General features: G+C 37.0%; 1 protein-coding gene across 1 annotated transcript; it reads left to right on the top strand.

Annotated features, from left to right (window-relative positions):
- The first annotated feature begins 58,630 nt into the window (after positions 1-58,630).
- On the top strand, positions 58,631-123,511 carry ST6GAL2 (ST6 beta-galactoside alpha-2,6-sialyltransferase 2). Its single transcript, XM_087967194.1, has 6 exons — positions 58,631-58,832; positions 99,446-100,442; positions 110,102-110,199; positions 111,911-112,012; positions 112,796-112,970; positions 120,166-123,511. The coding sequence occupies exons 2-6, from the start codon at positions 99,506-99,508 to the stop codon at positions 120,426-120,428; spliced, it is 1,575 nt and encodes a 524-aa protein (XP_087823320.1). The 5' UTR covers positions 58,631-58,832; positions 99,446-99,505; the 3' UTR covers positions 120,429-123,511.
- Positions 123,512-144,179: the final 20,668 nt, after the last annotated feature.

Below are 144,179 nucleotides of genomic sequence, written 5' to 3'. Positions count from 1 at the left end.
CAAAACCTAGCTAAACACTTAGCAAAACAGCTACAGCCCCATGCCGAAACAGCAGCTTCACATGTACAAAACTCATACCACTTCTTGGAAATGATCAAAGATCTACATGTGGACCAAGAAGATCTGCTTGTAAGTTTTGACGTGGTTTCACTATTCACTCAAGTCCCGATAAAAGAGACCCTTGAAATCATCAAAAATAAATACCAACCAGCTAAACACCTCATGGAACTAGCAGAACACTGCTTAACCAACACATATTTCATATACAAAGGACAAAGATACAAACAAATTGAAGGGGCCCCTATGGGATCACCACTGTCACCCGTCATTGCAAACCTGTTCATGGAAGAATTCGAATCCAGAGCCCTGGCCAATGCCACCCACAAACCCAAACTATGGTTAAGATACATCGATGACACATTTGTGATTTGGCCCCATGGAAAAGAAAACCTAAACAATTTCCTAACACACCTAAACAGCACACACCCCAAAATCAAGTTCACCATGGAAACGGAAACAAACAAACAACTACCATTCCTAGATGTACTAATCTACAAAAAACAGATGGCACACTAGGACACACCATATACCAGAAGAAAACACACACCAACCGCTACCTCAACGCCCAATCCCACCACCACCCAGCACAGATAAACTCCGTGGCCAAAACACTAATCGCCAGAACCAAACGCCTGGCAGACAAGACACACATTAAGACTGAACTATGCACCCTGACTAAAGTACTGACAGCCAACGGCTTCCACAAAAGCAAAATCACCGGCTTGATCCACAAAAACACAGTGAAACATAATAGAGACCCAGAAGATGAACAGACCTATGGAACAGCTGTCCTGCCCTACATAAGAGATACTACAGACAAAATTAGTAAGGTACTACACAGACATCACATCAAGACTGCCTTCAAAACAGACAGAAAAATAGCAGCCATCCTTAGCAACCCCAAAGATAAAATTGACCTGGAAAACCAAGGCATATACGAAGTCCCCTGTGCATCATGCCCAGCCACATACATTGGACAGACCAATAGAAGAATAAGTACCCGCCTGGATGAACACAAAAATGCAGTCAAAAAGCTGGAGCACACTTCCTCACTAGTCCAACACATGGAAGCCACAGGTCATAGCATCAACTTCAATGGCACCAAAACCCTAGCCACTATAGAAAACCCTAGCCACAGAATCATCAGAGAAGCCATAGAGATTGAAAAAGACCAGAAAGCATGAATAGAAGAGATGATCCCACCAGGCTGTCAATCATTTGGAAGCCTGCACTCACAAACAAAAAAATCTCCACACCACAAGCCAGGCAAACACCTGGGCACAAACAGATCCCCCTGATACCTCCAGCTCAAACACATCCCAACCAGGCACCCAGATGAAACCCAGCTTCCTAACTAATGATAGCCGTCCATTTACCCAAAGCCAAGCTGCACTAAAGGCCTCCAATAAAGTAACACAATGCTGCCAGCCAATCAAGATACAAAAAGAGCCAAAAACAGACAGAAGATATTAGAGACACCAATCAAGCAGAACACAGCAAACTCCAAGACCAATAAACACAGACCAAGACTCCCAACCAATCAGGATGAAGAGAAAACCATTCTGGCACAGCAATAGGCTGCCCCAAATTTAAATCTGAAACCACTCTAAAAGTCTGACTCACAGACGGACACAATACAGAAGCCTGATGATGGCAGATGAAATTCTGCTGAAACATTGCTACAACTTTAAAAGAACAACTACAATGATGTGGGAAAATACCCGAACAAAGCCGAAGGCCATACATGTAAGTACCCGCGAAAACTTAAGAATATATATATATATATATATATATATATATATATATATATATATGTATGTATGTATGTATGTATGTATGTATGTATGTATGTATGTATGTATGTTATGTCTCACCTATATTCACAAGTGAGAATACAGAGTTCCACAGTTCAAAACATCCAAACCAAAACAGAAGCAGACTAATAAAGTGTTAACAGTACTTATTCCAGTCCTTGGCAGACTTCCATCTGTCTGGTAATTCAGAATGTCCATAAATTACAAAGGCCGCTCCACACGTATCCTTTCGACACATCAAACACTTTGCTTCCAAGCAAAGTTTGAGACTCATCACGCCTCCTTAAATCACCTGGATTGGTGTGTCAATCTCCCTAATCACTGTCTGACTTGACGCCTCCCCTCAGCTTGAGCGTTTCAGTCTCCTCCTAGTTCTGGCGTCAAGCCACGATCTGTCAGCTTCCCCACTCGAAGCCTCTGACTCATTTTGTGGATCAGTTGCTGGCATGAATGAGGTCGAAGGTTCTGGCGAGGAGTGTCTGTCCGACAACCTCTCATCCCCTGGCTCACATCTGTGTCCTCTAATAATTCAGACTCCACATTCACAGCAGGCTCCAGCCTTTCATCTTCAGAATCATCAGAGTCAAAACTCCCAGCAGGATCGATCCTTCCAGTCACAACACACACACACACACACACACACATATATATATATATATAATCTTTGTTGGGTATTTTCCACGTCATTATAATTGTGCTTTTTAAAGTTGTAGCAACATTTCGGCACAATCTTTTTGCTGGAGAATGGCAAAAGTGTGTGTGTGTGTGTGTGTGTGTGTGTGTGTGTGTGTGTGTGTGTGTATATATGTGTGTGTGTGTGTGTGTGTGTGTGTGTGTATGTGTGTGTGTGTGTATGTATATGGCCTTCAGCTTTGTTCGGGTATTTTCCCACGTCATTGTAGTTGTGCTTTTAAAAGTTGTAGCAACGTTTCGTCAGAATCTCATCTGCCATCATCAGGCTTCTGTATAGTGTTCATCTGCGAGTCAGACTTTTAGAGTGGTTTCAGATTTAAATTTGGGGCAGCCTATTGCTGTGCCAGAATAGTTTTTCTTCATCCTGATTGGTTGGGAGTCTTGGTCTGTGTTTATTGGTCTTGGAGTTTGCTGTGTTCTGCTTGATTGGTGTCTCTAATATCTTCTGTCTGTTTTTTGGCTCTTTTGTATCTTGATTGGCTGGCAACATTGTGTTACTTTATTGGAGGCCTTTAGTGCAGCTTGGCTCCGGGTAAATGGACGGCTATCATTAGTTAGGAAGCTAGGTTTCATCTGGGTGCCTGGTTGGGATGTGTTTGAGCTGGAGGTATCAGGGGGATCTGTTTGTGCCCAGGTGTTTGCCTGGCTTGTGGTGTGGACATTTTTTGTTTGTGAGTGCAGGCTTCCAAATGATTGACAGCCTGGTGGAATCATCTCTTCTATTCATGCTTTCTGGTCTTTTTTCAATCTCTATGACTTCTCTGATGATTCTGTGGCTAGGGTTTTCTATAGTGGCTAGGGTTTTGGTGCCATTGAAGTTGATGCTATGACCTGTGGCTTCCGTGTGTTGGACTAGTGAGGAAGTGTGTTCCAGCTTTTTGACTGCATTTTGTGTTCATCAGGCGGGTACTTATTCTTCTATTGGTCTGTCCAATGTATGTGGCCGGGCATGATGCACAGGGGACTTCATATATGCCTTGGTTTTCCAGGTCAATTTTATCTTTGGGGTTTCTAAGGATGGCTGCTATTTTTCTGTCTGTTTTGAAGGCAGTCTTGATGTGATGTCTGTGTAGTATCTTACTAATTTTGTCTGTAGTACCTCTTATGTAGGGCAGGACAGCTGTTCCATAGGTCTGTTCATCTTCTGGGTCTCCATTATGTCTCAGTGTGTTTTTGTGGATCAAGCCGGTGATTTTGCTTTTGTGGAAGCCATTGGCTGTCAGTACTTTAGTCAGGGTGCATAGTTCAGTCTTAATGTGTGTCTTGTCTGCCAGGCGTTTGGTTGTAGTAATTAGTGTTTTAGCCACGGAGTTTATCTGTGCTGGGTGGTGGTGGGATTGGGCGTTGAGGTAGCGGTTAGTGTGTGTTTTCTTCTGGTATACGGTGTGTCCTAGAGTGCCGTCTGTTTTTATAGATTAGTACATCTAGGAATGGTAGTTGTTTGTTTGTTTCGTTTCCATGGTGAACTTGATTTTGGGGTGTGTGTTGTTTATATATATATATATATATATATATATATAAAATCTTTGTTGGGTATTTTCCCACGTCATTATAATTGTGCTTTTAAAGTTGTAGCAACATTTAGGCAGAATCTCATCTGCCATCATCAGGCTTCTGTATTGTGTTCGTCTTGTGTTCAGGCGACACAATACTGAAGCCTGATGATGGCAGATGAGTCTGCTGAATGTTGCTACAACAAAACCACAATTATAATGACGTGAAATCGAACAAAGCTGAATACCATACATGTAAGTACCAGCGAAAACTTAAGAATATATATATAGCATTCAGCTTTGTTGGGTATTTTCCCACGTCATTGTAGTTGTGCTTTTAAAGTTGTAGCAACGTTTGGCAGAATCTCATCTGCCATCATCAGGCTTCTGTATAGTGTTCATCTGTGAGTCAGACTTTTATAGTGGTTTCAGATTTAAATTTGGGGCAGCCTATTGCTGTGCCAGAATGGTTTTTCTTCATCCTGATTGGTTGTGAGTCTTGGTCTGTGTTTATTGATCTTGAGTTTGCTGTGTTCTGCTTGATTGGTGTTTCTAATATCTTCTGTCTGTTTTTGGCTCTTTTTGTATCTTGATTGGCTGGCAACATTGTGTTACTTTATTGGAGGCCTTTAGTGCAGCTTGGCTCCGGGTAAATGGACGGCTATCATTAGTTAGGAAGCTAGGTTTCATCTGGGTGCCTGGTTGGGGTGTGTTTGAGCTGGAGGTATCAGGGGATCTGTTTGTGCCCAGGTGTTTGCCTGGCTTGTGGTGTGGAGATTTTTTTTGTTTGTGAGTGCAGGCTTCCAAATGATTGACAGTCTGGTGGAATCATCTCTTCTATTCATGCTTTCTGGTCTTTTTCAATCTCTATGGCTTCTCTGATGATTCTGTGGCTAGGGTTTTCTATAGTGGCTAGGGTTTTGGTGCCATTGAAGTTGATGCTATGACCTGTGGCTTCCGTGTGTTGGACTAGTGAGGAAGTGTGTTCCAGCTTTTTGACTGCATTTTTGTGTTCATCCAGGCGGGTACTTATTCTTCTATTGGTCTGTCCAATGTATGTGGCCGGGCATGATGCACAGGGGACTTCATATATGCCTTGGTTTTCCAGGTCAATTTTATCTTTGGGGTTTCTAAGGATGGCTGCTATTTTTCTGTTTTCTATTTTCAGTTTCTATTTTCATTCCAGTTCATCAAGATCATAAAGAAACAAAACTTACAACCCAGCGACCTACTAGTGAGCTTCGATGTCATATCCCTCTTCACCCAAGTGCCAATAAAAGAAGCCTTGACAGCCATCCAAAACAAATACAACCCCCCCAAGCACATCCTAGATCTGACCAACCACTGCCTATCCAATACATACTTCACCTACAATGGACAAAAATACAAACAAATAGAAGGAGCACCCATGGGATCACCCCTCTCACCTGTCATCGCAAACCTCTACATGGAACACTTTGAAACACAAGCTCTATAAAAATATGATCACAAACCCAAACTCTGGCTCAGATACGTAGATGACACCTTCATAATCTGGCCACACGGGAAAGAAAAACTGAACAACTTCCTCACACACCTCAACAGCCTACACCCCAAAATACAATTCACCATGGAAACAGAAGCCAACAATCAACTTCCCTTCCTAGATGTCTTGGTATACAAAAAACCCAATGGCTCCCTAGGACACACCATCTACCAGAAGAAAACACATACAAACCGCTATCTACACGCACTCTCACACCACCACCCAGCACAGATCAATTCCGTAGCCGAGACACTCATCCGGAACAAAATGCTTAGCCGACGAACAACACCTAAAAAACGAACTAAACACTCTCACCAACGTACTAACAGCCAATGGATTCCAAAGAAAGAAGATTACCCACCTAATCCAAAAAAGAAACCCCAACCAAACTCCAAGACAGAGAACAAGAGAACGGCAAAGCCCTCCTACCATATATAAAAGGCACTCAGACAAAATCAGCAATATCCTCCAAAAACACAACATGAAGACAGCATTCTGCACAAACAGAAAAATATCCACCATCCTAAGAAACCCTAAAGACAGAATCGAGTTAGAAAAACAAGGAGTATACGAAATCCCTTGCACCGCCTGCCCCACCACATACATCGGACAAACTAACAGAAGAATAAGTGCACGCGTTGAAGAACATAAGAACTCAATCAAAAAAGAACTGACCTCTTCCCTGGTCCAACACCTCAAAGCCACAGGACATGAGATTGACTTTAAAAATACCAGAACTATCGCCAAAACCGAACACTTCAACAACAGAATAATCAGAGAAGCCATAGAGATAGAAAAATGCCCACACAGCATGAATAAAAGAGATGACACCTCCCGCCTACCAGACATTTGGAAACCTGCCCTCATGAACAGACGAGTACCTAACATGAAGAATGACACCAGACCCACACCCACGAGGGCCACACAAGATGCCACCATCACACTTCCACGTAAAAAGCAGACTCACACCCACACAGAAGATGAGACACGACCACGGACCAGAAGCCACACTGCAGCTGCATCACTACCCACTTCAAACCCCTCTGAGCCATACATGAAGCGAACTGACCCCCACCATGAAGATGCAGCACGACCACGAACTCGAAGCCAAACAGCAAGATCACAGCTCACCAGCTCAAATCCCCCAGCAACTAAAACTAACCTGAGCATAACCAAGCCCCCACCTGAACAGAACACACCTCCAGCCAATCAGGACACGGCCAACCCCCAACCAATCAGAACACAGCCAAACCCCAACCAATGAGAACACACCCCCACCCAATCAGAACACAGCCAAGCCCCCACCCAATCAAGTCACACCCTCACTAGCAGTTAAAAGGAAGAAGCAGCTGCAAGCTCACATCACTCTGAGAAGCACAGAGCGGAAGACACAAGCCTGAAGATGATGAATGAGACTTCATCGAAACGTTGCCTAGATACTTCCAATCTTATGTGGGAGAAAACCCGAATAACCAAAGATCTATCTATCTATCTATCTATCTATCTATCTATCTATCTATCTATCATCTATCTATCTATCTATCTATCTATCTATCTATACATACACACACACACACACACACACACGCACGCACACACACACACACACTCACACACCTCTACACAGAAAGGGGTTAAAAATCTGGAAGAGTCATGGAAAAAGATTACAGGATTCAAAGCACTAGCCCAGAAGTCACAGATGAGTTCTCTGAGCACGTGGAAACACTTTAGAAAGTAATCAAGAGAGGTCAAAACATTAAATTACTTCCTGCCATGTTCATATTTTCTTGCAATACAAGAAAGCATTATGGAAACCTATTTTTCCTGCTCCAGGCAATAACATTTTCTTCATTACAAAACTACTGAATGGAATTTCAGAGTATATTTGGCTAGATTCTGAATACATTAGTGATTTCAGTAGGGTTAATCTTGGGGTTACTGTGCAAGTCTTCTATAAGAGGCAAGGAAACTAACATTTACCAATGTTAAATAACTACAGATTTAAAAATTTACTTCTGTCTTGTTCCTTTAAATTCAGAGAGAATATGTTACATACAATTATTCAGCTTTAGCAAGTTGTATTTTATGAAAAATCTAGAAGTCTCAAATCTATTATTAAAGTTGCTTTACATTATTTACTAAATATGTTTGAGATTTTAGGAAAAATAATATTTTGATTTGATCTGCAACAAATGTCTAATCTTTGTTGAAGGAGCAATACAACTAATACAATGATCCACTATATATAGTTTATATTTTGCTGTATTTCTTTGCATTATTACTATCATAAATTAATCCTCAAGGCAGTGTCAATTCTTAGCAACCACATAAAAACATTTTCTTCATGACCTGAATAAAATGCTAGGAAGTATAACTGAGAAGATGTTAATGAGCCTATTATACCAGTAACTCTTCCAATGCAGAAACACGTAGATCATCTAGAATAAGTGGGATCAGTTCAGAACCTTGTAATACTGAATACATTATTGCTAAGTTTGAAATATGACAGCTCAAGGCACAGTAACTGGGATGATAGGACAACTGCTGAAGACCAACAGGTGGCAGGTAGAAAAGAATAAGAATAAAATGATGACAGCAATGATGAAAACTAGTGGGCAGGAAGAAACAGACAGAGCTATTGTGGGAGCTAACGGTGTAATAGTGTTAGAGGTAAGGAGGAAATGGGAAAGCTAAGATATACCTTTCACTGACTGCAAATTTCAAGAGTTTCAGCTTTGCTTCCCCTAAAAAAAGGGATAACTGTTTTTATCCAAATCTACTCTCCTAATCATGAAACCTTTTGAAGTAGCTGGAAAGGACTGGAATTGGGGAACACGTTCCACGGACTATTTTAAAAATTGTTAAAATAAATTTAAAAGGCAGAGATAAATTAGCCAAAGCAGTCTTCATAATTTTATCATACACACAGAGAACAGACAGACAAAAATAGGCTTGGCAAGAATTTAACTTGTTAAGTCCCATTTAATAAAAAAAAAGTTTAATCTGTAAAATGTATTAATTGGTCTACTTCTCTACAAACCATAAAGCACTATTTAGCGCTTTATGACAAAATTCATTATTAAATAATTGATGATTGAACTGTATTAGATTGAATTGAATTGCCAGTGATCATTGTGGTTTAAGGCAGTCAGGCTAAATATTATTATGTAAATAAATAAATGCTTGTACAAAAGCATTATACAAATCCCATGACTGTCATACAAATATTTGTCTGGTACATTCTTGTGCATTTATTATTTAAGAGGTATTTTACTTGTTATAGTTGTAGAAGAATCTATAGAAGAAGAATGCTTAAACTGTAATTACAAAGAATTATTTGGCTACATAGAATAGGATGCATATATGAGTGACTGTAGAAAGGTACAATAGAATCATGCATATGTCGTAGGGACAGAGCTCTCAAATGTCCACATTCCCATTAATAAAGTTGGTCTAGCATCTGATGTAATTATATCATGCCAGAATTTGCATAAAGGTTTCACTTTTTTTCTCCCTCGCATTTAAAGAGAGTAACATAATCAGAGATTTAGTAAATATTTTACACTTCCGTATCTCTATACAGAATAAAATATAGATTTCTTCCTCCTGTCATTCTTTCTTTCATTAGAATTATAGGTAGTCCTCAACTTATAACTATAATGGAGTCCACCCATTATGGTCATGATGGTTGTAAAACGGATCATCACTTGACGAGACCTTTTTTGTGATGGTTGTTAAGTAAGTGGCAGTGGTTAAGCAAACCCATTGTATTATTATTATTATTATTATTATTATTATTATTATTATTATTATTATTATTATTAGTATTTTTTTTTGAGATTTTGTTCTATTGTACTTTATTAATTTATTTGATTCTTTTTTGTTAGTTTTTATTGTTTTTTATTTTAAATATGGTTTTACATTCTGTAAGCCAGGGGTCCCCAACCACCGGTCCGCGGACCGGACCGGTCCGCGGAACAAGTCTTACCGGGCCGCTGGTTGCTGGTGCCGCCATCTTTTTGGTAAAAGTGCTTCCGGTGAGCTTTTCGGGTAGAAAGCTCACCGGAAGCACTTTTTCATCAAAAGATGGCGCGCTCAAGCTCGGTGAGCTTTTCCGGTAGAAAGCCATTTCTACCCGAAAAAGCTCACGAGCTATCGCCATCTTGCGAAAAGTGCCATCTTTTCGTCAAAAAAGATGGCGGCGCCCAATTGATGCCGGTACCGGGCCGCGGCGTCAAAAAGGTTGGGGATCACTGCTGTAAGCCACCTCGAGTCGCCATGGGCAAATAGGTGGCAATATAAATTAAATAAATAAATAAAAATTATATGAGGTGTTTTTGGAAAGAAAAAAAAAGAGGAAATGAATGCCAGTTTGGGGCAAAATCATAGTAAACCATGGCCACGTGATGTGATGCTGCAAATGGCCATGGATGTGAGCCAGTTGTCCAACATCCAAAATGCATGACAGTCATGTGACAGCAGGGGGGGTGTCCATCAGAACTTTGGAACTGGATACCTTGGGGGGGGGGGGTCCACTATAACTTCAAACGTTTGCTAAGTAACCAGACGTAACTTAAGGACTATCTGTACTGGCCATTGTCACTTAGTTCATGTGCATATGTTCCACAATTATTCTCTTTTCCTATCTTCATCCTCAGTATATGTCCCCCAGCAGCTTTACTCATCATTGGAATACAACAGACCAAAGAAGAGTTTTAAAAGATTCCTTAGCCAGAATTCCAGCAGAGCTAATAGCAAAACAAAAAAACAAAAACTTTACACTTAGAATATGCAGGTTCCCTCATTAGCAGCTCTGAACTTCAGTGTTTAGCTAAGAAGATTCATCAGTGCACCATCTGGAAACCATCTGAAAGTAGTCTAGATCATTTCTGTCCCTCCAGAAAGAGCAAGGCAGTCACTGAAGAGCGAGGAAACGAAACCACGTATTGAGAAATCACTATATAATCCTTAAATTCCAAGAAGGGAGGAAAAACTGGTTACCTGCTTGCATGGATTGCACCTGAGATGACAAAATGAAAAATTGAAATAGTCTGAATTAATCATTTTCAAACCTTACAATACCCAAGACACCCATATTTTTAGGTGCTACTGTACCCCCATTTCGCCTTCCCAATTATAAATGTCTGTTTGCTGCCATACAGTGGGAGAAAACAAGCTTGTAAAATACAGGAAAGGTAAGCACAAGTAGTAAGCTGGTGGGTTCCTTCTAGCAGGAACTAGGTTGTTACTATAGCAACAACCAAATGACAGACAGGGTTTGGGGTTTTTTTTTATTTTAATTTGAAGAGGTCTACTGTGATAATAGCACTTCCAGGATTTTTCCCTGCCAAGTGGTTTGAAAAACCTGTTAGAATCCAAATTACCATATGCCACATGATTACAAGTGCTGACTTTTAAATACTTTCTCAACTCCTTTTAAGCTGCCATCCATGGCTATTTTGAAGACATTCCGCAAACAAACCCAAGTTATCATTCGTACACATAACACATTCTCCATGGGACCCAAATCATGATTCCAAGGAAGCAGTCTCCATTTGCAAGAGCTCTGAAAGAAATGGCTTGGGAGGGAGTGAAATTAATCCCATGGGCTAATTTTCTAACTCCATTTTAGAAGACTTCCCCATCATGTGGCTGTTCATGATACAAAATGATCTGGAAGATGAGCTTTGGGCCTTGTGGGAATACAACACCTCTCTGCTAGTCATTGAAAAAAAAACCCACCTGTTTGAGGCTTCTGCAGAAGCCTGGAACAGATGCCACTTTAAGGGATGCTTTCATTAAAGTTAAAGTAACTCTTAAAGGAGCAGCAGCCCCTTTTGCATTTCACTTGGAAGCCAGTATCGTTTAATGGCTATCAGAGCAAGGGATAGTTTGCAAAGCCAAAGCTCTTTAAAAAAAAACACCACTGTGTGCAGCCCTGATACTTGGAAATCAAGTACTGAGACAGGAAGCCATTTCTTTCATATGTCTGAGGCCGAGGTGGTATTCAGCAGGTTCTGACCAGTTCTGGAGAACCAGTAGCAGAAATTTTGAGTAGTTCAGAGAACCGGCAGATACCACCTCTGACTGGCCTCACCCCCATCTATTCTCTGCCTCCCAAGTCCCAGCTTATTAGCTGGGTCTTCTTTTGCTGCCATGCACAGGAGAATGGAGCTGGAAAGCAGGTTAGTGGGGTGGGGAGGGAATGGGGATTTTGTAGTAACCTTTCCCCAGGAGTGGGGAGGGAATGGAGATTTTACAGTATCCTTCCTCTGCCACGCCCACCAAGCCACACCCACAGAACCGGTAGTAATCCCACCACTGGTCTGAAGATTTCTATAGATGAAAAAGAGTGGTTCTGTGGATATAAACATTTATGCAGACATAAGACCATATGTCCACCATATGTCCGCCTACCACCTTGGTGCCTCTGCTTTTCCTAAACAGTGATGACTTCAGCTGTATGCCTGTCTCTTAGAAAATAATAGAGTAAAGCTGCCTGGCTACCAAGGCAGTCATTCCTTTTATATTAAATCCCATTAAGGATAGCAATGATAGGTCATCAATTTTGTGACCAAGTGCTTTGCCCAGTGCCTCTAACTATGATGGTGGGTTGCAGCAGTGGCTGAAGTAAAGGTGAAGAGGCAATAAATCCCAACCAAAATCAATAATTTTTAGGCTGCGGGAACTCAATCTCATAGCAAGGGCACTTCCATGCTGTCACGGTTTCTACTTCAGTGAAGTAATCAACATCCTTTCACATTCTTCTCCACCGAAAAGGGAAATAAACAAACAAAAAAACAAAAAACAAAACCCCAAAGCAGATTGGCACTTCGCAGATCTGCTCACCTCCTGTCAAAAGGAGAAGGAAACAAAAAGAAAGCCTTATCCATTCCACTGTTGCTGTCATACCAGGGTAAAATCTGGGAGAACGTGTCGCTCTTAAGGTTTTATACATTTGAGATTGCCAGAAGTTCAGTTTCACTAGAAAGAGATTTATTTTCTTTTTCCTTCAAACAAATGTTCCTGAGTCAGGATTATAATTGTGAAGCAAATCATAGAAAAAGGTCCTGGGTGTATGTATGTGTACCTGGAAAAATATCAGATAAATTATGCAAGCCAATTTTGCCTCGCTTATAAATCAAATAAACTGCTTATATCATCCGTAAGATTCATTCATGAGGCAGGATATTGCACAGAGAGTTTTCCTTTAGCTATCAAATCTTTCATAAGTATTCCAGACAGTGTGAGTAAAGGCTGGTAAAACAGATTTACAATCCCAATTTATGAAGAGATTGAGGTATAAAATTACAGCAATAAAGTACAACACTCATCTTGTATATAAAACTATTTTCAGGTATTGCATTTCAATGACCTTGCAGGGAGAATTGAACAAATACAGTGGAAAGACATTTAAATGTACAATAACAGTTTTCAACTCGGATTAAAACATTCACAGATTTCACAGATATGAAAAAATAATAATATGGGCATGTACAAAGGGGAAAGGAATCATCTGCTCTTCTAGAGAAGACTTAATCTTCTAGAACTTTCTTCAAAATTGATAGAAAAGGAGACTAAAGCTTTTATAGAAGTTGAGATATGAGATAGAGCATGTGGTCACCATTCTTCCCATTGTTCAAGAAAGGACTGTTTTTCAGCTATTGGATGAGTAGTCAAGAAATGGTTTACGTTCACACCAAAGGAAGGTCCTGTTAAGCCTGAATTCCCCAACGAGTGTTAAGGAAAACAAACTAAACAGAATGTGTAGCGTAGTCAGATAGGCAGACAGGTAAATGTGTGAGATAAGTTTGTATTTTAGTTAACACGCAGTAAAAAGCAGATACGCTTGTGCTATCAAAAATATAGTTTATTCCATTAGGAATTATAGCATAGTCAAAATAAACGGCCCATTAGTCATGTATCATTTCAGTCAGTCCAGTCGGGTATACTCAATTTGCAAAGTCCGTGTTGAATAGCCAATGTCAGTTCACTTACAATAAATCAGTCCATATTATCTCTTCTCTCCATTGAGAAATCAACACTCCTTTCTCTCCTCCGTTCCAGTAAGGAAAAACGCAGTCATCAATCCATCCAGTAATTAGGGATCATTAAGCCAGAGAGAGAGCTGAAATTGACTTGCTTCTTTTATGGTGCTTTTACAACCACACCCTTAATTACATTCTTGTAGTTAAAGTTACACACACTTTAACCAACAAACCATGATAACTTATTTATTATTTTTTACCCAAACCAGTTAGGATAAACAATGTTATCCCTAACAGGTCCTGGTTCTTTTTTTTTTAATGTCCATTATAGAATGTGTTTGTAAGGTTGTGACATTGTTTGTCAACCTTGGCAACTTGAAGATGTGTGGCTGTCTGGGGAACTCTGGGAGCTGAAGCTCACACATCTTCAAGCTGCCAAGGTTGAAAAAGTCTGGAATATGAAAACAAATTTAGAAATCCACGCTTTTGGTATAGATGCATCATTCCAACAAAAGGTGGAAAAAATTAGCAATTGATCTTTGTTTCCACACTCCTCCTTTCTCTTTTATGAGAATGGTGATGGAGTAGATACCATGCCAGGCTTCGGGTGGTCAAAAAAAATAGAAGGAACAGGGGCAACAAAATAGTCATGGCATGTTGTCAGCCCCACTAGGTAGATTAGACCAGGAAATCAACTCTATAGGAAAGTTAAATATATTTTTATTGAGATTGGCTATACAAGTAGTCTTTGCTGAATGACCAGTTGCTAAGTTAGTCCTTAGCTTATCACCACAGTTGAGCCCCATTTTTTTGTTGCTAAATGAGACATTGGTGAAGTGATTTTTTTCCCTACTTTACAACCTTTCTTGCCATAGTTGTTAAGTGAATCACTGTAGTAACAGCGTGGTTAAGTGAATCTAATTTTCCCATTGACTGTGCTGGTCAGAAAGTCTCCAAAGGGGAGAGTCACATGACCCCAGGACACTGCAACGGTCATAAATGTGAGTTGGTCGCCTAGCATCTGAATTTTGACCATGTGACCATGTGACTCGCCACTTATGGCCTTTTGCAGCGTCCTAAACAGCTTTACATGACTGCGATTTTCAGCTCTCTTTTTTTTTTTTGCCAATTTCTCGGGGGCTTGTTTCAGTTTCTGGCAAAGAATGCCCACAAAATATAATGGATTTGTTTAATTGCTATAGAGTTCCCTTAACAACTGTGGCATTCACTTAACAACTGCCTCAAGAAAGTCATAAAAATCAGTGTGGTCAGCTGGTGATGTGCTGAATAAACCCCATGAATTACAAAATTCTAGGCTCAATTGCAGTTCTAAGTCAGGGACTGCCTGTGGTAAAATCTTCCAAGCCTGATTGGGCTATACATGCTCCTCCTCTTTTTATAGTCCAGTAAATTAGGGAGGCATTTCCTGCACTCAAGTCACATTTATCTGATCCTTTTTTGGTAACGTGTTTTCCCTCTATCATTCAAGGCATGCTGTACATAAAATAAACCAAGTAACAAATATGTTTGAATACTTGGGTCCGAAGTATAGGCTTACATTCCTAAGAAAAGATGATAAAAATTGAACTTCAGAAGGAAGGAGTGTTTATTGGTTATGGGTTGAGCTGTAAAAGATATTTTTTTCCACAGAAAGTTAAGTTATGAAGGGTGGTATACTTTGATAAAGGACAAAAACCAAGCACTAATGAGATATCATCAATCAATTTAGACATCCAAACAAGAGAAAAAATAGTGCAGCAGGCTAAAGAAGAATGCATTGTGATTATGTAACTGTTACAAGAAGAACAGACTGTGATCTTCATTGGCAACAGGGAACCCAATCAAGAAAATGCGAAACTGGGCCAGACACAAGCATACCAAACAAAAAGAGGTCACCTGGTGAAATTTCTTTTCTGGAAGAAAGGAAGAGGCTCCAGATCCCTACCCATAGATACTAATGCTGACTAATGCTGAATAATGAAAAAATACTAATGCTGAAACACAAAAATAGCTATAAGCCATGAAAAAAGAGGTCGAATCTCATAACCAGCATGAAGTATGGACTCTTACAGAAATATCAAAAGAGAGAATGACCCTTGAATGTAATTTGGTCTTCAGCATCAAAGGAGATATTGAAAGAATATTCAATGTTCAGCTAGTTGTTAAGGGATACTTCCAAAATGCGAATATGGCAATGAAAACTTCATATCAGCAATGAGGAGTACTTCCATCAGGACCAGTTATTAAACCAGAAAATGAATGTTCCATAAACCTTCTGTTATGCAGACATTAAGAAAGCAGTATACATGCAACAATCATCATTGTTTGAGGAACCTGGAAAAAAAATAGGATTTCTGTGCAAATTGCTACATAATGGACTGTTAAGGCTAAACGCATTGTTTCCTAGGAGTTTACAAAATGTAAAAATGACCCCTATTTATACTTGAGGTGCAAAAAATGAAACCTGGATATATATCTTAATGATTTTTTATTTTGTATGTGGATGATGAAAAGGATAGTCAAAAAATTATAAAAGAAATAGAGATGAAGCAACTGGTATAATTCTCCTATTCTCTACACGCTTAATGAAAATAAGATGGAATATTCTTCCTTAACCAGAAAAAGAAGATAATGGACCTGATGAAGTACATTGAACTGATAGAGACTAATGAAATGCTACAGATATGAAATTGAATTTATTTGTAATCAGTAATTTTAGATTAGTGGACTCTATGGATGCAAACTGGGCTGAAGACAGAAAACACTGAAAGGCTGTTAATGGCATCTGCTTTATGATGGAGGAATTATCAGTCGGTGCGCATAGTGTAATGATTACACAATGCACAAAACACATGGATGCTAAATACCACTTTCTAAAAGAAACAGAACACAAAGGGCTTATTGAGCTGAAATATCACACAACAGAAGAAATGTTGGCAGATATTCTCATTACAGTCATCCATGGAACAAAACATTACATTTCAAAAGTTCTGTTGCTATCTTCCAGGTCATTCGTGGTTCAACTAAAACAAATACAGAATGTTTTGCCTGGTTCAGATTTGAACAATTCGAAATCTAAAACACTTTCAGATGTTCTGGACATAGAAATAGTGACACTCAGAACAAGCCTCTTTGATTACAATCTCTGGATGACTGACTACTAAATTATAGCAAAGAGACTTAGAAAACCTCAACCCTTTGCTGTTCTGTAGAGGTCATCTAGATCAGAGGTCACCAACCTTTTGGACCTCAGGGACCACCAAACTCATAATTTTAGATCCCAGGGACCACAACTGGTTCTGTGGGTGTGGCCTAATTTGTGGGTGTGGCTTGGTGGTCATGTGACTGTCTGGGCATGGCTTGTACGTAAATATTATAAATATTTATATAAATATTGAATTTTTTATTTAAAAAAAGAGCAACTTTTACCCAAAATCAGGCAAAGCAGGCAGATTGAGTTGCTCACAGATTCATTCAGAATCTATCTGTCATTGGCTAGCTCAGTCTGTCACATAAAATTTGCTTGCAAGCAAACTCACAAAATTAACTCACAACACACCATGCATATAAATATTGAATTTTTTATTTAAAAAAAGAGCAACTTTTACCCAAAATCAGGCAAAGCAGGCAGATTGAGTTGCTCACAGAATCATTCAGTGATCTATCTATCTGCCATCGGCTAATTCAGTCTCTCAAATTTGCTTACCGTAAGTCTGCACGGAATTTGCTTGCAAGAAAAACTTCAGTCCACAGGGAGGTTTGGCTGTACTTAAAAGCAGAGCCGAAGATCTAAAGACTAGCTAGAAAGCAAGAAATCCAACCATTTCCTGCTTTCTAGCTAATCTAAATCTCTGGGCACAGCAGAACAGATGATGGTTGGAAAAAGGAAAAACAGAAATTTAGCAGGCAAGTTTACCAGGTAAGGAGTGAGTGGGCGGGGAGGGTTCCCGCGGGCCATGTGGGCGGCGCAGCCTTGTGTTTCTGCGCAGCCTAGATTAATTACTTTTGGGGGTTGCTCTGGGGGTGAGATTTCTCTGCGGCCCACCAAAATTTTCTCACGGCCCATTGGTTGGCGACCGCTGATCTAGATTTTTGTAGACCTAGGTACTGTGTTTCCCCAAAAATAAGACCCTGTCTTATCTATATTTTTCCACCAAAAAAGGCACCAGGTCTTTTGGGGAGAGGGTGTCATCCACTGACTCACCTCACTTGCATGCATTGCCCCCAGCCTCTTTTTCACTATCAGAGGCCTTTAGGAACTTCTTCATCTGGCAAGGACAGGAAGGCTTTCCTGAAGGCCTCTGCAGCCAATAACATAGGTCTGGATTGATACATACCTCTGTTATCAGCTACAGAGGCCTTCAGGAAAACCTTTCCAACTGCAGCAAAAGAAATGAGGTGTGCAATTATCTGAAGGTAAGTAGTAGGGCAGCTCCACCCCCCACCCTCATCCCCACACTAGATTAATTTTTACCTGTGCACCCTGGAGTGGATGGAGTCTTAATTAGGGCTTATTTTGGGGGTGGGGGTAGGGCTTATATTGGGCACACATGTAAAAATCAAGCTAGGGCTTACTTTCTGAGTAGGTTGTATTTTCGGGGAAACGCAGTAGTTATGAACTATAAATAATTTTATTATAATTTATAAGGTAAATAAGTTGATATAAGTTTCATTTTACTAACATATACTACAAGCTCTATAGAATCAAACTCAATTGAGATATTATATATATTTCTTTTTTTTTTTTTTAATGGGTAGCTTAATCTATTGGGTATTAGTTGTAAACCAGAGCTTAATTACAAATAGGGTGGTATAATTAGTATTACATATTTGGGGAAAATTATGGAAAATTATTCATATACTTGCAGTATATTCCCATCATTTCCTCCAAAGGCAGTTAATTTCTCAACTTCAAGTCATCATATTCTTTGTCTGTTTAAACCACGCCCTTATCATGAGCATGAGGAACTGGGTTGTCACAGATGAATTGCCTTGGTCCAATCTACACCATAGTCAGGCTTTTCTGTAAATTTTCCATCCATTTCATTTTTCAAAAATGATAAGCAGGAAGAGTGTAACATCGAATTATAAATCTGTATGGCTCCTTTTTCCCACAGCCATTTTGCGGCTCAGAATCCACCTCTCAAATATACCTTTTTATCTATAGAGAAATATATAACCACTGCTGTGCAAATAGAGGATACATTTCAGTAGCATTGTCTTAAGTTCTGTAAAGGAGGAATTGAACCTGGATATATTTAGAGGATTTCCTTGGCCACTCCTATTTCAGTACACATTTTCTGGCATGCAACAGACGTGTTCTATAGAGTTAGTAAAAACTATGGCATGGATTCCCATTGATAGATTCACCATCCTTTGTTGCTTAAGTGGGTTCTTCTTCTGTTCTTTCTCATCCAAACATCACTGTTTTTGATGTCTGAAACTTATCTAGTGCACAGTGGATACTTTGAGCACTTATAGATACAGTTTCATTGACGACATGAAATATTGCATTGGAACAGATCCCAAGATACAGGGATTGAAGCTAAGGAAAGTATATGCAGTACAACATGGCATCCAAGAATAACTTTCAAAGAATACCTTTATCCTTTTTGAAAGGAGAAAAGGGTTTTACTAACATACTGGATTTTTTCTTTCCTAAAGGACCCATAATCTCTAGTTGGTAGAGCAGAAAATGAAAGTATCATATAGAACGAAAAAGCCATCTGATAAAAAAGAAATATTCTATAAATCTTCTCAACCAATGTTATATTTCAACAGAACACATTTACCCATTCAACACAGCATCTATTTACTATTCCCGTAAGACGGCAGAATTATTCATTGCCTGAGAGTTGCTGCTGACATTTGCTTTGATACAGTAGAGTCAAAGAAAGAACTAAATCTGTTTCATAACTGTAAATCCTAATGGGAAAGGAAGGAAGATATACTAAGTTAACAATCTTGGTTTCACTTTTATTCAAGTGAAGGAGGCTTTAAGCACCTGTTGGTCCTTTTCTTCCTGTCCTGAGACCAACTAGTTCTATTCCATTCTTTGAAGGCCAAGGGGTTTAACAGTTGGAGATGGAGATCAGTCTGGAAGTATGATTACTATGCTTCAAAAGGATACCAAACAAACATCCCACATGCAGTCACAGATATTGTATAATAAAATAGAACGTTATAACCATTTTGTTTTGTTTTTTCATTAGAAGTCTGAAATACTCAGCTTTCATTCTCCTTGAAGTCTTGGTTGCAGCTTTCCTCATTTGCCATCAGATTTTAACATTTAATGTGACACAATGAGAAGATGACTGAATACATGACGAATGGTAATTTTCACTTCATTTTGAACCAAATTTTGTTTGTGTCTTAGTTGTGTATGGGCCTTAGTTGCATCTACGTCTTTGGTTTTATCCTACCTATTTTTTCGGAGACTTCTCCCTCAGAATTCTCCCTCAAGACCCAAGCTGTGACCCCATCAGCAAAATATTATAAAGAGGAATATTAAGAATTGGATTTGGGAGGTTATATGGCTTTGTGTAATGATGGATACTTCACCCAGATCCTCCGGAACTCATTTTCTGACTTGACAATTCATATCTTGTTATTGCACATTCTGAGAGCTCTTTCCCTGCTAAGTATACTAAAGAGGGCAATTTTTCTTATTTACTGAATACCCCAGCTTCTAGAAGCTAGTGGAAAACATGAAACACATTTCTATAAAGACTGGATTTCATCAAGGCTCTGGCTGGAATCCAGTGTTGTGTAAACAAAACAGCTAATTGTCAGTACATACACATTGCCAGTCTGGGTCTCAAGTATATGGAGATGCCTCTCAATGTTTCTAAGCGATGCTATGTGTGTGTGTGCATGTGTGCGCGCCCGTGTGTGTGCATATATGCACTGTGTATTATTAAAAGAGGAAAATAGTTTCCTTCCCCAGCCAACCAAAACACAGACGGGAGATGAATGTTGCATGTTGCAATAAGAACTTCCATCAAAGGTTATCTGTGGGTTAGGAGTGTGCTTAATCTATTCTAATTGTGTCATGAAGCAATTTTAGCGAGTGCATAAATTGATACTGTGACTCAAAGTGCAGGTTTGTATCAATGTCTCCCGAAGATAAGCTGCAAAATGTTCCTATATTTTAAGCATCTTTTTAAAAAATGGTTTGTACAATTCATTTGGAACCAAGAGTGGCACAATTATAGACATAGCATGCCTTTACTAAAATTCAGAATGCTAGAAGCTTAATTGGTCACCTAGAGTGCATGTTAAGCAGGTTGCCAAATTTCATGGAAAACCACTACTATCTTCATTCCAAAATGGAAATATTTCCCAGTTTACAAACAACTAATTCTTGGTACATTCTTGAGGTGGAGAGGTAGAGATATCGATTAACAGTTTCCCTAAGGCAGGGTGTCAAACTTGATTTCATTGAGGGACACATCAGGGTTGTATTTGATCTTGGTGGGAGGCATGGCCAAGGTGGGTGTAGCCAGCTCGACGTCACTCATGTTGGGGGAGCCTATGGTGGCCTGAGCAAAGGGTTGCAGGAAGCTGTCGCAGCCTCCCAAGCTACATTTTCATTGGCAGAGGCACCATAGGCCAATCCTTCGCTGTTTCCAGGGCAGCCCTGAGGGCCAGATCTAAGGACCCTGTGGGCCATATCCAGCCTGAGGGCCCTGAGTTTAACACCCCTGCCCTAAGGTATCAATACAAGGCAACCAGTATAGGGCCAACAGTGCTAGGAGCAATGCACCAAACACTGGTTCACCTTTTTCCTGTCTCCCATCTTAAAGTTTCCATAGTATCCAGTTGTCCTAAAAGAGGTTATGGAACTGCTATACTTATGCACGCTGCACCCATTAAAAAGGCACAGGGCTTTGATCACAAGACTGCAGACAGCATATTGATTTTTTTTTTTTATTCCTCTGCAGATGCTGCTGCTTTTAGATCTATTACAATTTGAATCCCTTCCTCCGCCATGCTACCCCTTCACTCTCTGACTCTATTGTGTTATGGAGGACTAAAGAGTCCCAGGATTCAGATGAAAAAAACTACAATATCATTTATTCTCTATGTGGATTCATGTTTCGAAAGAAACAGCTGTGATGGGAGCAGATTTTATCACTATAGAAAAAGGTATGATTCATCTTTGAAATTAAACACAATCCTTTGATCAGGAACCAGCAGAGAGGAAAGGGTTAGTCTGCCTTTTCCAGTTCTATTCCTCTAATCAAATTTTTAACCACCCCACTTGTGCTTTTAAGTAAAAAATGAAAATGGTGGCACAGCTCATTAATGTCTCATTAATTTTGACCCTTAAACAGTCCAGTGTGCTATTTCTGATCAGAAGTTTATTTATTTCCTTAAAAATTGTAACTTGCTTTTCATTATAGTAATACTAATTCCAAAGCAAGACAAAAAAAATACAATCAATAGCCATACAATTGCATTATCTTAACTGCATAAGTACACACAAGTAAAGAATTATAAAAAAAATATTTTCCTTTGGCCAGTAGCAACAATAAAGAATAAAGCAGCCTAGAGTTAATTAAAAGTGCCAAGTTATTGGTCTGACCAGAGAGGGAATTTCTCTGTCAGGGTGTTTACATTAAGAGTGCCTTTTTTATTCTATTTTTTGTTTTGCTTTGGAATTACTATTATTGACACACCTGACACTGTAAGAACCCAGGTCTTAAGACTAGACTGACACAGGAATCTTTATCTCTGCACTCTGGTAAGTCACAAAGCCATCTGATCTGTTCAGCTTGACCCTGGCTTTTGGGAGAAGATTCCTTCAACTCCTATAGACTGGTCAACAGCAAATCAATCACTGAACAAATCAACCCAGAGTTCTCACTTGAGGCAAAAATGACCAGATTTAAATTATGAGGTTTGGCAAAGACCTAGGTTCCTGGAAAAAGATACAGAAGGATCTTGACAGACTTGAACATTGGGTGCTATCTAACAAAATGAAATTCAATGGTGAAAAAAGTAAGGTTCTACATTTAGGCAAGAAAAACAAAATGCACAGGTACAGTATATGTGGTATTGTGTACCTCGCTCAATAGTAGTAACTTTGAGAGGGATCTTGGAGTCCTAGTGGACAATCATTTAAATATGAGCCAGCAGTGTGCAGCAGCTGCCAAAAAAGCCAACACAGTTCTAGGCTGCATAAACAGAGGGATAGAATCAAGATCATGTGAAGTGTTAATATCATGTTATAATGCCTTGGTAAGGCCACACTTGGAATACTGCATCCAGTTTTGGTCACCAGGGTGTAAAAAACATGTTGAGACTCTAAAAAGAATGTAGAGAAGAGCAACAAAGATGATTACGGTACTGGAGGCTAAAATATAAAGAATGCTTGCTGGAATTGGGTATGTTTAGTTTGATGAAAATAAGGACTAAGGGTGACATGATAGTGTTCCAATATCTCAGGGGCTGCCACAAAGAAGAGGGAATCAAGCTATTCTTCAAAGCACCTGAGGGCAGGACAAGAAGCAATGGGTGGAAACTAATCAAGGAGAGAAGCAACCTAGAACTAAGGAGGAATTTCCTAACAGTTAGAACAATTAATCAGTAGAACAACCTGCCTGCAGAAGTTGTAAATGCTCCAACATTGGATATCTTAAAGAAGAGATTGGATAACCTGAAATGGTATAGGGTTTCCTGTCTAAGTTGGACTAGAAGACCTCCAAGATCCCTTCCAGTTTTGTTATTCTATTCTATTCTATTCTCATTATAATGGTAGGAAAGGTAGAAGGGATGAGAAAAAGAGGAAAACCAGCTTCAAGGTGGATAAACTCAGTTACTGTGCAATGTGTGCACTCTTGGAAGACCTGAGGGACCAAATTAGGGACAGATACCTTCATAGACTGCTTGATGTTGTCACCTTGAAGGATACCCAGGTGTTTGTAGTGCTCTTCTTCATCCAGAGTCTTTAAGTTATTTCTATAGAGACATGGTGGCACAAGAGCCATGGTGGCGGAGTAGTTAGAATGCAATATTGCAGGATAATTCTGCTGACTACCAGCAGTTTGATTCTCACTGGCTCAAGGTTGACTCCGCCTTACATCCTTCTGAGATCAGTAGAATGAGGACCCATATTGTTGGGGGCAAAATGCTGACTCTGTAAAGAGCTTAGAGAGGGATGTAAAACACTGTGAAGCGGTATATAAGACCAAGTGCTATTTGTAGTGATCTTCTTCATCCAGGCTCTTGAAATTATTTCTAAAGGGCATCTTGATTCCTGCAGATTTTACTATTTTATCCCTGTTCATGGTAAGGGTGGCACATTTGTCCAATAAAATAATAAACCAACATATTTACCCAACATGTTCATGGAAATTCTCAATAGTCCAGACAGCCAGTAATTCTAAAAGGGCATCTCATTCCTAGACGCTACCAAAGTCTTCAAAACATATTATAAATTTTCTCTTTTAAAAAAAAATGCTCATCCATGTTGCTCAGAAAGTATGAACTCATTTTCTTTGCCATCAGAAGTAGCAATCCAGGGATTTCACTGTGTGGTCACATGCAGAGTCTTATTATGAGCCAAAGATCTAATTACCCTAATCAGTCTGAAATACATGGAGTGTGAAATTAACTTGACTTTATGTTTACACTGTACAGTAAGCCAGCATTATAAAATTTGCAGAAAATGGAATTGTGAAAGATATATAAGGCAATAATGACGATGACTGATTACGATATTATTAAAATGCTATTACAATGGATAGCAGAATTTGTGCACTATTTTTATTTAGCCAGAGATTGTTTTGTTATAAATCTCAATAAGATATATTCAAATGGGGTAGACTTATAACAGGGGACAAATGTCTTTTTGTTTGCTCATTCTTCACTGGTTTCCCATAATCTAGACAAGTGATTTTATCGATTTGGTCATAATGTATCAGAATCAAGAAGCATCTGTGAATATTTCTAAGCATTTTATTTTACTTATGCCCTTTTGAGAACTGCTTCACATTGGAATTGTAGTGTACTCAGAAAAACAAATCAATTTTTCCTGAATCATACATTCATTCTTCCCACTTCCTTAAAAAGATTTCCACCCATTGATAAAATAACTCCATATCATATAATATTCCGTGTCTTATTTTTCTTTAATTACCAATGTTAATCTATTCATTTCTGAACATTCAAATATCAATGGTTAGAAAATAAAACAAATTAAAATGGATTAGATGGATATATAAAGCAATAAGTTAAGATTGCTATTAATAAGAAAATGTGATTATTGTTATTTTGATAAGAAAAGTATTAATCATAACTGTAAACATACAAAATACATACCTAGTCGACACACAGTTGAAATGGAATGGAATTATTGTATAAATAAAATAAAAAACTTTTTGGGAAAAAATATTTCCATGATCTATTATGGGCTGTATTATTATTTTTTTCAATTAAGTAAATTAAAGGTGTGTTTAATCTGGAATCCTCAAAGGATTTTTCATGCCACAGATATGTTGCTCTGCCTAGCCTTGGTCTGCCAAATTTACAGCTCTTTTTATTACCTGTGAACACCATCCTCCTGGGTATTTACTAAATAAAAGTTGCATTTAATAACTGGTCTTGCAAAAGCTCCTCTTTAAGGTTGATGTAGAGTCCATTTCAGCCAGGGAATTGCACTAATTACAGTAGCACCCTTTAGAAGTGTTGACATTATTTTGTAATGGCCAAATGATTAAAGGGAAATTAGCTAGGCTAATATTTCAGTAATACAGGAATAGACAACCCAGAGAATTTTGCTTCAGTTTCAAGCCTAGGTGGGCAATTAATGTTAGCAATTTTATTCAATAATTTTGAAGTCTTATAAAGATTGCAGTGCTTTAAGCAAAACACAAATTCCACTCAACCTGGGAGAAATTTCTGAAAAAACTAGAAGTATAACATAGGAACCCTACTGATTTTGAAATCTGTCCATTTTCTATACTATTCTTATTTCTAAGTACTATAATTACTTTATGTCTAAAGAACTGGAGTTGCTTCAAATCATAACTGAGAATTGATGAGACCCAGTAGTTTCGAGGATTGTATGGGAGCAAAACAACAACAACAAAGGAAATGTCAATATTTTCTACTGCAGATCCATAAGGCCAATGTTCTTGATGAAAGACTGTCTCACATCAGAAAAACCTAAAACCGTGGGACAGGATGAAATATGATGATCCAGAGATACTCCCAAACATAAATCTGGTTTTTATGAACAGTTTTTAAATCTTATATGCAGAGACTACCTGCCTAGAGATCTTCTGTCTTTAAATAAATACTAAAAATATGTTGAAACAAAGCCATTAGCGTACAAAAAAGACTTAAGGCAGAAAAAGGGACATTCTGCTTAGAGATTAAATTTTTTTATTATATGTCATGCCAAGGCTACAACTTTAGCTTTTCCAAATCTGATAGCCTCTAGTTTTGTTGGTCTGTAACTCCCATCGCTCTGCCCCCAAAACCACACTGGCATAAAATAGCAGTTGTGGCTAAAAGAGCAATGGAGGAATTGCATTTATGAGCACTAATGAATTTTGGCTCATTTTCCTGTAAAGTTCTTTATTTCTATACTCTTCTGCTTTAATATGCATGGTTTTACTCCACATTAGGATTCCAGTTCTCATGGAACTTTGCAAATATCTTCAGTCATTTCACAAATTCAATATGCAAACAAACATAGGAAGGTGTGGAACTTGAAAGTGTTAACTAGATAGCTTGTGATCTGCCTATCCTTCTACAACACTGGCAGGTGTTGCCTGAACATCTGGATAGATTGGACAATGGTCACAAACTAAGTAGAGATTTGTAAGAGATGACAAAATAGTCTCATAAAGTTCATTCTCACATTCTATTTGCCATAGCACAAAGATGCTTTAAGAATCATTTTTGAGGTACACAATCTCATGATACCACCTCCATTTCATTATCACCCTGTTGCTGAGGCAACTTGGTCCTTAGTCATTTCTAACTGACTCCTACTGACTTCAGTCCAACATTTCCCATGCCACCAAGATAAACCTGGAGATGTATTCAAGGACTGTGATCTGCTCAGTTCCAATTGTCCCAGCAAGTCTCATGCAGAAATGTTGCCTCCCTATCTAATTGTTGCCAGTCAGTCTGGTGTGAGAGGCCAGACACCTCTTCTTTTTCTCCTTGCATTGGAAGATTAAACTCCTAGGAGATCTGATAGTCAGAAGTCATATTATTCAATACCTGTGTGTTGTGGCTCCGGGTCTGGATTCTGCTCCTGTGGCTGATATGAGTTCAAGTGAGGAGGACATGGCAGAAAAATATGAGCCGGCATGGCTCAGTGATTGGAATAGTAACCAGGATGAGGAGATGGATGTAACAAAGGAAGACAGACCTGAAGTATTAGAATTGTCAGGACCTTTGACCTCCTCTGGTTCTTTATCTGATCAGCAGCCGGGAATGGCTGACAGGGAAGGCATGAGAGAGTCTTCTAGTGGAGATGAGAATTTGGAAAACTTGTGGTTAAACGTAAGGAACAGAAGGAGACTAAGGAGACAAACCCAGTTAGAAAGAAGGAGGAGAGCGAGCCAATAATTAGGGAAATTAGCACGTTGCCTAAGTGAATAAAAGGACACAGCTGGGCTGGTAGAATTCGCCAGAAGCAAAGTGACTAATTGAGAGTGAAGACGTTACAGCAGAAGCTCTGAGGCTTGAGATTTATTGCCACGACAGGTTTGCCGGACAGAGTAAAGATTTATGCTGTGGATTGGGATTTATGCCAGCCGTTATCTTGTGGGACTTTGTTTTGTTTGAATTACTTCTGAAACGGCTGCTTTTTGTTTTGCTCGCTTGAATTTGAAGGGGAGTCATAACACCCGTGTATATTATGTATGTACATGTTGAGCGTGTGTGGGAAAATTGCAAAATCAGGACAGACTTTCACAAAGACGTGCACATATATGCAGGCACAGAAATGCACACGTGTATGGAATGGGGCTAGGAAAGAGAAAAAGCTTTTCATCAGATCTGAAACTAGATCTGAGGGAAAGTGGCTTCAGGAAGGGGAAAAAGTATAATCAAAATAGCACTAAGAGTTCTGTGGTTTGGGCTTCTATGCTTTGCTTTTGAAATAATCTCTTTCAACACCAAGAGGAGCAGGGAAATGTTTATCATAGGGGTGTGTGTGTGTGTGTGTGTGTGTGTGTGTGTAGAGAGAGAGAGAGAGAGAGAGAGAGAGAGAGAGAGAGAGAGAGAGAGAGAACGAACTATTGACTTCCCAGTAGAGACTGCTGCAGACAAGGATGGGATGGGAAAGGAGAGCAAAGAATCCACTAAAACATTACTTTTAAATTATTCTGCATGAATTCAGAATACAGAATAACAGAGTGGGGAGGGATCTTGGAGGTCATCTAGTCCAACCCCCTGCTCAAACAGGAGACCCTATACCATTCTGGACAAATGGCTGCCCAATCGCTTTTTAAAAATTTTCTATGTTTCTTTGCTACTACCTGATGACTGATTCTTTGTTACAAATCAGCCCAAATCTGAACACTCCAGTCTTAGTAACAGAGTGGAAGGAGACAGTATTTAGTGTTTGATGGTGGGTATTGTTAGCCCCCTCCCCTCAAACCAAGAAAGACATGCTGAGGTGGGATTCCATTTTTTTTTTTTTACTACTGGTTCTGTGGGTGTGGCTTGGTGGCGTGGCAGGGGAAGGATACTGTAAAAATTTCCAGTCAGAGGTGGTATTTGCCGGTTCTCAACTACTCAAAATTTCTGCTACCGGTTCTCCAGAACTGGTCAGAACCTGCTGAATAAGACCTTTGAGCTCTTGTATATATCTATTTTTTCATTGTAGAAGCAGAAGAAAACATTATATAAATATGCAGCCATTCATACCACAAAAGGGTCCTGTTACAGTTTCTATGTCACATTGGAATCATTTACAAGTGATGTAATTAAGACAAAAGGTGTAATTAGCACTACTTGTAAAAACACCTCTGGAAATTAGAGTACTTTGAGACTAACAGATTTATTTTTGAATCCTTCACTAAGCAGTTTCAGGAGTAGCTCTACCTTGTAATAGGGTGAATGATTGGTTCCAATAGCAACACGATGAAAAGATTGAGTGATGTAAGGACAATGGACAGTTTTAAGAGCATTAGTTAAAAAAATCTTGGGGGGAAGTGAGCTTTTTAACTATTTGAAGCATCTCCAGAAAAATCACTTGTTATTTACTTATTCTTCAACACCAGAGTATTTTTGTCCAGATTGTAATATGAAGTTTGGAGTGTTTACTACTTTTCTATTTTTATAATATAAAGTAGAAACATTTATAATAGTTCCATTTCTCATTTTTGACCTAGCATCTGGCTTTTCAGATGATAAGAAATCAAAGTATCCTAACAAATATTGTATGAATAGTGCAGATCAAATGATTTCTTTCTAACTGTTTCTTAAAAGACAAAGGGAATACGGTAATACATGTCAGCTTCAGATAGGAAATATAAAATATGGTGTAACTCATATTTCACTATATTTCATTTTAACCAGCCTCCAAAGAACATTAAATTCTGAAGGATTCATATTCTCACCTACCATTATGTTTGAGTCAATCATTATTCAGTGAATATTCACATAAGGTGTTTTGTTCGATTAATATAAATCAGGGAACACAATAATATTTCTCTATATTGGAGATTCTATCTCATTTTTTTATTAAAATTTCAATATCATTGTGTGTGCATGGAAGATTCAGTATTAATGAATACTGTTTTGTACAGATAAAACAGAAAAGAGCCTTACTTACTTAGATAAAGATGGTTCTTAATATACACATATTTTGCTTGATTTTCCAACAGTACAACTGGATTGCTAGTGAATGTAGATATTCTACAGGGAAATATTCTGATTGGGGTAATAGTGTATATTGTACATAGAAGCCATGGTGGCGCAGTGGTAGGAATGCAGTACTGCAGGCTACTTCTGCTGACTGGCAGCTGACAGCAATCTGGCAGTTTGAATCTCACCAGGCTCAAGGTTGACTCAGCCTTCCTTCCGAGGTCGGTAAAATGAGGACCCAGATTGCTGGGGGCAATATGCTGACTCTGTAAACTGCTTAGAGAGGGTTGTAAAACACTGTGAAGCATTATATAAGTCTAAGTGCTATTGCTATACTATAGACTATGGTGTTGTATGGATGAAAACACTGCCAGAAAACTAAGGCATATTGAGGGTAACCTGTATCAGACAAAGACTCATCTAAATTATTATTTCCTCAAATATACATGGCTTAATAGTACGATGAGGACTAGAATGTAGCCTCCTCTTTTTCCTAAATTCAGTTAAACTTATAATTCTGAGAATGATATAACCTAAGTTCAACCTAAGTGTAAGAAGAATGATATCTTCATAAAGCACTTAATATTGTGATATGTATACTTGTTAGATTTTCACAAAATCATCTCTCCAAGGGAGGCTCCAAAGATTAGAGATGCAGGAAGAAAGCAGGACTGTATCAGCTGGATCCATCCATTATATTCTCTGCACTTTCAATCCCCACTGTTCTGTGTCACACCAAGGCATGGTTAGCCCCATAATGGAAGGATGGCATGTCATATATAAGAAACAGAACTTTTTTTAAAAAAAGACATTTTGTGAAGTATTGTAGGAATAGTTTTCTAAAACTCTGTATTCTACAGAAGAGAAGGCTGGGATTTGTGGTCCAAAATATCAGTGGGTAACAGTGGGACTGTTGATTATAAGCATACCAACACACACACACACACACACACACTAGAATGGCTGAACTGATACTGATCTTTGGAGCTACAATTCATGAAAATCAATAGAAAAGCAATTGAATGAATTTCTGGCTTGGTAGCATCCTTCAAAGATATGTATCCAAGTCTATATTTTCTGTTAATATAATTCTAGGTGAATAAGCCATCATCTCATTAGCTGTTCCTTCACAGTATTGCCAAGAAATTAACTCTCCTCCTCTGCCTCCTTCTAATCTATATGTGGAGCTAAATTGTAAAATAATTTCAAGATATTTCTTTTCCTAAATATAGCTACTTTCTTCACAATTATCTTTTGACTAACTATTTTATATACTGTAAATGAAGTATTGCAGTATTGCACTCTCTTATCCCATATACACATTTATGCCTAAATGAAATGTTCAATTTCCTTTTCCTCAGGTACTTGTCTTGGTATGTCCTATGTTATCAACTCACTTTATATCTGAATCTTGTTCTATCCCTGGCAAACAAATGTATGTCATCATGGCATATTTAAAGGTTAGAGAAAATGCTTGCTTCAGAAAAAAAGATATCTCATATATTAATTTTCAGAAAAGGATATGAAAAAAATGATTTATATTCTTTCCTAAATACAGGATATTAATCTTTTGAAAGCAAATTTTACTTTCAGATGCAATTGCATATCCAGTGACTGTGTAAGGTACAAGAATTGTATCAATATCTATTTTGTCAAATAACTGGTATTTTTTTATTTCTGTAAAAAATATACCTGTATGCACATGCCTCCATTTATAACAATAGGTACAAGAACATATTATAATCCAGAAATGTAAAGCTGCAGTAACTTATTCTGGTTTGTGTTCTGTGATATATTGATCCATAAATTTTGTCTTGCAAAACTGATTCCCAGCCTACTTGTCGGCCATGTACATCCAGTAAGCACTTTAAACAGAGGCATCTATTGCAAATCATAATGAAAGTAATAAATGAAATTGCTACCAGGTCTATGTGGACAAACATCACATCAATTAAAAACCAGGATCCACAAACATTAGCTGGCAGTCAAACACCATGATCTCAAATAGTTAATCTCTACCTGCCCATACCAAACAGCACCAGTTTAATTAGAGTAAACCAAAAATCATTGGCCAGACTAATATCCACCACACTCATGAGTTCACTGAAGCCTGGCAATCCACAAGCAATTTCATCAATAGACATTTTGTGTCTACAACCAGCCTATGAACCCCTCAGAATCTAAATCAACCACACAGCCAACCAGAGACAGCACCAACCCTCAACCAACCCACACAAGCTCTGCCCCCAACCAGCACTTTACCACCCTATGATTCCCATTACAAGACTTTCACTGGTGACTTACACCTGATTCATCACAAGACCCACCACAAAAACCTCATTTGACAGACCTATATCTGGCCCATTACAGGACTCATCAAAAGACTTATCACAAGACCCTGACCTGATGGGACCTTCACCTGATGAGACCTCCCCATCACAAGACCTACTGCTCACATGAAGCCCTTATGAACAGAACACTGACACTGACACCCCCCTCAACTCTGCTGAAGGTGTTACCTAGCCTGGTAATGAAATGTTTGGAAACCAACCCACAAGCTCAGAAAATGAACCATCACCCTCATCCTACACATGAGCTACCAATATTTGGCACTATTGTAATAGCACTGTCTTGACCTTTCATATCTGCCTCACTGAGTTTGCATCATAAAGAGATGGAACAAGTTGTTGTTACTTGTTCCCTTTCCCCATGGATCTCTATGATTGTGAGAAGTGCTGACTAAAAGCCCTGATCCACCAGAACTAATCTTATGTTCTTGTGATCCCATAGCCTAGAGCTTTAATACCCTCACTGCTTAGACCCAAGTTGTCTAGTCATATATAAAAACAGTGTTCCATGGCTCTTCTCTGTTTATGCATCAGTCTCAGAAGAAAAAGTTCTGGTTTCATTTGAATGCCAGACTTTAACATCGTACAATCAACAAGCTTCTATTTAGCATCTAGAATGGACGTTTCAAAAAAGGATGAAGAATGAGTCGAGTTTGCACCATGAAGAGATAAATTTCAGATATGTTCACTCTATGCTGGTCATGTATGGTATTTTGAAAACTCTAGTTGATATCTGATGAGAATTTCAAAGCTTAGTGCATCACTCTAGAGAAAACAAACTAATAATCATTTTTGGGATGATTGAAATAATGGTCTTTGCTTCAAACAAAAAAAAAACTGGGAACACAAGATGGGTTATGAGTGGGTAAGAGATCATGTGGGTGAGGAGTTCAGATATCTTTTTTTTTCAGAGATATTGGGCCTGAAAACATATGTGGATGTGGCTATTTGGAGGCCCAAAGACGTGGTTCTGTGGTCTTAAAACTTTTTCTGCATGCAAGATGGAGAATGTATCTCAGCAGCCTTGAATTTTCTTTGCTGTTGCCAAACCTTTTGCTTAACTACTTTAGCTGCGTAAAATTGACATCTAGCCAAACATTAAATCATTGGAAATAGTGCAATCTAAGTTCATAAGAACGCTGCTTTCAGGACCAACCTGAGCATCTAATCCAGTCCTGGACTGCTGAAGATCAAGGCTGCAAATAATTAATTACTGACTCATTGTTGCCCAAAAGAACTAGTTTGTTTTTTGCTTAACTGAATAATTTCAATCCTCATTGTCCTAGGCAGTTATAGAAAACTTTTCTTTTTTAAAAAATTTTTATTGGTTTTTAAGACAAACATGAACAAACAAAACATAAAAACATCAAGCCAACTTCCATATATATATATATATACATACAGTGTGCCGGTTGGTTTACAAATTGTTTTGTGCTTCCATTTTGTAGTCTTCAATTACAATTACATTGTATATATTCTCATATTTTCAATCAAATATTAAATACATTAATATCATTGTTAATCAATCATTTGACTATACTTTTATTCATTCATGTTTTATGAAATAATCCATATTTTACTTAATTTGTTTTCTGACAGTTCACATTATCATATCAAATCTATCCTACAATCATTTTGTAGATATAATAAGAAAAAAATACATCTTTATATATTTATTATTTTCTAAGAATTCTACATATTTCATTACCATGTTTTATTGTCTAACCATTGATAGAATAGATCCCAAATTTTATAAAATTGTTTATCATCTTGTTCTCTGATCTCAAATGGCAATCTACTCATTTTAGCACATTCCAATATTTTCTTAATGATTTCCTCCTCTAATGGTATTTTCTCCTTTTTCCAGTTTTTGGCAAATACAATCCTAGCTGCTGTTAATACATTTACAATCAGATATTTCAATTCTTTACTATATATTTCAGGTAAAATTTCCAATAAAAATATCTCTGGTTTCAAGTCTATATGCTTTTTTGTCATTTTTTCCAAGCACGTGTGGATTTTAGTCCAATATTTTTTGGCATCCGCACAAGTCCACCACATATGGTAATATGAGCCAGGTATCTGATGACATTTCCAACATTTTTCAGATTTGTTCTTGAACATTCTTGCTATTCTTGTCGGGGGAAAATGCCACCTGTAAAACATCTTATACAAATTTTCTTTATATGCTGTTGACATTGTCATTTTATAATTTTGAGACCACAATTTTTGCCATTTCTCTAGATCAATCCCATATCCAAAATTCTTCCCCCAAGCAATCATAGTTTCTTTAACTTGTTCTTCTTCTAGTTTAATTTCTAATAAATATCCATACAATTTTTTAATCACCTTTTCATCAGTACCTGTCAAAATCTTATCTAAGTCAGTTTATCATATAAACCTTCTGTTTTAGAATCTTTGTCATATCTTGAATGTATTTGCGCATATGAAAACCAATTCATCTTTATACCTTGTTCCTCTAATTTTTGCATAGATTTAAGTTCACCCTTTTCATTCAATATTTCACCATATCTAACTGTTTGTTCCTTTTTATATATTATAGGATAAGAAAATGCTTCAATAGTCAATAGCCAGACTGGAATTTTCAAATAGCATTGCCTTTTAGCCTTCTCCCAGTTTAACCACAGAGACTCCCGTATATAATGTCTTCTAAAATACCCCTGTGTTTTGGTTCCTTTATACCATAAAAAAGCATGCCACCCCAACAACAGATCATGTCCTTCTAGTGTCAACAATCTAGTATTTCTTAATGTTATCCATTCCTTAACCCACATCAAATTTGTAGCTTGGTAATACAACTCCCAATTAGGCAAACCAAATCCTCCTCTTATTCTGGCATCTTGCAAAAGTTTTAACTTTATTCTCGCTTTCTTACCTTGCCATATATATTTCAACACAATTTTATTTAAATCTTCAAAATAATCTTTTCCAAGCCGAACTGGAATTGTTTGGAACAAATATAAAATTCTGGGTAGTATATTCATCTTGATTGTTTTTTTTAAAACAAGTTTTATTGATTTTCAAAACACACAAGTCATCATTATCCATTACATGTTTAAACCTTTTTCCATTATAAATTTAACAAGTCAGATAAACTATAATTCTGTTTTAAACCATTTCCATATAAACATACAAAAACCTCTTATCCAATTTCCCTTTATTTCTCTTCACTCTTATTCAATTTTATTATTATTATTTCATCTACTTCTTTCTGACTTAGTTACCATTATTCTCATTCTATATTTCTACAAGGTTTTATTAATTTCCCCCCAAAAAAACAACATAATCACACAGCACACAAAACATAAAAAGATCTTTTTGGAAAGTAACTTGGACCCAGGTATCTCTCTTTTCATGGACTTCAATTATATTCAGGCTCATCTTACATATCATTACTTATTTTATTTACCATTCTAAGTCTTCTATATTAACTTCTCCACATATTTCACTCTTCTTGATTCTATCTTAATTAATCATCTTAATTTGAGTCATTATATTTATATCTTTTGTCCATTCTCTATTATACCTTTGTCTCATTCCTTTTAAAAAGAAAGAAATTTCTCCTGAAATCACTAATCAGAGTATGATGCCTTTCTATCTCCCCACTAAATTAATCAAATTAATCTTTAAACTACCCAATCCGATTTTGCTTGGTACATTCTAACTGAATAATACATCTAAAACAATTAAATACATAGTTAAGCAATAGATTTAAATATTAAAAACAAAATACTATAATGAAAGTTTTATAATAACATCAATACCATAATCTTAATAAACTCTTTAATTAAAGTTTAATATTCTAAATCTCCCCTCATATTATATTTTCAAACCAATCATTATTAACATTCCAACATTTTAGTCTCTTATCAACTCTCAAGCCATTTAAATTTTCTATTTCTGATACAATACTACAATATCATCTTATGTACCTTGCAAAATCTTTTGAAGAAATTATACTTATCCTTTATCCCTAAAAAAAATTCTTTTTCTCATTTAATTTCAAAACTTTGTAGCTTTTCTCCACCTTTTCCTTTCTATCTTCCCCAACAAACCTTTCTAGCCCCACTTCTTCTAGCCTCTGCCTTACTGGCTTCCCTTCTCTGTCGTATTCCTCTTCCCTTTTGTTTACCATCCTTATATTGATTTTGCACCTTGTTTTTCCCTTTCTTAAATGTTTTTTTAAATCTTAAGTCCTTTATTTCTCTTCTTTTTCCTCTTCCTTCCCTCTTAGTCGAGTTCTGAGATTTATTAAAGATGGCTTCCTCTCTTTGTTCTTCTTCTGCTGTCTTCATCTGTTGCAATGTTTGTTGATAATTAATAAGCGCCATTTCTAAAAAAGGAAGGCTTCTTTCAAACCAGCTTTACCATTTTGTTTTGCTTGCTCATAATCTTTTCTCAGTTCCTCGATAGAAGAAGCCATTATAAATCTTTTCTTTTCTTTTCTTTTCTCTTACAACAGCCAGAATATTCCAAAGGAAAAATAAGACAATCCCAAAGTTCTCAGTCAGTCCAAACCAAGACAGAGTTCCCACTCTCTTCTCCTGGGGTAGTATCAATTAAAGAAAAAGAAAGTCCAAATCTGTTTCTTAAAATCTTATTGCAATATATTTTAGTCTTTCAATCCTTAAGGCATCTCCTCCAACAAGGTCTTAGCATACAAATATATTTTTTTAGTCCTCTCTTTTCCCACTCACCGCTTAGAGCCAGTTTTCACCTAAAAAAATAGGTTTCTTAATGTTCACTTTTTATTCCGAAAAAAAGAGGGTAAGCTATCCTTTCAGCACCATTAAACTGCCGCTTTTTCCCTCTTCTCGAAGGTATCATTCAGAAAGTCATACTTTTCAGGAATTTTGTTAAATATGTCTTAGAGTCCTAGGAACCAAGAAAGACTTTCTCCTCTCAAGCACTTTCTCCACTTCCTCCTGCGCATTCTTACCCGGCTGCCAGCTTCTTTGTGGCGGCCATTACGGACCACCACTGCACCGTCCTGGGAAAAGGGGTTCTGCCGGCCGGGGAGGGGGTCTGCAACACCCCCAAACCCTTCTCCGGATCCCCTACCTTCAGCTGCCCCTGCAGGTGCAGCCTAGCTCCGTACTCCATCTGGGTCGGAGCCCCAAAAACGCTAGCGCGGCAGGGATCGCGCAGCCATAAATCCCCTGCCGCCGCGAAGCCGGACAAACCGGAAGTCTCCATATATTCATCTTGATTGTTGATATTCTCCTATTAATGACAGTTGTAAATTTTTCCATTTCGCCAAATCTAGTGCTATCTGCTGCTTAAGTTTGATATAATTATTCTCTTTTAGTGTACTACATCTATCCCCAAGTACTTGATCTTATTGGTAACCTGAATTTTTAATACATCCGCCAGTTCTTCCTTTTGTCTTGATAGCATATTCTTTGTCAAAATCCTTGTTTTATCTTTATTTATTTTCAAACCAGCCACCTTTCCATATACCTCTTTCTTTTCTATCAATTTTGATGCTGTTTCTAGTGGGTCTTCTAAAATGAAAACCAGATATCTGCGAATGCTTGCAACTTGAATTCTTCCTTTTTAATTTTCATCCCTTTTATATCCTTTTCTTCTCTAATATTTCTGTTTAACACTTCCAAGGTTAACACAAACAACAAAGGTGATAGTGGGCACCCTTGTCTTGTACCTTTTCTTATATCAATAGAGTCTGTCAGTTCTCCCTCTATCATTACCTTTGCCGTTTGGTTATGATATATAGCTTCTATTGCTTGAATAAATTTTTTTACCAAAGCCCATCTGTTCCAGCTGTAATAACATGAATCGCCAATTCACATTATCAAATGCCTTCTGTGCATCTAAAAATATCAAAGCCATTTGTTTTTCAGGGTGTGCCTCGTAGTATTCCAAAGTGTCCAAGATTACTCTCATATTGTCTTTAATTTGTCTCTTTGGCAGAAATCCATTTTGATCAGGATAGATAAAGTTGTTTAGGTATTTTTTTAAGTCTTTCTGCCAATATTGAAGCAAAAAATTTATAATCTGTGTTTAGTAAGGAAATAGGTCTATAGTTCTTGATTTGTAATGGATCGGCCTCCTCTTTTGGGACAAGTGTAATATAAGCTTCTGAGCATGATTTGGGTATCTTCTTCTTTAACATAACTTCATTCATAACTTCTAGCAATGGAAGGTTCAACGATTCTTGTAGTGTTTTATAAAATTCTGCCGGAAGTCCATCTGGGCCTGGTGCCTTTCCATTGTTTTGCTTCTTAAGTGCTTCAGTTAACTCCATCATTGTTATATTACTTTCTAACATTGTTTCAATCTCTTTAGGTATCTGGGGTAGATTAGCATTCTGTAAGTACTGTTCAACTCTTTCCTCATCAATATTCTCTTGTGTGTATAGTTTCCCATAATAGTCTCATAATTTCCTTCTTCTCTTTACTACCATAGCAAACTTGGCCTTGGTCATCTATTAATTGCAATATTTTCCTTGATTCTTTCTCCTTTCTCCATTTATATGCTAACCATCTACCTGGTTTATTTGCATCTTCAAAATAGTTCTGTTTCGCACCTCTGATTTTCTGTGCTAGTTCTTCTTTTTCCATTAGTCCCATTTTATGTTTAATTATATCCATTTTTAACTTAATGTCCTTTTTCTGTGGCATTTTCTGTAGCTCTTCTTCAAGTCCTTTATACTCGTCCTCTAATGCCTTAGAGGCTAGTCTTTTCATGGTATTTCTTTTCCTTGTATAGTCTATTATCAAGCCTCTGGCATATGCCTTCATTGTATCCCATACGTTCTGCATTGATGTATCTTCTTTTTTGTTTCTCTAAAGAAGAAAGGCAGTTCTTTCTCCATCCTCTGTGTGAAGTCTTTTTCCTTTAAAATAGTATTATTTAACGTTCATCTAGATCTTCTTGTTATTTCCATTTAATTGTCATTGGATTGTGATCTGCCCAAGTACTTGTTTCAATATTTATTTCTTGAATATTAGCTAACAATTCTGTTGACATCCATATCATATCTATTTGGACCATGATAAATATCTGTTTGAATAGAAGGTGTATTGGTTAGTCTTAGCATTTCTTTCTCTCCATGTATCTTTTAAATTTATTTCATCTATCATTTTAAAGAAAGCTTTAGGGAGAATCTTTTTGTTTTGCTTTGGTGTTTTCTGTGCTGTATAATCCAACTTATTATCTACAATTCCATTAAAGTCTCCCATCATAACTATATTAGCATAGTCCAGTTCAATTATTTTCATATGTAATTTTCTATAAAATTCTTCTTGATTGTCATTCAGGGCATAGATTGCAATCAGGAGTGTTTTCATATTATTGTCCATTATTTCCACCATTAGTAATCTTCCATCGTCATCGGTATAGATCAATTTCGCTGGGATAATATCTTTAATGTATAACACCACTCCTCTTTTCTTGCATTGTGTCAAAGAAGTAAATATTTTCCCTAGTTTTGGCTGTATCAGCAATTGTTCATGGTGCTTTTTAATATGTACTTCTTGTAGGCAGATTATATCAAATTTTAATCTCTCTAATTTATAGAAAGTTTTCCTTCTTTTAACAGCTGAGTTAAGTCCATTTATGTTAATTGTAATCAGTTTTTTTTCTCTTCCATGGTTATATTTTGTAGTTAGGTTTAGCAGCTCTTGTAGATCTTGGTTCACGTTGTTCTTTGACTTCCACCTTTCCACCTACTGCACCTTCTTTTTCAGTTGCTATTTGTCAGTCCTCTTGGAATTCAATTAGTGACATGTCTTTTTCTGCCTCCTCCTCTTTCCCTCCAAAATATTCTGTATAAAATAATTCAGCTTTCTCAATTGAGTCAATTCTATGTCTCTGTTCTTACCATGTGAACATTAAACCTTCTGGAATCAGCCATCTATAATTCACCTCTTTTTTAAGTAGAATTTTAGTCAGAAATCAGTATTCTCTTCTCATCTCTCTCACTCTTCTGGGTACTTGTTTCAGGACCACAATCTTCTTGTCTTTATATTTCAATGTTTTCTCTCTTGCCACTTGCAATATTTGCGTTTTAATGGCTTTCTTTGTAAATCTGATGTGAACTTCTCTTGGTAAGCTATTTCTCATCGCATATCTTGTGAAGACTCGATAAACCTCATCTATTTCATCCATCATCTTCTCTTTAGTTATTTCCAGAGCTTCAGCCAAAATTTCTATCATTATCTCAGCTAGGTTTTGTCCCTTTTCTTCCTCTATGTTTTGGAATCTGAGATAACATTCTGATCTGTCCATCTCCCATCTCAACATCCCACTTTTACCTTGTTCAACCACAGTTAATCTGCTATCAATATCTCCAATCTTCTTATCTCTTTGTTTATCTTCTTCTTCAATTTTTTGGAATCTCTCATCATACTTCATCATCATTTGTTCAATGTTCTCTGTTCTCTTTTCAATATTCTCTGTTCTTATTTGTATATTTTGAATTCCTTGCATAATCATCTGCAGCGTCACTTTTTCCTGTTCTTTTTCTTGCTGTAACATCGACTGTATTTAGCGTTGTCCTCCAGATGGTGAAGAGGAAGAAGTAGAAGTTGAGGAACCAGGGGCTGTTAGTTTCCTACTCATTTCAGACAATTCAAAATCTTCAGGTTCTTCTAGACCTTAATCCACTTGTGAAATAACCAATTGTAATTCCAAGTAAAAATAGTGGGAAAAAAGAAGCCAAATAATAACAATAATAATAATAATAATAAAATTTCTCCAGGTTCTTGTATATCTTAATCCAATCGATTGGTTAGATAGCAGTAAAAACTCAAAAATGGAAGAAAAGACCATAAACACACAAAAAAAGGAAAAAAATGTTAAATCCTGGAAAAGGCGGAAAAATAGAAAATAAAAAACTAAAGAAGAGAAAAGAAAAGTTCTTCGGGTTCTTCAACACCTTAATCCAATTAAAAAGTCTCAGGTATAAAAGGATGCATAAAAAAAGAAAGCCACAAAAAAAAATGTGGAAGGTAAATAGAAAAAAAAATACAAGGGAGGAAGAGAGAAAAAAGCAAAGAGACTACTCCCTTTTAAAAAAAGAAAAAAGAAGGAAATCATTAATACTAAAACTTTTCCTTTAAGATAAAATGCAAACGTAAAAATTAGACTTCAAAAACAAAAAGAAAGACAAAAACAAGTTCCAAAAGGCCAAAGATCCAAATAGCTATTACAAAAAGTAAGCTAGTAAGGAGGGGGTTTGTTAAAGTAAGAAATAGCCCAGCTTAAAAAAAAGTAAAAAGAGCACACTGCATCTTGTTTGGATATCCAAGGCTTTTGTTAAAATGTATAACTCTCTTCTCCAGTGTCTTATCACCTTTTTTTTCTACAAACTTCAACATCAGACTCCAGCTATTGATAGAAACCCAGAAGACCACCTGCAATAATACTCTCCCATGCTGTTCCCTCTATCTTATCAAACAGGCAATGTCCTTGAAAAGAAGTCTCAGTTCTTTCTCAGCTTTGTCTGGTCAAGAAAAAAAGAGATAGAATATTTCCAAGCCTCTAGTTGGCAGTGTTACAAAGTTTCTTCTGCTTTCACTTTTCCCCTCCTTTTCCATACAAGATATAATAAAAATTAATTAAAAGGGAAAAAGATATTAAAAAGATGACTAGAAGGAGTCTCTAGCCTAAAATATTATAAAGTCAAAAAGGAGAGAAAAGAATAGGTGGGGAAAAAACAGTCCAGTTTCAAAATATAAAATCATGTATAGAGAATACAGCAATGGGAAAAAATAAAAAAAATATTACTTTGACTTCCTGTTTAAAATCGCCGCTTAATCACTTCTGTCAAAACTTTTACAGATTCTTTCTTTTCCTTAGGTGTCCTTTCAAATCTTAAAGTAAAGAAAAATTCTCACCAAACCGGCACACTTTCTCTTTCCGTTCTCTTTCATTTCGGAGCTGTCCCAACTTCAGCAGCTTTAATGGCTGCCTCTTTGCCGCTGGCAAAAGAGCTTCTCCTGGATCTACCAGGGACTTTGCGGTATCCCTGGGATCAACAGGATGCGCTCTTTACATTCACCATCTCTTCAGGACGGTTTAGATCCGTTTGGACCATCCAGGAGCAAAGATATCGGCAGCGATCTCAGACCTCCAAGATCTCATGCCGTATCATAGCGACGCCAGCTCTGCCCCCCTCAGAAAACTTTTCTCATAGTCTTTCAGGAGATTTCTTAGTTCTTTTACAAAACACTAAGAAAATAATCAGAAAACACTTTCTATATTGTAAATGTAAAATTAGGCTGATCTGGTCTTCTTTCTCTTATTCAAAAATGGTATCAAAATGACAGAATCGGTATAAAGCATCATTCACAAGGATTGCTATCAGATCAAGAGACACAGATAGTAGGGTGTTGGACTAGAAGATATCCAAAGGCTCTTCCAACTCTATTTCTCTGTTAGAGCTATGTATCAAGACCCCTATTCAATTCATTTGGAAAGAAATTCACATGTGAATTTGGTCTAAATTCAGAATCCTTTTGGAAATAAACACAAAAAGGCCAGATGGAACACACTAATTATATCAATTCACTTATTTCACCATCCTAACAAAGGTACTTCTGTAAAATAAGATTTAATATTCTATCTTCAGCACGAAAATTTATTAAAGTCCCTGTAGTTTGCTGTACTTGTCCCTCTGGCTGTGGTGCTGTTAAATCTATTCTTCATGTATTGCTCTACTGACCCTCTTATAATGACAGCTGGGGGAAAAACTTATTTGTCCCTTGTTACTACCTGCTTCAGGTTACACTGCTAAATTTTATGTTAACTTCTTCGGGGAAGAAAACTCCAGTCACATAAATGTTGCCAAGTTTTATATAGCAGCAACAGATCACATTTGCAAACAATTTATGTTGGACTCATAATATCAACTATGACCCTGTCCTTGAAAGAAAAGGAGTGGAGTCTGATGTGACCAGAATGAACATTAAATTTTCTGAATCATATTGCTATTGGTTTGGTTTGAAAATTAAAGAAGAAAACATCAATGTGTTAAAGAAGAAAGATATACAGCTGGTTTTTGTTTAACAAATGGACTTTTTTGATGACATTCCTGGTTGATCTGCCATTCAGTAAGAATATTCTAACATTTTCACTTTTTCCCACCAGCTTAAAGTGACATACAGCTGACCCTGCTAGAATGCTAGTTTCTCCAGATAAATCGGGAAATTCATGGCCTGACCTTGCACTTTATGTATACTGAGAATAAAGCATGACTGTATTGGGAACTGATCTGATTAAGAGGGACATCTTCACTTTCTGAAAATTCTTGGAATCATGACAATGTCATTTTTGTATGCACAAATATTTATCTTTGCTACAATTAGAATTTTATAAGGTTCTTCCATGATCCATTGCAAAGTTGTGGAAGATCCTTATTAAAATGATGGGAGATCTTGTTTTCGGTACCGGTTTATGTGGTGGCAAGTTAGACAGTTGAAGTGAATCAATGAATTTCTTTTCAAAATGAGTGGCTTCAGCTTCTTCACTGACAGCATTCAAGGAATAATATTCTTTCATGATTCCAGGAAATCATCTAATGCACATGGAACTGATTTTTTTATCATTTCATTTAGAGGAAACAAAATACAACTCTGTGAGAATGGTTCTTCAGGATTGTTGAATGTTGGGAAGATGAAATCTATACATTCTTCTTTAGTTCTTGTCAGCAGAACAATATTTTTCATCATTTTCATTTTTTCTGTATCTTGTCTTCTGAAAAAGCACCTTTGGGACAACCATGACCTGGATGACTGAGAATGTCTACAGGCTTTTAGCTATACAATTTGGGATGAACGCCCCTTGAATGGTGTGGGAATAGGAATGGATTTCCAGAGGAAAATTGCAGACTACAGGAACCAGGAGCACTACACTGAAGACATAGCTAAACCTCCAAGTACTTCAACAACCCTCTAAAAGGATGCAAATGTCCAGCTGTCTGCAAATAATATCCTTCCATTCCCTACTATCCTGTTAGAGCTGAAGAAGCTTCTTGGATGAGAAGCAAAACGTCTTCAAAAGAAAAACAATAGTTGCCTCCTGAAAAAGCATCTTTGGCAGGGGTGGGATTCTACAGGTTCGCACCTATTCGCTAGAACCGGTTGTTAACATTCTAAGCAGTTTGGAGAACTGGTTGTTAGAAGAAATTACTGCCCTAATCCTGTAAGGAAGGCAGGAAGGAAACATTCTGGTGTTGCTTACAGAAACTGCCTCTCCGTTAACCCTTATTACATTCTTGGCAGGACTAGACTTCTTGTCTCAGGAATTTCTCTGGAGTTATTTCCCACTCCTTTGCTGGTACTTTGCTTGTATGGAGTGACCATTTAAAGTTACAATGGCACTGAAAAAAGTGACTTATGACCATTTTTCACACTTATGACTGTTGCAGCATCCCCCCAGGCGAGGAGATGCATGCCTCGATGTGAGTGATGTTGAGTTGGCCACGCCCAGCCAGTCACATGACCATCAAGCCACGCCCACAGAACCGGTTGTTTAAAAATTTGAATCCCACCCCTGACCTTTGGAACTATCATTTCTATAGTTTTTAATGAAAGTATGTGTCCCATGATAACGTTGCAGGATCCAATCTAGAACCAATCTAGAACCAAAGGATTACTCTTCGAAGCTTTCAGGCTCGTACTGGAGCCCAACATCAGGGAACTTCTCTCTCTCCAGAATATGTGCACTGTGCCACCCATGGCATCTAAATGGTTCCTTGAATAATCATAGAAGGATTCCGTCTGTTTCTCAATGGAAGGACTTCTTTAGCACCAAAGGTTATCATTTGGATTAGGCAGATGTATTATCTGATGTTCTCCCTGAACTCATTTGCAATAAGTTCATCATTGATGTATAAATTAGGGAGTTCAATAGGTAGATGTTGGCAGTGTGCCTCCTGATCTGTTCCTTCATATAGCAGAAATTTGTGATTACTCCAGGGAAGGCAGGACAGTGAGGCAGCCTGTGGCCATCACACCAATAGCAGCCAAAATATTATGCAACATAAGTCATGAATTTTGCCTTGCTATTGCTCTGTCATTGGTCTTGTCATTGAAGTTAGGCCTGTAATGTTGAGAAACTGTCCTATACCTACTGTTTACCATATATTCTTGAGTCAATCTTCCCTTTTCTTCTCCACTTCTTTATATCTCCTCATTCCATGCCTTTTATTGTCATTTTAGAGATGTGCAGTCCTTTCATCCTTCATTTCTTCATCTCTTTTACTATTTGTTCTTTGTCTCTGATCCTGAAGACCTGTGTTTCTCTGTTCTTTTGTCTTGTCCTCTCTTCTCCTTTTGTTCCTGTTGTTGTCATTCTTGATAGGTTTTTTGTCCTGACTGATCCTGGAGTCTTCTAGCATTGGCCTCACCCAATTCTTTTCCCTCCTTCTCCTTGCTCTTTGGTATCAGCTGTTGGACATGATATCCCACCTTTCTTTCCATGTGGCATAATTAGGCTGATGATACTTTCTTTTAATCCTTACCCTGGATGGTGCCATCATCATCTCAGAGGAGTATCTATAATACATGACCATGGAATGGTGCAGTAGCCTGAATTTCCAAATAAAACTGGTGTAACATTGTGAAAATTTCAATTTCATATGATTAATGGGTTCCCATTGTTTTTACACATTCCTTAACTTATAAGAATTGAAGAGAGGACTTTCTTCTGTTCAACAATGTCCAATTCTCAGAGATTGTCAGAGAACATGTCTGGACAAGTTCCTGCAGTTTTCTCGGCTATGTTTTTCAGAAATGGTTTGCCATTGCAACCTTTCTAGGGCTGAGAGAAAGTGACGAGCCAAAGGTCACCTATCTGACAATGCATCTAAGCTGGACTAGAACTCACAGCCTCTTTGTTTCTAGCCTGATGCCTTAGCCACTACACCAAACTCAACACAGCAAATTTGAGGCACCTTGATTCACAAATTGTTGCAGCATAATGCAATAGGACCAGGAGTGATTTCTGACTTCCTGCTGGCTTCCCCATTGACTTTGCTTGTAGGAAGCTGACAGGGAGTATTGGAAATCATGATCATGTAACTGTGGCTAACCACAGCAATGTTGCAGTGGCCACAACTTTGCAAACACAACAGCTTTGAAAATCCTTGAAATTTCAATCACATAGAAATAATGGGTCTCAGATTTTGTATGCATTTTTACATTAATGGATTTAAGGTATTATGATTCAAGTATTTTTGTGCTACGATGCTGAATTTGGGATAACTGAAGGTTGCAAACAAACAGGAGAGGATTAGTGGTAAGTAGATATTTGGTATGAATATAATTTATGAAACTCATGCTGTCCAAATTTCAATAATTCTACATTCAGTGTAATTTTATTTAATTCTTGTTAATTTATTTGTTGGTCATGAACTCTGGTTGCCATTAAAGTGTATATGCATTTAAATTATTGTTTTCAGACCTGCAGTGATTCTCATCTGTATTCAAATGTTATTCCCTCCTCCATATCCCATAGATCTCTTAATTTATTTTCCCTAATGTCTTCCCATTTTTTTGTATTTGAACCTGTTTCAGGATGTATTCATTTAAAATACAAATTGAAAATCTATTATGAGCTTCTTTTCTTATTGCTACATTTCATAATCTTGTGTAACTTTCTCTAAAAGAATTAGGCTCCTTTTTGAAAACATCTGTTGTAGTACTCAACTTTCAAAGTATGATAGATTTTTAGGCCAACTTCCTGTCCAGTGCAGGAATCCTCAAACCACTTTTGGATAACTGGCAGTCTTTTATTGAAAACTTCGGGTGATAGAGCACCCACAAATCACAAGTAGGCTATTCCACAACATAATAGCTCTCACAGTCAAGAAATTCCTCTTTATAGATAGTCGTCCTTAACTACCTTAATTGAAGGAGTGAAGTTGAAGTTCAGAGTAACTGGACCCTGGAATCTCTCAGGATATATCTAGTACAGGGGTGTCAAACTCGCAGCCCATGGGCTGGATGCATCACACACTGACCAGCTCCCCCACCCCCTGGTTTAGCGAAGAGGGAAAAAGTCACGATATGTCACTTGACAACTTGATCTAGTAGCTTAAAAAGTTAATCCATCTATCTATATAATGTTTTATTCATCTGTATAAAATGTTGCACTTTACTATTATATCTTATTGTTTCTTTTCTCTTTTAAAGATGTTGCTGTAATTGGCATTGTTCAAGCATTCTAATAACAAATTTATAGGCATCTTTCCTGGACTTGTATTATAAAGCATTCATATAACAAATTTAAACTGTGATCCAAAAATCATATTTTATTTTAGAAAATGCAAGGAAATTTGACTAGAAAATAATTGGTAATCATTATTTATTATTATGCTTTATCATTATTAATCATTACTAATCATTATTAATCATTAATCATTATTTATTATTATGCACAGGCAACCAAATGTTTAGACTGAATTTGGCATTTTAGTGCATCTCTTGTCAAGAACCTGGAGTAGGCAAACGTTGTTTAATGGCATCATTGCAGGATGTAAGCTGTTCCAAGTAAACCTGCCTTCTGTAGTTGACTGATGGTGATTTTGTCAAATATTCAAATAATCCTACAGATGATTTGGGATTCTACCCAGGGTGCTTATTGCCATTGGTACTACTTAACTTTCTTTTGCTACAGTTGTTCTATTTCTACTGTATATTTGGGAATAGTAGTGTTAGAAACTATAGAAACTATCCACACATTTGTTTAAATCCATATGATTAGTAAGCAAGCTAAATGTACATCTATTTCTGCAACAAGCATATCTGCTTCAATATCTCAGCAATTTTGCATCAGGTCAATTCATTCTTCAATTGGAATCATGTCTTCAGATATGATCTGGACCAATCATCTGTTTGAGACATCTTGGTACATGGTCAAAGTTAGCAATGGCACCAGCCATCTGTTCAAAACTAAATGCCTACTCCCGAGTCAACATTAGTAGCTAGGTGCAAATGACTTCAGCTGCTAGAGATAGAAATGCAACCAGAGGGACTATTTGCTGCACCTGTTCTTAAATACAGTTCCTGCCAGAGGAGCTTATCTGAAGATAAGCTTCCACCTCTGGTTGACTGAAAGAAGCATGTTAGATTCAGTTACATTGTTGTAGAGGATCATAATTAACTTATAAAAATGCATTCAAAATATTACTTATATAAAATTTCTGTCAATTCAGTTTAAGAAATATTTTGTTCATGAAAACATATTTAAACACTATAACATTTAATAAGCTTAAAATAATGCATTCCATAAATAATTATGTATGTTTTGTATCAGTATGTATTGTTGGATTTTATGAGTGAGATAAACCATAGATTAGACTTATTTCATAGAACAGATTATTATTTCTTGAACAAGGGAATGTAAGTTAAGACAGAATTGTGATATAAATTTTAAAGCAGCATTGTTAATTACAATCTAGAGTACAAGTTTCATGCCATGGATTATATTTGTGCCTATTAATAAGGTGTGTGTTTATGTGTTATTTTAAAAACTAAATAGCAAGCTGAGAGCTTGTGGAGCTTACCCAGGGGTGGGATTCTACCAGTTCGCACCTATTCGCTAGAACCGGTTAACATTCTAAGCAGTTTGGAGAACCGGTTCTTAGAAGAAATTACTGGCCTAATCCTGTAAGGAAGGCAGGAAGGAAACATTCTGGTGTTGCTTACAGAAACTGCCTCTCCGTTAACCCTTATTACATTCTTGGCAGGACTAGACTTCCTGTCTCTGGAACTTCTCTGGAGTTTTTTCCCCCTCCTTTGCTGGTACTTTGCTTGTGTGGAGTGACCATTCAAAGTTACAATGGCACTGAAAAAAGTGACTTATGACCATTTTTCATACTTACGACAGCATCCCCACAGTCATGAGAAGCCAGGAGAGGACATGCATGCCTCGATGTGAGTGATATTGAGTTGGCCATCCCCAGCCAATAACATGACTACCAAGCCATGTCCACCAGTCACATGACCACCAAGCCATGCCCACCACCTAAGCCACACCCACAGAACCGGTTGTTAAAAAAATTGAATCCCACCCGAGTTTACCGCTTTATTGCAGCTATAGAACAAATAGGGAAGAAGTTTATCTTCACAGACTAGCCACTCATCTTTCAAAGAGCAACCACTAAGTAACCAGTTTTATTTTTTATTACCTTTTGTTAAAATTATTACCTTTTGTTAAAATTTTATTACCTTTTGTTAAAATTTCTCTCTGATTAAACTCCAACCGTATATGTTATGGAATTTGAAATAACAAGATAACTAAGTAAGAAGAAAACCCAATTGGCTGATTGTGGTTCTGAAACAGAGTCACATTATGGCACATCTACTGAAAAAGGTAATCCTTTGATGACTGGCCTTAAGGGAAAGATTCAAAGTTGAGGATACAACCTACCTATTGGCATTGAACAACTAGTAGCATTTGACAAAATGTGTCGCATCTTACAAGTTAAGTAATGGTGGGCCTGATTAGCAGCTGGATAGATAAATATTAGGGTAAACACCAGAGTGGGAAATAGAAAATCTTTCTACTTTTACATTGCTCCCCATTTATAAATGTTTGTCATGGAACTAGTATAGTATGCTTTGCTGGATACAGAGTACCAATTGTAGCAGTAGGGAACTAAACAGTAGTTATTGGTAGATCAGCAGCCTGTTATAAGAGGACAAATTTCAGGAATTTAATAGCTGTTCTCTTCCAGTTGCTCTATATAAACTCATAGGCTTTAAGGATGTCCATTCACAAAAACTGCCCTTTCTTCTCTGTAATGACAAATCAACTTAGATAAAGCTGAAATCATATATAATTTGATTATGTATGATGGAGTTGTCCTAGCTTAGATAACTTAGAGAGATGGGAGGATATGCTGTATTGGCAGCTCTGGCTACAATAAATCCGTTGTAGTGTTCATAAGGAAAAAATAGTAGGAAAATAATGTGGCTATGCTTCGTAACAATAATATCACTCCTCCAGGATTCCTGTGAAAAAGTTGGGTCTCAGAAAGTGAGTCTACCTGAGCCAGGAGAACAGAAATGAGCCAAGGTTTCTGTTTCTGCACTGATCATCTTATGACCTATGAAAGTCCCTGGAAAGCTAATAAAGTTATTAGCAGAGTTGGAATTTTGGAATGCTTTTGATTCAAGACTTTCTCTGGGATCTCAGACTGAGATAATGGCCAGGAGCACTTTTAACCAGCTCCAAACAATATATCAGCAACTTTACCTATTTTTAGAAAGCTGGTAGAGATGGAGAACTCTTCGTTGACATCTGCTGTGAGTTTCACATAAGGCTACCTTTGGATATAATGAAGAATTCAGTGGTAACTAGCCAGCGCAATCTCTGGAATAACCCAAATGGACAACATCACCATCACACAGTATTAAAATGATTACATTGGTTGCCAATTTATTTCTAGATGAAGTAGAAATGACGGGTGATCCACTATATACTCCAGATGACTTAGATCAAGTGTCCAACCTTGGCAACTTTAAGACTTATGGACTTCAACTCCCAAAATTCCCCAGCCAATATTATGAACAAGAATTTTATGCAAGTTTCTTTTACCAGTTCCCCTAAGTCCAAATCAAGACAAAATTCTGGAATGCTCCATTATTTTTGTTAATTTCTAGTATGGCAGATACACAAAGTAGAAGTTTAGAAATTTTATTTAAGTTAGAATTGCACTTAAGATTCTATGTGGTGTTTTTTTTGGGTGGGGGGGGAGAAAATCATACATTTCTGTCACTAAAAGGCACCAATAGAAGTTTACATACTTCCCAGTAATCACCTTCAGTCTGACATAAGCCTTATTCAGCGTCAATGGACTATGTCAGTGGTGGCTAACTTTTTTGGGCTCCTGTGCCAAAAATTGTGCACGCGCTTGCATGCTCGTGCTCACGCGCCAGCACCCAGAAGACAATGCATGCCCCACCCGCCTGCCCCCTTACCTGCATGCACTTCACAGCTCATTTGCCGGTTTGAGGCCTTTTTCAGCCTCCCAAAGGCTTGAGGAAGGCTTCTGCAGGCTTCTACAAGCTTTGTAGGGTGAAATCTAGCCCCATTTCATCACTTCCTGTTTTTCCAAAAATACTGGAAGTGACAAAACTGGGCTAGATTTCAGCCTATAAAGCTTGTAGAAGCCTGCAGAAGCCTTCCTTAAGCCTTTCAGGAGGCCGAAAATCAGCTGTGAGATAAGCACATGCGCAGTGAGGTAAGTTTGCCTGCAGCTCACATGCCAGCACAAATAGCTCTGCGTGCCACCTGTGGCACACATGCCATAGGTTCGCCAATACGGGACTATGTCAAAGTGCACCCAACTGACAAACAATATAAACTCATTTATGTATGATTTACTTGGCCAGCATGAGTGGCTTGCTCTCTGTTATTATTGATGCACTTCATTGATACCTCAGGATGAGGTATTTTCAGTGCTTGTGACTTCTTTTCTATATGAAATACTAGATAACCCATGATCTACTGGGTCATTGTTTAAGAGATACCGTATCCTTACCATATTCTTCAATGCTTTCAACAACCTCAAAGCTTCTGATGTACTTGAAAAAGTTTTTAACATTCTGGGAGATATTCAGAGATGTATCTGCCTTGAAAGTAGCATGTGTTGAACTGTACAGCACAGGCAAACATCATTAGGTGACACAGGAATGTTTTATGACATTTATTTATTTATTTTATACTTATTTGTCAAGCATGCATTAGATAACAAATATAATTAGAACATGATTATGATTACATGAAATGGGTACAAATAAAAGGGAGACATTAGGACAGGGATGGTAGGCACATTGGTGCGCTTATGCACACCCCTTACAGACCTCTTAGGAATGGAGTGAGATAAACAGTAGACAGTCTAAGGCAGTAGTGGCTAACCTTTTTGGGCTCCTGTGCCAAGTGTGCACGCGGTAGCACGCTCTTGCTTATGTGATAACACCCAGAAGGCAATGTGTGCCCCCACCCCCTGTGCATGTGCATGCAATCCCCCAACCCCAGCCCCCACCCTGCCGCCCCCTTACCTGCACTGTGCCTCACAGCTGATTTTCAGCCAGTTTGAGGCCTTTTTTCGGCCTCCTAGAAACTTGAAAAAAAGCCTCTGCAGGCTTTGCAGGACAAATAATAGGCCTGTTTCATCACTTCCGGTATTACAGGAATTGACGAAACAGGCCTATTTGGCCTGCAGAGGCTTTTTTCAAGCCTCTGGGAGGCTGAAAAAGGCCTCGAACCAGCCAAAAATCAGCTGTGAGGTGCACGCATGCGCAGTAAGTTTGCCTGCAGCTCGCATGCCAGCACAAATGGCTCTGCATGCCACCTGTGACACGCGTGCCATAGGTTCGCCATCATGGGTCTAAGATTAAAGTTTTGGGGGTTTGGGGAAGAAACCACAGAGTCAGGTAGTGTAGTCCAGGCACTGACAACTCTGTTGCTGAAATCGTATTTTCTGCAATCGAGTTTGGATCGGTTTACCTTAAGTTTGTATCTATTTTGTGCTTATGTATTGTGATTGAAATTGAAGTAGTCATTGACAGGTAGGACATTGTAGTAGATAATTTTGTGTACTACGCTTAGGTCAGACCGAAGGTGGTGCAGTTCTAAGTTGTCTAATCCCAAAATTTCAAGTCTGGTGGTATGTTATCCTGTTGAAAGCAGAAGAGTGGAGGACTCCTCTCATGAAATATCTCTGGACTCTCTCAATTGTATTAATGTCCGATATGCAGTGCATGTTCCAGACGGATAAGCTGTATTCAAGAATTGGTCTAGCAAATGTTTTGTATGCTCTAGTTAGCAGTACAATATTACTAGAGAAGAAACTATGCAAGATTAGGTTAACAACTCTTAATGCTTTTTTGGCAATGTTGTTATAGTGGGCTCTCGCACTTACATCTAATAATTATATTAATAATTATTGTTATAATAATGATTAGATCTACTGATCTAATAATCATTAGAGACATGCTGCATTATGTCATAAAATGTTTTACTATAATTTTATGTCATAAAATATTTTATAAAATTTGCCAATTTTCAATTCACAGCAGTCATGGGTTCCACATTTTGGACGGAAAATGTAAGTTAACCCCTTTGAGATATCTCGGTTCAAAAATTGTTTTCCTATAGTTGTTTACAGTTGCTTATTTTCTCAACCATAATTAAATATAAATAATATCTAGCAATACTTCATGTAGATTTATTTTATTTTCCTTGTACAGCATTTCCTTATTTTAAACAAATATACAATGTCCTTTTCTTACATTCTTTATTCCGAGGCTACTTCCTTTCAGTAGATGTTACAATTTAATCATGACTTAAATTGAAGAAGTGCTAAAGTATTTTACTAACTTGAAAAGTTAATTTTTAAAAGTTTCTTTCTTTTCAATACCACCTGGCTTCAGCTTCTATAAAACATTTTGTTGGAGAAAAGTGAGATTTTATCTCTTTTAATGCATGCCAACTGCAAATATAAGCCAAAACTACAAGAGATTGAATCTTCTGACGAATTTTTCTTTACTACCAGAAGCTGAAGAAACTAGCTTCCACTAGTTTGATTGTGGAATTAAAACTGGGAGTGGGTGTTAATCACTTTTGTATGTAATTTACATATTCCAGATTATTCTCCAAACTGTTATTAATATCACAGGGTGGGAAAGAATGTACAATACTGTTACGTATTAATTCAGCAAAAGGATAATTTGAAAGGGAAGATAATTTCAGGGGAGAAAATAGTGGGAACAAAAAGATTAAAGCCATTCTTTTACAGTGCCCCCACATTCTTGATATTTCATAATGTTCTTTGAATTTTGAATTAAATATTAATTTCATTCTCAAGCCAAAAAATTTTAAGCATTCGATCAAATGTAGTTATAGCTATTTCTATATAATTGTGATAGATACAAAGGATTTCTATCAGTTGGGGATAATGAAAGGTTTGTTTATATGAGTACAGTTATATGCATCATATGTGTTAGGGATAACATTGTTTTACCCTAACTGTTTTGGGTAAAGATAATAAAATGATGAATCATGGTTTGTCAGATAAAGTGTATGTGACTTTAAGATAAAGGAATGTAATTAAGGGTGCACTGGCTGGCTTATTGAAGACTGCGTTCTTGCTGAAACGGGGAGTGAAGAAGTGTGTTGATATTTCTCAACGGAGAGAAGATTGGACTGATTTATTGTAAGTGTACTGACATTGGCTATTCAACACGGACTTTGCAAATAGAGTATCCCTGACAAGACTTGACTGAAATTGATATATGACTACTGGACTGTTTACATGACTATGCTATAATTCTTAAATGGAATAAATTATATTTTTGATAGCACAAGCGTATCTGTATTTTTACTGCATGTTAACTAGAAAACTTATCTCACACATTTACCTGTCTTCCTATCTGACTTCGCTGTACATTCTGTTTAGTTTGTTTTCCTTAACACCCGTTGGGGAATCCAGGCTTAACAATATGTACCATTTATTTTGAATTTACATATTAAAGGACTCAAGAGGATCACGTACATACCTATCTGCATGCAAGAATGGATATCATAGAGAAGAACTTCTAGTCAAGCATACTGGGTAAGATGGAACAAAAGTCTTACTGTATTCTTTGATGTCTTTGGATTAGTGTGGTAACTCCCTGGACAAGTCCATGTGGTTTTCTTAGCAACATTTTTTTAAAATATGGTCTGGATTTGCCTTTTTTCAAGGGCTAAGAGAAAATGGCTGGTCCAAAGTCAACTGAGCTGGCTTTGTGCTTAACGCACGACTCTCCCAGTTTCTAACCTGGTCCCTTTAACCACTACATCAAAGAGGTTCTCACCGTATATATAGCAACTTCTTATATTTCTACATATTATATTTCCTTTCTTATCTGTTACTACAAAACTGTTTCTGCCATGGAATACAGAGCCATAGGACACATTCTTTCAGAGTGCAGTGACATTTTGCTTTGAAACTTCCTTGTTTACATAGAAAAGGTGAGAAGACCAGTAAGAGACCACTATAAGCAGAGGTGGTATTCAGCAGGTTCTGACCAGTTCTGAAGAACTGGTAATGGAAATTTTGAGTATTCAAAGAACTGGGAAATACCACCTGACTGACCCTGCCTCCATCTATTCTCTGCCTCCTAAATCCCAGCTGATCAGCTGGGTCTTCTTTTGTTGCCCTGCACAGGGAGAACGGAGCTGGAAAGCAGGTTAGTAGGGTGAGGAGGGAATGGAGATTTTGCAGTATCCTTCCCCTGCCACGCCCACCAAGCCATGCTCACCAAGCCACACCACACCCAAACCATGCCCACAAAACCAGTAGTAAAAATTTTTGAATCCCACCACTGACTATAAGAAATTATGATATCAATCAGATTGAATTTAGATTAATTTATATTTCAAGTCATATTTTGAGTCAGAAAAAGCAGGTAAGAATACTTGCTTCAGTAGCTCCATTTAGCCTGTATAGGGTAGTCCAGTCTTCTGAATTGTATAGCACTTCCCTTGCTAACAAGATGGAGACCTGTATTATTAAATTGCTTGCTATAAGATCTGTCCTGTGACAGATCTTTACTCAGCATGAAGTAAATGGGCAGTTTAGTGTTGGACTGGCAGTGAAGAAACCCAGATTCTAGCCTGCCTCTTGAGACAAATGTGTGCCAGTCATGTTCTCTTGGGCGAATATACCTGATAGGGTGCTGGACGAAAGAAAAGCACTAAGAAGATAATCTTCAACCTGACTGAAAGTTGATGCATAAACAAACAAACAAACACATAAATATCAGAATGGCTAAAGTAATATGGGTGGAATGTGATTTTCCTTGATATGTGTTCCATGTGTTTTAATTTTCATTTTTTTAAAAAAGTGGCATCAGCTCCTGCACAACGTACATTATATCAAATTATACACTTATGTCCATCATCTATAAAAGATGTTGACCCTGTAATACAGCTTCTTTCTAGAAACACGTGTAAGTGAAAGAATTTGTAACTTCCACTTTGAATATAGCTCCATAGATCATTTCTGTCCAGGTTGCTGAATTTACTAGCATAAATAACAAAGAAACTAGGACAACCATATGTCCATGAAGCACAAATAAAATCATATTGTGCAAGGAGATAAACTAGAGAAGACTTCAAAACGGTCATAAGAAAAGTTGCTGCTTTTTGGAAACATAACTGTTCTAGTGTCTTTTTCTCCAAACTAGTTTTAAATCTTGCTTTTTGATGCTGAGAACATAAGAGTCGGATCTGTGGACAAGCTTACTTTTCCATCACCCAGTCAACACAGATTTAGCACATATTAATGAATGTCAATAGGGGAAAATCCTTTTTCAAAGGTTTTCTGAGAATGTTTCTTTAAAACTAGCATAAATTATTTCTTGATAAAGTTCCCAGTTAGAGATTTAACAAAAAGGAATCATTTTGCTTTAGACTTTCTTAAAATTCAGCTTGCACTATAGATTTTTCTTTAATATTGTTGAGACATTGTGCTCATGAAAACCTAAACATGAAAGACTGTTTTATGTTATAAAGGAACAAAAGGAAGAACGTATAAGTCAGGCTCAAAATGGAAAAAATGCATTGCACAAATAGAATATGGATGTGGTAACTTGGTCATACTAGATTTGACTTCTGAGAGCTAAACCTCATAACATCATTGCGGCAATTATTAAAAAATTCTTCACCAATCTTCCCACATCTGATGTCCTGCAAATGTATTAGAACAACAATTCCCAAAATCCGATCAGTGTGACTGTTGGCCATGTTAAATGAGAATTCTGGGAACAATAGTCACAATACATCTGTAGAGCATGAGACTGAAAAAGATTGTTCTACACTGAGATGCTCTTTGAAATTCAATACAAATGCAAAGAATGCAAATGCATTCTTTCCAATACACAAATCTATCTGTCGTGGATTAAAATATTGATTTCTGATATACATATGCAAATTTTCTCCATGTATTTCTAATAGAAAATAACCAATCCATATGCATAAGCAAGTCATATTGAAAAATATCAAGTTGCATTTATGAAGAACTGTAACAAGTGGCTTTCTTCTTTGTGAAAACACTTTGAACCCAGAAATTGAACTTTTGACATTTTCAAAGATAAGATATTAATTTAAAATTAATTATGTTTGTGTATTTTTAGCCAGCTTTTCCAGATGAAAATTCTCAAGTAGACTTTATACACAAATTCAACAGAAGAAACATCAGTAAATATTATACTCTTTCAGTGATGGTGTTCACATACCTAGGAAACCAGCCAGCTTATCTTCTAGGACAACCTGTTCTTCCACCCCATTTTTCTCTTTCAGCATTGAGGCACTGTGACTCAATTACAAATTGGTTGTTTTGGGTACTTTGTTATCCGAATCATAGAGTAATAAGGGCCGGAAGGGACCTTGGAGGCCTTTCCAATTCTTCCTCCCCAATTTACGAGATGACAGTGTCCTTGGAAATCTATTGAAGTTTTTTGCATATCCCGCTGAGGGAAGCCTGACACAGCTAAAGATGTCTTTCAGCTTTCTGAAAGTCAGCTGTGTTTGAGGAATGTGATACACAAAACATTATGAGAGCACACCATATAACAACAGATACTACCACTTCTTTGTCCTGCAAGGAAGGGACCATGCAAAAAGCCCCATGTTCAACATCAAAAGCTAATTCACACACATCATGTCACAAGTCATAATATGGTTCTTAGCTTAATATAGAGTAAATCATCCATTATGGCTTATTGTTATGTGTGGAGCAGATTAAGATGCTGGTTAAGAAGTTGGATTCGGATGATCCATATTTAAATCCACCTTCATCTATAGAAATTCACTGGCTAACTCCAGACTAATTTACTGCATAGGGCTGTTCTGGGTTAAAGCAAAGGGAGATTTTTCTATAAACCATTCTAAGCTCCTAGAAGAGAGGTTCTTAATCTGGGATCCACAGACACATGGATAGATTTAACAGAGGGCAGGAATTTTTTTTAAAATAAACCAACCCTGTAGCTTTATTGCAATCTCTAACTGAAATTTAGCTTACACGGTATTGACTTCATGCATTGATAAAGCAATATATTGCTATGCTACACATTTGTTATATTTTAACAGCTGTATTTGAGCGTCATTATATTATAAAGGAAATCAATCTACAGTATATTTATGTTTAAATACGTTTAGATAAAAATTTCTCTGAGAAGTTTCTGTACATTCCATAGGTTTCATCATACCCGTGATTGTGTCCCTGACACAAAATGGTTAAAGAATTCATTCCAGAAGTCAGGCAAACTGAACACGTGAATTAAATTCTACCATTTTCTGGAGTTACAGAGGAACAGCCCGAATGCACCTGCTTCCGGGCGCCTTGGATCTTTCCGTCCAGCTTGCGCCCGAAGCGCGCAACGAAGAGCCACCGAGACGGAAAGGTCTGGAAAAGGAACCTTCCCGAGACCGTTTCTTTATCTATTTTATTGGCGATTCGGAGGACACGCATACGTTAGGGAGAAAGCTCGGGCATTACAGACGCCTCCCGTCAACCTGGCACAAAACTTGGGGAAAGTGCTGTTAGGTTGTGGGGGGGCGGGGAGGCGAGGCCAAAATGTCTTTGCGAGCGCGGGCGTCAGGCGTAACGGGTAGCCTCCCGCCTGCCGCCGTCCCTTCAGTTTTCAGGATAAGGCGTCGATCCCCCTCCCTTAGGCTTTTTTTTCCCTTTTTTTTTTTTTTTTGCGCAAAAGGCGCTAGCGCCCCCGCCTGTCTTTGCCGCCCATGCCCTCCCAAAAAGCAGGGAGGGGCCACGAGGAGCCGTGCGCATCTCTCGGCTCTTCCAGCCCTCGCAACATCAAAGCGTCGGAGAGGCAGGCAAAGCCGCCGCAGCGGTAGCGCCCGAGTTGCCTTAGCATGCTGGCCTCTCGGCACCAGCGGCGACGGGTACTTGCTGCAGCCATCCGGCAGAAGCACGAGCAGCAGATGCTGCTGCCTTTCTTGCCGGGTCTTTAACGCCTGGCTTGCTTCTCCACTACTGCCGCCGCCACCTCCTCCAGCATCTCCTTCTCCGGGTAGGGCGATTATGTACTAACCGAGCGGCTACACTGAGCCCCCCAGCTGCTCTCTTTCCCGCGGTAAGACTTGGCGTGTGGAGAAAGGAGCTGGCAGCTGCTGCTTGGCGGTCCCGCGGGCGAAGCGAAGTCATCCCGGTCCCGGTTAAAAGATACCAGCCACAAACCCAGAGTCCAAGCCGAGAGGGGTCGCTTCCCCCTGCCGGGGAAGAGCGCCGGGGGCGCGCACGGTTCAGTTCAGCGGGCAACCTCCACAGCCATGTGCCAGGAAGGAGCGGAGCTGGGGTCAGCGGCCACTTAGCCTGGGGGTGGCGCGGAGGGGGGAAGGAAAGAGAGAGAGGCGGGAGCAATCCAAAGGGGCAATGAATGGGAGAGCTGACAGCGGGTGCCGGGGGAGGGAACTGTTGTTGCCGCCGCCGCCGCCGTGTGTGGGAGCTGGTTGGCGCGTGCATCTCAGGGACCTGACTCCGGGGTCCCTGGAAGAGCCGGGAGGCGCGAGAACTGCGAGTGGGAGTGTTTGGTGGTTTCGAAGAATTCCTAGAAGGCGGTAGGTTGGCGTTTTGTAGGTCTCGGTGAAAGAGTGAGCTTTGTTTCGCCTCCTTTCCTCCTCTGGTAATGCGAGAAATGCTGTCTCTCTCTCTCTCTCCCCCTCCCCAAATATCACTGGCTGTGGCTGGGTTTGGCAGCGGCACTAAAGCGAGCGAAGTGCCCCCAGCTTGAGCACGCAGACACCAGACTGTGGCGGCGGCGGCAGCTGCGAAGCGCGTGGGGGATCCGAAATATTTTGCCCTCGGGCTCAAGAAAAAGCGGTTTCTGAAACTCTGTCTCTCTCTGTAGCAACCCCGAATACTGTAACTGTAAATGCAGGGGGAAATAATGCCGTGGGGGGGGGGGGGGTGGAGGAATAGATACTCGAATGGACAAAGTTGCTGGACGAATTTCTTAAAATGTTCTTTTCCATAACGATCTAAAGACCGAGAGGAGACTCATCATGGATATTATCTCGTCCCTCCCCTATTTTTTGTAACCCGTAAAGTTGAATTTTAATTTGTATTGGGTGGAATATGATCTTTCACCCCACCCACCCGAGTTCTTCACTTTCCATGAGGTGCATTTATTCTACTTTATTTTATTGTGGCTGAACGTCAAAGGGAGTGTAAATGGGTTTACGCGTTGCTTGGGAAGAGGTGCTTCCTGAGAATTTAAATGAAGTGTTTAACACCAGCTTTCTGGGACTTTTCTAGTCCTTTCCATTGTTTTTTCTCCGGTTTAGACTTTTGCACTGAATCTAAAGAAGTCCATGTTCATGAACAGAAGGATGGAGTCCACACATTGGGCTCAGTCACAATACATACCATGTTTGATTTTGACCTTTTTTTTAAGTTATGTTATGTGAATCCATCAATATCATTTATGATGGTGTGGTCCAGCCAGTTACAATTTAGCATATCATGGCTTAATGCAGTGTGTGAACCAATTTTATAAGCATAATTGAGACATTTTTGTATCCAATTTGTGCCCAAGAAACTAGATATGATACAGAGAAGAAGAAAAAAGGTAAAGAGCTTTTATATTTCAGACTACAGTATTAGAATAGAATTAACTGTTTGGGCAGAAGTGACTCATGGCATATTCCCATAGGTGTCTAGCCGGGAAAAGGAATCCTGTTGAATTCAGTGGTACTTCTATGTAAGTAAGCCAATGGGATTTACTATAGAGGATAGATACAGGTAGAATTCCATTATGAATGCTATCATGGGTTTTGGTTTCAGATATGTTCTTGAGGTTTACATAAATTCTGAATGTCTTCCTCAAATAACTTTTTTTACTGGTTTAAGAAAATCAGAACATTTTAAAGGAATGAATTTAAGTGTTTAAAGAGGAAAGGGGCATTTCACTTTAAAAATTAAAAGTTTTTTTAATTAATTAGTTTAGCATTTAAAACTGAAAATGAACAGGTGAGTTGCTTAGAATTTCCAAACAAAAGTACAGTGAGATTTGGAATAAAATTCTGCAGAAAAAAATTGCATGTTATGAATGATATAATATTTTGCAGAGAGAGAGGTTTTTTCTTTAAAAATCCATAACCTGTTCAACTAAGGCAGTGGAAGCATAATTTTGGATTGTGGAATAGAAGTACAATGGTCAGACATGAACGATTGCATTTGGGATATTAGGAAATATTTTATTTCTCATTCTTAATATGTATATTCATTTTAATAGACTTAGTTATGTTTCTTCTGATATTACTAATATGTTTGCTATCCAAGGACAATGACGTTTTTAGATCAACTCCTTTAGGATACCAAATGACAGGAAAAGTTCCTAATTTTATGGTCTGTTAAACAGATTCTACTGTATGCATCTTCTGGTTGTTTATAATAGTATGCCCAGCTGCTGCTGCTGCTTTTTTTTTTTTTTTTTTGCTCTACTTACCCAATTGCCATGAAACTCTGAAACAGTCAGATACAGGACAAAGAATTACCATTTTAAAGACTCTATTTTTATGTTAATCTCACTGTTCTTTCTCTCCTAAATCCTCACACATTCATGTTACTTTGCAAAACAGTTAAAAATAGAGCCATAAATAAAGCAACCATGTGTAACAAACTAATAGGTTCACTAAAGAAGTAAACTGGTTGATAATAATTCTTAGTTTATTATAGATATGCTCATGGAGTTTATAAACCTATTAATTAGAAGCTTATTCAAAAGGGAGAGGAGTTTTGTTAAATATTTGAATGGTTGTTGCACAGGTAACAAATAGAAACTATGGTGCAAAGTTCATTTTTGAAAGTCTGTAGTTATCCTGGATACAGTATTAGTTCACTGATATAGCTTCACAAATTCTAAAATCTTTTGTATTATTGGTTGCTTTGTAGACTAATAATAAAGATGATGTTGTTGCCCCTCTATGCTTGGGTCATTAGATAAAATGGGAAGAAACCATGTTTTAAGAACCTCTATTCTTTTGCAATGATTTCCAAGTATTAACCAGGCCCAAGCCTTCCTGCTTAGCTTCTGAGCCTAGACATAGTCAGCTGGATACCAATACTTGGGAAGATGCTTTGAAAGAAGCTAGTCCCAAATTTTGAATCAGTAAAACCCCAAACCAATCAAGATTACAACATGATTGTATCAGATAAAGCCTTAAAAGGCTAATATGCAATAACTTTATCCTGGGTTCCCTTTGTATCATTGTGAATTAATAGAGACACAAAGGTAGCTCAGACATAATTATGTTTTAGCAAAGAATGTCCTACAATGGTCTCCCATTCTACACATAGATGGTGTTTTGAGGATTTTGGAAAGGCGAGTAAGCACTTAGCTGTCTGTCTGATATATATCACCTCTAAGGGAATAATATAGTTGCAGTGATAAAAGGCTATATTATTGATTGCTTTCTCCTTCTTCTGCAGGGGAGATTTTCCTTCATATAATAAATTACTAGCATATTTCATGCACCAAGAATATATGCTGAAGGGATTGGAGGAATGTATACAACATCATTATGTCCGCTTGTTTCAAAGTACAAAACTATGGTTGTCCTTGTAGTCAAGAACTTTTTATGAAATTGAACTACAAATGTATGTGAGAGTAACAATTACATGTATGCTAAATCCCCATTTGATGCTTGAAGTAACTGTGGCTTTAGAAGTTTGATAAATTTTGTAGTAAAAGGTATAATCCATCTAGTTTTGCCATTTTTAGCATTAAGAAAGAGATTTCAACATGTTTTCATCATACAAATGTTGTACATCAATATCTTTAAACTCATGTATGATTCCACAGTTTTTGTAGTGTATACAATGCATACATATATTACAAGGCTTTCTGGAGAACTAGAGTTTTAGCTTTAACATTTACATAACCTTTCCGATTTTAAGAACTTCTCTGTTTTTTCATTCTGAAGAATAAATATTTAGTTTTCAGTTAGCATGTGCTAAGGATACTGAAATATCAACTCAAGATTGAAACTCCTTTTTGCTTCCTGTGTTTTGCTTCAATAGTTTATAACTTGATTCACATGTATAAATTATAAACAGCAGTTTATACTTTATGTAATGAATTCACTTTAGGTAGGATTAAACAAAGTTCCTCCTTAGTGATACATTTCTTTGTTATATTATGAAATATTATGCACTTTGTGTCATTTAATATAGTACATGAATTTTAATTTGCGCACCTGTTCATTTATGTGTGGGTTGTAAATAATTGGAAAAGGAGTAGAAGTCTAAATAAGATGCCATTTTATCAAAGTAGCTAAACTTGTAGCAATCTATGTCAGGATTATGTACATATGGAAAGCAACAGATATGTAATTGTAGTTGATTGATTCTGTAGACAAACAGCATTAACCTCTAATTGAAACAATAATAAGCCACTTGGCAGAGGGGTGTGTGTTTTGCATATACTGTTAATGAAATTAAACTGGACATAAGGTAGTAACAGAAGAGAAAGAATGTGATTACAGTAAATAAATCCTTCCCATTTTTGGCTACTACCAGTCTATTCTAATTATTTCAGTTATCTCAAGTTACCTGCGGAAATACTCCTCCTAAGGTTAATACTAATTTTACTTTCTTGTACTAATAAAGTTAAAAAAAACATCTGAAAATGTCTAAAATTTAAGCAATTTTTTTTTATATAAAATGAGAGTTTGGGTTGCTAGACTGCTTCTGGAGGTGGGCTAGTCCTGGGATGATTGTTAGTTATTGTCATAGCTTTTCGTCACCTATAGGCAGGAACAACAAAACAAAAACCATTAGCACCCAACCGTGGATACAGCCCTAGGAACTTCAGAAGTAACCAATGAAGTGAAATTTGTGATGTGACAGAATGGGGAAACTCTTTAAATATTTGGAGGGAAGTCCTGTTAATTTATTTGGCTTACATTCAATTTGCATTTAAATATGATTTATTTTTTCTATACTTTCCCTTTTTAAAAAATCCTGTATTGCTACAAGAACTTTCAGAATGTGGTTGCTGAATATGCCATCTACAGGCCAAACAGAAGGCCTTTGTCAGAAGAAGCTTGCCCAGTTCCCTTATAGAACATCCTTGACCTGCTAAGGTTTTTTTGGTCGCTATTTTATTTCAGAAGATATGTAATAATCATGCTCTGTTTATTGTAGATAAATATATGTGAAAATACACTTAAAATGAAGTTTAAAACATTATAATTTTTTGGGATTAGTGCTGGCATTTTTTCTTATCTTGCTTAGAAAATATTTCTCCAATACCACATTTTTACTGATTATTTTTGCCTTCATTTATGACTCAATAGTGAGAATAAATCAATATGGAGCAGACAGACCACCTATTTTGTGAGGAAGAGACAGATTTCCTCAATCTGTTCTGGCTGAGAATTTTGAAAATTTTAGTCTTCTTAACAGTTGTTTTCTAGCCTGATGATCTGGAGGCCATAAGGCTGTTAAATACACAGTGAGTGTTTCTTCTACTTATTTTTGTTTATGAGGATAATTATTATTTTAGTTATGGCAATGAATTGTATCAATTTCTTTAGAATTTTTCCTTGTATTATTCCTTTATTAGAGCAATGCAGTCATAAATGTTGGGGGAAGCATAAAGATACTATTAAAAGAGATTGCTTATAGTGCTTCAATACCATATTTGATAAGTGATGATCAATGGGAACAATGATTTCCAAATAGATAGATCTGTTATGTGAAGCCCAAAAAATAGCAGCTTTTTACTCAAAGTGGTAAGAGGTTCCGTGTTTTGCAGTAAAGCTGATCTTCTGCACATATATGAATTGTTTCCTATAGTCAATAAAACAGCATATCTGTCCATTTCATGTCAGTGCTCGTAAAGCAAGTTTGTGAATATAGAGTTGAATGTCAAGATTTATTGCTATGCCTGCTGTGAAGTCAATAAGTAGGATTATGGATTCCAGCTTTAAAAAGGTGTTGTTTACTAGCACATTGTAATTTAGAACAGCAACCCCCAATCTTTTGGGCACCAGGTACCGGTTCTGTGGAGAAAGGTTGTTCTTTGAGCCAGAGGGGATGTGGTTTTGTGTGATGCCTGCATCCTGAGAATGGGGCTTCGCTTGTTCATGCGGCCCAGGTGTTAGCATGCCGCAGCCCATGGACTGGAGGTTTAGAAGTTATGACTGTTCTGCAGGCACAGTGATGCAGCATACCTGCTTAAATGTTATCTACTATGTAGATTTTAAATGGCATTTTCACTCATGGCATAAATTGGCAATGCTGTTTGATAACATGGGAAAGCTTTCTTGCTTTGTGGTAGAGGTTCATTTTTAAGGTCTGTCTATAATTAACATTTTGCTGTTAGCAATTTGTGTCATTTTCCACAGGCTGCATCAGGATTTTGCCACTGCACAGTGACAAAACAAAAAGTGAAGGAGATACATTTGAACCATGAATATTGTTGGTAATGGATTAATTGAAATCTGTATCAAGATGGCCCAGGAGATGTATTAGGCTATTTGCAGATAGACTGTAGCACAATCAAAAACATCTGTGCCCTTGATTTATATTTTCTAACCATGGAAATAAAGGCAGTTTTTATCTGCACATACCTCTTGTCTGTGCCTAGTCCAAATTAAAAAGCAAGATAATTAAGGAAACTGAATTGAAACCAGAACTAACAAATACTATCCATACTATTATAAAATTATACTTTTAAAAAATCACATTAGAAATATGTGTATGTTTCATACTAAAATAATATATATATTCGAGTGTGCGTTCACCAAACCAGTTGTTACTGTATATACTCGAGTATAAGCCTAGTTTTTCAGCCCATTTTTTGTGCTGAAAAAATCCCCCTCGGCTTATACTCGAGTCAGATTCCCCTCTGAAAAAAAAAATGGTGTGGAGTCGCGGCCTCCGGCGGCAGCGACTCCCAACAGCCCCAGCCGGGAAGGGAAAGGCAAAAAGCGCTTTGCCTTTCCCTTCCCAAGGCGGCGGGACTGGGGCCGTGCCGGCGGTAGTGACTCCTGACTCAGGGGGCCTCTGAGGGAGGGGAAGAGAGTGACTCCTGCCTCCCGCTGTCATCATCTTCTTCTTCTTTTGGGTTAGTGAATCAATTAAACCTTTCATGATAGTGAGATCGTTTCCCAAATTAATTATTTTTATTTTTGAAATTTACCAGTAGCTGCTGCATTTCCCACCCTCGGCTTATACTCGAGTCAATAAGTTTTCCCAGTTGTTTTGTGTAAAATTAGGTGCCTCGGCTTATATTCGGGTCGACTTATACTCGAGTATATACGGTACATCAGTCGAATTCCACCACTGGTTGCAATATGCATACATCATTGCCATATATTGGTCTTTATTTTAATCTTATATATCGCAAACTTGGGAATTTTACTATTGATAGATGTTAAAACCAGCCTCTAAGGCAGGTAGGAAATATCTGGCCAATGGGTCTAATCTGTCTATTAAAGCTTCCAACAAGACCACTCCATTCCAAATTTCTCTCTTTCAGTCAGTTTGCATGACTTTGCTTGGGAAAGACTGTCAGAGCCTTCACTTCAAAAAGGGTCTCTATCTTAACTATTCTGTCTTTCCCATGGTTGAAAAATGTGGACAGCTAAGATGACCAACAAAGTATTTGCAGATGAAATAGCAAACTGGCGATCCATACTATGGTTTCTGTACACGGGGAATGGGGAGCTTTTGTTACATATGACAATTTTTGCTATGCAGGGCAAAGCAGAGAACATTGTGTAGGCAAACGCACTCCCTCTGTGTACATTGTCTGTGCATGGTGAAAAGGAATGGTTTTCTTCATGAATGAAGAAACAGTGGTCTCTAATCTTTTCTCCCTTTATTGAGCTCAGCCAGGGAAATGAGTAAGTTGAATCCATCACTTTGGTCAGTTTGCTACTGTTTGTAACCTCAAACTGCACTCCTGCAACAACAAATAGAATGCAAAAGCAGGCATTCTTTATTACACCATTGCAAAATGATTTTAATTTTGTTTTAACGTTTAAATGGTTTAAACATGAGAAATCCATCCTGCTTCATGAGGCAGCTTCAGGGGATGCCTCATCAACCAAAACATCTCTTAAAAGCTCATATAAACCTGTTAGATATTTCTGAGTTTAGATCTTTTTTTTGCCAAAAGATGGCACTCAAAGCCTCAAATCAAAAGTTTAGAATAGTTATTAAAAGCACATTAAAACAAAACAGAGCATAAAACATCTGCCATTTTCAAATCCACTATTGCATTAGATGAAAATAACAATTTCTTTAAGGTTAGGCTTGTTTCAAAATGTGTTTTTGTGCAAAGAGTTCAGGCAAGTGTAATACTGAATTATTTAATAAAATAATTATTACATAAATGATAAAATAATGCTTAACTGATAAAATAATTTTTAAATTAAAAAACAAAAAAGCTGAATTGGTATTCTTAGATGCAGAAAGGGCTATTGACAACTCAACTTCCTTGCTTAAAAAAGATAAGAATATTCTAAAAGATAAGAATGTTGTAAAGAACTTCATAAAATGGATAAGTTTGATCTATACTTAACAAAGCACAAATAATTGTTAATGAAGATTTAACAAAACCCTATGAAATACAAAAAGGGACAAGACAATTACATTATCCCTCTCTTGTATTGAATAGAGAAACAAGATAACATGAGAGGGTTAAGGGAGGGAAAAAACCTTATAAGTTAAGGTGTTTTAAGGATGATTTGGGGTTGGGTCTGGAGTATCCTTTAAAGAGAATTGAAATATTAATGAAGTTGGTGCTGTAGACAGTTCTAATATTAATATTAATTAAGGTTAATAAAAAGAAGTTAACACAAAAATTGAACTTCAGACAGAATTGATGAATAACATGAGTTTTAAGATTGAGAAACTAAATTGTTTGGTTATTGATATGACAAACATGAATGTTATTTCAAAATAATTACATTAAAATGTAAAGTTAATTTAAAATATATTAATATGAGATAAGTTATGTGATAAAATGAATGTCCTACCTGGAATGGTGGTTTTGTTTCAAACAGTACCTGTTTTGACACCTGATGCATCATTTAAACCAGTGTTAGTCAACCTGGTCCCTACTGCCTACTAGTGGGTGTTCCAGCTTTCATGGTGGGTGGTAGGGGTTTTGTCCCCTACTTTATAAATCACCATTATTGTGGAACCGGTGGGTGGTTAGAGAAAATTTTACTGCTAACAGAGATACAAAAGTTGGCAGTAGGTATAAAAAGGTTGACTACCCCTGATTTAAACAGTGGAAGAAGATTATATTTAAATTTGCGTGGCAGGAAAAAAAGCTACAAGTTAAATAAAAGGTACTGCAAGATGCAAAGGAAAGAGTAGGATTGGGTTTACCTGATTTGAAGATATATTTTTCAGGTTACTGGTTGATTTAGATGAAAGAGTGCTGTTGAGAAACAGGTTTGAGGGACAGAAGGATGTGACCTGAGATTTAACTGGCATGGATACTGGTGGTATAACGAAATCAAAATCAATGTGGATTTTAAAAATCATGCAAAATATGCCATTTTGAGACTATGTGATAAATACAAGACCATTTGTGCCCAAAATACTGTGTGAAGGATCTGAATAATTATGCCAAAAGTGATATTTCAGGGTTTTTTTCTTTTTAAAATAAATTTACAGATATTTCTAAAATTCTGTTTTCACTTTGTCATTATGGAGTACTACAACAATGATTTGTTAAAGCTCTGAAGAATTTTTGAGGTGGAACAAAAAAAATAAAAAGGGGGGACATTTTAGGACATTACTTGAAGTGACAATATCTTTTTTTTAAATAAAGAATATAGAGTTGCTTTATTTGATCAAGGTTAATATAGATGCTATCTCTGATAATCCTTAATTGACTTGTTGATTAGGGCTTAACAGCAAGGCTTTAAGGATTTCTTATAGATAAGAGATGGAATATGAGAAGAGATGATTTGTTTCATTTTAAAAGGTGATAACTTACCAAGTTTATATTTCTTGTGATGTCAGTGTTCCAAGTAATCCACCCATAGAAATATCAACCCTGAGGCAAGCAGGTTCCTCAAATAACAGTTTTATTGGGTAGATCATATTGGTATAACTGGTAAAAGCTGGCTCTAAAGTTCCTGCAGCTTTCACCTAATTAAAAGAAAGTTTTCAGTTTTCCCACAAGTGACTGGTCATGCTGTCCAATATAGGAGCTGGCCAGTTGCTTGGTTACCTCGCCCCTCCTGTGGCCAGCCAACTGTTGGAATGTTGTTTAAAACACTCAAAGCATATTTAAAACAAGCCATAACACTTAACAGATAAAACACAGCCTAAAATCATATTAGAATATAAGTTTATCAACAAGTTATTCCAAGCAAGCATACCGAGACTGGTACTCCAAAGCTACAAAATTAAGCAGTCCTTTAGAAGCAGTTAGTGCTTCCATCTAACAAGTCTATTTTCTGTTGTATGGTACTCCTGTCTTATGTATTACGTTTCAATGTAGTAATTCAAACAGCAGCAAGAAGGCCAATAGTTCCTTTACTTTCCCCTCCTAACTTCCCTGTTCCCACAGGTTGCTGCTGTTGTCTGATTGATGCAGCTTAGCTATATTAGTTGGAACAAAAGTATAAACCTGTTGAGCAAATTGCATATCAATTAATAGAATTTGTGGAAGCTTCACCACGATGAGCTTCAATATAAGAAGACAGTGAACTTGGTCCATTGATTTAAAATGAATGATTTATGGACATCTCTTGGTCTGCTTACATTGTTTTCTGTGGAAGAAGAATTGTGGTTTCTACTTTGCTTTTTTCCATTTTATTAAATAGTTGTTTTCAGCCATAAATTTGCTCCAAAATTGGCTTTGCTTAGATGGAGATCATATGAATGTATTGTATTTTCACAATACTATTTTCCACTGATAGTTGTTACTTATCAAGGTGACATTTCATGACATTTCATACTATAGCTTCTTCCTTTATTAGGCCAATCGTTTTCTCCTCATTTAAAAAATACCAGGTGGCATGTAGTATTATTGGCATTTAAAAAAAAACTTGTAGGCAAATCAAAACTATCTCCTGAAGGACCTGTCCTATATATGTTCTACATATAAGTTTTATTTCACTCATTGAGTTGTGTAACAGGTTGACTTTTGTGACTACAATAAAATAGCTATAGAATCCCCCCATCCTTTTTTTCCTATGTGTACTTCTGGTTTATTTTTTAGGTAACATTATTTGAAATACTTGAGAATCCCTACAGTTTTTGTTTTTATTAATGAACTATTTTACTTACATTCATTTTCAAAATACTTTGAATTTTTTAAAAACAGAATAGAAAGTATGAGCACTGAATGAAATATGTGTTTATTGATTTGGTAAGTTTTGGATGTTCTGCTGATAAACTTGTAATAATTCAGGAAGCATTAAATTAAAGGCTTTGTGCCTATGTATTTGTATCAAGTATAATATGGAATTAAACCTGTGTGTATAAATCTTCTGGTCATAGCCATTCCTAAACAGGAGCCAGCATTTATAGCTGGATATTTATTTGTTTGTTTATGGGCATGTTGTGTATATTTTCTCCAACAGAAGAAATAGCAAAAAGCCTGTTGATGACTCAGTGCTATTTTCACCCTTCACATGGTAACTTCACATATTAAGGAAATTGCATGGGCAAGGTTGATTCACCTACTCAGATACATGTTATAAAGAAGTCACTTTTATCAGCTAGTAGCAAAGTTGTAACACATGCTTACAAATGACATTGGCAAATGAGAAGCAGTTCTTTTTGTATGGCTTCCCTCCAAACTCTGGAATGCCATTCCAGGGAGGTGTGGGGTTCCTAACTTTTTTTTAACATTACTGAAGCTACAGAAATACGCTTTTTAAAATTTTCCTGGGTTTGTTACTTATTGTATTGATACAATTCATAAAATATTACTTACTCCCAAAGGGGAGCAAGTAGATAGATGTGGGTAAGCTGAAGTGGGATTTTTACATTCTAATTTATTTCTTCTGTTTTACTCCTAATTTCAGTAAACTAGATCTTTATTTAGAGAATTTCAGATGCAATGGACAAATGTCTTGCCTAGAGTTGTCCCCAAATAATGGACAAATACATTGCATCTGGAGTAGTGTGAATGATACATGTAAACTTAGATTAAATTATGTTATATTTATGCAAATTGTATAAATGCTATTTTTTAATGATAAAAAAATGTCAAGAGTAACTAATTTAGCAGTCAGTCCATTAAATCAAGAGTTTACTATAATGTTTGTTTCTCATTGTGCCTTCAGGTCAATGTAGATTCTTGGCCATTGCCTATACATTTTATTTTTCTTCCATTCAGTTGTTTCCAGTTCTGGAGACTGCCTGGAGAAGTCCCTATAGTTTTAGCAAAGTTTTTCAGAGGTGGTTTATCACTGCTTCTAAGGCTGAAAGAAAATGACTGGCCCAAGGTCACCCTGCTGGATTTGTGACTAAGGTGGAATTAGAACTCATGGTCTCCCAATTTCTAGCCTGATGTCTTAACCCAGGGCAATCAAACTCGCAGCCTGCAAGGAATGCCCACACCCAGTTTAGTGAAGGAGGGGTCATACCTGGGGGGAGGGACATGTCACGTGATGCTGCAAGTTTGACACCCCTGCTGTAACCACTACACCAAGCTTATTCTCGATATTTAAATAGTAGATATAAAATATTTCTAAGCTATTTTAGAAAAACTCTTATTTTAAAGGTTGGGCTAAAAATTAAAATAAAGGGTGACCACAAAATATATGTAAAACAATTGAGCCTCTTTATATTTCTTGGAGAAAAGATAACAGCTATATAGTAAAAAGAAAAGAAAAGCAAGATTGTAAAGTGATTTTGCAAACAGTTGAAAGGTTTACTCTTCCCCAGTTAACTATGACATTGTACTTTCTAGCTGCGGATAAAAATGATGTTCTTTTTCTGAATTTGCTATATCTTAATTCAGTCTCAGTTCTCATCCAATATTCTTGCTTATCATTCCTAATTAGCCATTTTTCACCAACTTGGATTGATTCTGACCTTCACAAATGCTTCGCTCTGATGTATACCTTCAAGATTTCATGCCAGTAAACAGCATTTGCAAAATTAAAAAAATGTAATAATGCCATAGTGTCAGCTGTGATTTTGTTGGGTCTGTGGCTGAAGAATCTAATTCACTGCTAGTTGATCATCTTTCCTTGCTTTCGTTTCTTTTACAGTAGCCTAAATAAGCACACCAACCTGAGTTCCTGTGTTATCAAATAAGTATTTATTAGTTCATACTGAAATCAATAATTGATACCAAATAACAAGATTAAGATGGATGCCAAAACATATTGCTGTCTGCATTGATGTCTCTGAACTCTGCAGTTACTAGCGGCTCTCTAAAAACTCAGGTTAGGTAAAAAAATATTTCAACATGAGGAAGCTTGCCTGAACTACTAACATAGCACATTGTGAGACATAATTACTGAATTTTAATTGAGAATACTGGTCTTTTCTCAGTCTCATCACAGTTGTATGCTTCAAATGCATAAACAGCTACATAGCATTTAAACCACGAACAGAAAACATCTTTGGTAAATAACTAAGAGAAAAGTTTTGCAATTTATTCTTTTGGGTAAACATTGGGAATCGTATGGCTTCTGTAGGCTTTCAGACATATATTTAATATTATATAAATGTAAGAATTCCTTGTGTGTGCTCAACTATAATAGTGTACTGATTTTTGAAAATGTGACAGATAATTGTAGATACATCTATGCTCTTTTCCTTTAAGTGTGTCTTGTAGTATTCATCATTGGCTGTTGTACGTGCATGGATTTGTAAAGAACAGGATCCCTTTATTTCATATTTTTCACTGTATATCTGTGTTTTCCAAAATAACGAGAAAATCCAAATTAAAATGGAGTCCTAGATTTTTCTTGTCAGATGATTCTATCTGTGAATTCTAAATGGATAATTGTTAATTTTAGCTATTTTCATTTCACATTTGCTGTCTTTGTTTGGCAAAAATGGGGATGAGGAAAAATTAATAGTACTTGTTTTGATGATTGTACAGGAAACGAGCTAGACACTATTTCTACATAATCTCATTTCACTGAAGCTCAGAATTGTGCATATGAGTGTTCTAATAAAAAATGAATATGTAGAATAAATGGATGACTGGAGAATTTTTATTTTATTTTATATATGATAGTGTTTTTTTGAATGACAGAATACTGATTTAAAACATGATAGGTACTTAAAACTTGTAAGGGTGGGGTGGACTGAATAAGGGAGCATCTTCAGAAAGCTTGAAAATGATAGATAGATGATAGATAGATAGATAGATAGATAGAAAGAAAGAAAGAAAGAAAGATAGATAGATAGATAGATAGATAGATAGATAGATAGATAGATAGATAGATAGATAGATAGATAGATATAAACACATAACATGACAATTAAAGGAATAAAGAACAAAGACTATATATAACAATAGCATAAGCAAAATTATTCCAAAAGTATTTAACAAAATTGTTCAAAACGACAAGCTATATCCCATCCTCATCAATTACTCAACTGGAAAGGAAGTTAAATAATTAAATTATAGTTCTCATCTCTTTACATATTCTGTCTACATGCTTGATATTTACAACAGAAATAAACATAAAACAATAAGAAAAAGATTTGCTGAGATCATATCCCTGTGACTTGACCCAATATACAGGAGTCTAGTCTATGTGAATCCATTTGAATATGGCACCTTCCACATCAGTGATTATGCAATTGTCTATTAGGATTTAATACAAATATCTACCAATGAGGGACCAACTATTTTAGTTCTTTTTTTTTTTACATCTTGATGAAAATAAGCTAAATAAATAACAGCTCATCTATTCCAGTCAATACAATAAAGATAGAGAAGGAAATATTCTATTCTGCCTTCGGTCTTTAGATTGATTGATTGAAAGTTCAATCAATTATGTGTAGTTTTTGACTCTTAGCAACCACATAGACTTTTTTTCCATGAGAATCTGGCCCTAACCTGGTTCTTCAAGTCTTCCAAGAGTACACCATTGCCATTGTATCTGAGTTCACCCACCTTGCTGCTGATCATCCTCTTCTATTTTTCTACCAAGTCCATGCACTAAAATCTTATCCGAAGAGTCAGGCATTCACATAATGTGTCCAAAGTATGATGATTGAGTCTGGTTGTTTGTGCCTCGAATGAGAATTTTTGGTTCATTTGATCAATAATTCATATATTCGCTTTCTTGGGAGCAGTCTCGTTGAATAAGACTTTAAATTGGCCTTGATCAAAGCCCCAAGATTTTTTATCTAATTGTATTCCACCTCTCTAGTAAACAAGGTAGTTGATATGAAATCATACATAGCAGTAACAATAATTTGTCACCAGGTAAACATAGGGCAGTGTTCAGTATTTGAACCAGCATTTTTTAATATTACCATTTCTCATATTAATTTATTTACTTTTTTATTATAAACTTATTCTGAATATGAATGACAAGATGGGAAATTATAATTCTGAGTCTGTGGTTTGCCATTGTAACTGCCAGCAGCTGAACCAGCATAACCAGCAGGAGATGCTAAGTCCCCCTCCCCAGAAGAATGAAATGTTTTGGGAAATATTAAAAAGGCCGGATAGAAACTCAGATAAGCAACTAACAAAAGGTTGACGAAATTAGCTCAGACAAGCACCAAGGATTTGCATTTCCCCTTTTGCCAGCCATGACTCCATTGGAATCTGACAACAGCCAATAGAATATTAAAGGACATATTCTTGCACAGGAACAGGAAGCTCAAACACAAAAAACAGAGAAGATATAAAACCCATCCACTCTCAACTCGATTTTGTCAGCTGCCCAGAATCACATGTGATTGGTGGTTCTGCTTCATCAATAAATCATTCTTTCCAATTAGCCTTTAGCCTCCATTTTGTTTCCAATGCCTTTCTCCCAGCATGGAACTGAACCAGATGAATTTTCTCTCTAACACTACCAGTAGACTTTGATGTAGGTTTATACAGTGAAAACATGATTCACATATAAGAGGAAAACTTGGAAATACACAATTTGCCAAAGGACTTCTCCCCAGTGATTAAAAAAATGAAGTGAAGAAGCATAATTAAATGAGGCTGAATAAATGCTGAATATGTGTAAGGTAAGCAAAATAGAGCTGCTGAGAAACAAAAATGGAAGATAACTACTATGTAAAAATCTAAGAAAGTTTTTTTTTTAATGAAACAAAATTATAAAAGAATTGATCATGGAATAAAGAATGATAGTTGGAAAGAAAATATTGTATGTAAATATGTGGTAGGTACATATTTGAGTGGATGATTTATCTGCTCTAATTGAAGATAATGCTGATTAGAACAGGATGAGAATCTTAAGGCATTTGCTTTTGCCTAGTTAGCCTTAGCCAGAAACATAATTCTATTACTAAGATGCCTGCCTTTAGAAAAGGTAGCAGAGATTCCCCCAGACTTAATGCTTGCAGGTCAGTTAGACTTCAATCCTCAGAATTCTCAACACTGGGAATTCTGGAATTGAAGTTCTAACTGCTGTTGTCAGAGATTCTTTTTTTAAATTGAAGCAAATTTGATTGACCCAGCTCAAAAGATCCACAAAAGCATTGGACTCTGAACTGTTTGATTTTTATATTTCCTCATAAGGGTTGGGGTGGTATTTTATTTTGGAAAAAAAATTAAAATATAAAAGTGAAACATACAAATATATTTTCAATTATAGTTTCAATTGCTAGTACACAATTTTCTCTAGACTATATACTGCTCCTATTGCTATTACTTTCTATTACTTGCATAGAGCAATATTTTACTCTTACAGATACTGATCTGTCTTTAATTCCTCTTTTATCTGGGGTTTCTACTGCTGTTTCTTTATTAATGGGCAGCATCTAAAGCACACATGTTTGCTGTGACTCTTTTTCCTCTGGGTCACTCAATCTTTGTGAAGGAAAAACACCCTCTTTAATGTGGCTGTTTTCTCTGTTGCTGGCTGCAGAGTTTCCAAAAAGCACATTTCTTCTCCCACCGGCCACTTTTATGGGCAACCCTGCCATGGTGATGCTGGGGAGGAAGGCAGCATAGATGCCTGCAATTTTTCTAAGCAGCCTGGTCTTCCACAGCTTTGGAGAGGATCTAAGTTGAAGAATTAACCTCTTCCCTCTGTAGAGTATAGAGGAAATGGCTGTCTTCAAGAAGTAATATTGAAAATAATGAACCATGCAAAAATACAAAGCCATATTCAAAGGTAATTATTTCTTTACACTTTAAAAAGTTTAAGCTTTTAAGTATTTATTTATTTTAGGAATTTGCAAATAACGTGGATAAATTGCAGTTTCAGATGTATGTCAGGTAAACCATGTGGGCTAAGTGACATAAGATCAGATTGGACCAATTTGAGATCAGATCTCTGAGAACCAGTTTGATGTAGTGGTTAAGATATCATGGTAGAAATTGAAAAACCCATGAGTTCTAGTCACTGCTTGGGCATGAAGCCAGCTGGCTGACTTTGGGCCAGTCACTTTCTCTCAGCCCTAGGAAGGAGGCAAAGGCAAACCACTTTTGAAAAACCTGCAGGGACTTGTCCAGGCAACCTCCAAGAATTAGACATGAATGGAAGAAAAAAAATCAGTTCTCTAAGAAGCACTTGAACATAAGAACAATATAAAATGAAAGTATTCTTTTAAAAATGCTTCAAAACTAGTGGGAAGGGAAAGTAATAGTGATTAGATTATTGGACTGTTGTAGCTTGAGCTTCAAGTCAGGGACTCTTCATGATCAAACTAGAAGAATTTCTTTTATTGTGGTTATGTTTTCAATAAATTTGTTTTGTGAGTGATTTATCATTGAATTTAATTAGCGCCTTCCTATTTTAATCTTCCTTGTCCTTTGAAGTAAACCAACAATCGTTAATTTAATTCAATTACCATCAAATTTGTTGGATAAATGCATCCTGATTTTTTGCTTATATTCCAATGCGGTATCTGAGAAAACTAGTTCCACAATATTCTCCCTCCTTCCCAAAAATAGGAATACTCCTTTCTTTTTTAAGAAACCCAAACTAATTCTCCAAATCTTAATCCTCTGAAATCTGGCATGAGTGTTTCCTATCTTAGAGTTTCTGTTTTGTGCAGTTTTCATCAAATTATATTCCAGTGTAACCAAAGCATATCTTAGAAACACCATCACCAATTTGGTGACATTTGGTAGGCTAGTTCCTGTTATAAGAATGTGTTCTGTTTGGAGTAACAACAACACACCAATCCTTTCTTTTTCTCATGCAAGATAATGAATAAATGTTGCTCTGGATTCAGACAACATTTCATTGGAAAATCTGGTTCAGTCCAGAGTATATTAAATAGTTTCTGAAGCTTTGGATTGGACCTCTTAACACGTTGCATTTAATCCACAGCAACATGTTAGTTCCATTTGGAATAGCAATAGTAGATCTACAGTAAATCTATGGTTCTGCAGCCCTTTTCTAGTGTCTTGAAAACTGGAGGCTTTCCCGCTCTGCCCCACCCCCACAATCACACATGTACATACACTGAATAGTCTATAGCAAAAATTCACGACACTTACATTGTTAATGGTCTAATTTAAGATCAATAATTATTTCCAAAACTCGAGTTTATTCAAATTTACTTATAATAATAAGCAGTTGGTTTGGCATTACATGAATACATTTAGAATTGAAGCTTGAACATTGAACAGAATGGATGAATGGGTAGATGGATGGATGATGTGCCATGAAGTTGTTCTCATCTGCTAATGACCACTTAGATGTTCTCCGTGATTAGAGAGGCACAGAAATAATGAAATGGCGGCAGAGAAGGAAGTGTTGGACAGGTAAAATGTGATCTACAGAGTAATGTGGCATTCAGTTAAGAGTATGGAATGTATTTAAGCATCACATAAATTGAGTTAGTTTTAGCTTTCTGAAATTGTGTTGACTGCAATCCAATTTTTAATCTACAGTAGTGTTTTATCTTTTTTAATGAGCACTTGAAATATTTACTGAGATAAAGAGCATAAAATCTACACTCTCGCATCCCTTTCCAGCTGCTCCTGAATCTGCATTGGGTGGGGTTGGAGTGGCAATGGAAAACCTGACTCAGCTTGTAGACTGCAAGACCAAAATTAAGTGCAGTTTCATTATTTCAAGACTATTGATACTTCCCAAAGGAATTAAGTGTGCTTAATGAACTTGAACTTTCACTTCGTACTATGAATTGATTGTTCAAGTTCTTTTCAGTCAGAATGACTATGGTAAAATTCCACTACTGAACAATATAGTTTTTTCTATCTTCTGTAAATAAATTAATATGGTTATTGGTTACAGTCTGATTATTTCATGGAAGTATAGTTTTTGGATTTGTAAGGATGCCTGTGAAATATTAGTAAAAGGAGAGAGAGGAGATGAGGGGAAATTGTTTAAATTGCCCAAGAAACATAAATCCATAATATGCACAAATATCTTTTACAGTATTGGTGTCAGCAATGAAGTAGTGCATAATTCAGCTTCACCTATGCAACATGACCGCATTAGTAAAAAGCATTATAAGTTGCCAAGATAATTTTAAAGTAAATTTTAATTCTTTTCAGCCAAGTCATTTTAAAAGTACAAGCCAATGAAAATTATGAAATTATCCAGGTATTAAAGAATGCCTTGTTTTTTGGAACTCCTTTTATCTTTGGAATGCTTAGTCCAATTTATCTCAATATGAATATAAGCAAAATGAAACATTAGCACTATTTTGGCACATAGAAATTTGACATATAAAATATTATAAGCTAAGCTAAGGCTAAAATAAAAAGTTGTAAACTAAGGTTTAAACAACTTCTTTATCATGGATTTTGCAGATTAAAATAATGAATTTATTAAAGAATTTATATGACACTTTAAAAAACCCTTTTCTGATAGCTTGCAAACTTAATAAAATTACCTTAAAATATATGAAAACTAAAGTAATCATTGCAGGACAACAACAACAAAAATACCTTCTAAACCTGAAAAACACTTACTTTCTACAGATGTTATAATAAAAAGAATCTATATCTTTATTTAGAATACCTGACGTAAAGCTTCTGACAGAGATTTTATTAAATAGGGGAGCTATTTAATATATCAGAATAGTGTCAACCATAGTGCAGGTTATTGATGTTTCTTTTCCAGTGGTAAAAATTTTCATCTTCCAATTCAGTATGTATTCAGAATATAAAAAGGGAGCAAAGTACAATCTTGTCACACTCCTTCGCCAGATATATTTATTGTAAGTCACTTCGTCTGGTTTGTAAATTTAATAATATATAATTTATTGTTAAGAGTTTCAACTCCTTTCTTGTTTGTTTAAAAGATTGATTCAATGTTTTCATATGAACTTATTTTTTTAGAATAATAGAATCAATAAAATATTTTAAATAATGGTCACGACTTGGGAGAAAAGGAAATCAACCTTTACATAGTTCATGAAGAAAGTGAAAAGTGCTTAATTGAGGTGTGAGCAACTACAGTATAGCAACTGTAACTAGAATTTGAACTTTAATGCATTATACTTTAATATAATTTCTTGTTCTTGTTGGTTGTGGATGGACAAATAATTTTCTCTCTGTGGATTAATCTGAGGCAATATAAATATGCCTTCCTGCCATGAGTAGTCACTACATGCAGCAAGCTGATGATCAATTATCTCCATAGAAGTTATGTTGCTAAGCTCAGACAAAAGAAATCTATGACAATCTTATATTCTTGTTATAAATTGAATTGACAAATTAAATAATAGATGTTGTGAATTCTTGTACCATATGTTCTATTAAGTCTCTTAATTGTGTATTTACTGTATGTTGTATAAAGGAGATTGTGGTTTAGACAAAGGGAAACAAAACAGGAACATTTTCTAAAGCAGTCTTGAGGGACAGTTCCAGATTTAGACACAAATGAAGTTGCCACGCTCTGCCCCCAGGAACAAGAAAACATATGGCTGTGAACCAGTGAATGGGCCCTGTGCATTAGTATATTATTTATTTATTTATTTGATTTGTCAGTCACTTACAAGATAATAGGTATAAGTATAAACATGAGTAAGAATACAGGAAATAGGTATGAATAAATGAGGACAATAGAACAGGGACGGTAGGCACGATTGTGCACTTATGCATGCCCCTTAGTAGTAGGATTCAAGAGTAAATCCTTGAGCATAATTTTCTATAGTGGTAGCTCCTTAGCACTGATAAAGTGCTAAAGATTACCATCCCCGTTAAACTGAGATATTTCAGCCATTATCTGTCAATTTGTCCCTCTTTATTCAAGTTGTCTTCAAGTTATGACAGTTCACTTAATGAAGGTTCAAAGTTACGACAATCCCCTCTCCCAAATATTTATGGCTGGCTGTGAAGTTGTATATGTTGCAGGACTATGGTTGGCATTTGTTCTTATGACTGACCACAGAGATGCTGCAACATGCCCCCTACCTTTGTTCCCCCCCCCCATCCTGCAACACTATGTCCCCATAGGCCCTGGGGCTGTTTGCTAACTCACAAGGTTCCACGTGGTCCTCCCCACCCCATCACCAACAGCTCACTTACCTTTCAAAGATCTCCAGAGCTCAAGATGTCGAAGTAGGAAAGAACAAAAAAAAAAGGGCCATGTGACAGAAAAGCAGCCATCTTTAGCTCAGATGTTGGCAAAGCTGTTTTCTTTTTGTCATCACTAGATGGTAGAGTCCCCACCACCATTAGCTCCCCTAGTCTTATAATAGTGGAGCTAATAGTGGAAGAAGGGAGGCATGTAGCCAACAGTAAGCCTCTCCTTCCTATAGATGTGTGTGTGTGTGTGTGTGTGTGTGTGTGTCCCCTTACACATGCTTCCCCTCTTTGCAAAAGCACTATTGTGAAGATGGAAAGTGTGTGTGTATGTGCGCACACACACGCACATTCTTGTGCACACTTTCCCTCTTAGAAAAAGTGTTTTTGTGAAGAGGGGAAATATGCATAAGGATGCACACACACATGAAGGAAGGAGAGGTTGGCTGCATTCTTTTCCCTTACCATTAACTCCACTCTGTAAGACTAGGAGAGCTAATGGTGGGGGGCGGGGAAGTCTATCATCTAGCGATGGTGAAAGGAAAACAGCTTTGCCAGCATCTGAGAAAAAGACTTTTCTGCCATATGGCCCAGCCTCTTCTCCTTTCCGACCCCAACATCTTGAGCTCTGGAGATATTTGAAAGGTAAAGTTGACAATAGGATGCGGAGAAGGCCCAAGGAGCTGTGGAAACCCCAAGGAGTGGGAAATGGAGCAGGAGATAGTGGGTGGGATAAAGCCTTGGATGGCCCGAGACAGGTAGTCTTGTTCCTGCAGTAGGCTCCCCACGGTCTTCTCCACCCCTGAGGTATCCATGCACACTTAACGGCCCATGCATTCAGTGCATTAGAGAGAGCAGGGATGGTAGTTCATTCACTTATTCAGTTAACGTCTTTTAGGGTTACGACTATAATGGGCTCCGACTATGGGTTGGGTTACGACTATAATTACCATTGCCAGCGGGCCTGAGGAACCCAGAGCGGGATGGACCCCATCAAATGGCTACTGTGATCTGCTGTCGTCAGGATGGGGGGTGGGAATTGGGGGGGTGATTTTTTTCCCCAGATTTTGCTCTATTGTACTTTATTAATTTATTTGATTCTTTTTGTTAGATTTTACTGTTTGTTTTTTTTTTGTTTTAAATATGGTTTTACATTGTGTAAGCCACCTCGAGTCGCCATGGGCGAATATGTGGCAATATAAATTAAATAAATTATTATTATTATTATGGTCATAACTCAAGGATTACCTGTACTTGATTCTTTTCTATTGCTTAGAACCCTGGTCCCTCGTACCTGCTTATATCTTGTTTTTGGAGTCTAACCTTGTTAGTTTGCTTCTTTTAATTTAAAAGGCTATGAGGTTTGACTGTCTGGTTGTCTTGTGTTAATGTTATTTCAGATTCCTGGAGTTTGATATTACATAGCAGGACATGGCTAATTGTGTCATTTCTTATCCATTTTCAGAATGTAAATTCGACAAGTTGGAATTGGAAGTGAGGATGAATGTGACTTTCATGTGCCTTTGCAGCATGGTTATCACAGGCCAGCATTGCTGATTATTTATTTTTCCACTTAGTTTATGAGGTATTTTTTGAATTGCCTGAGGCAAACAGGAAAAAAAACAGGGGCATATTAGAGTACATGTAGTCAGGGGTGGGATTCTACCAGTTTGCACCTATTCGCTAGAACCGGATGTTAACATTCTAAGCAGTTTGGAGAACCGGTTGTTAGAAGAAATTACTGGCCTAATCCTGTAAGGAAAGCAGGAAGGAAACATTCTGGTGTTGCTTACAGAAACTGCCTTTCCGTTAATCCTTATTACATTCTTGGCAGGACTAGACTTCCTGTCTCAGGAACGTCTCTGGAGTTTTTTTCCCCTCCTTTGCTAGTACTTTGCTTGTGTGGAGTGACCATTCAAAGTTACAATGGCACTGAAAAAAGTCACGTATGACCATTTTCACACTTATGACTGTTGCAGCATCCCCGCAGTCATGAGAGGGCAGGCGAAGAGATGCATGCCTCAATGTGGGTGATATTGAGCTGGCCACACCCAGCCAATGACATGACCACCAAGCCATGTCCACCCAGTCACATGACCACCAAGCCACGCCCACAGAACCGGTTGTTAAAAATTTGAACCCCACCCCGCATGTAGTCCTCAATTTATGACCAGAATTGAGACCTTAATTTCCATTGCCAAGAAAAGCCATTGTTGAGTGATTCATGCCCCATTTTATAACATTTTTTGCCACAGTTGTTAGGTGAATTGCTGCAGTTTTTAAGTGAATAATGTGGTCATTAAGCAAATCTGGCTTCCTCCATTCACTTTGCTTATCAGAAGGTCAGCTGAGAAGGTCACAAATGGCAACCACATGACCTTGGGATGCTGCAATCATCATAAATACTTGCCAATTGTCAAGCCTCCATATTTTTATCACATGACTGTGAGGATCCTGCAATAGTCATAATTGTGAGAATTGATTGTAAGTCACTCTTCTAAAATGGTTGTAAGTTGAGGACTACTTGTACCAAGTTAACAAAAGAAAGTATTGATCAAGATTAGATTGTAATTGTTAAAACAAGGATGTGCCATAAATTATCCAGTAATTATGCATCATATTGAAGGTCAAACTTTAAACATTGAATGCAAGGCTTAAGGAATGTAATTCTGTAAATATTTTAATAAATTCAAAACTCGGAGGTCTATTTTTTCCTTCAAAATCCAAGAGGGGTTAAATGTTTTTGACCCCAGGCATTCTAGAGGTTAACTTCAAAACAGATTCTGGTAATCACTTGGCTCCAGTTCAGGTGTAACAGGAGGCTAAGGTTAACTGAAGACTTCCTGATTAATTATGGACAGATGAAGAAGGAAAGCTTAGGTTTTGGCACAAGTCTCATATATAGTTCACTTTATTAAGAATAAATGTTAACATACTGTCTGTTCCATGAACTGCAAGAGGCTAATTTCTACAGTCAAAACAATAAGGTAGATAATCTGGAAAAAATAATAACTACACAGCCCCGCCAAATTTTGCAACTCAAGCTCAAGATTTTTGTGGTGTTTCATCATTCTGATAGGAGAAAAATCTGTTACAGATCTAAGCTATGGTTGCTAGCTCAAATTACCCGCATTCTTCATTCCAGAGCCTAAAATTATTAGAATTTTTCATTAAGAGGAATTATCATTCCCATCCAAAGCATTCATTCTGTACTTCTTGGGATCAGAGTTCAAATAAACATTTTTGAACATTTGAAAGGAAATTATAGATTGTCACGTTGACAGGAAAGAATGTTAGCTTAGTGTTCCAAGATGCTATTTTTATTACACAGGTTCCTGCATAACTGCCTAAGAGATATTTTAACTGTTTTAACTATTTTCTAGCTCAGTAATACATTGAGGAAATATTGCAAGTAAATTCTGAATGAAGATTTACATAGCTCTGCAAGAAAATGGGGAAGTAATTAGCAGGCAAAATTAGCTGGTAATTTCAAATGAAAATTATAATTTCATGTCTAGAAACAGTTCTTTTGTTTTCAGAATCGTTATTCCACATGCTCTTATATTTTGTATGTACCTGTATATAATGAATACATTTGGCATACTGATGATAAAAGCATAAAAAATTCAAGTACCAATAGACAACGCGTGAAAATTATGTCCATCAGCTCACAAATAATTGGAAGTGAGTGAATGACTAAGCCACAAAATAATGACACATATTTTTAAAACGTGGCACTGAAAAAATGTTTCTTTAATACATGATTTTAAGAAAAATAATGAAAATAGTATATATTAAAGTAATACCTAATGGATCAATTCTTTGTTGAATGAAGTGGATCTCTTCTTTATATTTGTTGTGATAATAATTTATAGGCACACAGCTTATATACTTATTTTTCTAACCAAATAAAATCAATTACTAATGCTAATGTCTAGATACTAAAAAAACAAGTTATTTTGATCAAATTTGCTTGAAAGAGCAGTTGTCTCAGCTGAAGATGAATGTGTCAGAAAACAAGCATTGATTTATAAGAGAAAGATAATTAAATTATCTTGTTTAGAATGTATTGGCTTGTTATGAACTATGCAAACTAATTTTATGCTTTTATTTAAGTCAAGAAAGAAAAGTAGTACTATCCTAGCAATTTCAGATTGTATTTTTTTTTCCAAATTATTTTCAGCCTTTAAACAAATTTTTAAAATCTTACTTTGTCACATTTTCTTAGGGGTGGTAATCTTTAGTCACAGTACAAATTTAAATTAAATTCCCTAAATAAATTTAAATTGCTAGAAAAAATTGGGGGTGTATGACACCATTAATAATAATATCATATCCAGAAAAATGTGAATTTTTTTCAAACACATGGTAGCCAAATAATATAAATATATATCTAAAGGTAGAGTAGTAAAGTTTGTTATGAATTCTGTATTTCTTCAATATGATTATTATGAACATTAAATTCTAAAACTTTATTATGAATTATGCAGCATAAATATTTTATATTGGTTGGTTTTATCAATATTTTTGAAAATATTTTCTGTAATCATTTTAATAAAAAGAAAAAAAGGTTAAATCAAAATGAAATCTCAAATTATGACCCATTGGTTGTGGATTTAAAAAAAAAGATTGGACAACCATTTATCCATGTTTGTATGAGGGCTCCTGCCTTGGGCAGGTAGTTGGACTAGAAGACCTACAGGTCCCTTTTGACCCAGTGATTCAATGGTAATCTTTTAAAGATGTTTGGGAGTAAATTGTAAAGTTTTCAATACAGCTTTCTGTGTGCAATTATTTTTACAATTGCTGCCTAAATGTCAGAGTGAACACAGTGTGACTAGGTGAGACAACCCAGGACCAAATACAGCACACAGGTTTTTATTAACATATAGTGGTTTTATCCCTACAAAAACATATATACATACAAGAACTTTGATACAAACCTTAAACAAACAGCAATCAGTAATCCGCTACACCATGGAAGCACACATGGAGAGAGAGATACACTCTCACTGGGTCTCTCTTATAGTACAGCCTCTTAAAGCGGTAGCAGTCAAATAAGCTTGCTGACTCATTGCTACCATTACATCATCATTACAACATTACAGCATTACATTATAGCAGCTGGTTGGCTATTAAATCATCATTTCCTTGACACTAAATTTCTTTTAAAAAAAGGTAACATTGTGAGCCAACCCATCCTGAAACTGTTTCTTAAAGCTACAAAATATATTCAATTAAGCTAAATTTGTTCAGTGATTAAAGTGAGATTATCTCTCTTCCAGATGAGGTATAATTTTAATTCCTTCTTGTTAAAAGCAAATATGGGAAGACTTAGTTATGTTTCAAATTATACTTGAATGACATAGTTTGACTTAAAAATAGTTATAAATGTTTACATGTGGTGTATCAACCACAGCACACATATATAAAATATATTTAAAATACAGATTAAATAAATTAAATGGTGTTTGGCAGCTTATAAAAATGTAAACATTAAAGCCACAGGGTCAGCAAAATAAAAGTCTTATAAAGATATAAAGGAATATTTTTGCACCTTCTGCTAAACTGTAACAAGGAGGGATGGACCAAGCAATAAACATTTCTTTCAAAACATAGGGAAATGGTAATACTTGAGTGTCAATGCTAAAGGTACCTGGCAGGATCTGTAAAACTGCACAAAAATTGACAGCTGGATAGTGGAAGTAAATTCATATATATATATATATATATATATATATATATATATATATATATATATATATATATATATATATATATATATATATATATATATATTCTCTTTGGTTATTCAGGTTTTCTCCCGCGTAAGATTGGAAGTATCTAGGCAACGTTTCGATGAAGTCTCATTCATCTTCAGGCTTGTGTCTTTGGCTCTGTGCTTCTCAGAGTGATGTGAGCTTGCAGCTGCTTCTTCCTTTTAACTGCTAGTGGGGTGTGACTTGATTGGGTGGGGGCTTGGCTGTGTTCTGATTGGGTGGGGGTGTGTTCTCATTGGTAGGGGTTTGGCTGTGTTCTGATTGGTTGGGGGTTGGGCCGTGTTCTGATTGGCTGGAGGTGTGTTCTGTTCAGGCGGGGGCTTGGTTGTGCTCAGGTTAGTCAGTTGCTGGGGGATTTGAGCTGGTGAACTGTGATCCTGCTGTTTGGCTTCGAGTTCGTGGTCGTGCCGCATCTTCATGTTGGGTGTCAGTTCACTTCATGTATGGCTCGGAGGGGTTTGAAGTGGGTAGTGATGCAGCTGCAGTGCGGCTTCTGGTCCGTGGTCGTGTCTCATCTTCTGTGTGGGTGTGAGTCTGCTTTCTACGTGGAAGCGTGGTGGTGGCATCTTGTGTGGGCCTTGTGGGTGTGGGTATGGTGTCATTCTTCATGTTAGGTACTCGTCTGTTCATGAGGGCGGGTTTCCAAATGGCTGGTAGGCGGGAGGTGTCATCTCGTTTATTCATGCTGTGTGGGCATTTTTCTATCTCTATGGCTCTATTCTGTTGTTGAAATGTTCGGTTTTGGCGATAGTTCTGGTATTTTTAAAGTCAATCTCATGTCCTGTGGCTTTGAGGTGTTGGACCAGGGAAGAGGTGTTGGACCAGGGAAGAAAGAAAGAAAGAAAGAAAGAAAGAAAGAAAGAAAGAAAGAAAGAAAGAAAGAAAGAAAGAAAGAAAGAAAGAAAGAAAGAAAGAAAGAAAGAAAGAAAGAGAAAGGTATATGTATATGTATATATGTATGTATATATATACACACACACACACACACATACATACATACATTCATACACGCATACACACACACACACACACATATTTGTCATATTTATTTAATAACTTTATATGGCCATCTATTTTATATGCATGCTAAGAGTTAATAACAAAATTAATAACATTAGTAATATAGCTGACAACATACAAGATGTTCTACATTTAATACAAGCATAATACAACCATGACTAAAAACTAGGTTTACCCACCCTGTCAGGACCTCATATCTGGGCACAATATCTTTTGTTGCCTTCCTGCCTTCCTTCCTTCCTTCCTTCCGTTTTATTAGATAAGGCAATAAATAAATAAAAGATGCCTCATTAAAGATTTTCAAATCAGTGCTATAATAAAAATTAAACTACAAGTTCATTATCTGTTTCTCATAACATTTTTCCTCCTTGTTCTTCTCATGACTACAGACATAAATGTGGGTTAACAATTTCCAAGGTGTCATACATAAATTACACTCAAAACTATACGTAAGACAAGTTTGCTTTGTAATATATCTGATAGTTCAATTAATTAAATGAAAATTAATTCAAAATGTGCATGTCATTTTTGAAGACTTCAAATTATTTATAGTTTCATAATATTTTCAGTATTTAAGATATGTTTATTTTGTTTCCTTAAACAATGTCTGGAATATAGTTGAATATCTGTGCCAAGTTATACATATTTCTGCAGGTCTGATATTTGGGAGAGGAAGGGAATTGCCAGTAGACCTTTTATTGACCTTATGATTCATTTATCCTAGAAAACATTTTACACAGAACCTCTAATCCAATTATACCTGGTATACCTGTTATCCTGTACAGTACTTGCTATGTCAGAATAGGAGAGTGCTATTTGAATCACGGTTTTTCAGTTCATGTGCTTTTCTACATTGTACTAATTACCTTGTGTTTCATTTCTGCTGCACCACTGTTAACCTTTCAACTAATATGTCAGGTGTAGGAAAAGGGACATTTTAGAAGACAGAGAAGTTTAAAATTATAACCCCTCTGTTCTTCCTCAGCAGACATAATTATTCACAGGTAACTTTAGGATGATGATGTTAGTATACAGCAGATGGAATTATGATAATTCATGCCCCTGACTCTTAAATTTTTTTGAGGGTTTGCTAATAGAATTGTTCTCACTTTAAAATTAGAGGTTTTCATCTGTATCAGATTCTGAAATGTGACAAACAATCCCTCTATTTAATTAGTTGTTTCGGCACCACAGAAGACTGGGCAGTGGTAGTGGGTATATTTTTCTTTCCACATATAATATACATCCTTGTAGTAAAAGTTATATGCCAGCTAAGATAACTTGTATATAAATTTCTCCACATATACATTTATTTATTATTTAATTGATTTTATTTATTTGATTTGTCAATCGCTTACAAGATAATAGGTATAAGTATATACATAGTTATGAATACATGAAATATAAGAAAAAATAAAAGAAACAATAGGACAGGGACAGTAGGCACGTTGGTACGCTTATGCACGCCCCTACAGACCCCTTAGGAAAGGGGTGAGGTCAATAGTAGACAGTCTAAGGTTAAAGTTTTTGGGGTTTGGGGAAGAAACCACAGAGTCAGGTAGAGTATTCCAGACATTGACCACTCTGTTGCTGAAGTCGTATTTCCTGCAATCAAGTTTGGTGCAGTTAACCTTGAGTCTGTATCTATTGTGTACTCTTATGTTGTTATGGTTGAAGCTAATGTATTCATTGACAGGTAAGTCATTGCAATGTATGTTTTTATATACCATACTTAGATCAGACCAAAGATGGCGTAATTCAAGATTTTCTAGGTCTAGAATTTCAAGTCTGGTGGCATAAGGTATTCTACAATGAAATTTAGAAAAGATTATTTAGCAAGCTTATCTTGTATTGTAAATTATTCTCTCTATAAGCCTTTTATCTGTATTCCTACTTGTAACAATTAAAGCAGACAGCCTAATTTAACACATGCTGAGCAGTAGAGAGTTGGCTGCACCGTAGAAACTGTGTTTCCTATAAAATTATTTTTACCAAAGGATCCCAGGTTTGTGGTTATGACCAAGTCAGTGATAAGGTGTGCTACTAAACCACCTCTATGTCTGCCTGCTGAGGGGAACTGAACCCCTTCAGTGTGATGCAAACACGGAGCTCAAATACTGAAGATTTGAGCTCAGTTCCTGAACTCTGCTGGCGTTCCCTTCTGCTCATTGGAATTCTTAGGTAGGCAGCTCTCTCATCCAGCCTCCAGAGACAGGAGGAAGCTGAAATCCTAGCAGAAGCAATCTTCTCATATACCCAAGATACTCTGTACTTCTTACCTGGACTTTCTACTCAGCAACCCATAAGATTGCTTAACAACCACAACTGGGTGTGCCAAAATTTTGTTTATTAAATTTTTGTCCTGCTTGTATTACTATATAAGTAACTCAAAGTAGTGATAATACATACAGTATTACTCCTTCCCACTCCTATTATTTTCCCCACAACAACAACAACCCTGTGAGATATGGGTTGGGCTTAGAAAGAGTGACAACCGAAAGTCATTCAGTGAGCTTTCCCACCTAAGACAGGACTAGAATTTACAGTCTCCTGGTTTCATGGCCAACACCTTAACTACTACCTTAACTGCCCCAGCTGATTTTTATTTTTTTATTTTATTTATTTGATTTGCCAATTGTTTACAAGATAATGAGTATAAGTTTATACATAGTAGTGAATACATGAAATGGGTACATATAAGAAAAACAAAGAAGAATAAGAGAAACAATAGGACAGGGATGGTAGGCACGTTGGTGCGCTTATGCACGCCCCTACAGACCTCTTAGGAAAGGGTGAGGTCAATAGTAGACAGTCTAAGGTTAAAGTTTTTGGGGTTTGGGAAGAAACTACAGAGTCGGGTAGAGTATTCCAGACATTGACCACTCTATTGCTGAAGTCGTATTTCCTGCAATCAAGTTTGGTGCGGTGAACTTTGAGTTTGTATCTATTGTGTGCTCTTGTGTTGTTATGGTTGAAGCTGAAGTATTCATTGACAGGTAGGACATTGCAATGTATGATTTTATATACCATGCTTAAGTCAGACCGAAGAGCAGGCGTAATTCAAGGTTTTCTAGTTCTAGAATTTTAAGTCTGGTGGCATAAGGTATTCTAGCTTGAGTAGAGGGTGGAGAACTCTTCTTGTGAAATATTTCTGGACTTTCTCAATTGTGCTAATATCAGATATGTAATGTGGGTTCCAGACTGATGAACTGTATTCGAGTATTGGTCTAGCAAATGTTTTGTATGCTCTGGTTAGTAGTGTGATATTACCGGAGAAAAAGCTACGTAGGATTAGGTTAACAACTCTTAATGCTTTTTTGGCTATGTAGTTGCAGTGGGCTCTAGCACTTAGATCATTAGAGGTGAGTATTCCAAGGTCCTTTACAGAGCTTGGGTTATCAACAAGATCTTGACTATTCAGCTTGTATTTTATTTTCTGATTTTTATTGCCAATATGTAAGACAGAGCATTTATTTGTTGAGATTTGAAGTTGCCATTTGTTTGACCATTCTGATACATAGTCAAGATCTTTTTGTAGGGTAGCGGTATTGTCTGTGGTATTGAACAGCTTTACATCATCAGCGAAAGAACGCAATTGCTCTTAATATGATCACAGAGGTCATTTATGTAGAGTATGAAGAGAGTTGGTCCTAGAACACTGCCTTGGGGCACACCACTATTGACAGGTACAGAATTTGATAGGACGCTCCCGATTTTGACCATTTGTTGTCTGTTTGCCATGAATACATGAAATATAAGATACCAAAAATAAAAGAAACAATAGGACAGGGACAGTAGGCACGTTGGTACGCTTATGCCGCCCCTACAGACCCCTTAGGAAAGTGGAGGGGTGAGGTCAATAGTAGACAGTCTAAGGTTAAAGTTTTTGGGGTTTGGGAAGAAGTGGATAGCTTTTTAAGAAGTAGGCACATATTCCATCTGGTCCAATGGATTACAGAGTCGGGTAGAGTATTCCAGACATTGACCACTCTGTTGCTGAAGTCGTATTTCCTGCAATCAAGTTTGGTGCAGTTAACCTTGAGTCTGTATCTATTGTGTACTCTTGTGTTGTTATGGTTGAAGCTAATGTATTCATTGACAGGTAAGTCATTGCAATGTATGTTTTTATATACCATACTTAGATCAGCCCAAAGATGGCGTAATTCAAGATTTTCTAGGTCTAGAATTTCAAATCTGGTGGCATAAGGTATTCTACAATGAAATTTAGAAAAGATTATTTAGCAAGCTTATCTTGTATTGTAAATTATTCTCTCTATAAGCCTTTTATCTGTATTCCTACTTGTAACAATTAAAGCAGACAGCCTAATTTAACACATGCTGAGCAGTAGAGAGTTGGCTGCACCGTAGAAACTGTGTTTCCTATAAAATTATTTTTACCAAAGGATCCCAGGTTTGTGGTTATGACCAAGTCAGTGATAAGGTGTGCTACTAAACTACCTCTATGTCTGCCTGCTGAAGGGAACTGAACCCCTTCAGTGTGATGCAAACACGGAACTCAAATACTGAAGATTTGAGCTCAGTTCCTGAACTCTGCTGGCGTTCCCTTCTGCTCATTGGAATTCTTAGGTAGGCAGCTCTCTCATCCAGCCTCCAGAGACAGGAGGAAGCTGAAATCCTAGCAGAAGCAATCTTCTCATATACCCAAGATACTCTGTGCTTCTTACCTGGACTCTTTCTACTCAGCAACCCATAAGATTGCTTAACAACCACAACTGGGTGTGCCAAAATTTTGTTTATTAAATTTTTGTCTTGCTTGTATTACTATATAAGTAACTCAAAGTAGTGATAATACATACAGTATTACTCCTTCTTCCTCCTATTATTTTCCCCACAACAACAACAACCCTGTGAGATATGGGTTCGGCTTAGAAAGAGTGACAACCGAAAGTCATTCAGTGAGCTTTCCCACCTAAGACAGGACTAGAATTTACAGTCTCCTGGTTTCAAGGCCAACACCTTAACTACTACCTTAACTGCCCCAGCTGATTTTTATTTTTTTTATTTTATTTATTTGATTTGCCAATTGTTTACAAGATAATGAGTATAAGTTTATACATAGTAGTGAATACATGAAATGGGTACATATAAGAAAAACAAAAGAAGAATAAGAGAAACAATAGGACAGGGATGGTAGGCACGTTGGTGCGCTTATGCACGCCCCTACAGACCTCTTAGGAAAGGGGTGAGGTCAATAGTAGACAGTCTAAGGTTAAAGTTTTTGGGGTTTGGGGAAGAAACTACAGAGTCGGGTAGAGTATTCCAGACATTGACCACTCTATTGCTGAAGTCGTATTTCCTGCAATCAAGTTTGGTGCGGTGAACTTTGAGTTTGTATCTATTGTGTGCTCTTGTGTTGTTATGGTTGAAGCTGAAGTATTCATTGACAGGTAGGACATTGCAATGTATGATTTTATATACCATGCTTAAGTCAGACCGAAGACGGCGTAATTCAAGGTTTTCTAGTTCTAGAATTTTAAGTCTGGTGGCATAAGGTATTCTACACGAGTAGAGGAGTGGAGAACTCTTCTTGTGAAATATTTCTGGACTTTCTCAATTGTGCTAATATCAGATATGTAATGTGGGTTCCAGACTGATGAACTGTATTCGAGTATTGGTCTAGCAAATGTTTTGTATGCTCTGGTTAGTAGTGTGATATTACCGGAGAAAAAGCTACGTAGGATTAGGTTAACAACTCTTAATGCTTTTTTGGCTATGTAGTTGCAGTGGGCTCTAGCACTTAGATCATTAGAGGTGAGTATTCCAAGGTCCTTTACAGAGCTTGGGTTATCAACAAGATCTTGACTATTCAGCTTGTATTTTATTTTCTGATTTTTATTGCCAATATGTAAGACAGAGCATTTATTTGTTGAGATTTGAAGTTGCCATTTGTTTGACCATTCTGATACATAGTCAAGATCTTTTTGTAGGGTAGCGGTATTGTCTGTGGTATTGAACAGCTTTACATCATCAGCGAAAAAAACGCAATTGCTCTTAATATGATCACAGAGGTCATTTATGTAGAGTATGAAGAGAGTTGGTCCTAGAACACTGCCTTGGGGCACACCACTATTGACAGGTACAGAATTTGATAGGACGCTCCCGATTTTGACCATTTGTTGTCTGTTTGCCAGGAATGCTTCTATCCAGTTAAGCAGTTGTCCAGAGATACCATAGGATTTTATTTTTAGGAGTAGTTTGTCGTGTACCACTGAATCAAAGGCTTTACAGAAGTCTATGTAGATTGTGTCTATTGCTTTGCCTTGATCGAGTTGTGTTGTCCATATGTTTTTGCAGTGTAAAAGTTGCAGATTGCAGGATAGTTTTTCCTGAAACCAAATTGTTTATTGGAGAGTAGGTTGTTTGTCTCTAAGTGGAGGGTGATGGATTGGTTAATAATTGATTCCATGACTTTACAGGTGACGCAACATAAGGAGATTGGTCTGTAATTTTCAACTTGGCTCGGGTCTCCCTTTTTGAAGATGGGGATGACTGTGGCTTGTGACCATAGGTTAGGCAAGGAGCTGGTCCTGAAAGATTTTCAAAGATTATGCTTAGAGGTTTGGCTATGGCAGTGGATAGCTTTTTTAAGAAGTAGGCACATATTCCATCTGGTCCAATGGATAGAGATGGTTTTAGATTGCGTGGTGCTTTTTCAATATTGTCTTCTGTAAAGTCGATATGTATTAGATCATTGTGGTTATCTGTGGTGCGGCTAGGAAATACTGGGCATGATCCATTGCTGTTTACAAATACTGAGCCGAAGAATGTGTTAAAGATGTTGGCTTTAATGGTGTCATCGTTGCAGTTTTTACCATCAGGTCCTATCAGGGGTGGGATGGACCTTGAGTCTTTTAGTTTATTGTTTACAAAATTGTAAAAAGCACAGGTGGAATTTGTTGTCTCCTGCTTTTGACAAAGCATGCCTGGCCTAGCTGCTAGGCCAGATGGAGGCTGGGCTTCATGCTGCACTAAAAGCAGTCCCCTGAGACACAACACAGAGGTCAGTCCCAGCCCAAGAGCACGGTGCAAAGCTGCAAACCCTCAGCCCAGTCCCAGCCACATTCTCATGACGAAACTCATGCATGACCAGGAGAAGAAAATCTCATGTGGCTAGCAGCTGCTTCATGAAGAGCCGGGCCAGTCGTGTCTTCTCAGCAACAGAAGCAAGGAAAGAGCAAAAGTCAGCTGGGGCAGCAGAGCACAGGGCACCGGGGGCCAGAGGTGGTAGGGATATAGGTGCTGGGGAGAGTCATAGCCCCCTGAGTCATAAATATAAGCAGTCTGCCAAGCGCCTGAACTCTGATCATGTGACAACGGGGGTGCTGCAATGGCCACAACCTTGGGAACCAATGATAAATCCCTTTGTTCAGCACTAACATATTTTCAAACAGTTGTTAAATTCATGGTCATAAATCAAGTACTATTTGTACCGTAACATTATTCTTTATCTCTTAAATTTCTGAGGTTGTATTTTGCAGACAAAATATTTGTTAGGTTGAGCACAGCTGTCTTTACATGGTATGGGTTGATGGCTTCTAATCTTCCTATCTCCAATAGGCTTTTTACAATTTAGAGATTAAAAAGGATTAAAGAAGGGATGAAAAGAATAAGATGGCTACTACTTGATAGAAAAAAGGGCGGGAATTATAATTCTGTTCTTTCTGTCTGTCAGTCAGTCGTCGGTCTGTTTCTTTTTTATTTTCTCTCATGTTTTTCTTATTTTTCCTTCACTTTTGTATACTTTTATTGTGTTCAAACATTCTAATATTGTTTTTTTTTAAATAAGCTTCTTTAGTGGGGAAATTACATCAGTTTAAATGGTTAAAATCACTATAATAAGGAGGTAATGTTCCTTGTGAGGCACCAAATAGTGAAAAATCAGTGAGCTATAAGATTTTTTTCAATTCCCTGATCACTGTTCTTTGGAAATCAGCCCGATGGCTTATTTGATGCATTAAAATAATGAAAGACTCTTGACCAGTTTGAGAGGCCAAGGTGACATGAGTATGGCTATCAGTTACTCTCTTGGACTGATTGAGATATATGTTTTTTGTCCATAAAAACTCAACAGTTTCTTGTGACTCAATGGATATTTTTGGTCTATAGGAAAATCTTGACAGGTAAAGGTAAATATCGTGTGAATGATGTGCTTCATTTTGTTCCTGATAATATTTTCTTCTATGAAATTCTATATTTTCCTGGTTATATTTTTGAAAAAAATGATTGAATTTGTGAAGTTCTCTGTTTCCTTTTCCTACTGTTTTCTCAGTTTTTGCTAGCAGTATAATATTCTTAAACTGCTTCAAGTAGCAGTCATTTGAAACTTAACTGGGTGGCTTTTCTCACTGTTGATTTTTTAATTGAATTCATCAGAATAAGAGGTTTATAACCTGTGCAATTTTTTGCACCAATATTCTAGAAGCAATGTTTTGCTATTGATTATCTAGCATTTTGTGTTTTCTTGGTGGACTTCAACTCCCAGAATTTCTCTCCAGTCATGTTAGCACAGGAATTCTGGGTGTTGAAGTCCACAAATCTCAAACTTGCCAAGTTTGAAGACCCTTGCAATAAACCAATCTTACCTTAAAGTGACATCGGAATACAGGCATCATTTATAATTGACATACTTGTCATTTCTTTTATATGTAAGCAAAATTACTGAGGTTAAGTAGTATATTGTATTTGCTTGTCTAGGTATATGCATGGAAGCTTCCTATTCTGTCCTGAAACCCAACTTTCCCTCTTCCCAGTGATTGGAGGATCTAGGCTGGCCAAGTCAGACCAAGATATAACTATTAAGATATCTGACAGGACATTGAGCCACCTGTAGACAGGTTAATGTTGGTGTTGGTATATTGATGGCCCATCAATTCAGGACACAGGCAAAAATGTCAGCCTTGTTCAATGCAGCTACATTACTAGTAATACCGTATTTATCGGCGTATAACACGCACTGGCGTATAACACGCATCTTCATTTTAAGGGGGAAATTTCAGGAAAAAAATTTAAAAAATTCTGCCTGCCTGCCTTAGTTTCTGGTTGTTTGGGAGCAGCTTCGGCTGAGAATAATAACTATTCGCCTCTTTTACTCAGCGAAGCTGTTCGATTCAACCATTAACGAAGGCAGGCAGGCAGGCAACGAGCACTGCGGGCGGGCGGGCGGGCGGACGGGGGGTGGGGGTGGGGGAGAGGCGACAGGAAAAGCCCCCGCTTCTTTGAAGCAGTTTCTTCCTGTGCTGGTGGAGGAGCGAGAGAGCAACTGAGAGAGCTGACCCAGAGAGAAGGACAGGCTTCGGTTGCTTCCTCCCTCCCCTTCTTTCATTTGTGTCCTTGATCCCGATCCCAGCAGCATTCACCGAAGGCTTCTTAACATTATATCGGCGTATAACACGCATACATCATTTGCCCCCTATTTTCAGGGGGAAAAAGTGTGTGTTATACGCCGATAAATACGGTAATTGTATGCTGGGCTACAGAGCATGTACATCTCCAGGTTCTAAAGACAAGTTATAATTCACTTTGTGCTAAATAGATTTTTTAATTACTTTGCTCAGCTAATACTAACTGTAAAATATTTTTCTCTACTTAAGTTGTTTAAACTTCAAAAGAAATTTGCTTTTGGAATGTCTGCTTATAATAATTCAAAATCCTTGCTAATCTGGAAACAAACTTCTAATTAAAAGGTGGTGATGGAGGGGTATCTATCTGTCTTTTATTTAACAGAGCCTAAACTTGAACTCTGATTTTCCTAGCTTCATAAGGCTTGTCTTTTTTTTAAAAAAAGGAACTCTAAGTAATAATAATGAATAAAAGAAATTGCTTGAAAGAAATAGAGATGCTTTGTCCATTCAGTTCTCCCATAATAAATAGAAGAAAATCTAGTTTAAAAACCTTCAAGTGCCTTTTGTTACAAATAATAAGAGTTAGCACAGAGGCTACACTCAGCTATTTGTAAATGATCAAAGGAAAAATAAGACTTCTTCAGGACCTTTTTCAACAGAGAATGCTCTTTGTAAATACTGACCTGTATGATCAGTTCTGTGACTCTTAACTGTCATGTGACTTTGCTATATTGCAATTTAAGTGCAAGTAATATCATTAATTGTACTATTTATATAGAGCTTTTAATTGTTCAATAAGATTGCTTCACAACTTTTCAGTGTTGTTGTAAGATAAAAAAGCCATCTTATTCTCACATTTCAAAAATAGGTATGTAGAAGGAATAGATAACAGCACATGATTATGTAGAAAACTTAAGTGCCCAGCAAATGTTTAAATATTACATGTCAGGTCTATACTTGTCTTGAATCTGTACAAAATTTGAGCTAATGTATTAAATTGCATTGATAATCCTCTCATGATACAGTATATCAGTACATTAAATTCCCATTAGCATGTTTTAGTTTGTTCCAGATCTTTAGCACCTGAAATAAAGTCTCAATCAATTATACAAAATCCATTACATAGTAAATATGCATAAATTGTATTACATGTCTTTTTTACTTTTGAGTAAAACAATTTTATTTTACTAGAAGCTGTGTGTCTTTGCACTAGTTTATTGGCAATGGTTTAGTTATGGCACAGCGGTGTCCCCTAAAATCACCAATGCTGAATAGATGAAATTCAGCTTTCCCTAAAGGACATCCCCCATTGATAACAAAACAAGAATTGAGGACACAAGACCATTCCTGTACAATTCCAGCAGAGGTCTTTAGGGTAATAGATTTAGTCTACTAGATAACTTCTGGCTGTTGGCTAGACTCGGGGCATCATATACAGAGCATTGTCTTCAATTCAGTAAAGCACCAAGGTCCCCTGAGAAATTGGCTTTCACTTTATTTAACTCTCATCCAATGTACTGTATAAAATAGGATAGACATTCAAGAGAAATTAATGAGCATCCAAACCAATGCCCATATAATCTTACTCCAACCATTCTTTCTGCAGTGAATATGTACCAAGCCCTGCCCCCAAACTGTATTAAAGGAAATAATATCTAGTTTAACTAGATTTGACCATTTTTATATTTTTGGAAATATATACATATATATGCAGGGGTGGGATTCTACCAGTTTACACCTATTCACTAGAACTGGTTGTTAACATTCTAAGCAGTTCAAAGAACCGGTTGTTAGAAGAAATTACTGGCCTAATCCTGTAAGGAAGGCAGGAAGGAAACATTCTGGTGTTGCTTACAGAAATTGCCTCTCCGTTAATCCTTATTACATTCTTGGCAGGACTAGACTTCCTGTCTCTTCAAAGTTACAATGGCACTGAAAAAAGTGACTTATGACCATTTTCACACTTGACCGCTGTTGCAGCATCCCCACAGTCACGTGAGACTAGGCAAGAAAATGCATGCCTTGATGTGAGTGATTTTGAGTTAGCCACACCCAGCCAATAACATAACCACCTTAGTGAAGCCACGTCCACCCAGTCACATAACCATCAAGCCACGCCCACCAACTAAGCCACACCCATAGCACCTGTTGTTAAAATTTTTGAATCCCACCCTTATGTGTGTGTGTGTGTGTGTGTGTGTGTGTTCCTATATTTACATTTTTATTTCCCTTTCCCCACTAAATATATTTTATAACTATAGATTATCCTGATTGGTTTTACAAAATAATTGTTAATTAAAATCCTCCTGAATGCAATACTGTCTGATTATGTAGGTGTTGAATGTGTTTCAGAATTAGCACAAGGCGTTTTAAAGTTCTCTGTCATTCCTTGTATGAGAGGATCCTTTATGTTTTTGAGAATTGGATTAAACAAAATAGTCCTCAGTAAAAAAAAAGGTAGTAATTTTCTATCTGGACAAATTGACAGATGTCAAAAGGTTCACTCTAACCTGTAGCATAATTTAATAATTATTTAATGATTAAACAAATTTATGTGGCTGGCTGACTCACACCTCATGACTCTCAGAGCCTTACAACATTAAAAATCCAAGAAATAAAGATCCCACCCTCATTTTATTACATACAAATTTTATGGCATAAAATTACATTTTACTGGGGAATGATGGTTATATTACAAATTATGTGACCAAACGCAGTCTATCTTACAATAAGAGTAGCATGGTATTAGTATAAGTTGTTCAGAATCATCACATTTAGAATTCTTATTTTTCTGAAAAATAGATTGCTTCTTTGCTAACCTGTGAATATTTCAAGAGTTTCATTAATAACTATATATTTTTTCCAGGTCTTATTTCTTCTTTTCATAAAACCCTTAAGGCACAGAGGCATTGTCACAAACATTGCCATGAAACCCAACCTGAAACAATGGAAACAAGTTATGCTGTTTGGAATATTTGCCTGGGGCCTCCTGTTCCTATTTATCTTCATATATTTCACAGATAGCAACACCACTGATGCAGCTCCGAGTTCCTTCTCATATGTTGAGACTAAAAGACTCCTACCTATTCAAGGCAAACACAGGGTTATCATGGGAGCAATTCATGACCCACCCTTCTCCGAAGCAGTCAATGAGATGCTCTTCAACAGAGACGTCTTAGATTCATTTAAGTCAGAGACTGGGAATATTAAAAAGTGGACTGGCTTAGATAATAGTTTTGAAAGTGAAGAATTTTTTCCTTCTCAGTTAAGAAGGAAATCCAAAAGCAATTTTCATCAGAGGGACAGTGATTATTTATTTGCTGCTGGTCAGCCTCAGTTATCAAATAATGTTCAGCGAATAGTGAAATTAAACTCTGCACAGGGGGAGATTCAGAAGAGGAATATTTTGCAGAACGCTTGGTTCCCTCAAAAGAAGATAAAGAAAAGGCACATAAATCACAGAGGAACAGAACTGGTTGAAGGGTCCCATGAATGGAATGAAATGTATTCCACAATGTCAAAATCATTCCTGTTCAGGCTTTGGAGGGGGGATGTCTCCTCCAACATGCTGAATCCTCGCCTTCAGAAAGCAATGAAAGATTACTTGAATGCCAATAAGCATGGGGTGAAGTTCAGAGGGAAGCAAAACTCCCAACTGACTTCAGAACAGCTCTTCTGCGAGCTCAAAGCGCGTGTAAACATCAGAACCATTGATGGTGAGGAAGCTCCCTTTTCAGTCCTTGGTTGGAAAAAACATGTCCCTCAAACTTCACTGAACAAATTATATCCTCGTGGATTTGGAAGCTGTGCTGTCGTTATGTCTGCTGGTGCCATACTGAACTCTTCTCTGGGGCATGAAATAGGTGGGTATTTAACTTATTTGAATGCTGATATGTAGCTAGAATCCAAATAACCACATGTGGGCTATTTCTATACTCTTTGACCTTATAAGGTAAGGTAAAAGAAGCAGTGGGTTAGACCAAAGCTTGTAAGAAGGCATCCTGTTTTGCATAGAGGCAACCGTATTCTTTTTCTGGAATTAAACAGAACAGCATTTCGTAGCAATCTTCCCATATTGCTGTTCTCCAGAAATGATACCATAGCAAAGGCATACTTCCTCTGAATTGAGTAGTAATATGCATTGCCTCCATGTGAAGGCAACAAATTATAAGTATTATGAGAAGAGGTTTCTTTTTTCTTTCAACACTTAGTTTCTCCTTTTTATATGATCTTTTCTATCAATTCCTCCCCCCCCCCCCACAAAAAAAACACCCACTTTTGTGAACCAATGTATTTGGAGGTTTGTGGAGATTCTCAGTCATCCAGGTCATGGTTATTCTAAAGGTACTTTTCAAAATGCAACTGGACTTGGTTTGTTCCTTGATGACATTTTGCTTCTCATCCAAGAAGGTTCTTCAGTTCTGAACTGAAGAAACTTCTTGGATGAGAAGCAAAACATCTTTAAGGAAAACACAAAGAAAGTCCAGTTGAAAAGCACCTTTGGAACAATGTGTTTGGAGAAGAAATTAGTACATTTTGTTTTTAATATCAATCCATATTACTGATATGACCTGAATCAGTATAGAAACAATGTATATTGCATTTTTCTAAATTTTTAAATATATATAACACAAATTTAAAAATCTATATTCAACAAATATATTAAGGGTTAAGGTTTACAAAATATTTATATTAGGACAAATGCAATTTGGAGCATATTTTGCTAAGTGGTTAGAAATAAGATAAACATACTGGTCTTTACAGATTTATGTATTTCAAGTGGAAATGTTATCAAGCAAAGTTAAGTACTCAGTTTATAATATTTTTGATTATATAAAAGTATGAAACAAGAGTTCTCATTTATTTTAGTTTTCTTTTTTCCTTATCAAATAATGATTCAATTTAAATAGAAATACCACATTTAAAACTTCATTAAGATTGGAGAGATTTATACACAGGCAAAATTCCATTACATTATAAACAGCTGTAACATTTCAGTAAACTAGTATAGGAGTCAGTGAGACTCGGCTTTGGATACATCATATATTTAATCACAAGCGGCACTGCAATGTCAATTAGGGCAAAATTCCATTACTATATGGATGCAGAAAAGTTAAACAATGAATTAACTATAGTAACAGATTTTATGTAAAGGCTAAATCATACATTTAACCTTCCTTCACACCAGATGTTGAATGGTAACTATCAGCATTCTTTACCATTGGTTGATTTGGAGCTGTCAGATATTAAAGAACAGCAACATCTGGAGACCCCAGGCAGTGGTGTTCCTAGACAAGTGAATCATTTGAAAGTATGAAAGGACATTAAGGTTAAATAGTTTTTAACCCTCTATATGAAATTACAATAAAAGTATCAGTAAATATAATATATCCATTGTGATTAGTGTTAATACAGCAATTTGTTAGCTATTCTGTTATCATTAAATGTCAGTACATGAATTTGAGTCATGAACAAAATAGTCATTTCTCTCCATATAATATACTTAAAAAAGAAAGTTATAAAAGTTCTCTTTTAAATTGTAATGTAAATTTCAGTCCTTTCATTTTCCATTTATTCTTTAGTATAAAATAACCACAGATTTTAGCCATTTTCTCGTATTCTCTTTCGCTTTTTTTCTGTCTCAAATGTAAATAAAAACTTATATGTTTTAGTAATTACATTATCACATAATTCAGTTTCAAATTCTGCCTTATGTTCTTCAATTCCAAATGTCCTGTTATCTTCTTTAAACTATACTTTAAACTGTTATCTTTCTGTCAACTATACAAATGAGAACCATTGAAAAGTTTCTCAGTCAGTTGGTCTTTTGACTTCATCTTATAGTCTCCATGTTCTTGTTTTAACAATTCACAATATAATATATTCCAAAAGATGATTCAACATGTTTTGCTTGGTTAATGTATTGGTCAGGGAATAATGCATTCAAAGGTTATTAAAAGAAATTTGAATTTTTTTCAGCATTTTTAACTCTTATAAGTAGCAGTGTTATGAACAGATTATGACCTTATAGTCTAGTATCCTATTTTACAGAATGGCCCTCCAGATCTCTCTCCTTGGAAAGATAGATGATGGCATGCTCTCTTTTTTGCTATTGATAAATCATTGGACAGCCTTATAGTTCTCCAGATCAATAGGCACCAATTGACCTGTTGTTCATAATTATAAATTTTAAAGCAATCCAAGGTGATGAAGAACAGCAGTGCTGTTCTTATAGTCTTAAGAACATTTGATAGTAATATAAACGTGTAGTATTTTTTAATTAATTTATAAATTCCTATGAACATAAATTTGAACTGTTTGCTTTAGTGAAGTTAGATTTCCACATTGTTGAATTTTCCAGTGCAAAAAAATCTAGCATGAGCCAACACTTTCTGGAACTTAATTTTTAGGATGGCACTCTACTTTTGTCTGTAGAGATTCTCAGTCATCCAGGTCATAGTTGTTTCAAAGGTGCATTTTTCTTCAAGAGGCAACTGAACCGTTTTTTCCTTGAGGAGGTAGAAGAAAATGTTTCACTTCTCATCCAAGAAGCTTCATCCCTGCCATCGGAACTGATTAAGCTTCTTAGATGAGAAGCAAAATGTTTTCTTCTTCTTTCTCAAGGAAAGACCTTTTCAAGAAAAAAAAAACACCTTTGAGACACTCTACCTTTGGTTCTCCCAATAAGGAATCCAAGAATTGGGGTGCTTAAATTAAAGCCTGTAATAGGCAGAATCACTTGCTTCGCCCTTTTCTTTAATTTTCCTCTCCCGCACAGTTTTTTCTAAATATAATTTAATAATCTTTGTATCATATCGTACAGTAATGATAAACATCTAAAGTAACAAAAACTGCCTCCCTTCCCCTCCATTTTGGTACTCGTCTCCAATTTTCAAAATCACTGGGTTTGGTTGGATTTATTTTTACTGAATTGTATCTTATTTTTTTGTAGAAAACTAAGTGTTGAAAAAATGTTAATTAGCTAACATCAGAAGTAGAGAGATGAAAAAGTAATGAATTCCTCCTGACTAATAAACTCATGTGGCCACAGAAAGATGTTTTCTCTTGACATCTACAAGACAAAACTCTTAAGCAACATTTCATGTGTAACGTCAGTAAGACACTTTATCCTGTACTTCAAACATGAAAAATACTCTTTACAAGTGCAAAATAAATTATGCAGAACTAAAATATAAACACTTTTCTTTGAGGATAATGCAAGTCCATGTCTGAATCCACTAAGAAGTATGCAAAATTTGAATTTCTCTAAACCATGTGGTACAGACAGTTTTCCATTCATCCCTCACTACATGTTCTTTAAGACAGAGAGATAGAAGATTATATCAGATTAAAAGAGTTGGAAGGGACCTTGTGGGTCATCTAGGCCAAACCCCCGCCCAAGCAGGAGACCCTACACCATTTCTGACAAATGGCAGTCCAATCTCTTCCTGAAAGCCTCCAGTGATGACACTCCCACAACTTCTGAAGGCAAGAATTGGTTGATTGGTATCACTGTCAGAAAATTTCCCCTTATTTCTAGGTTATTTCTCTGTTATTAACTCTCACAAATACTAAGTTGTTCTATTTACTTAAATATGTTTTTATTATTTTTTGATAACTATCCTTTTTTATCTTATTACTTATTATTCTTTTCTCAAAAACTAAAATGTTTGTGAGCATTGAAAGTGCTATTGTTATCCAGTTACTTCAATAGGCATCTCTGCTCAGCATAAGAGCTATGCTAGCCTAACACTGAAAGTCGAAGTCCTAACTGGTTTGAAAACTTCTGTTGTAAAATAGCTTAACCATTTTCCCCTTCTCTCACAGTAGGACAAAATAAAACAATTCAAGTTAATAGATTTTATTTTATAAATATATGTACTACTTTTCCACTAACCTTTGTCATTTAAACAGAATTAACAGTTTTGTATCAAGCATAACCTTCCTGGAATCTTTCTTTCTATTCAGTATGCTCACTATATTGTGACTCACCCTTTATTGAAAATGTTTCTCTTGACTCTGGGGTGATACACATTTCCCTCTCTTTGAAATATTCATTATGTGTGTGTGTGTGTGTGTGTGTATATGTGTGTGTGTATATATATATATATATATATATATATATATATATATATACACACACACACACACACACACACACACACACACACACACATATATATTTGTTTTCTTAAGTTTTGCTGGGTATTACATGTATGGTATTCAGCTTTGTTCGGGTATTTTCCACGTCATTGTAGTTGTGCTTTTAAAGTTGTAGCACGTTTCGGCAGAATCTCATCTGCCATCATCAGGCTTCTGTATTGTGTTCGTCTGTGAGTCAGACTATCACAACTGAAACGGCTGTGATAGTCTGACTCACAGACGAAAACAATACAGAAGCCTGATGATGGCAGATAAGATTCTGCCGAAACGTTGCTACAACTTTAAAAGCACAACTACAATGACGTGGGAAAATACCCGAACAAAGCTGAATACCATATACATGTATGCAAATAAAGATACCAGCTTGCATATGGAAGAGACTGTCTTGAATAATATTTGGCTGAAAAAAATTCTTCCTATTTCCTGAAAGTTTTCTTCCTTGGGGGTGGGGGGAACCCTTCTATTTGGTATCTTACTCTCAGATGCACATTAATTTATTATTTATTTATGCTTATGAGATTTGTCCATTTTTGTGAAGCAGTGGAAGGTACTGCATATCATCCTGTATCTCTCTTATCACTCTGGGTCCCCGCCCTACTTGATCTGAGGAATCCCCATGCAGGGAGTTGCCTCATAATGCCTTTCTCTGAGATGTTTTTGAAACATGGGGATCAGAGAGGCTGCAAACTACAGAAGAGATCATTTAGTATGAAAACAGAACATTCCGACACAACTTCAATAGCAATTTCTTTCCTATTAATTTAGTAAAATTACAGATACTGCAGTTCTCAGCTTACGACTACAATTGAGAACAGAATTTTCATTGCTAAAGTTTATTAAGTGAGTTGTACCCAATTTTGAAACCTTTTTTGCTACAAGCAAATCACTGTGGTTGTTAAGTGAATCATGTAGTCGTTACGTGAATCTGGCTCATACATGCCTGTTACCAACATTCGAATTTTGATCACATTACTGGGGATTCTGCAATGGTGATCAACTTGAGTTGTAAGTCACTTTTTTCAGTGGCATCATAAATTTGAACTGTCACTAAATGAATGATGGAAAATCGAGGACTAGATCTAGTAAATATATTTCTAATAAAGGCTTAACCATAGTAATATCTGAGAAATAGGAATAGTATGGATAACACCTAGTCTTAATCTAAAATAAATATGATTGGAAGTGTATATCTTGATGTGGTTATTTTCCTGTTATTACAATTGCATGTATTCACTGTGGAATACATGTGTTCTATTTCCGTAGTTATTTTACTATGCCTGTTTGGCTTCTTATGGGATCTGTGGCTACACAAAGCTCCCTCTCTCTCAGATTTTCCTGTTGCACTTATCATGAGCTAAATACACTGCTCAAAAAAATAAAGGGAACACTTAAACAATACAATGTAACTCCAAGTCAATCACACTTCTGTGAAATCAAACTGTCCACTTGGGTAGCAACACTGATTGACAATCAATTTCACATGCTGTTGTGCAAATGGAATAGACAACAGGTGGAAAGCATAGGCAGTTAGCAAGACATCCCCAATAAAGGAGTGGTTCTGCAGGTGGTGACCACAGACCACTTCTCAGTTCCTATGCTTTCTGGCTGATGGTTTGGTCACTTTTGAATGCTGGCGGTGCTTTCACTCTAGTGGTAGCATGAGACGGAGTCTACAACCCACACAAGTGGCTCAGCTAGTGCAACTCATCCAGGATGGCACATCAATACGAGCTGTGGCAAGAAGGTTTGCTGTGTCTGTCAGCGTAGTGTCCAGAGCATGGAGACGCTACCAGGAGACAGGCCAGTACATCAGGAGACGTGGAGGAGGCTGTAGGAGGGCAACAACCCAGCATCAGGACCGCCACCTCCGCCTTTGTGCAAGGAGGGACAGGAGGAGCACTGCCAGAGCCCTGCAAAATGACCTCCAGCAGGCCACAAATGTGCATGTGGCTGCTCAAACGGTCAGAAACAGACTCCATGAGGGTGGTATGAGGACCCGACGTCCACAGGTGGGGGTTGTGTTTACAGCCCAACACCGTGCAGGACGTTTGGCATTTGCCAGAGATTACCAAGATTGGCAAATTCACCACTGGCTCCCTGTGCTCTTCACAGATGAAAGCAGGTTCACACTGAGCACATGTGACAGACGTGACAGGATCTGGAGACACCATGGAGAGCGTTCTGCTGCCTGCAACATTCTCCAGCATGACCGGTTTGACAGTGGGTCAGTAATGGTGTGGGGTGGCATTTCTTTAGGGGGCCGCACAGCCCTCTATGTGCTTGCCAGAGGTAGCCTGACTGCCATTAGGTACTGAAATGAGATCCTCAGACCCTTTGTGAGACCATATGCTGGTGCGGTTGGCCCTGGGTTCCTCCTAATGCACGACAATGCTAGACCTGATATGGCTGGAGTGTGTCAGCAGTTCCTGCAAGACTAAGGCATTGATGCTATGGACTGGCCCGCCCGTTCCCCAGACCTGAATCCAATTGAGCACATCTGGAACATCATGCCTCGCTCCATCCACCAACGCCACATTGCACCACAGACTGTCCAGGAGTTGGGGGGTGCTTTAGTCCAGGTGTGGGAGGAGATCCTTTAGGAGACCATCCAGTACCTCATCAGGAGCATGCCCAGGCATTGTAGGGAGGTCATACAGGAACGTGGAGGCCACACACACTACTGAGCCTCATTTTGACTTGTTTTAAGGACATTACATCAAAGTTGGATCAGCCTGTAGTGTTTTTTTTTTTTTTTTTCACTTTAATTTTGAGTGTAACTCCAAATCCAGACCTCCATGGGTTGCTAAATTTGATTTCCCTTGATAATTTTTGTGTGATTTTGTTGTCAGCACATTCAACTATGTAATGAACAAAGTATTTAATAAGAATATTTCATTCATTCAGATCTAGGATGTCTTATTTTTGTGTTCCCTTTATTTTTTTGAGCAGTGTATGTGTATATATGAAGCAACGATAATTTTGCAAACAAACTTTAGTTATGAAACTCACACTATCATATCTAATTCATGGAAACACATATTATTCTGTTCTCTTCTTCTGTTTTGGTAGAGTCCTAACCAATGGTGGGATTAACTTTTTTAATTCCGGTTCTGTGGGTGTGGCTTGGTGGGTGTGGCAGGGGAAGGATTCTGTAAAATCTCCAGTCAGAGGTGGTATTTGCCGGTTCTCCGAACTACTCAAAATTTCTGCTACCAGTTCTCCAGAACTGGTCAGAACCTGCTGAACCACCTCTGGTCCTAACGTTCCTTCTTTTATAGAAAGTGACATTGTCATTATTCTTTTCCTTCCATCACCACCCCATAGTCCACTTGACTGCCCGCCCCCCACCACCTCTTAAAATAGTGTTCTGTCATTCCAGACCTAATGTTTCATTCCTTATTACCTGCTCTGGAGAGTTTCATTTATATACCTCCAAGCTGATGATGACAGCAATAATAATAATAGTAGTACATATAATTTTATCTGCCATGTTTCAGATGTTTAAAGCACATTTGTGATAGCAAATAATGAGATAAGCTGCAAAATATTTGAGACGGATTCTTCTAATGGCAATCCATGCAATACTCACTTCTTTCATATTTCTCTTTTCTTCACAAATTATTACCCCTTTTATTCCTTTGCTGGCTCAGCTTTAATTCTTTCTTGTCTTTTGCATTGAGGCCACTGTTCATTTCTTTTCTCCTTTGTTTACTGAGAAAGGAATGCATAGAGGAAAAAGACAAATGTTTTATTTCTTAGTGCATGTATATTTTATCTTCCTACCCGTACATATGTTCCTTCTGCTAATGCTCACTTTATTTTTATTGCTTATTGAAGGTATCCTGCTTTATATCACATCAGATCTCATGGGGATCTTGCTGTCACAGCCAGGTTCAAACCTTACAGTTTTGATATTCAATTTTGTACCATATTTATGTTGGTATTTATAAGAAAATGCCCCCTACTTTACTAATCTACTTTTTTCTCACTTTTTGTGGGAGAGGAAAAGATGAATGATAGGTGACAAAACATGAAAGAAAAGGCATAGAAGAAGAAAATTCTAGCATTTGGACCTCCTATAAAATGCCATGAATGAGACAGCATGATGATAGAACAAAAAGTTTTTTTTTAAAAAAAAAACTCCTTCTTTCTCACAATGGAACTATAAGCCCTTCAAAGTAATCCAGGCAAGAAACCAAAAACATCAGTTCTATCCCTACTACCTGACTATTGTCCTGACTTTGACTCTTTCTCTTCTTGTCTCCCTTCTGATAGCTACATTACATTGATCAGGTGTCATCAAGCCATTGAAAACCCTTGGTGATCACACTGATTTATCTCAAGGAGAATCTGATCCCAGCATGGTCTTTTAGATCTGATGATGCACCCATTATTGTTGCAATCAAGGCAACCCAGCTTCCTGCTGCATGTCATCTTCTCTTTCCTTCAATCTTTCCTACTACTACAGAATTTTCAGATACTACCCAATCTAGCCAATACATACAATACAGAATTCCAAGGCTTATCAATGCAGTATAGAATTGTTTCACAGCAGAATGGCAAAATGTTGTATGAATAACTGAACTGTGTCTGATGAGGAAATAAACATTGCCGGGGTATATTCACACTCTCTCATAATTTAAATGTTGGCATAGTAATCCAAGATACAGCAAAATGTATTTGAAGATAAATATGCAAAATACATAAAATATCCAAAGTATATAAACATTAGTACCTTATTTAAAACAATAGTGAAAAAGGAAATAAGTGTAACTAGTTCTGCAACTAGGTATTTGCATTTATTGTCTCTGTAAAAACATACGACAATAGAACCATATTTACATGGAGTATTAATGTTTCTGTTCTAATTTTAAAAGCTTAATGACATTTCTATTCACGTGGACTGCACACATTTCCATACTAATTTTAAAAGTTTAAATATTTGTCTTGGTTTAGACTGTTCTTTGGGTGAAATATTATAGTAGAATATAATAGAAAATGAGTGGTGTGGTGGCCTAGATGTGCAGCCTCACAGTCAAGTGACTATGAGTTCGATCCTAGGTGGCAGTAGATATTTCTCTCTCTGGTCACAAAGAGAACATACCTGCTGTGAGCTCCATATAGGTGTCAGGAAAGGCACCTGGCCAGTAAATGCTCAGCTGTATTCAGTCACCTCAACTCCATCCTAAATGCAAGGGATTACAGGGTCGTTAAAAGAAAAAAATGAGAATATAGTAGAAAAAATTTCCATAATCAAGCATATATTCATTTAAAATACAGTGGAATCTACTTTTGAGTAAGCATCTGTATGATTGCACAGGTATAACAACCCAAATAAATGTAACTTTTTTCACACTAGATTCTCATGATGCAGTTCTGCGATTCAATTCAGCTCCAACAAAAGGTTATGAAAAAGATGTTGGAAATAAAACTACAATGCGCATCATTAATTCCCAGGTAAATCTGTTGAAGATCCATACATATATATTATTTTCTAGAAGATATAAGCAATATGAAACTTAATAAATACATTTTGAAATTTTTACATGTATTTATCTCCATCCACATGCTCAACAGAATTTTTTAACCAGTCTACAACATAATTTTAAAATGTATCATTTAAGTTATTAGGTTCTACTGTTCGAGTAAACTCATATTTATTAATCAAAAATGGATTGCTGCGCTTAGATAGTTGATAATCATAAACCAGCATATCTATTAGCTTCAGTGTAAAATTATGTTACCTTGGATTGTAAATAATAAACTTCCAGCTTCATAATATAGGGGGGTAAAATATAATTTGTATCCTAGGGATCACATAAAAAGACAGAAGAGGAAAATAAACAGGAAAGCCAGACTCAGTGGCTTTGTTGATTTGTCTATCCCTTTCATTCTTTATAAATTGCATCTTAAGTAGACAACTTCATTTTTTCCTGCATTTTAAATGGATAAATTTATGGTTCGTAGGCTAATAATCAGGGCAGATCTTTTGGATTGTATAATTTTCCAGATATGTAATTCTTATCTTTAAAAATGCATGCAAAAATGGTTTGGAGAAAGATATTTTAAATTAATTAGATATTTTGTGCAGAAGTAAACCTACATTTTTGAGATTTAAAAATGTCATGGGATGTGGAAATTGGATAGAATGGATATAGATTTTAGTACATACGGTACTGGCATTAAATATTCAGACTGTTACACCATAAGAACTCATGGGAACTAGATAAAACAGAGATGACATAAACCAGCAAAGTTTTAGGGAGTGGAATGAAGCTAAGAGCTGCAAGTGATTAGAGATTCATGGCCAAACAGAACAAATACTCCTTTTTAAAAGCCTGTAGCACCCTCTTGTGGCAGGTACATTATTCACTTCAAAACAAACTTCTTTTTGTATACATTTTGAATTTTATATTTCTTAACTGTGACTTGCAGCTAATAAATTCCCCACTCCTCAGGCCATAATTATTTCTTAAATACTTCTTGGAAAATATTATATGCCTGCAGCATCCCTGCAGTACCTCACCACTCTTGAGTGCTTACCAACCACAATGGGGATTGGCAACAACATCACTAAAGGAAACATCACATGACCACGCTGCTCTTACAGCATCACTTTTGCTTCTTTAGTTAAGCAAATCACCGCAGTCATTAAAGAGGCATCAATGACTACCACTTCTTTTTGACTCAGCTTGTCAGAAGCAGGTTGTGAAGCACACATATAGCAATCATGTGACTGCCGGATGCTGCAACTGTTGCGAAGGTATCTCCAGCTGTTGTGGTTCACCAATAGCTAGCGTTATTTTAATAGTGACAAATACTGACTGAAACCTACACAGAAAAATTTAAAAAAAAACTGATTTATTCTATGTAGGCAGAAGCATGCTCTTTGGCAGAGCCATTCTCTCTTATTACTTTCTTCCTTGAAAGTGATAAGAAAACACTTACCTTCTCTACACTGGTGTTCTACATTATCAAGTGTGCAAGGGTACTTAAAGTTTCTTTTCAAAAGTGGGAGGGGGGCATTTAAATCTGATGACAGAAGGATTGGGGTGGAGGTTAAAGCTAATTTTAAGCTAAACTGGCAGATAATAGAAGGGAAGAACATAGAAGGGAAATAAAGTTTGGAATATGTTTTAGTAGATATGTGTTTCTTTGCATTTAACAGATTCTTACTCATCCTAATTATCATTTCGTCGATAACTCCTTGTATAAAGACGTTGTTTTAGTGGCTTGGGATCCGGCTCCTTATTCTTCAAATTTGGATAAGGTAAGTCATACATTATTGTGTTGACACCACTGTGTACTTCCTTTATTCAAAAGAATTGAGTTTCACAGTTTTTTGCCTCAGCGCTTTTGCCAAGACTGAATCTATGATAGGAATTGTGTAGATATTCAACGTTCAAAATATCGAAAAGCAATGTTGTTTTTCATACCTCATTGAAATGTATCCAAAGAGAAGAAAATGACTAACCCAAAGAGCTGTCAGTACATAGTTGGACTTAGCCATTTTTAAATATCTAGCTTTTGGGAATTCTGTGTATTTCCATTTTTTTAAAAAAGAAAATCTGATTCATACGTGCATACATCTATGAACGTTTTCTGTTTATCCTACTAAGCTACCATGTGGTCATTAACTCATTCTGAATGAAAGACAGGTGGGTTTTTTTTTGCTGGAAAATGGATGGCAAACAAAAAAAAAAAAAAGGCAAAAGCTGGCAAAAACATTGTAAATCAGTCACATGACTATGGGAGGCTGCATCCTTTCCTAAATTCAACCAAGTGCCCAAAATGCCATCAACTTCTGGGGTGGGGGTGAGGTCAGGCATTATTTTGAATGGTCGTTAAGTGACTCGTAATTAAGTGAGGACTACCGGTAGTTAATAATGATTAAAATAGTGATAGATTTTTAAGTAAGAGATGTAGCATTCTGCTTCTGCTGTGCTATATACCAAGGTGCATTCATATTTCCAAAGATGACAATGTGATAGCTTAGATAATTTTTGGTGTATGCTAAGCACACTAAGATTTTTTTTTAAATTTTCCCTGCTAGTGGTATAAGAATCCAGACTACAACTTGTTTACTCCATACGTACAGCATCGCAGTAAGAATCCAAATCAGCCGTTCTATATTCTTCATCCAAAATTTATATGGCAGCTTTGGGATATTATTCAGGAGAATACTAAAGAGAAAATACAACCCAACCCTCCTTCTTCAGGTTTCATTGGTAGGTATGTCCAATGGTAGATTTTCTCATGAGTTGCGTCTTTGTAAATAATTACTTACATCAGTTGAAATCTTCTATATCAAAATGGTAAAAAAAAATAACAGAAACTGATGGAAAGCATGTTATTCACTAATCATATCAACTGCTCTTATTTCCTAATTTTTCAACTACTCTTGTTTCCTAATTTTTTCAGGACACCTGGATTTTCTGAAAAAAATCATTTATTATTGAAGTGTATGCCACAACTTTTTATCTATGGTAGAGAAGAAGCTTTTACTTAGTTTCTTTACAAAGATAAAATATAAAATTAATGAATAATGACTAAAGTCATAAATCATCTTACCAGGTCACAGTTTAACTCTAGATATGAAAGTATTTCAAGCTATGGCTTGCTGACATTTTGGAATTAATGGAATATTTTAGCTTAACTAGCTGGAATTATAATTAAATTTGCATAAAGATGTTTTAGTGATATTTGCATAAACAAAGAATTTATGAGCCTTCCCATTTCTAGCCAGGTGCCTTAACCACAGCATCAGACTGGCTCTCTTGCCATTAGTTGGGTAATCTTTTTACTTAATCTTAGTCTTATTTTCTCACTGTATTCTGTGACTTCCATTACTAGAGCCTGCAGATCACTAATAGTGTCATTAGCATAGCGTAAATAGATTATTGTTTCTTCCTCTAATTTTAAACCCACAATCATCTTTGAATCCTGCTTTTTTCAATATATATTCAGCATATAGGTTGATTAAATAACACAGCTTTATTTCACTCTTTTCCCAACGTGAAGCCAATCTGTGCCGTGGTAGTGCAGTGGTTAGAATGCAGTATTGCAGACTAATTCTGCTGACTGCCAGGTGCTCGCTCCTCACTGTTTCAAGATTGACTCAGCCTTCCATCTTTCCAAGGTCAGTAAATGAGGAGCCAGATTATTGTGGGCAATATGCTGACTGTGTAAACCATTTAGAGAGGGCTGTAAAGTACTGTGAAGCAGTATATAAGTCTAAGTGCAATTGCTATTCTGTCAAGGCTGTGGATTCTTGTCTAGTGTATAGGTTTTGTAAGAGAACAATGAAATATTCTGGCATTCTCATTTTTCTAAGCATATTTCAAAGTTTGACATGATGAGTACAATCAGAGGCCTTTTTATATGTAATTAAGCACATATTGATTTATTTTTGGTATTATTTGGGTTTTTCAATTATCCAGAGTGCACCAGCAATAACGATTCTTGTTCCTGGACCTTTTTCAAACCAACTTGATGGTTTGGTTTTCTCTCTTTATCACATAGGGATCTAATCTTTATTGCCTCACCCTAAGCATTATTTTGTTAGAATATGAAGTTAAGGACATATGATAGCTTGCAGGCAAGTCTGCTTTCTTTGGTATTTGTGTATATAGACTGAACTATCCAGTCCATTATTCACTGTATCATTCTTCAGATTGGCTGGCATAGTTTGGTTAGAATCTTTACTGATTCTTCTTTTGTTGCTTGCATATTTCTGTAAATACATCATCAATTCTTGTAGCCTTCCAAACTAGCAATGAAGACTGATAATTTGACTTCATCATCTAGTACTAAAATTCTTATAAATAGGTAATATCTTCTCTATTATGCAGAATTTCTGTATGCTATCTTTGGTTCACCTGCCTGGAGTCAGTTAATTTTTTTAGTATAACTATTTGAGGTTGGAAACTGTTTCTTAAGTTCAAAAATATTTTGGAGATTTTTTTGTTTATATGTTAGTTCCCACATTTTTATATTTTTCATTGAAATACTCTCTTTTTTTTAGCAACCTTCTAAAATTCCTGAGGTCTTTGTCTTTCTTGGCAGTTTTTCTAGGGGAGGAGGTTCATTCTCTGAACTTGTGGGTTGGTTTTCAAACAATTCATTACCAGAGTAGGTAACATCTTTAGCGAAATTTAGAAGGGGGTGGGATAAAGGTGAACAAATAGAGAGATGATGTAGTACACAACATAGCTAAACGCTGGCAATACTGCTTGAAGCCTTTTGAGAGATTTAGAGATATATACATTCTAGCAATCTGTTCAGAAATAAATTGATATATAATTTGAGCTCACATTTGCACCAGATTAAAATATTGACATCACTGTGTTTAAAAAAAAGGTTTTGATTGCAAATCTGCTAAGAAACATGGAAGTGAAAACTCTCTGTTTTTCTTATCTATCATAGATACGTATATCTATCACATGTATCTTCAGGATACAATGTTCCTCTCAATGCCAACAAGTGGGAGGAAAGCTATTCTATTCATATCTGGCTTTTGGCTGTTACCACTGGTGGGAACCGACTGTTGAATTACACAGGCTTTGGGTGTCATCCAGGGAAGGGAAGTGGTTTTGTCCTTAAACAAATCCAGACACAGAAAGATTTGCAGCACTTTAGAGACAAAGAAATCAAACAAGTAGGAATGTAAATCCAGGCTCTGTCAGAAACACCATAAAGCAACTGCTTTAAAATATTCTGATAGGTGCTTTGTGGGTACCTATGCATGTTTGAAATCCATTTCTTATTTTGGTCCTAAAGTACTGTTCATTCCTGTTGATCAGAAATTCTAGTACAGTGATTGCAATGAAGTTTTCAGTTGTTCTTATTACGAATTTCTAACTTGGGGCCCATATAATTCACAAATTAAAATTATAAATTTGTGACTTTTACTACTGGTACTTATTGTGTATTTGACCAGAATGAAATACAATTGACATTAATCCCATATTTATATTGTATCTAAAATCATACATTGCAATGTCCTACCTGCAAATGAATACTTCAGCTTTAATCATAACAATACAAAAGCACACAATAGATACAAACTCAAGGTTAATCACACCAAACTTGAGTGCAGAAAATACAACTTCAGCAACAGAGTGGTCAGTGTTTGGAATACTCTACCTGACTCTGGTTTCTTCCCCACACCCCAAAAACTTTAACCTTAGACTGTCTACTATTGACCTCACCCCCTTCCTAAGAGGCCTGCAGTGGGCGTGCATAAGCGCATCAATCGTGCCTACGGTCCCTGTCCTATTGTTTTTTTATTTTTCTTATAAGTATCTATCTCATGTATTCAAAACTATATTTATTCTTATACCTGTATCTTGTAAGCGATTGACAAATCAAATAAATACTAAATACTAAATAAAATATTTAAAAAGAATGGAGCAAGGATTGCTGACCAGTGTTTGAAAAGTTTCAGATATATTTTCTTTTAAATATTTGAGGGGAAAAACCCAACACCTTCAACATTAAGGAAATACCATCTGGATTCCCATACTATCCTTTAAATAGAGGCTGGGAATTTTTGTCATTACAGAAGTTGCTAAACCACAATTCCTAGCATCCTTCCCCAGTTCAGCTGCTAGGAGTTAACAATTTAGAACATCTGGAGGATCACAGAGTTTTGCCTTTGCTTAACACATCCATTGCAATATTTCCCTTTCTTCAGTCTACAATTGAGCATAATGGACCACAAAAGAGTTAAGGATATCAATTTAAAAATCAATTATCTGGGTGTAGATTAATTTAACAGCATTGTAGGCTCTGATATCAGCTGTATTTAAGTGATTCATTACTAGCTTCTTACTGATATCACTGGGACTAAAAGTGATCGACTTACTCTGAATCTTACCCTCTTTTCCCTGAAGAGTACTCTGTTTATATTTCAAAAGCAAAATGAGGTTTGGGAAAATAATATTCATTAAGAAAAGATGGGTATCTTTCCCATGCGAAGGCACCCAGCAGATGTAAAGGAGGAAAACAGGATATGGTAGCAGCCAGAAAAACATTTGAACATTCCATCATAGAGCGTTGATAAAAAAAAATGAAGATCCCAGCACCCTTGACAGACTTGTAAACTGTTATAAATGAAAGTGATATTAATGATGATTTTATGTTTGGTTTCCTATCTTAAAAAAACATTTTTTTCATAAAACTATCTAGTAATTTTTAATTACACCCAGAATTGTGTGAGTAAAGTATTCTGTTGTCATTATGATTTAAAAAGTGTAAATACAGTTGATTGATAATAAATGGCTTCAGCCATACACCAACCATGAGTGAAAGAAAAGTTTTTGTGTTATCATTCATATTCTCTGAAAAAGGGCCAAGAAATCATAAATTCTGCCAGGGTATGTAAACTTATGAGCACAACTGTATGTACAAGCAGTTATGTCTTGTTTTATATACTGTTACTCTTGAGTTTTCATTTATTTGAGCCGTAATGATTACCTGGTAAAATAGTCTATTGCTGAGTACTATGATTGCAGAACTAGATGTTAAAGAAACTTTTTAAAAAATAGTTACTGATGAGTATGAAATTGACATACACTGTAGCATAAATTGCTTTTTGGTTTTGGTTTTAATTTTTGCAGTAACAGCATTCATAGCTTGGAAGGGAAGCAAAGTATCTTTTATAATATGTAGAAAAACACATTTATAATGTGTAAGTTCTTTTTATTTATTATTAAATTTATATAGCCACTAAACTCACAGTGTTGGCAATTTTTATTTTTAGGGCTAAATTATCTGCTAGTTATCTAGAGACTATATGTTTATAAAAACTTATTTTTTTTTATGATTTCAGAGCTTTTGCATCTATTGTAAAATGGCATATTTGAGTTTAAAAGGAAAACAACTTTATGGCTTTACTAGATGTAAATATTAGAACATTTTCTTTTGCTAACTATAGAACAGGAAGAACAGGAACAATACAATTTTTTTCCAACAAAGGAATAAATTATTTTAAATAAATACTAAAATTTCACTTGGTTACCACTGCACTGAGCAATGAGCATTAAAATATTTGCAAATATGGTATTGTAGGCATTAAAGTATTAGAAATTATATTTCTACTTGCTATTTTGCAAAAGGGAGAGTTTGGATAGCTCGCGTCCAAGAAAATTAACAGTTCTTACATTAGTTATGCTACACTCCATACATATTTTCTGAGAGAGAGGTAAATTGGTTTGAAAATATTCAATTGCCACACACACACATGATAAAGAAATCACATGGCATACTTTGAAAGGCTCTCATAGCCCAAACCAGGATTATCTGCATGCTTAACAGGTGGCTACGTTTAACAACTTCCAGTGATGGTGAAATCTACTTTTTCATTTGCTGTATTGCATATTTAATCAGTATAGGAACAAGATGCAAAACATTTCAGTAATCACCTTAGTCCATATCAGTAGAGCCATGAAAAGCAGCTCTCTTCTTCCTCTTCTCATCCGGAACAAATACTTTGTGATAACTAAGAAGGTCAGAGGCCCAAGTCTATTATTGTGCTATCAGTGAGAAAGAACCAGCCTTTAGAGCCTTCAGAATTCCTTTGGGAATTCATACTTTGGGCTTCTGGGATTGAACCTTCAGCGCATAAAGACCTCCTTGTGAAGCTTTTCCTCTGTATGTTATTTTTAACATAGAGTAGCTAGGAGAGCCTTGGTTTCTCTTCCAGCAATGCAAAGCTAATAGCATTTACATGAGTGTGCATAACTCCCACATAACTTTGTCTTACAGCTTTGATGATGATGTATGCAGTAAAAAGGAGAAAATCACTTTGAAGTTCTAATTACAAAGCTAAGGAAAGAATTGAAATCCAGAAAGGCGTTTTTTTAAAAAACCAGTTTCATTTCCAGCTAGTTTGCACATGGGATTCAAGCATCTTAAGTCTGCAGTGTAGAAGACCCCGTAAACCAGTGGTCCCCAACCTTTTTTATGCCGCGGCCTGGTACCGGCATCAGCTGGGCGCCGCGGCCCGGTACCGGCATCAGCTGGGCGCCGCCATCTTGTTTTGATGAAAAAGTGCTTCCGGTGAGCTTTCTACCCGGAAAAGCTCACCGGAAGCACTTTTTCATCAAAACAAGATGGCGGCGCCCAGCAAACCAGCGGCCCGGTAGGATTTGTTCCACGGACCGGTACCGGTCTGTGGACCAGTGGTTGGGGACCCCTGCCATAAACAAAAGAATTGCCTTTCTGCAGCCTCCAGACATTTTCAGATTTACCATGTTGCTCCCTAAATAAGGACACCTTAGCCCAGGGGTGTCCAACCTTGGCAACTTTAAGACTTGTGGACTTCAACTCCCAGAATTCCTCAGCCAGCAAAGCTGGCTGAGGAATTCTGGGAGTTGAAGTCCACAAGTCTTAAAGTTGCCAAGGTTGGACACCCCTGCCTTAGCCAATCTACAGCCTTGGCAACAAAACCTGACCCTGAAACATTGTCATCATAAGGTAGAAAAGACTAATTAAAGCAAGATTCAGATAGTTCTTGGAGATCCTCTAGCCAACTTTCTTATCTAAGCAGGACTTTTTACAGTGTTTAATCTGTCATAGCCATCATTCCTGGAACATAAGAAGGAACCAAGAGAGCCTTGGAAGTCAATCCATTCATCTAGAGTTACATCCCAAGAAGCAAAAAGAATTGACTCCTCCGAGTATGGAACCTTGCAATCCCAGTTTTTTTCTCAACATTATAACCAAGCCTTTCTGGGTTAAGAGAGCCAAGAATTGGGGAGGCACACAAGCATAATTTTCCAAAGAGACAGTCCCAGAAAAGTCTCTATTGAATGACTATTGCCTACATTCTGAATGAATGAATGATATGGGCTTCCTTGTGCAATTGGTTAGCCAAGAAGAGATTACTGGACTAGATAGGCCAGAGGTCCGATCAGAAGGGCACTTCCGAAGTTGCAAGTTGTCAGAAAGTGGATATGTCCAGTAGCTGAGCTGCTACAAAAAGGAGCAGCTGTTTACAAGTAGTATTCACTGTCAGCAAATGTTATTATTCTTGAAATATATTTATATTCAACTAGGGAAGACAATCTATTTGTACATGTTGTTTTTAATGTCTTGGCTTTGCTTTATTCTTGCTTTTTTTTCTTTTTTTGAGTTTGCATTTTAATTTTATGAATAAATTTTTTAAAAAAATATTGAAAGAAAAAGGAGCAATTGTTAACAAGTTGCATTCACTGTCAGCAAATGTTGCCACATTCTTAAACATGAGACAATTCAGATAGTGTTTTTTGTGTATTGATATCCAACTGAATTATAAACAGAAAAGTTCAATTTTATTTTTGCATAATATCTGCAGCCATTAAAAGAAAAAGGGAGTTGACATTGTAATTGCATATTACACTCTGTGGCAAAATTACAGTTATATATGTACTTTATTTTTAGGCATTTTCATCATGATGTCCATGTGCAGTGAAGTCCACGTGTATGAATATATTCCATCCATTCGACAAACTGACCTTTGCCACTACCATGAACATTACCATGATGCAGCTTGTACCTTGGGGGCTTATCACCCTTTGCTTTATGAGAAATTGCTGGTGCAGAGGATGAACACAGGAATCAAGGAGGATTTATATCGGAAAGGAAAAGTGATTTTGCCAGGGTTTCGGTCAGTGAGATGCCGACGACAATTCTGGTTCCCATAAGAATGATATCTTTCTCAAACAATGTGCAATACAGGTGCTATAGTCATACAGATAAATAGCAGAAATACTTGAAAAATGGATCCTAGACTAATCAGTCTTACAATGTGTAGTTAAGTAGCAGGCATGAGAGAAATTCTTGTTTCTAGAGCCTCTTATTTTTTTTCTTTGCAAGGTTTTTTTAAGATGTAGCTTTTTGAGAAATGCAAAATTTAGTGAAAATAAACTTGAGTATTTATATGTGGTCTACCAGAAAACATCAAACGTTTCTACTTATATGTGTCAGATTAAAGCCTTTTAGAGGAAGTATTTTATTAGTTTAGTGTAATCCAATAACACAGTTCTTAGAACAAAAATAAAAATGGAATGATAGCAGAAAGTTCTAGCCTAGGATTTCTATCCTTTCCCTCTTCTAAAAAATTAAAAAAGAACAAAAACTGGATGTGTATTTAATACAATGAGCCATATTCTTTTCATTTTTATTTCATATAGTGCTAAAACATGGCATCCCAGTCTTACAAGTATTTTGTGCTAGTCTATTTTAAAATGCATTAAGACTGTATTTGATTAAATATATAGATAGATTTATAGATAGATTGGAAAGTGTAACAAGAGAGAAACTACTTATTATTTCAGAAAACAGTTTATTCTTTTGACCTGATGCATTAGCCAAAAACCCTCGAAAAATCTGCAGGGGGGGGGGGGGGAATATCCTGCAGTGTAGAAGAGCACATGGTTTGTGTGCAGGAGATTCCAAGTTTAATTCCAGCATCTCCAGCTAAGGCTAGGGAGAAAAAAAATCTAACCATTGCCAATAAGTATTGGATTAGATCAGGGGTGTCAAACTCCCAGCCCACAGGCCGGATGTGTCATGTACTAGCCACGCTCAACCCCGTTGAGCAAAGGGGGAAAAAGTCACTATATGTCACGTGATGACAACGTAACATCTTGAGTTTGACACCCCTGGATTAGATGGATCAGTGATCTATGAAGCAGGTTGGTTGTTGTAAATCAACTTACTGGCTGAGGAATATTAAAGTGCTGCTTTTGCCTTTGATAATTTGTCCAGGTTCTGAACAAAGGGAAATAGATATAGAAACTGATATTGATATGGATCATCGAAAAATGTTTATTAGAACAAATTACGTCTAGTCAATCATCCATTTTTATCCCAAAAACAAACATGTTGATGCCTCAGGAAAGTTCAGATGTAGAGCTTAAAGCTTATCGACCTCTATGGAGACAGAGACTTCCTCTGAATCCAATATTTGGGCATTAGCTAACCATTTTCTTAAATATGAAGATCTGTTGAGCTGCCTTGTCTAATTGCAAGTGAGTATTTGGCATTACTTTGTAATATTTACTTTGTACCCTGACTAAAATTGTAACTTTTTAAAAATTAGTTTGGATCAAAATGAAAAAGGTTGGTGTTTCAGAACCACATAGGAAACATTTTTTTAAAAAAAAAAGCTGGAAACACTACTGTGTATTAACTAAAATAATTTACATAGTACACATTTTTATGATATGCGCTGAATCGTAAGCAGGCCTGATGGGAACAAATGGCCATTCTCTTCTTTAGATAAACATATTCTTTTTAATATGTGCACTCACTTTAATATGTGAGTTTGGAAAAAGTATTTCCATTCATGTGCACCTGCTGCTTTTTACCAATAAGCAGCCAAAGCATACTTTGTTATTTTAAAAAGTATCATTTGATATATGGCAATATACTTTGAACAGTCACTTTAACCAAGTGTCATTTGATATTCCTTCAAGCATCTTTATACAGTATATAGTGCCAAATGGTCATTTTCCAAGGATTGCCTGTTTTCCAAATGCGGACTAGCACAAACGTATCGATGCCATGATCCTACTTTTGAAGTAAACTACGTTTCTTATCTCACCACTTCAAATGTTCCAATGCAACCATTTCTACCATTTAAGTTGTGGTTGTTTATTCTATGAATTACAATAGCCTTAGGCTGTGAAGTTTAGAAATATATTCTTGGCTCTTTTTCTGAGATTATTGCTTTTACAAGAGAAAAGCTCCTGTATGATTTTAACTCCTATGTAATCCGAGGGAAGAAATAAGAGAAAAAGAACAGGAGGATATTGGTGTGCCACTCCTTTCTTCCTAATTCTGCGTTACTAATTTTTTTAAATGTCATGAGTAGAAGAAAGCAGAATGAATTATAGATTATTGGAAGTTTATTTCTTTTGAGACAGTAAATGAATGTGAACTGAATGTTAAATAGAACGTGTATATTTTTAGATCACCTTATTATATATACAAAGAGAGAGAGAGAACGCAGGTGCATTATGGTTTATCTATAAATACTGCATTATTAACATTTGTGCTATAATTCAGTGAAAAATCTCACAAATGCGTGTAAATTCTGTTTAAGAGTTTGCTTTATTTGCTGGTCTAAAAGGCAAATATAGGTAGTTCTTGACTTACAGCCACAATTGAGCTCAACATTTCTGCTGCCAAGCAAGGCAATTGTTAAGTAAGTTATGTCCTATTTAATGACCTTTTGCCGTGGTTGTTAAGCTGTAGAATCACTACAATCAAGTGAGTCATGTACTTGTTAAGCAAATTTGGCTTCCCTCATTTATTTGCAAATGACAATCCCAGGACCCTGGGTTGCCGCAACCATCATAAATACAGGATGGGGTTTTATTGGGTGGCTGTGGGGATGCTGCAACAGTCATAAGTGTGAGAACTGCTCATAAGTCACTGTTTCTAATGCCATTGTAAGTTTGATAATTAAAAGAGTGGTTCAAAGTTAAAGACTACCTATAATGGTTTTTTTTAAAGGCAGGGATTGATTGGAAAAGTAAGTTTCAGTTGACACAAAGACTATACTGATAGCCTCACTTATCTCTGTATTGATAGTGATACAGGTGAAAAGCTGCACTCAACTCTTGGTAATTGATTCCTTTTCTGTTATTTTATGGTCTATACTTTCCACTGTGAATTTTTTAATGTGGTGCTCTTGATTTTTATAAATAATGCCTTCAAATTGTGAAATTGAAATGTTTTTATGTATATTGCAGGGAATTAACTATTGAGCCAATTTTTCATTGCTTCTAATCTTATATATAATTTGAAGGCATATTTAAGCTAACATTGGTCTTCCCATTAGCTTTGCTTTCTGAAATCTTGTTTTTTAATAATAGCTTATATCCATCATGTGTGCTCTTATTCTGCCAGAACATTTAAAAAGAGTAAAACCCACTTTAGAAGTAGAATTTAGTTTCCTATGAATTTCAGCTTTTATGATGTTAAAAGATACAGAGTTCTTACATTCAAGGTTAGACATTCAAGGTATATTGAAAGTGGGGTCACTGTTCGTTGAAATTTTAGAAGTCAAGGGTGCCCAGATAAGATTTTTCATTGGCCTGGGAGAGAAATTGTTTGTTCTGTGTGGTCTTCACAGAATCCACAATGTTGCCTAGCTAAGTCTCTGATTCAATTTCTCTGATGGAACCTGAGTTGCCTTGAACTCTGAAAATTTAATTACTTTTAATAATGAGTACAAATAACCCTATTCATATATAAACAATGCCTTCTTATTAATCAGAAGAGTTTTCCTGGGTTTAGTTGTAAAGATAATATTCTAGTACTCTCAAAAGGATTTACTTTCAAATGGAAAGTTAATCTTAATCTTGAGGCAATTACAAAAATTGGAAGATGATAAGTATTTAGTATCATTTCAGTTATATAATGGTGGAATTAATACAGAAAGTCCCTGGATGACTTTGGGCTAGTTGTTAGCCTCAAAAGAGTTGTTGTAAAGGGAATTAAATTGAAGAATAATGCTGTGTATGTTGCTTTGAATTCCCAGAGAAAAATATTGATTTTGATGTAGCAAGCAAACATGACACTTCAATCATACTTTAAATCAGAATAGTAGAGTTGGAAGGGACCCTGGAGGTCTTCTACTCCAACCCCTACTCAAACAAGTAACCCTATAGCATTTCAGACAAATGATTGTCCAATCTTTTCTTTAAAATCTCCCGTATTAGAGTATCCACAACATCTGAAGACAACTCATTCCATTGATTAATTGTTCTTGTCACAAAATTTCTCCTTAGTTCAAGGTTGCTTCTCTTCTTGATTAGTTTCCATTAGTTGCTTCTTGTCCTGCCTTCAGGTGCTTAATTGACTCCCTCTTCTTCATGGCAGCTCCTGAGATATTAGAACACTGCTATCATGTCTCCCCTAGTCCTTCTTTTAATTAAACTAAACATACCCAATTCCTGTAACTGTTCTTCATATGTTTTAGTCTACAGTCCCCTAATCACTTTTGTTGCTCTTCTCTGCACTCTTTTTGAGTTTCAACATCTTTATATCATGGCAATCAGGATGCACAATTTTTTTCAAGCCAAAAAATTTGCTTGCCCCCTTCTGTTACTATCCCAGGATAGCTTACTAAACAGTGGGTAAAGTTAGTATAAAGAAATAAATGACGGAGGACAGGACAACTAAATTCCCACTACTTTAATTAAAATTAAATACAGTTAATATGATCACATCTCATGTACATAGCATAATAAGCCTTGGCTTCTGTACTGTGTTCTTTCCTTCTGGTGAAGTGATGAGAACACTTTTCTAACTTAAAGTCACCATGGGTTGTTGCTAGTGCACATCTATATGTCTGAAAAGTGCAAATTATTGTTAGTTTAAACTGTAGTTGCCACAATCCAAGACAGCAAGGAAGTTCTTCCTTCTTTTTGGAGGAAGTTTTCTTGAAAGCAAAATATTTGGTAATTATGTGAAATTTACTTGCTTATGCTATCAGTGTTCACTTCAACAAAGCAGCAGGAAACCATAACACTTTTTAACAACTATATTGTCCAAATGTAGAGGCCATGAAAAATAATTCTGTTGCTGCAGATGACTACCCTGGTTTAAATTTAACATAATTGATCCTTTGGTGACATAGTGTAAAGTACATTGGGGTGGGAAATGTGTTCATGCCCATATATAAATAGCCTCATTCCAGATAATTAAACTATGGTTAGCACAACCTTGACACATGTCATCTACTATTTTGGCCTCTAGTTTCTATCATCTCCAATTACTGGAATGGAGATGGTGAGAATTAGTCTAAAACAGCCGGATTTAAAAGAGTTTAATCCAAATGACTGAATTTAAACTTTAATGAATACATCTTAAGCGCACTTATTTGAAAGTATAATCTACTGGGGTCAGTGGTATTTATTGCCAAAGGGTGGTCTGAGTTGTAAATATGTGTAGTGAGGTGAAATGTGTGCTTGCAATGTTTCAGACTTAGATTTTTGTCATAGATGAATTTTTAAAAGGAAGCAGAACAATTTGGACTAATTGTAAGGCAATCATGGTAAACTGGATTTCAGAATGTAAAGCCTTGCTTGAAGAGGTTTTGAAGCTACAGAGCATTGGACTTGTACTTCATACTTAGCACCCTATTTCAATTGGGCCAAAGATTGTCAGCCCTGTGGTTATGTCTTTCATGATACTTAAATCAAATATCTGAAGCAGATGTTAGTATTATGTATAGATTGAAAAAAGATATGTATTAATAGAGAAAAGATATGCATTCGTATTAATAATGTTAGCTTATTAAATATGAAATATTAATGAATATACAGGTAATCCTTGCATAACAATCATAACTGTTGCTAAGCAATGCAGTCATTATGCAAGACATGTGACCATGAGGGGCTTACAGCCTCCTTTCCACCTAAGTCATTAAGTGAATCACCTGTAGTCATTATGCAAAACATCATGTGATTGTGACTTGCAGATTTACTGCTGGCTTTCTCCATTGACTCTAGTTATTGGAAGTCAGCAAATGGCAATCACATAATTGTGGGATATTGCAACAATTGTAAGCGTGATGAAACAAGGCAGTTGTTAAGCAGGATACCTGTATTGGAAAATATTCAGACTCCGTATGATACTTAGCACTTGAAAAATGTGCTGGTTTGAACTTTATCCAAAAACTATTCTAGTCACAGATTAAACTTTGAACTAGGTAGTGCAACATAAAATTCCTCATTTAATTTGGTTACAACCCATATTTTTTACCAGTTTAAATACACAGGCATGTATATTAAAAAGTATGCCACTGTGGTTTTTTAGTGTTCCAGCTAAGCATGTACAAGCTGACAATGGAGCTTCAGATTACTGTTTTTGTAGGCTTCAGAAGCTCGATCATCTACATCTTATGAAGGTAAATTAAATATCAATTGAATTCCATTTAATATCCAACTTTTTTCACCTGGTATTCTATTATTTGGAAATAAATGAATTACACTGGGCAATTTTTTAATAAATTTCCCCTACAGAAATAGAGGTGGTCATAATACTGTCTTCAGTGTAGCAAAAAATACCTTAGTAACTGATTTAGATTTTAGTAACTAATGCTTCTTGAAAGTTTATGGAACTAACTTTTATTATTGCAAAGTTACGTTACTTAAGAAAGGACTGTATCCTATATGGTTAGATCAAGACTGGTTCATGGAACAAACTTTCCCTTTTGGAAAACAAAACAAAACAAATTGCCTCAAACCATGACCGAGTCTACTGAATAGAATGGACTGTGTGTTAGGAGAATTGCTCTTATTGGGAATCTTTCTGTTGAATTTTCCACTTCCCACTGCAACTCTCTGTATACTCTGAGGAAAGACCTTTGGGGAAAATCGAAAGCTGCAGCAAGAAGTAAGACATGTGAGTTGCACAAAGCTACCTTTCTCTTCATGCAACTTTGCATACAATGCATGAGTTGAAATTTGTTCTTAAATTATTATCTGTGAACTGGATTCTTTAAAGCTAGTTGCTGAGTTATTCAGTAGAATACTGTGTACTTTTTAATAGCCTTGATAATTATTTTGTATGATGATTTTTAAGTGAATGTACACTCTTCAAGAAATGAAAGTTTGAGATTTTCCAGGAGTCCTGTTTTTAAAAAGTGTTTGGATACATTTTAACACTTTTGTATTTTCTATTTTGATTTTATATATTTTTATGTATGAATAGTGTACAGACCTTCTTGTAAATAAAGTTCTTTTTTGTAAATTAGAAGCACTAATTGTTTCCTTATTTAGCTTGAAGAAGTGAAATTGCCTGGGCTACAAAACAGCTACTTCTCCTCACTCCCTAGGCTACAAAACAGCTACTTCTCCACAATCCTGTTCGCACTCCCCAAGCAGTAACAATGCCACCTTGGACGATCTGGTTTCCCAGCTCAACGTCACCTGCCTTCAAACTGGAGACATGGCCCTTCCTTTAGCCCAGGGGTACCAAACTCATGTCACATGGCAGTGTCACATGATGTATCAGGACTTTTTTCCCCTTTGCTAAATTGTGTGTGGCAAGTGCATGATGCATCCAGCCTATGGGCCAGGAGTTTGACAGCCCTGCATTAGCTTTTTGGCCAACTTACTAGAGAGAAGATTGACTGATATGATAGAATTGTCTGGAGTTTGGCTTTAGTTTTACTCTGGCATGGTCACTGGACTTTTGTTGTTTTAGCCTGTCAATCCTTATTAACTGCAGAGTCACAGACAAATGAATCTTCAAGGATAAAATATTGTAAATGTTTCATGAGTTACTAATTAGAACCAATTAACATCAAATGGTTTGGAGACCAATGAGCTGGTTGGTTTTCTAAATTAATTTAGGCGCAATAGAATTACTGTATATGCTCGTGTATAAGCCCATCTGCAGATAAGCTGAGCCTCAAATTTTTAACACTGGAAAAATTAAATGCCAATAAAATTTTAATGTTAAATATTTAAAACAAATAAAATCTTAAGTTTTAAAAAATTATTTTTTTAAAAAAAAATACCATTTAAAATGTTAATCTTGTAAGCAGCACAAAGTCAATGAGTTGGGAAGCCATATAACTGTATAATAAAGTGAAAAATGTTCCATTTAAAGATAAGCTGACCCTCCTCATGTTTGTATGTTTTAATTTTCAAAATTGGTTTATGCACAGGTGGCACATTGTTCATGATACTTTGCTTAAAAAATTGGAGGCTGCTTATCCACATATGGCCTTATCCATAAATATAAAAATGACATATGGATATTTTTTTAAAAGTTAAAGGAAAAAACTATCATATATATACTAAAAGATATGCCATTCTCACATAAACCAAACTAAATTATTCAATGTATTTTGGTATCTGTCAGATGGTGCTCCATTCAAAATCCAAGAAAGACACTTAGACTCCATTATTATAGAGAAAAGAAACTTTTACTGGAAATCAAGTGGTAGCATCAAAAGGATTCTAGATCTGAGGATTTACGTGCAAAAAACACATACAAAATTATGGCAACCTTTCCACTCACAACAGTTCAAACAGTCCATCCAATCAAAGATGTGTATAATGTCATGTGGGGCATCTTCAGGTGGTGATGCAGACATCTGGCCATTGATCTTGGCCTAGTTTGATAAAGAGCTGCAGTTGCTCAGTAAGAAAGCAAATAAGCATAAACAATAAAGTTTTCCCCAAGTTATACAGTTCATTCTCTAAAACCTCCAGCACATTTCCCACCCCCACAAAGCCCAATTAATTCACCCTCTTCCCCGTTACTATGGCAGCCAAAAAGCGAAAGAAAAGAAAGGAGTCTTGAAGGCTGACAGTATCTAAAATCTTTGCCGATCCACAAATACCAATGGGTGGGATTCAATTTTTTTTACTACCGGTTCTGTCGACGTGGCTTAGTGGGCATGGCAGGGAAAGGATACTGTAAAATCTTCAGTCAGAAGTGGTATTTGCCGGTTCTTCGAATGACTCAAAATTTCCGCTACTCATTCTCCAGAACTGGTCAGAACCTGCTGAATACCACCTCTGACAAATATGGCAATAACTAATAGAGAGATGATGTGCTGTAAAAGTTGGAATATTAATTATAAATAAAGTATTTGGATGTCTCTTTGTAGTGGGTAGAAGAAGTATTGGCTTTAAAGAGGAAAATCTAGTCTTAATACCCATCCTCAAATAGCTCCTGAATAAAGCTGAAGAACCCTCTAAAATAGATCCAGTCTATTTTAGGTCCCTTATATGCCCACAACCTATTAGCAGACTTACATCCTTTCTGCCTTCACTGAAACCAATGAGAAAGATGATGAACCTTATTAATAATATTACTAAGTTTCTTTCTACCTTACTGTCATGAGCTCAATAATAAATAACTTGAGTATGAGAGCTAATCTACTTAGTGATCTGCCTCTGGTGGTGTTGCTCCATTAATCATTAACTCTATTGTATCTAATTTAATTTTGAAAATAAACTAGATCACTGGTCTCCAAACTATTTGTTGTTAATTATTTCTAATTAGCAACCATTGAAACATTAACCATAATTAGCCATTAAGCATTGAAGCCTGGCTTGATTGATTCCTGCCTACCACAGGGAATGAGAATAATATTTTAAAATAGAACATTCAGCAACAGTCCCTAGTGTCAAAAAGATGTTTTCCATATGTGTTCCTTGTAATTCAATTTTCCTGCAATGAACTGTCCTTATTTTCCTTATGAAGTTTTGTTCTAGGTTTAATACATCCAGAATGCCAATTTCAGCAAATGCAAAGTGCTTGTCAAAGTAAAATTTCCAACCCGCAATAATAGGTATTCAATGTTGGTTAGATCTAATCTCTAAAATTGTGTTGAATTCTGAGCATCACACTTTTTTAAAAAATGCAGGAATATGAGAAAAAGTTACATACAAGCTCAGCATTAAGTAAGCAGGGCAGTGGTTCTTAAACTGGGTCAATTATCCCTTTTCCACGTATTGAATAATGCCATCGCATACGTATATACAGACACACACACACATTTTAACCTATGTCAGCCTTCCAATGTAAGCCAAACTTGGAAACCAAAGTCCCCCCAAACTAAAACTGGTTTTATTATAAAGCTTTTGTCACAGAATATCAAAAGTCTGATTGTGTGTCTTTCATCCCTCCCTTTATCTTCAAGAGAATTAGGGATGGTCAAATCTGATGTGCTTTCTTAAATTGCATTTCTGACTTAGACTCAGATTTCTTTTATCTGACCATTTTCTTGGTTATATTTCTTCCTCCCATTCCTCAAAGTTATTTTTTCTGCCCACTACACACAAACATCTCAATAGCAGCATTCCCAACCTGATTCACAAACAAGCAATTTCAGATTTGTCCATAATTTCCAAATATATCCTCCAAGTTTAAGAGCCATTGGACTAAGGGACAAAAAGTATTACAAGGCTTATGGAAGGAGAATCTTCAGAAAAATTCAATGACAAAATAATAGCAGCTTCAAGAAATAACTTGTAGAAAGTCAAAGTTTGTTTTCTTCAAACCCACAGTGCAGAACACAACATCAGTTTCTTGAGTTGCAGGAAAAGAGATTCTACTTGAATGTTAGAAAGAACATAACTGTGATGAAATGTCTGCATTCTCAGGAGAGAGGGGCTGATTTTCATAAGGCAACAAAGAGACAGTGGAGCTTAGAAAGTTCAATTGACAGGGAGTTAAACAGCTCCTCCCTGGCTTTTTCCAGAGTGTATCTGTGTTTATGCAAATAGTTGGTTTAATCTGGCAAGATTTCATCTATAGGTGAATAAAGAAAACTACTTCAGAAACTCTACATGTCGTTTGTGGTTTTTGGGACCTGACAATAACATAACAGAGAATGTAAGGCATAGCTGTAAGGGCATTAGAGGAGATGAAAACTTTTATATACATGAACCTCAGAAATCCTTAAAAAGGGGGGAAATGCTTATGAGCAGAAACTAATGAAGGTCATACAATGAAAGGCCAAAACCATACAAGAGAAAAATATCGAGAAAGGATGGGATCCAGATGAGGGTAACAAAAGTGAATTCTCAATCCTAGCTAAGCCAGGTCCTGAATCAAAATGAGACAAAGAATGGATCGTTCAGACAGATCAATAGGCAAAAAATGCTAAATACACCACTTTGAACCATCCCATAATGTCACAAATGGAATCAGAAAAAAACAAAGAGATTACTGAAGGGACAATCACCAAGCAACTTCTACTTTTTATGTTAGCCTACAAATTATTTTTACATAGAATTGTTCCACAGGAGTTTTTTTGCACTGTACTTGTAGGTAATTATAAATAATTTGATTTTATATTTAGATAAACCAGAACATCATATTTAATAGGATTACAAAATATCTAATAGGATATTTTGTACTATTTTATTTACAGTTTTAGTTTATAGAGTTCTTATTTTTTATTATTGTAAGCCCCCCAGAGTTCCCTTGAGGTAAGGTGGTTGGCCCATAAATTTTATGAATAAATAAATAAAAATATGTGTCACTTACTATTCCTTATTCCCAAAAGCAGGGGTCCCCAAACCTGGCAATTTTAAGAATTCTGGGAGTTGAAGTCCAAAAGTGTTAAAGTTGCCAAATTGCCCAAAAGGATCTCAGAACTATATATATATAAATGAATAAATCAATTTCTTTGTTTTTAGGTTGCGTATTCTGAAAAATCATGATATAGCAAACAGCATTTTGTGTGGACAGTTACAGCAGAAATAATCAAATTACTTTCAGACTAGGAAAACAGAACAACTGCCTTTTCTGCTCCTGAAACATACTCAGCAGGAAATATTTTGATAAACAGGAGACACAACGTCCATTTATAGCATGACAATAAACTTATTTTTCCCACAAGTGCTATGAAAGCACAGTCTCTGCCTTTATATTAAGACATCAGAGTGCATCTTTCACCGAGTTAACACTTATTGCTAATATGTTTCTTTAAATTAAATGGTTTTTTTAATAAAATAGTTTTATAAGCCTGGGCTATTGTCTTTAACTGAGCTAATGTCTTCCCTTAAGACATTTCTGCAAAGGAAAAACTTCTCTCTTTTTTCTGAAACTATTTCCATACACAGTCTCAGGAATATTATTTATTTATGCAATTTGTTCCCAGACTCTTATCTAATCAAATGTTAGGCATTGTACTGAAATTACAATTAAAAATACAATGATAATATTAAAATATTAGAATAATACAATGAATAATAACAAAGCTAAATTGATGACGCTCCTTCTAAAAGAAACAGATCTTTACCAAACCTCCAGCAGGCTGTAAAAGCGAGGCAATTCTTGACTTGGAAGATGTGCTGTTTCATAGTGCAGGAACTTGCATTTAGTGGGAAAACTTCTCAATTAATGGTCTTAGCGTGCAAACCGACTGCAAAGTATTTCAGGACCATGATTTTGCATAGTAATATCATTAATCCTAGCAGTACAATAAGTTAAATGGCTGTCTAGCTCCTGAGTAATTTTAAATAAACAATAGGTAAACCATCTTTCTGATGCTTACTGTAGTACAGTAGTCCTTGACTTACAACCACAATTGAGCCCAAAATTTCTGTTGTTAAATGAGACTTTTGCTAAGTGAGTTTTGCCTCATTTTACAACCTTAAGTGACTCCCTGTAGTTGATAAGTTAGTAACTTGGTTGTTAAGTGAATCTGACTATGCTTGTCAGAAGGCCACAAAAGGTGATCACATGACTTTGGGACACAGCAATGGTCATAAATATGACCCAGTTGCCAAGCATCTGAATTTTAATCACATGATCATGGAGATGCTGCAAAGGTCAAAAATGTGAAAAACGGTCATAAGTCACTTGTTTCAGTGCTGTTGTAACTTTGAACGGTCACTAAATGTTGTAAGTTGAGCACTACCTACAGTCTGAAAAATATACGTAACATATTTTACAGAGCCCACAATAAAATTCACAGAAGAAGGCTGAATTGATTCTACGTGTCAACAGCTACAGTCAAAGTGACCTTAAAGAACTGCAAACTTCTCTAAAGAATTGTATGACATCTTAATGACCATTCACTATGTTATAGTGTAAGCTTTCATCTACTTGATTCATCTATTTCGTAAGATGCATGAATTATAACCAGAAATTGGCATTAGAACGTTCACAATCGGTTGTTAGGAGAGATTGCAATCAGGAGGCAAATAAAAAACAAAAAGAATAAACCCTGACAATGTAAACAGAAGTGAATCTGAGTTCTGAAATAAACTTTTAAGGTATAAAGTCATGCAGATAAAAACCACTTCATACATGGAGTCTATAAAAGCCTTTGTTGTAGGAGATTTATAACTTCTTAAATTGCTGCAAATCTCTTGATTTTTGTTCTAACACAAGTTTCGAAAATGTTAAAATAAAAGCAAAGTAAGGATAGCAATTATTAACCAAATAGTGGCAAGCTAATGAATACTTAGTAGAATACAGAACCATAGTCTCTTTCAATTTACAAATGATAGAATTGAATTTCTGAATGAACTGAGCAGTTTCCCAGTAGAATTTCTTTTAAAGTTTCTTTGTTCAAAAAGATTTATTTTAAGCTTCCTGGTTGTTGTTTTTTTAACTAGCCAGTGAATTCTATAATTCCCACAAGGATATATTTGAATGCATTCCACATAATATATCTGTGCAATATTCATGTAACTGAGTTAATAAAATTAATAAAATTAATTAATTAATTAATTAATAAAATATACAGAACTTACCTGTGTGAATGTATCTGCCATTAAACAAAATTGTATTGGATATGAATATTTGTGAGTGCTGTTTGTTGATTTTAGTTCAGCTTTTAATACAATCCTTCCTTGGCATTTGGTGAACAAACTGGGACTAAATTTTAATACTTCTTTATGTAACTGGATACTTCATTTCCTTATTGATAGGCACCATTTTGTGCGAGTTGGGAAGAAAAGTTTCAAATTCCATCTCCTTGAGTATAGGTTCCCCATAGGGCTGTTTTCTTTAAGTCTGTTACTGTTCACTTTGATAACCCATGACTGCTGTGCCAAGTCTACTAGGAATCATATTGTGAAGTATGCGGATGGCACAGCAGTGGTGTGGGTCTCATCCGGGATGACAATGAAGATGTTTATGGGGAAGAGGTGAAAGCTATGGTGGACTGGTGCAATAAAAATAACTGGCATAATCATACTTCACTTTGTCGCAAGACTGCAGCTGTAGAGGTGGTCAACAGTATTAAGTATCTGGAGGTGCAGATACTTAACAATCTGACTTGGTCTCTTATCTACATACATCACATCTACATACATTATCTTTAGTGAAGTGTGCGAACCAGTGACTGCAAGTATTCTAATTTATGACTGACCTACCCAGAGCTACTTGACCTGTTTTTGGAGCTTTGACAGCCATGCACGCACACACACACACACACTCTTATGACCAGTTACAACATCCCACACAGTCATGTGACTGAGGTTTTCTGTGTTTTTTGCCAGTTTCCAACAATTCCTTCTGGTTAAAAATGTCCATTGGAGAAAAGGGTCTTTTTTTTTAACAACCAGTGTTTGTTTAATGACTACAAGGTTCACTTAGCAACCATTGTGTTTGCCTAACCTGGGATCTGCAACCTTAAACACTCAAAGAGCCATTTTTCTATTTTCTTTTAAACAGATCTCTCTCTCTCTCTGTTTCTTTCTTTCTCCCCTACTCTCTTCTTTCTCTCTGATCTCTCTTTTTCTTTTTCCCTCTTTCTCATCTCTCTCTCATTTTTCTCTCTCTGTGTCATCACTCTTTTTCATCTCTTTTCTTTCTCCCTCTCCCTCTTTCTCATCTCTTGTTTCTCATCTCTTTCTCTCTCTCATCTCTCCCTCCCTCTCTCTGTCTCTTCTCTCTCTCTCTTTCCCTCCCTCCCCTCTCTCCCTCTCCCTCTCTCTGTCCCTGGCAGCTGCTTCCTGCTTCTCTGCAGCCACTCTAACAGCATTCAACCTGGCTGCTTCCCTCCTCCTTCTCAGCCTCATACATACAGAGCAAACACTCACACATTTCAATGCCATCCAGTGCTGGATGAACTTGCTCCTGCATTGAGGTACCTTAAAGGGACAGGCTGCGGTGGCAGCCTTCATGCTGTGAAGGGAGGAAGAAAGGTTGGGCAACTCTTGTCCTTTTCGGGCATACACACACACAGAGCCATGCACACATGGCACTAGAGGGACTCACCCATGTTCTGACTCCTTGCAGAAGATCCTCCCGGCCCCGTGTGTGCACACTCTACCCAAGAAGGAGGAGAAGAGTTGCCAAAGTTTTCTTTCTTCCCTCTCCTTCACAGCCAAGCTGCTCGGAAGGCAGCTCCTGTGGCCTGGCTGTCGCTTTACGGTCTCCCCCTCACCATTACTCCTACGTTGAGGTACGTTAAAGGGACAGGCTGCGGCGGCTGCCTTCATGCTGTGAAGGAAGAAATAAAAGTTTAGCAAATCTTCTCCTCCTTCTCGGGCATATATACACACACAGAGCATGCACACATTGTGTGTGTATGGCGCTGGAAGGACTCGCCCATGCACAAAAGGTCCCAGCCTCATGTGTCCATGCTCTGTTTGAATGTCCGAGAAGGAGCAGAAGACTTGCCAAGTTTTTCTTCCTCCCTCTCTTCTGACACACTGGCCAGGCAGGTGAGCAGTGTCACGTGGGGCAAGTGTCCTCCCAGCCAGTGCAGCCATGGGGCTCCGACCTCATATAAATGCAAGTTTGCAGACACCCCAGGATTCCAGGCTTGGGCTGCAAGAACTGCAGACAGCCTTCCCCACCACACACTTCCTCCTCCTACCACCCTATGTGAGGCAGGAGGCCTGACAGAAAGCGCCTGGCCCAAAGACACAGTCCTCCATGATGGAGCCCTTTCCAGAGAACAAAGCAAAAACATGCTGATCCATCCCGAAGGGGAGCTTCAGAGTGGCGATGCCCTCGGGGAGCTGGGAAACCATCTTGTGCAACACAGCAAAATTTACTTTAGCAACTGGGAGTTGCTGCTTTGGGTTCTGCAAGTCCCCCTCCCTTTGGGAAATGGCTCTGGGTGGCAGAGAGGAACAGGATTCAACCTGGCTGCTTTTCTGCCGCCCAGAGCCATTTCCTGATGGGGACTTACAGGACCCAAAGCAAATTTTTGCTGTGCTGGAAACTCTCACTCTCCCAGCCAGACCACCAAGGGAAAGAAGCAGCCGCTGACCTGGCCGGAGCTGACACGGAGCTGCTCCATGTGTTCTCTGGTGAAGGCAAGTGGGGGGGGAAGGTGACCGGTAGCAGTGGCAAAAGGCAAGTGGGGAGGGGAAGGTGACTAGCGGTGACAGGTAGGGACCGGAGCTTGCTTGCAGAGCCTCACTCACCAATCGCGAAGGCAGGGAGCAATGGCTTGTGTGGCAGGTGGGAAAAAGCAGGCTGAAGGTGTTCTATATTAACATTCTCCAAATCCTGAACTCTGATTGGTCCGCACGGACCGCAACCTGATTGGCTGACTAGACAACCGTGATTGGTGCACTAAGAGTCTACCGCGATTGGCCGAGCCGATCGCGGGAGATTCAAAGCACTGTCATTGGCCGCCGAGCCGCAGGCGAGCTCTATAAGAAAAGCCACGCGGCTCGCAGTTCTTGTTCTGAACTAAATATAAAATAAAGAGCTGAGTGTTCACTGTGAGTCTCACGTCTCAATGAACCCGATCTACCCGATCTAACAGAAGGCAATCATGTCGCGCATGTGCAATAAGGACTGACTGGGGAGGGAGGGAAGGGGTGGGCGGAGAGGGGCAGGGCCAGCTAGTGGTGCGATATGCCGGTTCTCCGAACTGCGCAGAATCATAACAACCGGTTCTATAGAACTGGACAGAACCGGTAGAATCCCACCCCTGCATATACATGGGGGGGGGAAAAAGAATCCTTCAAATTTACAAGATGGATGGCATAAGGCATAAAGCTGTTACAGAATCTAGTCGTGCTGCTATAAATACTTTGAAACCTCCTCCCAGAGGGCAGCATCAGAAACAGACTGTGAAGTGTGTGTGTGTGTGGTCTCTAACAATCCTTCGAGCTCTAAGCACCTAGCACTTATAAGCAGTATCCGGAATAATGGGAAGCGAACATCCTATAATCTTCTCAGCTGTCCTTACCACTCTCCGTATGGACTTTCTCTCTGAGGCACTGCTACCACCAAATCAAACAGTGATACAGTGTGTTAAAATGTTCTCAATCGTGCCTCTGTAAAAGTGGCCAGCGATGCCTTCATGTGAAGATGTTGGGAGCAGGGAGGCTTGACCCCCTCAGGAGCTGTGAAGCGCTCGCCGCCCCTCTGACACCCACCAATGCACTTCTCTTCCTCCTTACCAGAAGCGTTATTTTTGGGGAGACTGCAGGATTGGCCCACTCCCTGCTAGCCATCTCATCCTCAGTACTGACTCATCAGATTCCCACCACCCAGCACCAGTTTAGATGTTCCTTCCCACCCACCCCACACCCAGGGACAGAGACAGGGAGAGGGAGAAGGAGAGGGAGGGAGGGAGGGAAAGAGAGAGAGACAAGAGTCAGAGAGAGGGAGAGATGAGAGAGAGAAAGAGATGAGAAACAAGAGATGAGAAAGAGGGAGAGGGAGAAAGAGATGAAAAAGAGCGATGAGACAGAGAGAGAAAAATGAGAGAGAGATGAGAAAGAGAGAGTGGGAGAAAGAAAAACAGAGATCAGAGAGAAAGAAGAGAGTGGGGGAGAAAGAAAGAAACAGAAAGAGAGAGAGAGATCTGTTTAAAAGAAAATAGAAAAATGGCTCTTTGAGTGTTTAAGGTTGCAGATCCCAGGTTAGGCAAACACAATGGTTGTTAAGTGAACCTTGTGGTCATTAAGCAAAAACTGGTTGTTAAAAAAAGTCCCTTTTCTCCAATGGACATTTTTAACCAGAAACCAGAAGGAATTGTTGGAAACTGGCAAAAAACATAGAAAACCTCAGTCACATGACTGTGTGGGATGTTGTAACTGGTCATAAGAGTGTGTGTGTGTGTGTGTGTGCGCGCGCGCGCGCACACACGCGTGCATGGCTGTCAAAACTTCAAAAACAGGTCAAGTAGCTCTGGGCAGGACAGTCATAAATTAGAATACTTGCTAAGCAACTGGCCATTAAAGTGAGGACCACTTATATTTGGTTTGCCAGTCACATGACCACCAAGCCACACCCACAGAACCGGTTGTTAAGAAATTTGAATCCCACCCGTGTATATGTATACATTCGAACTAGACAGTGATGTTTCTCTGTGTCATATATGTGTATGTATGTGGGTATATACATAATGGTTATCCTTTGAGAGCTGAATGCAACGAAATTTCATTATAATGTATGCCGATTAATGTACATTTAAAGTAACAATAAAGTTCTGTTCTGTTCTGTTCTGTTCCATTCTATTCTTCCCATATTCTGGAATTCCACTCCTAGATTCTGGACTTTCAAGAAGCTCGAATTCTGGACTTTCAGAATTGCCCAGCCAACATGCTGATTGAGAAATTCCAATAGCTGAAGTCAATTCTTCTTAAAATGGCTGAAGTGGAGAAACATTGATCTCATCATGAATGAAGGCAAATATATGTGTCCCAGGATAATGTTGCAGAATCCAATCTGAATTGGTCACCAGAACCAGAGGTTTAGTCTTCAAAGTTTTCAGACTTCCAAGCTTTCAGACCAGAATGCTATGGAAAGAGAGTTTACGAGGATGGGCCCTAGCATAAATATGAAAGCTTGGAAGAATAAACCTCTGGTCCCGGTAACTGACTCAAACTGGATCCTGAAACACTGATCTAGTTGATCTATTCTAGCCCAACTCAAAGGGAAATTTACATTTTTAAACACCAGATGGCAGTGTGGGATCTGTCATTATGCTTTCCTTCCCACTTTGAAGGTGTTTTTGGAAAGGTGAGTACCATTAATTTATTAGTAAAATATTGCCTTCTAGAAATATTTACAGATTCTAATAGTGGATTCAGATTTAATTATTTTTGGAAAATAATTTTCAGTGCTGCGCATTACATTATGTTACAGGAATTTAAATCTATTTCATATTTATCGAAGTGGAATATTATGATTAGGGAAGTTAGGCCTGGAACATGAGACAAGTTTATTATGATGTTATCTAAACACTTAAAGCAGGGGGTCTCCAAACCTCAGGCTGCAGCCCACTACTGGGCAGTGGCCTGTTCAGAATTGGGCCACACAAATGGCTGGCCAGAGCACATGCACACAGCTCAACTTGCACACATGGGGTGGAATTTTACACTTAAAACTGGTTCTGGATTCCCTTTTTGAATATTGACGATTTTGGGTCCCCAGGAAGAAAATTGCCAATGCTGGCAGTAGGTGCCCATGGAAGGGAGGTGAAAACAGTTTCAATCCAAAGACAAGAACAGATAGTGGGATGAAATCCAGGATCAAATTTTACATTTAGAAGTGGTCTTGGATTCCGTAATACTGGACAACAAGAAGAAATAAAGCATGAATATATATTACTGCATTAGCAGTATTCCATGTTACAAAAGAAAAGAGAAAAGAAAAAAAGATGTACAATAACCGGGACAATTACATTGTTTTTTTGTTTGTTTGAAAAGACTTTTTTCATGCCCCATTGTCACAACAATTTTTTAAAAATCTAGTAACTTAGATATTCTCAAGTAAACACATATTGACAACCAGTTGCTGCAAATAAGATTCAGTTAACCTTCCAATGTTGTTCAGTTCTTTTCATCACTTCAAACAGTATCCTAAACTTACCACAAAGCTCATTTCCCTATAACTCAACTTTTCTGAACATTGACAGCTTTAAGGTATGTGGACCCTAATTCCCAGATTTATGGGAGTTGGCTATACATCTTAGAGTTGCCAAGGTTGGGAAACACTGCTACAGTGATTATAGTCATAGGTTAGTTTCTCTTCTTCCTTAAGTCAGTGGATTTGTCAGAATAAGAGGATTCTTGGTTGATCTGTTGTTTCCTTCAACAGATGTTCTGGCAAACTGCTCAAATTCATGAAAAACTGAATTGATAAACAGTATTTTGTTTTTTAAAAGCAATACTTGGACCAAATCATTTCCATGTAGTACAGTTTCTGTTTTAGCATTTCTTGTGGAAAACCACAGTTAAAGTGCTTGAATAAAGGAGCACTCAAACATTTAAGAACTCATCTATAGATGAGCAATTTGGGTCAGGAGCTTTTAGAGATGATATTAGGAAACCCTCTCTCTTAAACTTCTTTAACGAGACTGATCAGTTGTTATACTTGATTATGGGAAGTGGGGTGGACTATTGCTATTCTGTTTTAGATTGTTTTGAGTTGCTTATTTTATTTGGGTTGCTTATTTTGTTTGGATTGCTTATTGTATTTGGGTTTTCAAGGCTGGATTAAGATATATTTCATAATAATGTTTTAGCTTGAAAGTTGTATAACTCACTGTAACATCTATATATCTTTCTCTTGGGAACTTGAAGGAAGGTACTATATATCATTGTGATGGATTCCATAAAACTCTTCCTGAAATACTGCTGAGCACCAGGGCCTGGATAGCTCCCAAAGCTCATGTACTGTATGTAGTCATTAAAGTATAACCGTTCACTTCCTGATGGAAAGTTCAAACACCATAGAATAAGGTGAGGTATGTCTGATGATTTCCAAAAAGAATTATATACTGCCTCATGGTGATCAACATAGCTAAAATACCACAGAGTATATTTCCTATATATATATATATATATATATGGGGGCACATGACATAATTAAACATCTGTATATATCTTCTGCGATAGCTTAGGAGAAGATGGACTGCATATACCCTTTTAATAGATTTTAGTAAATGGATGGCAGGTCACCTAAAAAGAGCATTTGGACTTAAAAGCAATGTAGAAATATATAAGCATATAAATATGAACATAAACTATTTCTTTTTTATTAATTAATTAAATAATACAGTAGGTATTTGATTATATAGGAAGATTCACTTCCTCCCTTTCTAGTAACTTCTCTAGTCCATCCCTGTAATTGAAGTGTCTGGAATAATTTTTACTTGAAAATGAAACTTCAAGTGCATTAAAAAGATGGTATCTCTTCAAACTAATGTTTACAGACATGTAACGTGTGGTAAATATTGAGAACCTATTAAAATCAAACATGTATTGACAAATATTTTGGAGGACATTCAAAACACATATTATAATATGCTCATAGGTTTGAAAATCTTTATTGAAACTGTAAGTACATTGGACTTTATTTTCCTCAAGCTTTTTTGAGGAATTTTTTATCCACTACTCAGCACAACTCCACTATTTGTTGTTCTTTTCAGGGAGATGAACAATCAAATAAAATAGCATATTGCAGCTTGCAAAAAAGAACCTGCAATGTGTGATTTTATTTGATCGTTCATCTCCCTGAGCAGAGAACAACAAATCGTGGAGTTGTGCTGAGTTGTGGATCACATATTTCACAAATTAGACTGGGCAAAAGATGGAATAAAAACATCAATGGTGCCTATTTAAATCACTTAAGATTTGCAGATGATGTTGCTCTCTTCTCACAAGACCCACAAGAGCTACAAAGACACATGCAAGAGCTGCACAAAGCAGGAGAACCATTTGGCTTAAAAATAAACTTGAAAAAGAGCCAGATTATATTTAATAAATATTTAATAAATTCACCAAAGAAAGATTTTTTTATATATCTGAAGAACTAGATGTAGTAGACCACTATCTTGACCAATGGATCTCAATAGGGGATACAATAAAGAAATTGAATGGCATCAGTGGTGGGATTAAATTTTTTTTACTATCAGTTCTGTAGATGTGGCTTGGTGGGCATGGCTTGGTGGGCGTGGCAGGGGAAGGATACTGTAAAATCTCCACTCCCTCCCCACCCCACTAACCAGCTTTCCAGCTCCGTTCTTCTGTGCAGGGCAACAAAAGAAGACCCAGCCAATCAGCTGGGACTCGGGAGGCAGAGAATAGATAGGGGCGGGGCCAACCAGAGGTGGTATTTACCAGTTCTCTGAACTACTCAAAATTTCCGCTACCGGTTCTCCAGAACTGGTCAGAACCTGCTGAATACCACCTCTGAATGGCATGTTAAATGTGGTTGGCAAGCATTCGGCAAGCTAAGCATAATTTTCAAGAACAACCTCCCCTGATACCTGAAGAGGAAAGTTTTCATCAGTGTGTACTACCTGCTCTAACATATGCAGGTGAAACATGGACACTAATCTCACAGTCAGTCCTAAAGCTATGAAGGGCACTAAGAGCCATGGAAAGATACATTCTCAGCATTACAAGACAAGATAGAGACCTACACTTGGATTAAAAAACAAACGAAAGTATACAATATCACCAAGAGAGTAAAAGAATTGAAATGGAAATGGGCTGGTCACATAGCAAGAAGAACTGATGGCCAGTGGACCAAGGCAGTCATAAAATGGATCCCACCTGATTTAAAAAAACATCCACGAAAGAGACCTAAAACAAGATGCATCCATGACATCAGCAAGTATTGCAGGCCCAATTGGCAAAAAAGAAAGCTCAGGGCAGTATTAGTTGGAAACATGCAGAAGAGGCCTTCATCCTGCAGTGGATAGACAATGCCTAAAATGATTATTGCAGCTTGAGGATATGACCACACAATGGCTTCATACTAGATGAGACTGCGGCCATACTCCTGTGCTTCCTTCCACAGCCCCCACAATTCTTTTTCACTGTTGATCCAGATAATGTCCAGTTCAGCTGTGACACTAGAGAAATCATCAGAAAGGCTGGGGGTGGGGGGGTGGGGGACAGTAATGTTGCCCTTGGAGCCAGTTGGTCCCAAATGGTGGAAATTCTGCCTGCCCTCGACAACTGTTCCTGTTGAGATTAAGTTGCAGTGATACCATAACAGCATTTCACCTAGTTAACTGAGTGGTGTCAAGGTGTTTTCACAGCTTTGTAGAAGTAGCCTTGCTGGATCAGGGCAAAACCTATATGAGTCCCACATTTTGTAACTTACAATGGTCAATCAGATCCTTTGAGAGGTTCACAAGCAGAAGACTGAGACTTATCCCTGTCCCACCATAGTTGCCCTGTAAGTGGTATTTGGAGAAGAGGAAAACCTCAAGTAAAGAAAATCTAAAAAACGACAAAGTTGGGAAGTTCTGTGCTGTGCTAGCAAAGAAATACACAGGCTCACATCAAACCAATCAGGTGCAGCAGATGCCTGATTCCTCAGAGAACAGGCAACACATAAGCATTATCAAAGATACAAAACAAATTGACACATAAGCATTAGTTATCAAAGGCATAGATGCCCTCTAAACTATCTCTTCACATAAATGTGACTCTTCTTGTTCTACAAACATGGGGAAGCCTAATGAATTTTTTATCTTTATCCTTGCATAAAACAGCACAATGAAGATATCAAAGTCTCCTTCAGACACAGGATGGATATTACATAGTAAAGAACGTGAGTCTTGCCAATGTCATGAAGATTTGCTACTTGTAGGTTGACCCTGCTTACTTTTGAGGCAAGAAGAATGCTGCATTGTAAAACAAGCAGTTTTATACAAGGTTACCAACTACCATGGCTGCTCTAATCTAGACTGCTTACAAAGTTCACAGAGTTTATTGGGGATATCTTCTAATATCATTTCAAGAGTCACGCTACCCAAACCTTACATTTTTAAGATCAATAGCCCTTGCTATACATGCCCTCCATGAATTTACAGAACCTCTTTTAAAACCATTCAGTTTAAAGAATGCAGACATCCAGGGAAGAAATGGTGAGCTTTTAGCAGAACCCATGACCCCAGCAGAATGAAGATTCAATGAGTAGACCAGCTCTTTCTCTTCAGAGAAGGACAAGGCAGGACAAGACTTCAAGTTAGCAGTGTCCAGTAGGCTAAAATTCTGGGAGATGAAGGAATAGCC

This window comes from Notechis scutatus, chromosome 5 (genome assembly GCF_049901735.1).
Source record: "Notechis scutatus isolate UNSWTSFEM ecotype Mainland chromosome 5, rNotScu1.2, whole genome shotgun sequence".
Classification (NCBI taxonomy): Eukaryota; Metazoa; Chordata; class Lepidosauria; order Squamata; family Elapidae; genus Notechis; species Notechis scutatus.
Note: the sequence above shows the minus strand (reverse complement) of the source record. Positions and strands in the feature narration are given on the sequence as shown.

Coding starts and splice junctions, on each gene's coding strand:
- ST6GAL2 (XM_087967194.1), top strand. CDS start 99,506: ATGAAACCCAACCTGAAACAATGGAAACAAGTTATGCTGTTTGGAATA. Junction 110,200..111,910: donor TGCGCATCATTAATTCCCAG/GTAAATCTGTTG, acceptor TGCATTTAACAG/ATTCTTACTCATCCTAATTA. Junction 112,971..120,165: donor TCCTTCTTCAGGTTTCATTG/GTAGGTATGTCC, acceptor CTTTATTTTTAG/GCATTTTCATCATGATGTCC.